Below are 140,745 nucleotides of genomic sequence, written 5' to 3' on the forward strand. Positions count from 1 at the left end.
AGCCCAGTGGCCTAGCAGGTGGGGCTTTGGAGGCCCCGGAGCTGGGACTGGGGCCCTGCCCGGAGGCGAGCCAGACAGTGCCGGGCCCTACTGGGAGTCTGGGAGCTGGGCTGCCGCCCGCAGCTCACAGTGCTCCAAGGGTGGCCCTGGGGGCCGGCCACGGCCTCAGGCTGCATCCCCAGGCGGCCAAGGACAAGTTATCGCTGGGACAGGCCTGTCTCCTTGGGGCTTCTCCAGGGAGTGGAGGAGGGCTGGTGGTGGGTGGGCCTGGGAAGAGGCTCATGACAGATCCCTCCTCTGGGACTCGAGGAGGACGCCGCCGCCGCCAGCGCTGGAAGGGATGCTCTGTGGTCCTGAGTGACTAAGGAATGTTGCTAAAGAAAGGAAACGCTTTCTTGTCTTACGAACACACCCTCTCTTCCGGTCCTTCCCCATTCATGCTCCTCTGTTGGGCCAGGGCCTCTGCTGGGATTGGGGGGAAATTGGGGCCAATGCTTGCGTGTCACCCTGCATGACGGTCAGAGGGCCAGCACCCCACATTTCTGGGCTCCTAAAATGAGCTGGTACAGAACTGCCATCAGACCCATTGGTGAAAGGGCTGGGCCTCGGACTCCCCATCAGCATAGTGGGGTCCCTGGTCCCTGCTCCAGGGCAGGGCATAAAAGCGGTAGGATGGTTAACGCCCTCTGTGACCCGGATCCTGGGACGTGAAGGTGGGCTGGTCGGTGGGCCAGCCGGGGTGGCCAGGGCACCACTCAGCTGCTCGCTGCCTCACCATGGGGGCCCTCCCTGCTCCCGGCCTTCTTCCCACTGCCCGGTCTTGGCGGCTTGGAGACAGTACTATGGCTTCCTTTCGATGCACGCACAGAGAACTGCCCTCAGAGGCTCACCCACGCTGGCCCACGGCAGCCGGACACTGGAAGTTCCACAGAAAGGCGCCTCTGCCGAACCGCCAGCCTTCCCAGCATGTGGATGGCGGTGGTGGCCATGCACTCTCCCTCCTCACCATCCCGCAGCCCTGGGTGCACATTCCTGGGCACCTTCCTTGTTGGCACTGAGGGGGGCCTGAGCATCTCCAGCTGGTCTCAATCTCAGTCAGTCTCTACCTCGTGGAGAGCTGGCCGGCCAGGGAGGGGTGAGGGCACAGAAGCAGGAGCCCCCAGAGGGCAGGACTGGCCACCGAATCGGCAACCTGAGTGGCCCTTACGAAGACTTCAGCTGTGTGAGAACAATCTCCCTGGCCTGAGCGAGGTGGTCTGCCCTGCCTGCCCCACCCAGCACCCTGCCCTGGAGGACCCCGAGCCTCCTGCTCCACTCAGCGGAGCAACTCTGGAAGCTCTCACTAACCGGTGCCCAGGCCCCAGCCCCGCCCCACCCATGGAGCAGAGAGGTGCTGTTCCCATCCCCCAGCCTTCCAGCATACTCAGTGGCACACCCAGAGGGCTCCATTCTCCCTTGTTCCTCTCCTGGGTCCCTCGGCAGTTCCCTCAGCATGCCAACCACCTTGAGAGCTTGCGGGACATGGCCCGTGGGCCTGCCCCCTCTCACTCCAATCCCCACGCACTGCACTTGACCATAAGCTATCATCGTCAACATGCAAGTGACTTTGCGGGCTCCCTGGATGCTATGGGGTCAATAGCCGGGGTTTGTCAGTTAGGAGCTCTGAGTCCTGGCCCCAGTTCTGCCCCTGACTGGCTGTGCCACTGTGGGCAGGTTCCTGCCCCTCTCTGGGCCTCAGTTGCCCCCTCTGTACAATGGATGGGGTGGGAGTGGGACCAGCAGGGGCCACGCCTCCCCTCCCAAACGGCTCTGGAGGGCAACCTTGTTGCTACCTTTGTTTCAGAACTGTAGTTCTCCCTCCATTCCTGAGACGCCCCCAGGCACCAGCAGGGGGCTGCCTTTGGGGGACAGAGCAACTAGCCTGGGAGCTCTTGAACCTCACCCCTTCCTAAAGGTGCCCATCCTGGGATGATGGCGTCCTCACATCTACCCATGGTCTCCAGAAGCCCTCCGGGGCCCCAGGCCAAGCCTGCCTGGCTAACACAGCACAGTCGCCTGAGTGTCCTTCTGCACCCCCCTTTGGAACCTCAATCCAAGGGGGCTCTGGGGACAGAGAGGACTGAGCTGCCCAGGCAGTCCCGCCCAGGGACCCCCCCAGCCAGGACTCTGTGGACCCACACCTCGCCCAGGAGGAGGTGGAGGCACGGCATTAGCCTGTGGGTAAGCAAGGAATATCTGGGCAGGGTGCCTGGGGTGTGCCTGGGAAACCAAGTCTCTGAGCCCACGCCGTGGACTAGCCCCAGGCAGTGGGGACCACTCCCCAGTGACGAGCTTGGGCAGGCGCCCAGAGGTCCTCCTAACCAGGGCCAAGTGCAAAGTGCACCTGGGACTTGCAGTGAACTAAGGGAGCCATTGGCAGAGCCAGGGTCCCAGCCGCTCAGCCATGGCTGGATGACGCTCTGGGGTAGCGGCCAAGGGGAAGAACCCCGAGGGGCGAGGCAGAGAGGGCAGATGTGGAGCACAGCTGAGTAAGGTCAGAGGGGTGAAGGAAGGGGATGTAGAAGGTGCCTGGGGGACAGCAGGGAGAAGAGGCAGAAATGGGACAAGGACCCAGGGGGCCGCAGGGTGGCGACGAAGGGGCGCGGACCAGGAGCCTGCAGCCGTGCAGTGGGAATCCACAAGCAGCCTAGGGGCGGGAGAGGGCGGCGAGGGGGCAGCGGGGGAACTGGAGGAGGGACAAGGAGGGTGAGCATGGGGTTGGCAGGGTCGCGGGCATCTCGAGGGCAGTGAGGGGGCAGCGGACCCAGGGGTGAGGCAGCGAGAGGAACAGCGGGGACACTGCGGGGCTTGTGGAGGTGGGGGACCCTACCTGAGGAGGGGAAGCGGCGGGCACAGGCTGGCTGGTTGGCAGTCTTGAGGGTCGGGCAGTCCGTGCGTCTGTCGGTCTGTCGGGTCGTCGGAGAGCAGCTGCTCACTCCTGGGCAGTTCGTGGAGAGAGGGAGACAGAGGTGGCGGCGGCGGCGGCGGCGGCGGCAGGGAGGCTAAAGGCTGGGCGGGCGTGCCGACGACGGGAGGGGACGGCGGGGAGGGGGCGGGGAGGGAGGAAAGGAGGGAGGGGGCTGGTGGCGTGGAGAGGGAGGGACAGAGGGAGGGAGGAAGGGAGGGAGGGGGCAGGCTTCCCGGCCCCCCTGGCAGCTTCAGAGGGAGTAATTTTCTTGTAGACGGCTGGGCTAGCTGCACCCCTCCCCCTTGCGCCCCCCAGGACTCCCCCCACTCTGCCTGCCCCCCCTCTGCACCCTGGGGCACACAGTGAAGGGACACACGGTCTAACTCACACAAGGACCCTTGGCGTCTCTGGGCAGGCGCAGCCTCAGATATTCAAACTTTCCACTATCCGGATGGGGACACTGAGGCCCAGAGAGGGGCGGGAGCTGGCTTGCGGGTGTTAGGGCGGGCAGAGGACAGCGAGAGGGCAGAAATGGAAGGGAGACCAGGGGGAGGTGGCCTCTGATTGCTAGTCCAGTGAGGGGACCCCGGAATTTGGTCCTGAGCCTTCCCAGAACTTCCCAGCCTGGAAAGGGATGAGGGTGGCAGCTGTTGTGGATTTCTGGAAGGGCTTGATCTAGGCTCCCGGGCACTCTGGGCGCCCCACCTCCCAGCCCACTGCAGCCTCTTTTCCCTAAAAAAGAGGAAGCGGTCCTATCTGTGTGATCTCAGGATGGGACTCAGCTGGGGGCTGGCAGGACGCAGCACAGATACTGGGGGTCCTCCCCAGCTTGCCTGCCCCGAGCTGAGGCTCAGAGAAGCTGATTCAGAGAGGAGGAGCCAGCGAGTCATCCTTCTTGCTCCATGTGAGCAGGTCCCCTAGGGTGCAATAACTGCTCTGAGGCTGGCCACTTCCTCGGGGCTGAGCCCTGTGCTGGCCACTTACAGGGGTAACTGAGTCAGCCCACCAAGCGTCCCAGGAAGATGCCGGCATCAGCCATGACATCCACGCCTTCACTGGAAGCTCAGCCACTTCCCGAGGGCCCAGATGAGCCCAGGGCTGTAGCACGACTCCTCCTTCCTGTTGGGTGGGGCCCCATTCCTCCCCCGGCCCGTGTACCCAGCCTCGGTCATGGGGAGACTCCTGCAAGAGCAGTTTTGGGGAGACAAAGGTGAGGGTTTAGACGGGGCGGGAAACTGAGGCAGGGAGCAACACTGAGATCTGCAAAGGAGAACAGGGAAGAAACCAAGGCAGGCAACCCAAGACAGGACAGAACTCCACTGAGAGGAAAAGAAAAATGCATAGAAAGAGAAAAAGCTCAACAGGGCAGAGGCCGAGGACAGGCCAGGGAGAGGCGGGGCCAATGAAAGGAGAACAGGGGTGAGGCCTGAGGGTCCCGTCCACCCGGCCAGCTGTTGTTTAGTCTTTTGGTGCTCAGCTTCAGGCCATCAGGCAGGTAAGGGTCTAGAAAGTTCTGCCACGGGGAGTGGCTGGGCCCAGACCCCTTTTCTGTTCACCAGCGTCAGTTCAGGGATCCCTGGTCAGACCTGGGACACAATGGTGGCCTGATCAAGCTGCCTGCCTGCAAGAAGCTTCCAGGCTGGGCCACAGAAAAGGGAGAAGTAAGAAAAGCAGGGCCAGGTCGGGAACTCCGACTCCTTCTTGTTTTCCTGGGTGAGGCAGTTACAAATGGTTGCGAGCAGGAGACTGGAGAGAACATGTGCCCTTCCAGACACAGGGAGTCGGTTTTGCTTGTTTGTTTGTTTGTTTTTTACTGTTTATTGACGACATATTCAAACATCTCTGGGTCGCCCCACTGAGCTTCAGCATCCCCTGTCACAGCTGGGGAGGAGGAGAAAGAGGATCCAAAGCACGTATAAAACACTGTGCTCCACGAAAGAAGTTAGTTGAAAAAGACCACATATTGCATGATTCTGCATGAAACGTCTAGAACAGGCAAATCTACAGGGACAAAAAGTAGATTCGTGGTTTCTTAGGGCCAGGGGGGATGGTGGTGGATAGAGTGGTGACAGCTAAAGGTATGAGTTTTCTTTTGGACGTGATGAAAATGTGCTAAAATTGACTATAACGATGTTGCCCCCTCTGTGAATATACTAAATAAAAACCATTGAACTGTACACATTAAATAGGTGAATTGTATGGTATGTAAATTTTATCTCCATAAAGCTGTTTAAAAAATGTTCAAATGAAAAGAAATGGGCACAAGGCATGCCCATTGCCCAGGGAGCCAAGTCGCTTACTGAGTAAGGTCCCCTCTGTGAGGAGGGGACTGGGGCACACCAGGGCCTCACACAGCACCAGAGGCTCAGGAACGGTTCCTGGAGGAGATGACTTAGAGCAGACAAGTAGGGAAGAGGGACGTTGTCGGTGGAAGGCAGAGCCCAGGGCCAGGTGTGGAGGGCGTGGGGAGCAGGGATGCAATGAGGTGGGAAGGCCGAGTGGTGGGCCGGGCGCGTTCCTGGAGGGAGCAACTTGCGGGCGGTGGTGAGGCGACACCGTGCGCCTTGGAGCTCTTTCCCACAGTTTGGAGTTACGTCTGGGGCAATATGTCCGTAAATACGGTTCTTGTGCCTGGAAGGCTCTTGTGTCTGTGGTTTGCAGTCTGCAATAAGCCATAACTGCACACCCGGCCCGAGGCCCACTGAGTCACCGGGCCTGGCCCTCTAATTTGGGGGCCACTCCCAGACCAGTCGGCCGGCACCTCAGTCCTGGGCCTCCCCCCCTCCCCCTCCCCCTCCCCAGGCCTCAGCTCTGAGCAGCGCTGAGAACAGCACGTCCCTGCTGGCCAGCGGAGCCGCAGCCTCCTGCCCTCTGGCCTTTCAGGGCTGCGAGGAGGCAGCAGGAGGCAGGGGAGGGCAGGCACGGGGGGCAAGGCAGGAAGGAAGAGCAGGCATTTCCTGAGGCCCCCGGGCCCCTGGAGGAGGCCGATGCACAGCTGTCTTAGCTCTACAAGAACCAGTGGCAGACAGGGCTGGCCAAGCGATTAGAGGTGGGGCCGGGGGAGGCGGGGTGGGGGGGCAGCGCCCTCTCCCAGCATGCCCTGCACCTCTGGGACACCGCTGGACAGGCCCCCAAAGCCCCAGCCTGGACACTTCCCCCCAGGTACTTCGGAGGGCTGGGTGATCCTGCCGGCACCAGCCCGCCCCTCAGCCCAGAAACCCCAGCAGGCCCCTTGGCAGAAGACCCCTCTGCCAGAAGGAGCGAAGAACATGGCTCTCTTGACCTGAGAAGCAGCCTGGTGGCCGGCTCGGGCTTCCCAGGAAAGCGTCCTGCCCTGGGGCCCCACCCCTGCCCCTGCCCGGGTCCTCAGGCCACACTGCTGTGTGCCGGTGCAGAGCAGCCAGCCCTCACCTAGGCTTTGTTGGGTCATTGCTGCCCCTGCCAACACCCCGGTGCCCAGCCCAGAGCCCCAGAGCCCAGGGAAGGTGCTCAAAGGTAGTGGGGCAGGGGTGCAGGGCAGGCAGAAGCCAGCGGCGGTGGGGAGAGAAACGTGCAGGGCGGAAGGGGGCTGAGAGGAGGGGCGGCAGGGCTGGTGAGCAGCTGTGGGTCCACCGCAGGCAGGGCCATCTGAGCCTGTTGCCATCCTGTAGGCCTGTGTGTGGAGAAGGACCCGGAGTCAGCTGCAGCCCGTCCCCCTGGCTTGCAGCTGTTGGTGCCCTGGCTTCAAAGTGAGAAGGGGAGGCCCAGGACAGAAGCAGGGCTCCCAGGGGGCAGGCCTCAAGCCTCTGATCCCCTGTGGGCATGAAACCCTGCCTTTGATGCGGGTTCCTGAAGGGCAGAGCCTGGGAGCCTGGGAGGTGGCCCAGTGGGCAGGGCTTCCAGGGGCTCAGAGGGAGCCCCTATAGAGGTGGCAGCAGCTGACAGAGATCCCCCCGACCCTGGGCTCCAGCCCACCCAGCTGCTCGGCCCATGAGTTTCTGGGGCCAAGAAAGAGCTGCCCGCCCCTGACCTTCAGGGGCCCTCTGCCAGCCCCCTTCCAGGGCCTTCCTGGCCTCCCTGCCCTGCTCGCTCCCCTCTGCCTCTGCTCATCAGTCCCCCTGTCTGTTTTGGGCTCCCCACTCCTTTCTCAGGTCTCCCCTCTGCATCGTCTGTCCCTTCCCCGGGGAACTGAGTCAATCAGCCTCAACTTCTGCTGGTGACCTTCACTGTCCTGGAGCACACCAGATGGGGCGCAGGGCGGAATTCTGGGAGGAGGCGGCTCTGCAGTGGCGCCCTGGGGCTGCCTTCCGACCCCTCCCTGGAGGGCTCTCACAGGGCTCTTGCACGGCCAGCCCAGAGCAAGGCATTGCCCACAGGAGCCCCCTTCCACCTCCAGGACCAATTTCCAGGCAGGGACACATCACACACATACATCAAGGTCACTTCTTGAGCATGCCACCCTGCCTAGAACTCAGCTGAGATCCTGGAGAGGGCCCTCGAGGCTCCTAGGCGCTGCAGCCCCTGAACCCAAGCTGGCACCCCCGAATTCACGGCCTGTTGGTTTCATCCACCCCCCATCTCTGCACCCTCAAGGGCTGGGCAGGGGCAGAGCCACAGTCACTAGGGGCCGCCCCTCCCACCTCACTGCTTCATTGAGGCCAGAGTCATGACATCCTGGAGCCCCAAGGGGCGGCAGGTGTAACGTGTGCTCAGGGGACCCTCTGGATGCAGGGGGCCATTCTGGATGAGAATCACGCTACCGGGCTTCAGAGGGAGCCGAACGGCTGCGGAGCAGGCGAGCCTCCGCTCTCTGGAAGTTTACCAGCGCTGATGGCCGAGGCGGGGCCGGTGAAAGCTGGCACTCTCTATGCCAGAGCTTTTTTTGACCTTCCCCTGAGGACATAATCACACAGCGGCTCTCTGTCCCGGGCCGCCAGGGCTGTAATTTCAGGGCTCGAAGGGGGCTCCGTGGAGGCCCGGCCTGTGTCTAGCTATCTTTAGAGAGGCACGCTCTGGGTGTGGCCAGACGAGGGAAGCTGGACCGGGGGCTGTGCCGCAGGGAGGCATATGTGGGCCTCCTGTGAAGCCAGCAAGACGCGGGGACGCCATGAAGCGCGGGGCCCCGTAGTCTTCCCCTGGGGGAGGCTAGCCTCCAGCAGCAGGGCCAGGATCATCTGCCTGCTGCCCCAGGGCCAGGAGGCTCCGGTGGGGGCCACGAGGGGGAGCACGTGCAGGGCCGGGGGGCCAGGCAGATTCTGGACTGGCCCCGCATGCCTGTCATGGTGGCACTGCTCACAGAGAGGCGGCCTGACACATCCTTTGCCTTCCTCGCTCTCTTCCGCTCCTCCCTGGGCTTGTTTCTCCTTCAGGCCACCACGTGGGGTATGAGAGGAGGTAGGCTTCGAACCGGCTGTGCAGGGAGCCTCTCGAAGGAGTGGGCGGCGGGCCCTTGGGTCGGAGCGCTGGGGACGAGGAGTAGGCGGGCTGGAGAAGAATTGGGTGGAGGTCAATGGACGGGACTCTGGGATTGTGGCTGGGACGCTCGTTAGCCTCGGTGACCCGCGCCCGGCTCCCACTGTCCCCAGTGTTCTTACCCTCAGTCCTACTCCCACCACCACAACGATCACCACAAGGAAGCCTGCGATGCCCAGTGCTTCTGGGTTACTGACTGGGCCACGCCCACCACTGGACCCTCCGATAGGGCCAGCACCAGCCCTGAGAAGGGGCACAGCCACCACCGCCATGCAGGTACCAGTGAGCAGAGGGGGCAGGGTGGGCTTTGTCCCGCCACCAGGACCAGTCTTGGCTGCACCGCACTTGCTCCCCTGGCTGGGGGTCTGTCCGGGGACGTCACTGGCTGCACTGCTGACCAGCCCCCCACCGGGGGCACGCCATGCTGCCACCGCCACCTCCCTGCTAGGACTGGAGGCCCTGGCCTCAAGCTGCTGGCACCCCCGGCCCTGACCTCCCGGCCCTCTTGAGGTGTTGTCTGCCCACCTGCCAGCAGCTCCAAGGGCTGAGAGCTCCCCATCTGCAGTGGAATTAACCCAGAGGGCCTGCTCAGAAGGGAAGTGCGAGCAGCTGGGGGTGGGGTCACCCAGCCTGAACTTCCTGTGCCTCCCGGCGGGGGGCCTGACCTCTGAGTGCAGGGAGGGGGCTGGGGACTGACTGCCCTGGAGCAGGGGGTGCTGGGGCCAGGCAGCCATACTGGGGAGGAGGGGTCGTGAGAGCTGGGAAAGCAGCAGGCCCTCCCCATCAGGGCCAGCGCCTCCAGGGCTGCTGACCTCTGACCCAGTCCAAACAGGAAGTGCCATATCTGTGGGCCCAGGCCCCGGAGGAGAAGGAATGCAGGGATGAGTCCAAAGCAAACACTCCACCAGCTTCCCAGGCCTCTCCCTGCCCCCTTCCAGAGTCTGGCCTTTTCTCTGCTGAGAACTCAGGGAGGGGGGGGTGGGGGGGACTGGCTACAGAATAGGACCGAAGCGAGACTCATGGTTCCCAGGCCCAGATGCCAGCCCGAGGCGCTGGCGGGACAAGGTCTCGGCAGTGGGCACTTGGGGCCCTGCTTCCTTCACTGTGCCCACATCCAGCGGCACTGAAGGCCGGGGCCCATCCCGCTTGGCCGCATCCTCCATGCCTGTCACTCGGCTGTGTCTTTCTCACCCCCATACCACCGTCCTTCTCCCTCCCCAGCACTGGGCGCGGTGACAGCTGCGGAGGCTGACACACTGACCACGCCCTGTTCCTGGGGGCCCCTCACACAGGCAGGACAACTGTTCCAGGGACCTCAGGGGGCTCCGCAGCTCCTGCGTCCCCACCCAGCACAGTTGATGGGTCCTGTCTTTAGGGCTCAGCGGACAGTCAGCAACTCCAGCCAGCGGGTGGTGACACCCTGCGTGCGTCCACTCCTGGGACAGGGATGCTTCCTGGACAAGAGGGTAGTGATGCTGGGACTTCAGGACCCTGGCCAGGGCGGGTGGGGGTGGGTGGGGAGGCTCTTGGAGAAACTTCTAGAACCAGGCCCCCTTAACCCCCTGCTGACAAAGCAGTGTCCAGGATGTGGGCTCTGGGGGCTCCATGCACAACGGAATGCCAGCGTGCACAGGCGGCTTAGATCCAGGAGGGAAGGAGGCTGGTGGAGGCAAGCGGGCTTGAGTGAGATGCATTTATTACGTTCAAGTCCAAACCAGCACCATGCCAGGCTGGGTCATTTACTAAGTGAAGGGGCCTCAGCAGTCAATGGGACATGGGCGCATCTGAAGCAGCAGGGTCTTCTGGATCTTTCTCCCAGTGGTGCAAAGATGCCCCGCCACCCACCCAGTCCCCAAAGAGCTGGTGGGGTGGGGAAGGCTGGTGGGGCTAGGCGGACTCCCCCTCCCCCTGCTGGGGCTGGAGGACCACGCTGTGGTAGGCCCGGATGCAGGAGAACGTGGTGGGTGGAATGCGGCGCCGGTCTATAAGGTTGTTCTCCAGGTGCGTGGAGGTGAGGTTGGAGTCCTGGGCCACGCGTGTGTCGCAGATGGAATTCAGGGGCACGTGCCTGTGGAATGGGGGTAGCAGGGCGGGGCAGAGGAGAAGAGACCCCAGAAAGGAGAGTGAGGCCTCAGGTGAGAGGAGAGAAAGAAGGGCCCGACAGCGAGGGGGTGGTGAGACCGAGGCACAGACACCAGACCCAGGGTGGAGGGTCAGGCGGGTCGCTGCCACCACCTGCCACCTGCCCACTCGGGGCTCGGCACTTGTTGCTCTGGGCCAGAGCCCTCCCAACCTCCGCCCGCCCACCCCCTGCCCAGATTCTGCTGTCTGCAGCCGTCCACCTTGGCTGCCCGGGCCTGCCAGCCACTGGCTACAGCCTCCAGTCATGGCAACCAAGATGGGGAGGTGGGGGCAGTGAAGGATGCCCGCCACAGTCCCGCCCTCAGCCTCTGAGGCCCTTGGGTGACGAGCCCACAGGCCAGAGCACCTGGCCAACCTACCAGGCTGGGCCTCTGGGCCTCAGCCGACCTTCCGCCCGGGCTGGCGGTAGGGACGCGGGTGGGGTGGGGGGACAGCAGGATGGCCACAGGCTGTCGGCCCTACCTGATCTTGTTGTGGCTGAGGTGCAGCACCTGCAGTGCCCTGAGGCCCAGGAGGCCCTGTGGGACGGCCTGCAGCTGGTTGTGGTCCAGGAGCAGCTCGGCCAGGGAGGCTTGCAGGCCCAGGAAGGACACGCCGTGGATGCCGTCCTCATGCAGGCTATTGTGGGAAAGATGCAGGACCTCCAGGCCCGGCTTCATGTGCGCGAACACGTAGCCGGGGATGCGCTCGATGCGGTTGTGGTGCAGCGTCAGGCGGCGGAGGCCCCGGGGCAAGAAGGAGGGCACGTGCACCAGCCGGTTGTATGACAAGTCCAAGGCCTCCAGCTTCCTGTGGGCCCAGGGGTCGGGGGTGGGGTGGGGAGCTAGTGGCGCCCAGCAGAGACCACAGCAACGGCTGGAGCCCACAGTCAGGGTCCCTGGTCCACGCCCAAGGGGAGAGTGGGGATTTGCCCCCAGATGGCAGCTGCCACCAAGGCTCCCAACAGCTGGCGAGGGCCAGGCCCCGTCTGGCTGCTGTGCCCTCCTCTGTCCGCTGAGGCTGGGAAAAGCGGGTCTGAGGGGTCCTACCTAGCTCACCACAGAAAAATAAGGCTCCAAGGGGTCAGGGCCAGGGAACCCTGAGGGATCAGGGAGGCAGGCAGTGAGCCCAGGTCACTCCATGGTGGGAAACCAGGAGCAGAGGGTGGTGATGCTTCTAGAACGGGTCCGAGCAAGCAAAGTGACTTCTCTCAGTGATATCCCCCAGCCCCTGTGGGTGGGGTCAGCCCTTGGGCCTTGGGATGGGAGCCATCCTCAGTCCATGGGAGCGGGGGCTCCGGTGCCTCCCAAGCTTGCCGAGCCACCAGCCTGCTCCCCGTCTACCAGCTGGAGAAAAGCTGGGTGGCACCAGCCCGGGCTTGACTGGCCGCCAGCCCCCTGCCCAGGCCCTGCAGTGGGAGGGGAACACGGCTGGGCGGCCCCTCCCTAGGCTGCTGTCTGCTTTCCTTTGCCCCCTTGGCAACAGGGGGAGAGGAAAGAGGAATAATTAAACCCAAACGTCCTGCTAACTTTTTCCTGGAACACGAGGACGCAGGGTGGGAGGCTCCAGTCCCTGGAATGGCAGGTTGGCCTGTCAACCCCTGCCTCCCCCCAGCCCCCCACTCTTGCCCTGCCTCGGTGGTCTTCAGATCCCATGGATTGTACTTCCCCAGCCCTTCAGCTGCTCCCGGGGTCACATCCTGACTCCTTAGGCAGTGCCTGTAAGGGCCCTGTCTGCTCCTGGGCCCCTCCTGCCAGCGACCCGACTCAGCCGTCCAAATGAGACCATGGGGACTCATCCTGGACCCTTCTTCCTGTAGTGGGGTGAATAGTGGCCCCCCCAAAGATATGTCTACCCAGAACCTGTGAATGTGGCCTTATTTGGCAAAAAGGTCTTTGTAGATGTAAGTGAAGGATCTTGAGATGAAATCATCCTGGTTTAGGATGGGCAATGCAACGGTAGGTGTCCTTATAAGAGATGGAAGAGGAGAGACACAGACACACAGGAGAAGCCACGTGAAGACAAATGCAGAGACTGGAGGGATGTGGCCACAAGCCAAGCGGCATCTGGAGCCCCCAGAAGCTGGAAGAGGCAGGAAGGACCCTCCCCTGGAACCTCCAAAGGAAGCATTGCCCTGCCAACACCTTGATTTTGGACCTCTGACCTCCAGAACTGTGAGACCATAAATCTCTGTTGTTTGAAGCCACCCACTTTGTGGTAGTTTGTTATGGCTGCCCTAGGAAACTCACATGCCTTCTTCCCATGGCTGCCATCTCTCTTCCATGCCCCTTCCTGCCCATGTGGCTTCCCACCACCCAGGCTGCCCCTCCATCTGGGCCCACAGCACCTCCAGGCATGGGCAGGGGAGGGGGTTTCTGTGGCCTTGGGGATTCTGTCAGGTGGGAGGGACAGAGGGAAATCTTGGAGGAGCAGGTGTGGCTGAGGGCCCAGGCCACCCTGAGCCCTGGGCAGGGAGGTAGGTGACCCAGGTGACCCACCAGAGTCCAGGCCTGAGCAACAGCGCCCTCCCTCAGCCCTCTCCGCCTTCCCTCCTGACTCTCTGCTTCCTTGGGGAGCATCCTCTCTCTCTGGACTCCACAGCACTCACGGAAGATCGATCCAAGCGCGGGGCGCCAGCCGGTCCTCCTGGAGCCGGTTGTTGCTGAGAACCAGCACGCTGAGGCTGCGGCTGCGGTTCAGTGTGCCCTCTGTCACCTCCTCGATGACGTTGGTGCCCAAGTGCAGCTCCTAGGGCCAGGGCTGGGGGTGAGCGGCCCACCCACCACTCGCTGGCAGCCTGGCTGGGTCCCCTGCCCCCTTCCACTGGGGCCCTCCGTCTCTGCCCCTCAGGGCCATGGCCAGCTGTGCAAAGGATCCCAGCAACACCCGCAAGCCCTGTCATGACTCTTCAGAGCCCCACAGGACACAGGCTCAGGGACTACCGCCAAGCACGGGGGATCATGCGGCCCAGAGAGGCCATGAGCCGTGTGCAGGGACACCCAGCGGGTCCAGGACCGTCCTCGAGGCTCAATTTTGGGCTCCAGGAAGGTTAGGTCAGGCAGAGGAAAGGCCCTTTGGTGCTCAGGCCTTGTGGGTTTATCGTCAAAATCCCCGCCCCCCCCATGGGCAGCTCTACCCGCCGGCCCGGCTGGTGTGGGCAGACGCTCCAGTCTTTCAGCCACAGCTTTGCCTCTTGTGGCCTCGGGGCTCCCAGCTCACCTGTAGGGAGGCTGGAAGGCCGGGCGGGATGGTCCGCAGCCGGTTCCGGTCCAGCCTCAGGTAGAGCAGGCTGCGTAGGGGTTGGAAGGCCAGGGGGGAGATGTTCCCATCGTGCAGCCGGTTCCCTTCCACCTCCAGTGTCAGCAGCTGGCCGAGCCCTGCGGACGGCGGGTAGAGGGGCAGGTGAGCTGACCGCCGAGCTCGGAAGGCCTGCTGGGAGCTGCCCACCGTAGCTCCAGAGACCCCCTGGCCCTCGGAGCCAGGGCCGCCTTCCTGGGCTGGTGTTCCCACCTCTGCCCTTCAGCCAGGCTGCCTTGGACAGCCCCTGCTCTCAGCCTCCGTGGCTGCTCAGGCCCAGCCCCTTTGGCCCCTGTCCCCTGGGGCCTGCCCGCACCCCGGAAGCTGCCGCGCTGCAGGCCCTGCAGAAGGTTGTCGTTGAGTTTGAGCTCCTGCAGGGAGGCAGGCAAGGCCGGCACCGTGGACAGTGAGTTCCCATCCAGGTTCAGACGCTTCAGCCGCGTCAGACTCTAGGGGATTGGGGGAGAAGAGCGCGCTGGAGACTGGGGTGCTGCTGGCTGGCGCTAGGCCTTCCGGGCATGGCTTTGGGCTCATCCTGCCCAGGGACCCCCCTATTTGGTTGCATTGTGGCTTCCTGGTTCCCTCTTGGACCAGGCCTGTCTGGGGGTTTCTGGGACTCCCCTAAGTTTCTCCCAGGAGTGCTGCTTCCTTGTGGGGCCCAAGGATCTGTGTTGCTCCCCACGCTCACAGCTATGGGCCGTGTTACCCCAAATCATCAAAGCCCGCGGTGCTGGGTTTCTGCACAGCTCCTACTCCAGGTAGGGCGGGGGGGAGCAGAGGATGCCCGGGGCCCTCTTCCTGCGCCAACCCCTGGGAGAGCAGGATGAGGGGCTGCTGCGCACCTTGAAGGCGTGGGGGTGCAGGCCAAGGGCATCCAGCTTGTTCTTGCTCAAGTCCAGCCACTCCAGGTTGGGCAGTCCCAGGAATGCATGGGCCGGGATCTTGGCAATTTCATTCTCTGTGCACACATGGGGCAGCCATTTTCTGGGGCCCTCTGTCCCCCTCCCCTTTGCCACTCTGTACCTCTCCCACACGGGCCGGAGGCAGCAGTTACACACTCCTTGAAGGAGCTGGCTCTTGTGACTGTCCCAGATCAGAGGGGAGGTGGGCCGTCCCCAGGCGCGGTGGCGTGGCAGCCACAGTGGCCAAGGGACCAAGGTGTATGGCCTTCTCACCACTGCCGCGGGAGTGGGTTCAGGGAAGAGGGGACACCCACCTGCCAGGTAGAGCGTGGTCAGGCCGGGGTCGGACAGGGCAGGAACGTGTTTCATCTTGACGTTGCCACAGGCGATGGCTGCCTGGGCCAGGAGGCAGGAGGCCGGCAGGGAGGGCATGGCCTGCTCCATAGCGCCAGGGTCTGCAAGCCCATGGCCATGCCCTTGCCTGCTTCCAGGCCTTTTCCGCCCACGACCTGTGGTCTCCGAGGTGCTGCTGCCACCTTGGCCTCGGTTGCGATCTTTCTTTTGACGCCAGCCTCCAGGGCTGGGTTGCTGGGAGGGCCCTGGAGGATGAGAGATGAGGCCCCAGCCTGGCCACATAGAAACAGGGGCCCGCCGAGGGTCAGGGGCTTGCCCGGGGCTCCCTGGACCTGCCGGTGACTTGGCCAGCTGAGCTGGAACAACAGGCCACTAGGCCTCCTTCCCTTGGCACCAAGGGCAAAAGGCCCAAATCGGGGCCCTGAGGCTGGGGGAGGGGACCTGCCCTGGGAGGTTTCCCCACTTGCCCACACACGGGGCCGCTCAGCTTGGGCACATTGAGAGCGGGGTGGGGTCTCAGTGGCTGGGGACGTTAGTATGATTGGCAGAGGCTGGCGCTTGCCTCGGCCACTTCACCCCTTGCAGGGCCCATATGGGGGTTGCCTGTCCCAGCTGGTCCTCACCTTTGGGGGGCCTCCTAGGCTTTGGGATCCTTTTCCTGGCTTCCTGGCCCCCTGCCTGCCTGCCCTGGCCCTCCTTGGCAGCCACTGCCCCCTCTTGGGCTCGGGGGGTCCTGGTTGCCTGCAAGGGCCTGAGCTCGGCAGCCCGGGGCCTCGCCGCCCCAGGCCTCGCGGCGGCTGTGGCCTGGAGATGGGACTGCACAGCGCCGGCCCCATGGTTGTGACCCTGCTCCTGCCCCCAGGCTGCTGGCGGCGTCGCCTTCCTCTGGGCCAGCCCAGGTCTGGCAGGGGCCTTCCAGCGCGGGGCTGGGGGCTGGTTGGGGGTTCTGTGGGCTCCCTCCTCGGAGGTGGGCCGCAGCCATGGCCTGTCCAGCTGCCTGTCACTAGGCCTGTCCGGGCCGCCGTTCCCGGGGGTGGGTCGCACTCGACCTGCAGAAGAAGCCAGTGTGGGCTGGGGTGCCTGGACTGCTGCGTGGCAGAGAGGCAGCACCTCCTTCCCGAGCGGGGGATCAGCCGTCGGCCGGTCCACCTCCCTCCTTCTGTCTGCCCAGGCCTCACTTCTGCCTTTTTCTTCTCTCCTCAGGAGCTCTCAGCCTTCTGTCACCGACCCCGAAGGCCACCAAGTGTCAGAGATTCCCTGATCTCCTCCCCGATTTTTCATGGTCCCAGAGTGGGGGACCCCGAGCGGGAGAGAGGGGGAGCAGAGAGAGCTCAATGTCAAGAGCAGGATGAGTCGACCTGCCTGCCTCTCAGAACTCCTGGGGACCCTTCAGGCCTGTTGGGACAAGGCAGCGGCAGGTCCTTGGCTCATGAGGGTGGGCCCAGGAGAGCTTCAGTAGCCCTAGGCGGAGGGGCTGGGCCTGTTCTTGTGCCCCCCAGTTCCCTGTGGGTTCTTCCTGGGCAGGGAGGGGCGGGCAGCCTCTGGGGAGATGAAGGGGTCGCTGCCACCTGGCGCAGTGCGCTGGTGGAGGTGACGGCCTCAGTGGCTGCTGCGAGTGCAGGTTGTTAGGGGCCAGGCGAGCCCCGGGGCCGCTCTGAGGGGCTTTCAGCTGCTGCAAAGGAGGGGCGGCGGCTGCCCGCCCCGGGGCTCCCCTCCACCGAATGGAGGCCCTCCTTAAGCAGCACTGACCAGGGGCCTGCCGTCTGCAGGGGGTGGGGAATTGGGTCCCCCCACCGGCCCCTACCATCCCACCCCTGGGCGGGGCTCTCACTTCCGGCGTCAGCTGCAGCGGCCCCTCCTAGGGGGCTGTCTCGCCTCCCCTGCCCCCACCCTGGGCAACCAGCGCGAGGGCCTCCCAGAGTCTGCAGTCCCCCCTCGCCCCCCAGGGAGGGTTCCCTGAAGCTCATGGGTCCCTCCTGGCCCTGAGCCAAACACCCACGGGGGGCACCGTGTGGGCAGCCTCAGGGTGACCTGCTCACCCTCCCTCTGCCCCCACCCTGGGGGGGTCCCGGTAGCGGGGCAGGGTCCCGTCCTGCCAGCCTCCCTGCTGGTGCCCCCTACTCACCGTCGGGGGGCCCAGACGGGCTGGGTGGCAGCGGCCGCAGGGTGGGCAGCCCTGTGGAGGCTGGCTGCACTGCAGGCTCTCTCAGGCCCGGCCCCTGCCTGGCCAGGGCCCCTCCAGGGCAGCAGCCCACCCAGAGAGCCAGAACGGGGAGCAGCGCGCTCTGCATGGCCACCGTGCGCAGGCCGCCTGGGCCGGCGGAGGGGATGAAGGGCTGGGAGGGGTGGCAGCGGCGGCCGCGGCAGGATGGGACACCAGGGGGGCGGCAAGCGACAGTCTGGATCCCTGAGCTACAGTGCTGGGAGCCTCCTGGACCCAGCCCGGCCCTTCCCCAGGAAGGCTCCCCCCAACAAATGCCTCCCCAGGCCTGGCCCCCGACTCCCCCCAAGGTCCCCTGCTCCCACCTGAGGAGAAAGAGAGATTGATTTTTTTCTTGGACCCGAGCTCTCTCGCTCCTTTTCTGAGAGGCCTATGTTCCTTCTCCGCTGGCACCGGCCCAGTGGCCCCCGTGAATGGGGCTTCTGTCTCCGCACACAGGGGACCTGTGAGGCCCACCACAGAGCAGGCTGCCCACCCCAGGCTGCCAGGTCCTACCTCGGCGGCTGGGAAAGGAGAGGCGCTGGGCCCCGAGAGCAAGCCACAGGCCCCAGGACCTCCAGGGTCCTCGGGAGAGGGGGCAGGTGCCAGGGCCACCTGGACAACGGCGACTCCGGCCCCTCTGGAGCCGGCCAAGCCTGTGAGCTTCCACCACAGGCGCCGATGCCGATGCCTTCCAATTCCAGGGGAAACAGAACACGGGGGCAGAGCTAGGGTAGCAAGCGTAGACCCCATCCCCTGGGGCCCCAGGGCCGCCCGGGCACGGACCTCGTGCCTCAGACGGGGCTGGAGGACGCAGTTGAGCCCGTGCTCCTTCCACTGGCTCCCTGCCCACCTCTGGGAAGCTTCCCTTCCTCCAGGCCTCCACTTTCTCCTCTGTAAAATGGTGAGCAGGTATACGTCCTGAATGCCCCCACCCATGCTCCCTCCCTCACAGCGGAGTGTGTGTGGGCCAGGGGCGGCCGGGGTCCTCGGGCACACTTGGCTTGGGGTGGCCTGGCAGTGGCCTGGGTGAGGCCACCTCACCGGTTCCCCCAGACTTCTTGGCTGAGAGTTCCAGACCTCAGTGTGACCGCTGCCCGAGACGCCCCTATGCCTCACGGGTGCCCTCTCAGGCAGAGGGGTACCTGTGGGTCGGGATGGGGCCTGAGAACAGGGGATATGGGCTGGAGCAAGAGGCAAAGAAGGGGTGTCTGACCACAGGCCCCCTGGCCCGCCTTCAGAGGGCCCCAGCCCCAGGCCCAGCTGTGGGAGCCGAGGGCGGGCGGGGTCTGGCAAAGAGGCCGGGTCTCACCACATGGCTCTTTGGGGCCAGCCTTGAGGAAGCTTTTCCTACAGCTCTGTCCAGCATTGACTTATGTTTGGAAGCGATCTTAAAAAATGAGTTAATTGTGGGCAAGGCTTGGGTGGAGGGGACAGGGGGAGGGGAGTGAGCAGCAGGGCCAGGAAAGCTCGTGGAGAAAGAGTGTCCCGTAGCCATCTGGGGTTCAAGGCATCCGTCCGGGGCCACAGAGGAATGTGTGAGACCCAGGACGGGGCTGGGGTCAGGGCACGGAGTCCCCCGCAAGTGGGTCTTCATTGGGGTCCTCAGCATTTGCCCATGTGGGCCTGGGGATCAGCCCGAGTCCCCAGTGCCAGATGTATTGCGGCCGGGGTGTGGCAGGGACACACAGGGTCTGCCGGCACCCCCCTCCCCTGCCCTGTCCAGGTCTCTGGTTTCAGGTCTGAATTTGGGACCGCGCCGCACACAGACCAGAGACAGAGACCGGCTGGGGCTTGTGAGCAAGCGCCCTGGGAGCCAAGGATGAAGCCACCGTCTGCCTGTGTGCCCGTGCGTGACACAGGATGTCCTGGACTAATGTTTTGCTAAAGCTGGGGGAGGGGGAGCACTTAGGTGCGCGAGGCTGGGGTTTGCCCGGGGGTCCTGGACGACCGAGCATGATCCCCCACCCCCCTCACACAAAAGGAACCGAGGGGGTAGGGCTCGCCCAACTCCGATGCCAGAGGCCAGGCCTCCTGCCTCCTGCCTCCTGGTTGGGCGTCACTTGAGGAGGTGGTAGGACCCAGCCTGATGCGGGACCCTGTAGATGGACTGTGGTGGGAGCCCTGGCTCTGACCCTCCCCCTGCCTAGGGATGGATTCTGGAATCCTGGCCCCCAACCCATTTCCCCTGTTCGCGCCGCTCCCCAGGCGCTGACTAAACATCCTGCCATCTGGTTCCCATTAGCAGGGCTGGAGGTGGGGGAGGCCTGCTCCCAGGTTTCTCTGGCACAGTGGCCTGGAGGAGGGAGGGACCCCTGCTCCTACCCACCTAGGCAGGAAGGGGCGAGGCCTGCAGTGCTCTCAGTTCCCCAGGTCCTCTGGAGTCCTGTCCTCGCTGCCCTTCCCCCACCAGGGGCCCCGCGGCCACCTGGCCACCTACTCTGTCCAGTGTCAGGGCGCCTGACCATCATGGGGACCTTGAAAGAACCCACACAGAGCAAAGCCAGCTTGCAGGGGCTCAGCAGGACCAGAGGTGCCCTCCTGCCCCACCCCTCCTGCATACAGAGTTTGGTCGTGGACTTGGGCTGAGACAAGCAGGGCCCCTGGCCAATACTAACCCTGAGCTTGGTGTCTGGAGCGCAGGGCGGGAGGGTTGTCAGGATTTTCCAGGAAGCCGAGATGCAGCCTGGGGGTTGCTGGAAGGGTTTTGGGCTCCCAGCTCTGCCCTGGACGGCCTGGCCATGTGACGTCAGGAGGAAGCCTCCCTGCTCAGGGCCTCGGTTTCCCCATCTCAATGTGGTGGCTATGGGTTCCTTAGAAAGTTCTAGAATCTGAGAACTGGAAGGGGCCTAGAGAAGCTGCATAAGATGATCACGGTCGCTTTTGGCTGCACAATCGCAGGGTTCTGAGGGCTAGGAAGGGACTCTTGCCCCTTCTCCTCCTGTCCTTCCCTTACATGTGGCCCACTGTCCACACACACTTGCCCCCCAAGAACACACATACACTCACAAGTCAGGACACATCCCCTCACAATTGGCAGCCCGGAGGATGCCAAAGCAATGCCCTTCGTCCCTTAAGCCTCCTTAGAACTGCACAGCGGAAAGCTCCCCTCCTGTCAAGGGAGGATTGGAGAATGGATTCTTTGCTCACAGAACATTCCTGAGCCCCTGTGGTGGGCCAGGCACTGTTCCCCGGCACAGCGTGCAGTACAATGGTGAACTACACAGCCAGCTCCCCTGTGCTCACAGAGCTGGCCATCTAGTGAGGTGCACGAGGACCCCATCAGAAGGAAACGGGCTGGTCAGGGTGACTGCAGGAAGAAACACTTTCAACAGGGGATCAGATGAGGACTGTGAGAAAGTGACATTGGGTGGAGACGTGAGTGAAAAGGAGATAGCCGCGCAAAAAGGGCTCCAATAAAGAGCCCTCCGAAAAGGAGGGACAGCAGTGCAAAGGCCCTGAGGCAGGAAAGGCTTTGGCCCAATTTGAGAACCAGCAAAGAGACCAGTGTGGCGGAGTGGGCTAAGTGAGGGGTGAGGGTAGGGAAGGGCAGGAGGGCCAGCTTGATAGGACATCAAAGGGTGGCGGGTGGACTTTGCCTTTGACCTTGAAGGAAGCAGGGAGCTACTGTGGACTTCTGAGCAGAGGAGTCACACATGATCTGACTCTTTAAAAAAATTCGTATTGAAGTCTAGTTGATTTACGATGTTGTGTAAATTTCTGCTGTCCCGCAAAGTGACTCAGATATATATGTATATATATATTCTTTCTTTCTTCATATTCTTTTCCATTACGGTTTATCACAGGATATTGAATATAGTTCCCTGTGCTATACAGTAGGACCGTGTCGTTTATCCATCCTATATATACTAGTTTGCAGCTACTAATCCCAAACTCCCAATCCTTCCCTCCCTCCCCTCCCCCCCCCCAGTGGCAACCACAAGTCTGTTCTCTGTCTGTGAGTCTGTTTCTCTTTCGTAGATATGTTCATTTGTGTCGTATTTTAGATTCCACATATAAGTGATATCATATGGTATTTCTCTTTCTCTTTCTGACTTACTTCGCTTAGTATGATAATCTCTAGGTCCATCCACGTTGCTGCAAATCCATGTTGCTGCAAAGAATTTCATTCTTTTTAATGGCTGAGTAATATTCCATTGTATATATGTACCACATCTTCTTTATCCATTCCTCTGTCGATGGACATTTAGGTTGTTTGCATGTCTTGGCTATTGTGAATAGTGCTCCTATGAACATGGGGGGTGCATGCATATTTTCTAATTAGAGTTTTTGTCTTTTCCAATATATGGCCAGGAGTGGGATTGCTGGATCATATGGTAGTTCTGTTTTTAGTTTTTTAAGGAACCTCCATACTGTTCTCCATGGTGGCTGCACCAATTTACATTCCCACCAACAGTGTAGGAGGGCTCCCTTTTCTCCACACCCTCTCCAGCATTTACTGTTTGTAGACTTTTTGATGATGGCCATTCTGACTGGTGTGAGGTGGTACTTCATTGCAGTTTTGATTTACTTTTCTCTAATAATTAGTGATGATGAGAATCTTTTCATGTGCCTACTGCACATTTGTATGTCTTCTTTGGAGAATTGTCTATTTAGGTCTTCTGCCCATTTTTCGATTGGGTTGTTGGTTTCTTTGGTTATTGAATTATATAAACTGCTTGTATATTTTGGATATTAAGCCCTTGTCGGGCGCATCATTTGCAAGTATTTTCTCCCAGTCCATAGGTTGTGATCTGACTTATATTGTAAAAGGGTCCCTCGGGCTACAGGGTGGAGCACAGACTTGTTTGGGGCACAAGGGCAGAAGGAGCCAGTGTGGAGGCAGATGCACCCTCCACGGGAGAGGTCATCGTGTCTGGCCCAGGGTGGGGCGGACTGGTGGGAGAAGTGGGTGGAGCCAGAACGCTGTGGGTGGAGTGAGCCTGGGGCAGAAGCTGGGGAGACCAGCTCCTGACCTCTCAGGTGCGAGGTTGGTGATTAGACAGCCAAGCGGTAACATCTATAAGGCAGTTCTGTGTATGAATCTGGAGCTCAGGGCCAAGGTCTGTGCTGCCAGTCCTGCCCTCCTGCTGTCTGTCATTTGACAAGTTCACTGAGCCCCTCCTATGTACCAGGCCTTCTGCCAGGGCCCAGGGTAGAACAGTGACTCTGCAGCCAAAGACACACCCTGGGGTGACCCCCAGAGCAAGGGAACAGGCCTGCTCTTGTGCCTTCCACAATGTGTCCCAGTAACATCAAAGCCTGTGTATGTGTGCGTGTGTGTGTATGGATGTGCACATGGATGCCAGGTCTACCCATGGGTGGGGCTATGTGGGAGGGTCCTTCCAGCACGTGTTTGGGCATCTATTGTATATAAATAAAGGTACAGTGGCCTCTTCCCTCTTCAAACTTGGAGAAGAAGAAAGCCAAACTTTCCATGCCCTCTTCCTGTTGCCAGCAGTTGCTTCCTTAGAGAAAACCCATCTTGTTTTAATGCCATTAAAACCTCAGAGGATCTGGTCCCAATTAAACAACTTTTCTTGCAGATGCTTTTGTGAAAACTAAGTACATCAGGCGATCCGGACTCATGTGTCATGCTTCCTTGCTTGAGACCTGGCACTCCTGAGGGAGCAAGCCAATGGGGGGGGGCGGGAGGAGACACTAAGGCAGAGAGAAAGAAGGAGGAAAAGGGAACACCGAACCCCAATGATGTCTGGGGATGCAGTGGTGGGTAGTAAGAAGTCCTGGCGGTCAGGGGAGAGAAGCCGGGGCCTTCAGCTGCTGGGCTGTGGGCATCCCTGGGGAGGGTGCCAGTGGAAGGTGGGCCGGAGGAGGTGGAAAGCAGCAAGAGTGGTTTGGGGGCAAAAAGGTCCCAGGTGGCCGATGTGACTGGGTGGAGGGAGCAGGGACATGGCTGGGATAGGGGCACGTGAAGGCCACTTTCCCATCCTCCTTCCCGTCTGGAATTCCAGATGGTTCTTGCCAATAACGTGGGCCCTGCTTGACTCCCTGTAGAAGTTGCCTCTGCCCCTCCAGAGGTGGGCATGGAGGGGCCTCAGACATGGGACAGAGTCTGGGCAGACACCGGGGCTCGAGTGAGGGCTGGGCGCGAGGGAGAGGGAAGGCGAGGTCCACCGCCCGCCGCCGGCCCTCCCGAGTGGGCACGTTCACGTTCCAGTCCTGGCGCCCGCGTCTCCAGCTCCAGACGCATGTGACTCAGCCCCGCCGGCCTTGCCAAGCCGTCTAGACCCGAGCGTCTCCCCGTGGAGGGGGCCGTCCCGCCCGCCATTTCCTCCGCCGCCGCCCGGGGGCCGCCGAGCCCCCAGCGCATGTGCAGCCGCGCGTCCCCGCCTCGCCCGCGCCGCGTGCACGCGCCCCGGCTTGTTCACCCTTCGCTGCGCTGGGCGCGTGCGCCTGGATCGCCGGAGACCCTGAGCGCGAAGGAGCGAGCGAGGAGCCCCCAAACCCCCAGAGGCTCGGCCCGCGCTACTCCCTCCTCGGAACCAACACCCTCCCCGGTGGCTCACCCCAGGCTCCACCCGGGCTGGGAGCGCCCTGGTGGGGACAGCCCCGCCCACGCAGCCTGGCTGCGTCCGCGCACCCCACAAGCGCCTTGGGCCTCCAAGCAGACCCGCAGACCCTCGCAGGCCATCGGAGCGGGCTGGGATCCGATCCGGGTCCTGGGCATACGAAACGTGCTGTTGCAGGAGCTTGTGGCCTGGGAGCGGGTGGGGTTCTCTGGGCTCCCGAGGGCCCCTCAGCAGCAGGACATGGGGGTGGGGCCCTAAAGCAGGAGGTCCAAGGTTTGACCTGCTGTGAGGGCGGCCTTGCCTAGGTGTCCCATGGGCAGGGAGCCACCTGCCCCTCTCAAGGGCTGGCTCTTCAGCTGCCCCTACCTTGGGCTGCTGTGGTCCCTGCCCCAGCATAGGGATCAGAAGCGACAGGAACAGGAGGCCAAGGTCCCAGGGCAGCTTCTCCATCCTCTTGTGCCGGTAGTTTCTCAATGTGGACACAGGCCTAGAATGAGAGCATTCCAGAACTGGCAGTCACCAGGCAGCTCCTAGGTTGACATTCTTATCCACCCAGTGCTAGGACCAGAGACCACTAGACTCCCCCCAAGCCTACCCTCGTGGCAGGCCCACGTCTGTCAGGCCCATAGTGGCAGCTCTGGGGCCCTCCAGACTTATGCCACCCCAGTAGCTTGTGCTTGGCCAGGCCAGTCCCCAGGGCCTCTGGGAGGCTGAATGACAGCCACCCGAAGGAAAGTTGGTGTCATTCTTGTTCCCGGAACCCTTTGGGTCTCATTGCTCAGGTCAAAGTCTGGGGTCCCTGCAGCCTTGAGGCGCTTCCCAATCTCATTTGCAAGCGCCCCCCACTTTCCTGTTCTCTACCCCTCCACCCATCTGCGTGAAGATGGTTTGTTTTTGAGTGGGCTTCCAGCTGGCACAGGTGGCGTGGGCTGGCTGCAAGCCCCGGGCACCTGGGTGGATGGGTGACCAACAGCCCAGCCTGGCGGCTCAGTCTCGAGCAGATGAGAGAGGTTCGGGAAGGGGGAGTGGGGGAGAGGGAGGGGAGAGACAGCCCTCTCACTTTGCCTCTCCTGGAGAACCTTGAACTCAGACCATCCTCAGCCTGGCCTCATTACCCTGTATCATTTCTCCCCCAGATCCAATGCCAGGCCTTGCCACTTACTTCTCCCATAGAGCTTCTCATCCCATAACTAACAGAATTCTTCCCCTGAAGTCTCTCTCCCTCTGTCCCTCTCTCTCACACATACGCTCTCCACCTGCCTTTTCTTCAGGAGCCTGCATTTGGTGCTCACCAGAGGATGTGGTGAGTCCTTTAATCTCCTTTTCTTACTGAGGAATCTCAGGGGTGGGGAAAGTGGGGGCTGGAGGGATCCCCCCATCCCTCAAAAGCTCCCCTCTTTTGAAACAAGGCCTTCAACCCCTGTCAGATGCAGCAGAAGCCAATCTGCCTTCTCTTCCTTGCTGGAGAGGTAAAACTTGAACTTCAGCTTTCTTTGACTGGCTGTTGGGGGGTCAGATTCCCCCAGCACCCTGGGGTCTGCTGCTAAAGGCAGCTGGAACGTCGGGGCTGAGATGCTCTAGGGACCCTTCCTCTTGCCCGATGACCTGCGCACCTCTGGCCAACAGCCTGCTGCTCCAGGGCAGGGAGGCCATGGGGTGAAGCCACCTGGTTGGCTATACATTTCTGTGCCCGAGGCACAAGGCGAGGTGCGTCACGTGGCTGGCTGCCTCAGCCACCACTGCTTGCTGCCAGCCCATCCCTGACACAGTGAGGCCAGTACCTGTCAACTGGTCTCATTTTCCAACCTGTTTTCCAAGCACTGATACACGGCCAAGTTTCCCCCATGAGCAGGAGGTTGGCTCAGTGCTCGGGTCTGCTCAGGGCCCCACAGCCTCTGCTGACATCTGCCCCCCAGCTGCATCCCCTCCCAGGCGGACCTGTCCTTCAGCCCCATTTTCAGCCCCTGACCGGCCCAGGCCTCCCTCACAGAAGCCAGGGGCTCTGGGCAGGGATGCACCCTACAGAGCTGTCCACACCCTGCTCGCCGTAGCAAGCCACCCCACATCCCTCCCTGCCTCCTTGAGCTTGCATACATCCCGAGACAGAGAGCTCCTCCTCCCTTTCCAGGCAGCCAGCTAGTGTTTAGACAGTACCCTCTGAGAGAAGCACTTCTTTGTATTGAGTTTGAGTCCACATTTCCACAAGCTTCTACCACTCGGCAGCCCTTTCCCCCCCCCCCCCGCTCCTAGAGAGGCCCAGTAGTCTCTGTTCCCATCCCAGCCTCCAGTCTTTCTGGTGGAGGACGCCTGGGAGGCACCACGATTCGGGGGTGGGGAGGCTGCGGCCTGCTGCTGCGTCTTCAGCTGCCATTTCCATGAGCTTAGAGCTGGCCAGCGGGTTCTCCATGCATGGGACGAAGCCCATGACCCTTTAAGATGGTCTTCTCCCGTCAAGGCCCTGACAATCCCTCCACGTCCCACCCTGGGCCACAGACAGAGCTGCTGAGTCGGGGAAGGGCTGTTTAGACTACTGGCTCCGTGGAGCTGGGTGGAGAAGGGGAATTTTCTTCCAGAATACACAGGGGCTGGTTTTTTCCCGATCCTCAGGAGCAGAGGATATGGGGAGGGTGGGGAAGGCCACCACACTGCCATGGTTTCTCCCGCCAAATTCCCTAGTCCTAGGAAAGATCCACAGGAAAACCCACAAGAATTTGAACGTCTGAGCTGGGGCTGTGATGGAAATGAAATTTTTAAAAAAGAAAGAAAAACAAAAACAGAAAAAGGAAAAAAAAAGATTTAAAAAAACAACCCAGAGACCCCTACAGCCTTCAGCTGCCAGAAGGGCCCAAGTCAGCAGCCACGTCGGAGCAGGAAGGGATCTTTAGGTGCTTTGCAAGTCTCTGGGTCCCTGGGTCCCTGAGCTGGGGCGTCCCTGCAGCTCAAGTTCAGAGGCTTTGTGTCCTCAGAATAGCTTGCAATTCCAAACCATTCAGTAGGGAATCAGGCCCTGCCCCGCAAGGCCGGGCTGGGGTCCCTTCATGTTAGCCCAGACGCCTGCCCATCCCCTTCTCCCAGAACAGGGCTAAGTCCTCTCCTGTCACTCAGAGGACTGCAGTTGCCTCCTGCCAGGTCCCTAGGTCTCCTCGCCTCTAGACCTGCCCCTGATCCCACCCTCCAGGAGATGGCAGGGTGGGGCACAGAGCAGGGACAGACTCCAGAGAGGATCAAGGAGGGCTGGCAGCAGCTGCCCGCTGCTGGTTCCCCACTCCTTGGGCCCCAGCCACCCTCCAGCTCCTTCCCACCTCATCTGATCAGCAGGTCCGAGGGATGGGGGCATTCACTGAGCTGGGGGTTTTGGAGGTGTGGGGGGAGAACAGGCTAACAAATGTCATTTCAGACTCATTGAGTTTGAGGGGCATGAGAGGTGCAAAGACATTTGTAAGTGGACAGGGCAGGAAGGAGGCACAGAACCTTCCAGAAGGTCGAAGACAGACGGGAGGAAGGGTAGGTGGAAGGAGCAGGGCCCAGCATAATAATAGTGAACATGTACATAGTGTTTTTTACATGCCAGGTATTGTTCTAGGTATTTTATAGGAATTATTACCTCATTCCATCCTCATAGCAAGCCAAGGAGGGAAGTGGTTTCATTATCCACGTTAGGTGAGGGTAAGGAGGCACAGAGAGGTTAGGTAACCCGCCCAAAGTCACACAGCTGGGGCCGGATTCGAACCCATGAAACCTCCCTCTAACTACAGTTGTGAGTGTGGGAAACCGGAGACAGAGCCCCGCGCTGGGAGATGGGGCGCTCAAGTCCCAGTTCTGTCCGGTCACCCAGGCCCCGCTTCGTCCTCCCGCGGAGAAACCGACTAGGGTAGGAGCGCCCTCTCCTGGAAGGCTCTCTCCCGGCCGCGTCCTCCGACCCGGCCGCGGGCGGGAGGGTCGCGGGAGAGCGGGCTACTGAGCGCCAGCCCCGGCTCCGCCCCCTTCCTTGAGGTCAGCCTCCTGGGCGGAGCCGCGGCCCAGGGGAAAGGCGCAGTGGGGGAGGGGTGGGCCGCGTCTCCGGGCCACTCCCGGGCCCCGGTGCAGGCGGGTGGCAGGAGGAGCACCAGCTGGCGCTTGATTGGCAGCTGGGCCGGCCAGTCAGCCCGGGGCCTGGGGGCGGGGCGCGGCTCCGAGCGCGAAACATGGCCTTGCTGGGTGCTTGCAGCGGCGGCGGAGGCTACGAGGAGGAGGGGGGAGACAGCGTGTTCAAGGCGGCCGTGGAGGTCTTCGCGAAACTGAAGGTGCTGCGGGGCCGAGGAGCCGCCCCGGGGCGGCTGGGGCCGGGCGGCGGGGCGGGCAGGGCCTGCTGCGGAAGTCGGCGGCGCCGGGCGCGCCGCCCCAGTCGCCGCTGCAGGCTGCACCCTGGGTCCTGCTGCGGGGGAAGGTATGTGGGGCGTCCTTCTCGGCTCCTTGGGCGGCCCCAGGCCTTCATTCTCGCTGTGTCCACGTCCCGTGCCTGGTACTTCAGGCAGGCGCCGTGCGCCTACCGCACCTGAACTTCTGTCGCTGCAAGACCCGGCCGGGCGCGCGGAGTGAGTGCAGGCGCGGGCGGCGGGGGTCGGGGCCCATAGGCCCGGGACTCGAGGAGCTCGCGGGGTCCGGGGGAGACAGATGGGCGGGGTCCATGCCTCCCCCTCCGAGTCAGCGGCCAATGCCCGTGACAGCGGTGGTGAGGAGGCCCGCCCTGCGAGGTCAGGCAGCGGTCCCGGGGCCGCTACCCGCGCGCCCCTCCCCTCTCCCACCCCGTCCCGGCTCTCCCCTCACCCCCTCTCCTCTCCCCTGCCCCGCGACACCTCCCTCCCGTCCGCGATCGGCCCCGTCGGCCCTTTCCCTCCTCTTTACCTTTGCGCCCAGCCTGGAGCCGGCATCGGAATCTCTCCGAAGCCCCTAGTTGCTACCACGTCAAACTACCGCTTGCGCTCCGAGGGGGCGTCCGTAAAGGAGGCGGAGTGGCGGGCGGCCGGAGCCGCGGATAAGGGGAACTGAACTCTGGGCGCGATCGACAGCGCTGCCAGTGTGCCGGGCGCGCCTGGCGCGCCTGGCGGGGGTGGTGGGGTGTGTGTGACCCGCCTGGTGGGTGCTGGGCGGCCGGGAACGTGCGTGAACAGAGGTGCGCTGAGAGCGTTTTTGCAGATGTGCGTTTCAGCCCTTCGCTGATGTTGGCTTTCTAAAGCTTCCTGGCTTTCCCTTTCCTTGCTTAGGACCTCAGCTGCCCCTTCCTCCAGGGTCTTTATATCACAGAACCAAAGACCATTCAGGAACTGCTGTGTAGCCCCTCGAAGTACCGCTTGGAAATCCTGGAGTGGATGTGTGCACGGTAACAGCCTGGTTTCTTCCTCCCCCACCCCTGGGGTACACGGGCACCACTCAACCCACTGGGGGGAAGATGGGGTTTGTTCTTTATCTGAGGAGCTGTCCTCCATCCCCCGTCACTGTGAGAGCAGCTGCTTAGATAAGAAGTGAAGCCGTGCTCAGATCTGGGAAGAAAGTGCCCCGGGCAGTGCTTCAGCTCCTCTGTTTGCCGCCTCACAGAAGCTGAGCTTGGCTTCTGAGCGTTTTTTCTTGCTGTAACTACTAGTTTCAGAGCGGGCAGGGACCTGGGAAATGATGTACTTCAGTCCTTTCATTTTCAGACTGGGAAGCTGAGCGTCAGGCTGGAGTTGAGAACTGTCTCAGGTCTTGCCACCGAGAAGTGGCAGGCAGGGCCAAGACCCCAGTCCCCATTTCCCAGTCCTTTGGGTCAAGGTGCAGCTGGGTGTGTGTGCCTGGCACCGTGCAAGGGAAGCAAAGCCTGCCCAGGTGTCTGCATGTCACACATACTCCTATACAGCCTTCAAAGACCCAGCTCACACATCCTGTCTCCTTTTAGGAAGTCTCTAGTTCCCAGGGCAAAACGTATTCCTCCTTCCTCTGGACACCCACAGCCTTTTGAGCGCACCCCTGCCAGAGCCCTCAGCCTGTTGGTTGGGTCTTGGCCTGCTGTCCTGTCTGGCTCTCCAGAGCACTGGGAGCTGCTGGAGGGCAGGCACCATGTGGGACCCCCACCCCCGCCATCAGCCCCAGGTTGCAGTGCAGCGTTGAACATACTTAAGACATGCTCCAGGGCTTCCCTGGTGGCGCAGTGGTTGAGAGTCCACCTGCCGATGCAGGGGACACGGGTTCGTGCCCCAGTCCGGGAAGATCCCACATGCCGCGGAGCGGCTGGGCCCGTGAGCCATGGCCGCTGAGCCTGCGCGTCCGGAGCCTGTGCTCCGCAACGGGAGAGGCCACAACAGTGAGAGGCCCGCGTACCGCAAAAAGAAAAAAAAAAAGACATGCTCCAGGCTGTGGGGTGACAAGTAGGCACACAGACACATGCTTACCGGAATTCCATTCTAGGTGCCTCAGACACAGATGGGTGTCCTCAAGGAGCTGGGACTTCAGTGGCCACAGAGGCTCAGGCACTGATCCCAGTGTTGGGCGCACCTCTGCAGTCTTGAGTGCTGTGGACCTTGGCAGGGAGGAGGTGGCATTTGATCTGGGAGGGAACGAGTCATGGTGGGCACTCGTTTCCACAGGAGTGGGGAGTCAAGGTGTGGGAGGGAGAGCCGGGCAGCAGTGGCCTGAATGGCAGCCCAGGGCAGCTCACGTGGAGCCTTCCAAGCCACGTGAAGGCCTTTGAACTTTAGGCTCTGGGCAGGACGGGCACGGGACCCGGGGAGTGACATACTGAAATTGGCATTTTTGGCAGGGTGACTTGGGAGTCCTGTGGTGGATGGATTTGGAGGGGAGAGGCTGGAGGCAGGGAGACCAATACGGAGGCTGCTGCAACAGCCCTGGGAAAAGATGGCAGGAGCCTGGCTTGTAATGGCAGTGGCTCTCGTGACAGCCACTGTTGGCCCTGGAGGTACCAGCGCCTGGTCCAGGAACCTGGGAGGAGAGGTAGTAGTGGGGATGGCCTGGGCTAGTTCGGGGATCTTGAACACGCTCCCAGGAGGAGGGAGGCCAGAGTCAGGTCTTAGAGAGGCTCTCGTGGGAGGGAGGCCAGAGTTGCCTGGCCCAGGTGGAAGCTGGGGACTGGGTCCCTCTGCTGGCCAGAGGGGGCATGGGTGAGAGCCTCTGGCTGCAGTCCTCAAATGCTTTTAGTGCTTTTTTAAATACAGGAAACAGAATCCTTTTAAGAAGCAACCAGGGAATGTCCAGTTGCTTTTTATGATCCCAAGCTGGCAAAAGTGCCGTAGGCCTTTCGATGGCCAGAGGATTGCACAGAGTCCAGTTTCTCCCACTTTCCTGCTGGCTTTGCACGTGGCTTCACCACTTCAGCCTCCTTTAGGGCCGCCTATTCACCCCTGTCTGGGCGGAACCTGGAAACTGCACGCAGCATTGGCTGGGGGGCTGGGCGTGGTGGCTCTTGGGGTCCTCTATGCCAAGCTGGCCCCTCAGCACGGGTGGGGCAGAGCCGTGGGGCCCCTAGATTGCTGAGGTTAAGGCGCATGGGTTCCCTTGGCTCCTGAACTGTACTTGCGTTCAAGGCCTTGAGCACCGTTAGTTTCTGCCCTGCTCCCTGCTGCTTCAGGAAAATCAAGTTTAATGAAAGCCCTTTGTGAGTGAGGTCACTCAGGCTTTCGGGGATTTATTCTTTAGCGTGTTGAAGTGGTTTGCTGAGGTCCAGCCTGATGGATCACTGAGTGCTCTCTGCTCTCTGGTGCTTTGTGAGTGGGAATGTTGCCTGGCAACCAGGCCCAGGGCCAGCCTCCTAGCTTTTCACACAGCAGGGGCTCCTCCTCCCGCCCTCTTTGGCAGAATGGGTGGCTGCCCCGCCCCCTCTTCCCTGCAGTCCTGCAAGGGAGCGGGGGCTGGTGCCTCAGGTCGGGTCAGGGTGGCTCCACTAGCTCCCAGGGCCCCAGCATAGTTGGGGCAGGTGTGACCTGGGATGCAGGCGTTTGGAGGCATGGCCCCAGGGAAGGAACAGTGAGCCTTCTCCATCGAACACTGACCCTGCCCTCTCCCACCATGATGAGTGAGTCAGCAGGTCCCTGGGGCTGAGGCTTGGTCCCCCATACTGCCGTAGCAGGGCGGGGTCCTGGCCCCAGTCATCCTGGGGCTCCCTGGCAAGCAGCTGGAGCGAAGTTCCCATGGCCTCGGTGCTGTGTCAGGCGTGGAGCTTGGGGCTGGGGACGCGGTGCTCAGACTGCGCCCCTCTCATGGAAGAGACACAGTGGGAAGCCCGTGCTGTGTGTCGCTTGTGACGCCTGCCGGTATATTGCACCCCTTACTGCCTTTGGATGTGGTCTGTGTCTGGAAATGGTTCTGCCCATCAGCTTGGCATCTTAAGGCAGGATGGTTACAGGTGGCCACCGTCCCGTTTATCTGTGTGGTATCATCAAGGCTCGGGCTCCACCAAGCCAAGGGGGACAGCTGCGATTGCTGTTTCCCCACTTGGGAGGTTGGGACCGTGACCCCAGAGCCCATGCTAGGAGCCCTTGAATGGCTCAAAGCTGTGACCTGGGGTAGCATCATCTCCTGTTAACTTATGTTAGTTTAAAAACATTCCCACTGTTAAAAGAGCTAAGCACGGGCATTTACTAATGGCAGATTATTCCGTGACATGGGGCTGTGGTCATCCATTCGTTAATGCCCACTGGCCACCATTTCAGTGCTGGTTGCCATGTTAGGGCCTAGAAATACAGAACAGAAAGTCAGCTCCTGGCCTCGGTGAGCCTGAAGTCTGGGAGGTGAGAGCGCAGTGGAAAGACAGCTCCCAGGCCCCGCAGCGACGGAGGGATGCCAAGCTGGCTGCAGGCATGTCCAGCCCGCCCCTGGCTTCCCTGGGGCAGTGATGTCAGCTGTGGGCTTCATGGTGAGTTGGAGCCAACTCGGTGTGCTTGGCTTGGACGGGAAGAAAGCGCTGCAGGCGGAGAAGGGCAGACACACACGTAGAGGTGCGAGAGGGGGCCCAAGCCAGGCCCGCAAGGACGCCAGAGCAAGGAGGGCCTTCTCGGACATCCTCCAAACAGACCTGCGCCATGATTTCAAGGAAAGCCAGCCCCTGATAAAGAGCTTAGTGCTCTGAGGAATTCAGTGTTTTCTCTTGGGCAGTCATTTCATCTCTTTTATTGTGAGAATTTTAATTTCAGTATTCACATTCACATTTCTGAGGTAAGCTTTCAGAAATATTTTGGTTTTTTGTCTCTCTGATAATTTATGGAGTTGAAATCATAAGATTAGCCATTTTAAAGTAAGTGTTCCAGTGGCATTTAGCACCTAGGTACAGAGATTCACTTTTAGGAGCATGAGTAAGGAGGGGTGTGAGGGGCCCCTGCAGCCCACCCAGGCCTGACTGGTTTTGCTCTTTCCCTGCAGGGTCTGTCCCTCCTGGCAAGACAGGTTCAGCTCACCTAAGGGGGCCTCAGCCGAGGTGAAGATCCAAGGTGGGTCTCCGCTGTGGGAGCCTGCTGTTGAACGGTGGATTCGGGGCCGTTCTCACCTGGTGCACAGCCTCCTTAGCAGGTTGCGAATTTCCCATTGGACTGGTGTTTTCTTCTGGATGGTGCGCACTCCGTGGATATTACTAGAGCCTGCTAGGATCCGCCCCCCCTTGCACACGTGAAGGAGACCCTGCCAGCCCATCCACTGAGGTGCTGGGGGCAGAGACAGCCATTGTTGCTGACGCCACCAGTGGCCCGTCCACGTGGCGCTGGTGTGTGTGTGTGCACGTGACACGAGACATTCCTGGGAGCATGCTGGGCAGCTCTCTGCGGGTCTCTGGGGCCTTATCTTGGAACCGCTTCTTTTTGATCCTTTTTTGGCAGAAACTGTCCTTAACCCAGCCGTGAACATTAGGTAAAGGGGAGTGCATTGCAGTCCTCAAGATGGCGGCTGGCTCTTTGCCCACACAACAGTGTTTCCAAAGGTCCATCTTTCCAGGGGCCTGTGTTCCCTCCCCCACCCCAGCTCCAGGGTGGGTTAGCTGGACCCCCGATTCCTGACCCGTGCCGCTGCTGGCACTGTCAAGTTAGTTATCTGGGGACAGTTGTCCCCGAGGCTGCAATGGGCCAGAAGAACAGGGGTTGTGTCTTGGAGCCTGCGGGGCCGGCCTGGGCTGCACAGAGGCGCTGCCCTTCTCCCCAGCACCGTCATGTCCGGCACGTTCCTCCTGATGGGACCGTGTTGAGGCCGGGCGAGCCTGGTCATCAGGCCACACCTGAATCCTCTAACACACATACACGCATGGGTGCCGACCCTGGCCCTTGCCGTTCCCAGCCTCAGTTTCCTCTTCTGTAAAGTGTGGGTGCTCAGCCTTGCCCACCCCACGGGAGTGCGCTGAGTGGCAGAGCAGGTGGTAGACATGAGTGCTTGTGAAAGAGTATAATTGGGAGAAACCGGGACAGGTAGGGGAAGTAGAAGTCCCAAATTCACGTGACAGGTATTTATGGAGCACCCACTGTGCACCCGGCACTGTTTTAGGAGCTCACTTGCTAGCTGGGGGAGACGGGTGATGCACAGAAGGCGGCCAAATTCTCAGTGTATCAGATGGTGAGAAGCGCCGTAAACAAGCCGGGTGAAGGCAAGGTGGTGCTCGGGTGGGTTGGGAGAGAGAAGGGTGGAGCTGTTGACACAAGGTGGCTGGGGAAGGCCTTTGTTTAAAAAAAACAGAGCCGTGCAGGAAGGGAGGAAGGGAGCCAGGCAGGTATCAGGAAGATTAGTGTTCAGGGCAAGAGAATAGCAAGTGCAAGGGGCCTGAGGTAGGCTTGTGTGTGGCTGGCAGCTTGGAGGAGCAGCCAGGAGGCTGGGGTGGCTGACGTCGAGTGTAGAGTGAGGGCAAGGGGTGGGATGAGGTCAGAGGGGCCACGGGGCCAGATCAGGCCAGGCCTTGTGGGCCGCAGAAGGGTGTTGGCCTTCATTCTGAGGAGGGCTGCAGCCTGCCTTTGGGTTTAACAGGGCACGAGTCCGGCCACGATGAGACTCGGATGTGGGCTAAGTGAGAGGGGGGCCAGGGAGTACGCCAGGATTTGGGGTGAAGGGATGTGGGCTGAGCACATGTGCTGGGGGTATAACTGGCATTTGTACCGTGTCTCCAGGATGACTGATGCTTTCACATAGATGCTCTGCTTGCTTCTAGCACCAAACCTTCCAAAGCAGATGTGTGTTCTGCCACTGAGGCACATGAGGGTGGGAGCTGTGAGGGTAAGGACATTGCTGCAGGGCTGGGGGGAGGGGGTATGGAGCTAGCATTGACCCCAGGCTTTCTGGCTCCAAGTTCTGGCCTTCCTTTGTATACCAGATGGTTACTCAGAAAATGCCCAGGGCTCCCTGGAAGACATGGCCGAGCATTCCTTGCACCATGCAGGGACTCAGTTTCCCAACCTGTGAAATGAAAGGGTTGCCACCTCCTAGGGTTGCCAGCAAAATGAAGGGCCATGATGGCATGAAAGGTGTGTAGGACATTGACAGATGTGAGACGATTCCTTTTGCTTTGGCTTGGTGAGGTCTCTGAAACCGTGGCACACAGCATGTTTGGAAGGTTCCCTGGCCTCTGTGGGCTCCTCAGGCAGCTGGAAGAGCATTGAATGCGACCTCTTATTTCAGGTGAGAAAACTGGCCCCCAGAGAAGGGCAGTGACTGGGTATAGGTCACACAGCAAGACGCAGTCCTGGCACCTGGGGTGTCTTCCACCTGCGTCCTTGTTTACCTGGGTCTTCCAGGCCCAGCCCAGCCTCATGGGTGCTGGGCCTGCTGACGCTAGAGCAGGAGCACCCTTACCAGGGAAGCACTCAGCACCCTGCATGGGTGTGTGGTGTCCTTGCCTGTTTGGGTGGGTGTCTGCGGTAACTGGATCCTTGTGTTCCAACAGAGATGGTGAAACTGGGCCATGAGCTGATGTTGTGTGGGCTGGATGACCACGAGCTCCTGAAGGTAACAGAAGGCCCTCTGTCCCCATGGGCTGGGGGCCTCGGTGACACTGGGGTAGGCATGGGAGGGCTTTCTTCCCTCAGGCCCAGGAGCTAGCGCCCACAGTCCCCGCTTCTTAGCCCCCTGGGGCAGGAACCCATAGGATTCCTTTGGGTAGACCCCAGCCATCTCTAGGGCCGAGAGGGGAGGGTGGCTGAGGAGGCTGAGAAGGATCTTTGGCTTCTGATGCCCGAAGGGACAGAGAGCACATCCTGTCCTTGGTGGATGACTTCATACACACCGACACCATGGTAAGTACTTTCCATGCCAGTAATTGTCACACCCACACTTGGCAGGAGGTACTTGTCTTAGCCCCATCTCATGGGGAAGGTGACAGACAAGTCTCTCAAGGTTACCCAGTGACAGAGCCTGGCCTCAAACCCAGGCTTCTGGCTCCTGAGCCCATGCACTTTCCCCCACGTGCTGCCCACCCGTGGGTTTCCATGCAGAGGCAGGCCTAATCCACCCCCATATCAAAGAAACCCTGCCACCTACCCATAAAATTTAAAAAGAATATTTGAAAGAATTATTTTTGCATTTTGGCTATTATAAACAATGCTGTGACTATTCTTTATACGTTTTTGACAGAAGACATGTTTTCAGTTCTCTTGGGTATATAGTTAGGAGTGGAATTGTTTTAACTTTTTGGATTTTTCGAATACGTTTAACTTTTTGAGGAACCGCCAAACTGCTTTCCAAAGTGGCTGTGCCATCCTACATCCTCGCCAGCAATGTACGAGGGTTCCAGTTTCTCTACATCCTCACCAGCACTTGTTCTTGTCCATCTTTCTGACACCAGCCATCCTGGTGGGTGTGAAGGGCTGTCTCCTCGCGGTTTTGATTTGCGTTTCCCTGATGACTAATGATGATAAACACCTTTTCATGTGCTTATTAGCCATTTATATATCTTTTTTGGAGAAAAGTCTCTATTCACTTCTGTCGCCCACTTTTTAATTGGGTTGTCTTTTTATTATTGAGTTGTAGGAATTCTTTATATATCTTGGATATAAGTCACATCAAATATTTGATTTACAAATATTTTCTCCCATTCGGTGGATTGTCTTTTCACTTTCTCCATGTGTCCTTTGGAGCACAAAAGTTTTTAGCATTGTTGAAATCCAATTTATCTATTTTTCTTTTGTTGCTTGTGCTTTTGGTTTCATATATAAGAATCTATTGCCAAATCCAGTCGTTAAGATTGACACCTGTGTTTTCTGCTAAGAGTTTTATAGTTTTAGCTCTTATATTTAGGTCTTTGACCCATTTTGAGTTAGTTTTATGTGTGGTGTAAGATATGTATCCAACTTCATTCTTTTGCATGTGGCTGTGCAGTTTTCCCAGCACCATTGAAAAGACCTCGGCATCCTTGTGGAAAATCAGTTAACGTAAAAGTGAGGGTTTATTTCTGGATTCTCTATTCTATTCCATTGATTTATATGTCTGTCCTCATGCCAGTACCACACTGCCTTGATGACTGTAGCTTTGTAGTAAATTGTGACATGTGAATCCTCCAACTTTGCTCTTTTTCAAGGTTGTTTTGGCTATTAGGAGCCCCTTGAATTTGCATATGAGCTTTAGAATCAGCTTGTCAATTTGTGCAAAAAATCCAATTGGGATTTTGATGAAGATTGTGTTGAATCTGTAGACCACTTTGGCAGGTATTGCCATCAACCATATTAACTCTTTCTCTCCTTGAGCATGGGCTGTGTTTCCACGTATTTAGGTTTTCTTTTTCTTAGAGATGTTTTGTAGCTTTCAGTGTACAGGCTGTGAGGGGCACTTTCCCTTTCCTGGGCTTGGGAGGGGTCTCCTGGAGCCAGGTCTGTTGAGGAGGGGACGGCACGCAACCCTGGCCGCTGGTCAAGGCTTTGTGAGATGCTGAGTGGCACTTGGTCTCATGTTTCAGCCCAGGATTTCCGCTGTCTAGACACTGTCCCACCTCCCACCTCCCACCTCCCACCTCCTATTCCCAGGCTGCCCCTCAGGTGTATCATTCAGGCTCAGTGTTGTTTGGGCAGGTTGGGAGAATGCGCCAACAAGAGGTAGTGATGAGCAGCCAGTGGCAGGCCGAGGGCAAGGAGATGGAGATGCCAGAAGCTTCCAGAGGCACTGGTCCTGTCAACGTGGCTACCCAGCCGAGAGCCAGGCTTGCCGGGAGTGCCAGGCAGCCGCAGCCATGAGACTCGTGAACGGGGAACTGAGCTGCAAACATGATAGCAGAATGTGGCCCTGTCCCCAGATCTGCTCCCCACACAGGGCTGCCCGGCCTGAGATGCCACCAGGAGCCTCTCAGCCCTCTCCCTCTCAGCCCACTTTATTTATTTACTTATTTTTAACATCTTTATTGGAGTATAATTGCTTTACAATGGTGTGTTAGTTTCTGCTTTACAACAAAGTGCATCAGCGATACGTATACTTATATCCCCACATGTCCTCCCTCTTGCGTCTCCCTCCCACCCTCCCTCTCCCACCCCTCTAGGTGGACACAAAGCACCGAACTCTCAGCCCACTTTAAATGCAGGTGCTTCTTGGAGGGCTTTATACTGAGTCACCAGTGATGCTGGCTGAGCGCATGATTCTGGTGCATTCCCCAGAACAGTGGTGTGTCAGGGCAGGCCAGCGAGGAGCTCGAGCGGAGAGCCGGGCCCAGCTTGCCTCCCAGCATCCTTGCTTATGCAGGGCTCTCGGGAGCAGGCTGGGCCCCTCAGGTTGTATTTACCTCATGGGGATCAGCCGTGAGCCTTCTCCCCTTTCTGGAAGGAGGAAGGAGTTGAGCTCCTGGCCGGACAGCTCCCTGCTGGGAGTCCCAGCCGCCTTTGGGGTAGGGGGCTGAGTCAGCTGCCGCTTGGGAAGCCTGGCTGTAAGGCCTGGCTGCTTGCCGCCCCTTGGGGACGAGTCCTTGTTCCCTGCAAGGAGTGGGTTCGGTGCAGGCCACAGCCATGGCCTGTCTTGCTGTGCCAGGGGCCCCAAGCCAGTCCACGACGCTGCTGGGTAGGGGCCAGGTTGCTAGTGGCCCGGTGCGGCCAGCCGCGGGCTGGGGGCACGTGGCATGCCTGGCCAGTGAGTGCATGTGGCCTTCCCTGCCCAGGGCCAGGCCTGTGCCCAGAAGCAGCTGTGCTTCATGGACCAGCTGCTGGACGTGGTCCGGAACCTGACTGTCGGAGGCTCCAGCTGCCGCAGGTAAAGCCTCGGGACGGGCCCTCCCTGGAATGGCTGGTGGGCGCCCTTGGTCCTCCATCTGGAGCTGGCGGGGCTAGGGGCCCAGCCCCGGGCACATCTCCGGCTGCGGCTCCGCTCCCCGCTCCCGTAGAGGCGGCTGCTCCCTGGCCCAGGAGCTGTGGGCCGCAAGCCTAGGCAGGAAGCCCCACCCCCACCCCGGGGTGCTGCCCGAGGTGCCAGGCTGTCGGCGTGAAGTTGTGGTGTGGGCCTCGGAGAACACGGGCTGACCCCGGCGGAGGGTGGGCACCCGCGGCGTCTCTGCACATGGGTGGGCTCTCGGAGACTGGAGGAGATGCCTTCTCCTGGCCTCTCTGCCCGGTCTCATCTGGCCTCTTGGGTCTCTGGCCGGTGACGGCGTGGCCCTGGGGCTGCCTTTGCAGTGTGAAAGAGCATTTCGAGGACACCAGGGAGAAGAATGAGGCGCTGCTGGGGGAGTTCTTCTTGAGCCCCCGCCTGCAGATGCTCCTGAGCCCCGAGTGTGATGCGTGGCCCCTGGGCGTGCAGCCACTTCTCGACAAGCAGAGCAATGCCTGGCAGAGGTACACGCCCCACTCCGCCTGTTACCTGGGACAGAGCCTTCTGTGCGTGGCCCACAGGTGCCCCAGTGCCCGTGATGGCACAGGACAGAAGTGTCCCCCCTTCTCTCCCTGCAGGTCCAGCTCCTCCATCGAGTCAGAGGAGGACAGGGTGGCAGAGCTGGCCAGGCAGCTGCAGGAGCGTGCCTCGAAGCTGCAGTCGCTCAGGATGGAGGTGAGGCGCTGGCCGTAGGGGCGCAGGGGCCCCGCTACGTGTCCTAAGGTGGGGCATGTCGCCCACCCCAGCCTCAGACACCCCGTCTTTACGATGAGTGTGTTGGGAGGCCTAAGCGAGGTGATGGATGCCCAGCAGTTTCTAGAATGTGATGGGTGCTCAGGCTCCGTGAAGGCAGGAGTGGGGAGGCTTTTTGAGGAGTGGACAGGACCGTCCTCGGGTGGGCTTTCGGCGTGTGGCCCTCCCCACAGCCCTGGACCCAGCCTCGTTACTGAGGTCGCGAGGAGGACGTTGAGGCCCATGCAGGCCTCTGGTCTTCTGTCTGTCACAAAGTGGGTTAGGGACCTGGTGCCCTGTGACAGGCAGGGCAGCCTCAAGGGACCCTCCGCTTCTGGCTTTGCAGTGCTTTGCACAGCACAAGCAAGGAGCCGCTGTGGGCGGGGCCGACGCCAGCACCCTAGACCAGAAGCTGCGCCTGGCCATCTCTGATTTGCGGCAGCTCATCGTGGCTTTCCTGCAAGTCTATGACGATGAGCTGGGAGAGTGCTGCCAGCGCCCAGGCCCCAGCCTCCGCCCGTGCGGCCCCATCATCCAGGCCGCGTACCAGACTCTGACCTCGTGCAGCCAAGTAAGCATCACCCTCACCCCTCCCTCTCCCTCCCAGGTGCCACTCTAGCCCCCAGTGAGGGACCTGAGGGCTTGGAGAGGCTTGGACAGGCTTGGACTCCCTGCGAGTGGGTGGCGCGCTGAGCTCTGGGCTCTGGGCCCTAGGCCTCAGTCTGGGACTTTGGGCGAGTTGGGGCAGGTGCCTCTTGCGGTGCCGTGGAGGGGATGAGGGCTGATGGGGATGTTCCCCTGTGGGTCCCCCTGCCTTCAGGAGAGTGCCAACTGAGCCAAGACCCCGGGTGCAGAAGAGGTTTGTGCACGGCCTGCACTGGGTCCTACCTGAATGTGGGAGACCCTCGTCCCGCCTCCAGCTTCTGTCCCTGTATTGGCCTCACTCTGTGTTCACGAAACACCCAAATGTATCACAGCCTGTTCGTTCTTGTGTGGCCAAGAACTATGCCAGACAGATAGACAGATGTTTGCCTGTCTGTGCCCTTGACCCGGTTTAGACAGATGAGAAAAAGTGGCCTCACGCTGCTGCGCTGACTACATCAGTATTCACTCAGATCCCCAGAGGCTGGCCTGGAATGCTAGCTTTGGTTATGACTGTGAGTACAGTTGCCATGCGTGGAAGTCTGACATTTGCTCAGGGCTGCCATGATGCTGGCCTTGGTTTTTTAACAAAAAAGCTCCTAGACTTCCAAACCTCTGACCAGCTTGTCCTTTGCGATTCTACCAACAGCCTGAGTTAGGGCACAGTCCTCTCCCATCAGAAATGCCCTTTTACCTTGGGGCAGTGTTTTTCCCACCGTGACCCTGGCTTTGCGTGGCCTCAGTGTGGGATGGGGTCCGTGATAGTGTGGCGTCCCCGCCGGGCCAGGGGGGAGGGAGTTAGTCTGGGGAGCTCTGATGGGTGACTCTCCAGCTGGGAGGCCTGCCCTCAACCTGGGCTGGTGGGTGGATGCAGGTGTTCAGCATCAAGCTGGCTGGGAAGCAGGAGATGCCTTCTGTGGGTCAGACCACCAGCACTCAAGCCCACAAGTCCCCTCCTTCCCTCCCTCCCTCCCTCCCTCCCAGCTGTTGAAAGCGGTCGTGGAGGTCACTGACACCTCGGTGAAAGCCGTGCAGATGGCGAAGCAGCAGCAGGGCAAGCAGATCTGTTGGGGCAGCAACAATTCTGTGATGAGTCTAGGTATGTGGTCGCCACTTTTCTGTGGCTCTGGTCCCCCGTTTGGTGGTCAGGGACACGGCCTTCGCAGTGCACCTCGGGTTAGTGCCTGCCTCCTTCTGTGCTCGACCCGCACTTGGGGATGGGCCCCTTACATTTTTTCTTTTTTTCCCGATGCTTAAGGTTTTCCTTCCCTTGGAAACGCTTCTGACGGATTATAAAATAAAAACATTAATTGTAGGAAATTGGGATAATGTAAAGACGTGCACAGGTAAACTAAAAACATTACATAATGTGGTGGCCCAGAGATGGTCGGTGTTAATATTTTGGTCTGTTTCCCTCTCTTCCGTTTCCTCTCATCATTTTTTATTTCTTTGTGTAAGGTGAGTAGAATTACAACATGTGAACACTGTTCTATTCTTTCCCTTGGATCTCATTTTAAGCGTTTTCCCATGTTCTCGAAGTCACATTTTTAATCATCAAACACTTCCTTTCAGGTATTTGCTATAATTTACTTAATGTTTTCTACTACTGACCCTGTAGGTCATTTTCAGTTTTATACTGTTACACATGATGCTGTCGCAGGATTTACAATAGTGACAAATGGAAACAACCCAAGGTTTTACCCTTGGGTAATGCTTGGGTAAATACTGGTATATGAATATGGTGGGACGGTATTGGTTGTTTCAAAACTTGGTTACAGTGACATGAGCAAATGTGTATCATGTAATGTTAAAAGGAAAATGCAGGTTAAAAATGAAATATACGGTATGATTTCACTTATCTAAAGGGAAAAAAATGTAGAAGAATCCCTCGTAGGACTTCAGCTAGAACACGGACGTTGGTTTGCCCTGTGTTGGAGTCAGAGGCGTTTTAGTTCATTTAGTCTTTCTTCATCCTGCTCTGCAGCCTTCACATATTCCCCAGTGAACATGTATCACGCAGGGAATTTCTCCCCTGATTGACAATGTTTAAAAAAGGTTGCAGTGAACATGTTTCGACATTTGTGCTTCCGTCCTGGCGGCGGGGTTCCCACCGTCTTGTCAGTGAGGCCAGGCTTCTCACTGTTGTGAGGCCAGCGGTCTCCATCTTACTGATCCTCGTCAGCGCTGGCTTTGAACCTTCCAACCTTTCTGCTGTTGGATAGGGGCAAAGTTGTATCTGAATTTAATTTTAAACTTTTTTTCTGAGTAAGTCTATTTTTCTTATGTAAAAAAACACTCAGAGAAGGTTTTTGTTCTTTTGTGATAAGAAAAATAGCCCTTTCTCTCTCTGAGTCTTAGAGAGAGAAAAGTGAAAAGTTGGGTGTTTCCCTTTCAATCCAGTTCCAATGACTTTAAAGCCAATACTTGTGTAACCACAACCCCGGCTAAGAAATGGAACATGCCTCGCACGCTAGAGACTCCCACCGCCTCTGCCTGCCCGCGGCCAAGCGCTGTCCCTGCCCGCTGAGAATTTTCTCCCTGTGCTCCCACCGCCCACGTGGGGGTCTGTGACCTGCTGACATTCATCAGCACGTAGCTGAGGCCCTTGCACAGTCCCCTCTGTCTTCCATTCTCCGATCTCTCTTGCCCTTCGGCTTTTGGCAGTCTGATTATAGTGTGTCTCGGTGCGGGTCGCTTTGCGTCTCTCTCATTTGGAGTTTTTTGAGCCACTTGAGTGTGCAGCTTCGTGTTTCTCGTCCACACTCCGCACTTCTCGTTGCTCCCACCCTCTTAGAGGCCGAGCAGAGGCACCGGCTCAGGGCCTTCTCAGGTCTCTCCTGGGGGCCCGCACAACCCCGGGCGTGCGCGTGGCCTTCTAGATTCCCAGGACTGTCAGAGCTCTGCAGAGCCCTCGTGGGCATCTCCTTTCCCATCCTCTCCTTCTGCGCCTTCTGGTTGGTCTACTGTTTGCCCCAACTCTTATCCACTGCCTGAGGCAACGGCGACTCCAGCATCTGCCTGTCAATCCCCCCCCGTCCAGTGCACCCCCAAGGACTGGCTTCAGGCCACATAGCCCCGAGCCCTCCCTTGGGGGGCTGTCTGCGTGAATTCGCTGGCCTTCTCGCCGCTCTTGGCCTCGTGCACACACTCGCCACATGTGTACCTGGGCACCCAGGAGTGTCTCTCCTTTCTGACTGAACTGCAGCAGAAACCTCCATTTAAACATCCTTCCTAACATTTCTCCTCATCACCGCTGCTGCTGTGACTCTCACCCCTGTGTGTGTAGTTGTTAGTACTGTGCTTGCAGCCCATGCTCTCATTAGGACATTAATGACCCCGAGTGCTCTCCACGGCGTGCCACCTGCCCCGGGCTCACAGCACAGCGGCAGCCTTCGCCTTTCCCGTCTGAGCTGTGTGAACCTCTCCGCTTCCCCTCTGTGTTGTGCCTGCAGAGAAGTGTCTGCTTGCCCCGGAATCCAGAGAGTCTTGAGCGCAAGCGCTGCACCAAAGGGGGGGAGCGCCCTGTTCTCGTTCAGCCCTCCAGCCCAGCTGTGGTCTGTGTCGCTTCCTCGTGTTGTTTGAGACTCGTTCTTGGGCTATAGACACAGCAGAGAAATGACCCCTGGCAACTCCACACCAGGGGCCAGTTGGAAGGGCCTTGGCGTTTCCCTTGTATCTACCTGAGAGAGTAAGGGCCTTGGTCTCTGCGGCCTCGGGCCCGCCACTGTGGGAGGTCCGTGTGCCTGTGCTACTTCACCTCCCGGTATAAGAAGCTAGGCCACCCATCTGGGTGTCAGTAGCCAGGCTATGTTGGTCGCACGTCCCCACGCCTGAGGTGAGGGGCTTGAGTGAGGGGACCAGGTGCACCTACAGGGCTGGCACCCAGAGCCGTGGCCTCAGTGTGTGGGCAGGGCCTTGGCAATGTGGGTGGGCAGCTCATCCCATCGTCATTCACCCGTCACCGGCTCGACTGGGCGGACCCAAAGCCCCTTCTGCCTCCCAGGCCATCAAAATATCAATGAATTTTGGAAACAAACAGGTTTCTGGAAGCAGGAAAGTCCATGGAGTCAATTTGATGGATGCAATGGGGGGGGGGGGAAAGCTGCAACCAAGAGGACAGCCCGAAGGAGCAATGCGGGGGCCAGGCTGCCTGGTGGAACCACCATAGTCCCAGGGCTGTGTGGCCGGCAGTCCCAGGGAGGGGACAGTGGCAGGTGGGCTGGAAGCAGAGGGTGTAAGCAGAGCAGGTCTGTACAGATTGGCGCTCCCAGGGAGACTAGCCTGCTCTTCTGTGAGGAAAATGATTGACATGAATGGCAAGCTCGGGCTCCTGACATGGCTGGTGGCCAGGTGAAACCCACCTCTTTCTGGCCTCTGAGGGTCCACGGCGTGAGGGCTGGTCGCTGCCTGCTCCTGCTACCCAGGCCTCCTCTCCCCAGCCTGGACCAACACCACAGAAGAGAGAAGAAAGACCTGGAAAAGTAGGCCTAATGGGTCATTCAGATAACAGAACTTTCCAACCAAGTTGAATTAACATAGTATCTTGTCCAAACATAGCTAGGAACCTAGGAAGAACCAACAAGGAGAAACGCAAGCAGGCAGTCGTAGGAGTTAAGAATGGTTGTCAAAGTGTTCAGGAAAACCATGCAAAGAGTAGAAAACGGATGAGGCAACAGATCTTGAGAATAGAGAGAAAGGGGGCAGATAAACAAAACAAGGACATAGAAAAGCAGCACAGAGGCCTGATGCAGAGAAAGGAAGGAAGGAGGAGGGCGGAGGTCGCAGAGCTGAGGGCTGAGTACAGAGCAGACGGACCCCGAAGACACATCCTCAGGCCTAGTCTCCTGCAATCTGGAGTAGCAGGGACTCAGCAGCAGGGCCCAGGCTTCCAGAGACAACACGACCCAGCCAAGCCCTGAGCCAAGAGAAGGCAAGGCAGCGACGAGGGCCTGGAACAAAGGAGAGACGTGTGAGCTGAGGATGCGCCCGGGGTCGGGGGAGCCCCAGGAGCAGAGCGGGGCTGGGGCGTCTAGAGGTTGGGAAAATCTAAGGATTTAGTAAAGGCAAATGACATCCCCAAATCCTATCTGTGGAGAGATGTGATCGTCCCCAGAGGGAGTGTCGATGTTGAGTAGGGAGGGTGGCTGAGGCCCACTGCATGATTCCTGACTTCAGAGTCACCCTTGGGTGGGCGCGACCAAATGCCACTTGCCGACATTGCCGTGTGGGAGGGCAGAGGACGGGTGTGCACCGGTTGCTGGTCTGACTAAAATCCACACAGCATCAAAATCAGAACAGCCCCTCGCTCCTGGGCTCCGGGGACAGGGGTGGGCAGGGACGCGGCCAAGCGAGTGGGCCCCGGCCTGGGGCTCGGCCTGGCGCCCACGGGGGCTTCCAGCCGTGCTCACCAGCCCCTGGCTCCCTTCACGGCTCCTGGCTCAGGGGGGTGGGGGGGCCTGGGGCCTGAGGAAGGCCAGTGGAGAGACGGGCTGGGAAGTGCTGGATTGACTTTGCTATTTTCTTTTCTCTGCAGCCATCAGAATGGGACGGGTAATCTGGAAATACAAGGTCTTCAACGATGGCCTGCCCAATGGCCTGCAGTAGCCTGGGAGCAGGGCGCTCTGCCCCGAAGAGCCAGGCAGCGGTCAGCCCCCATGTTCCCCGGGCTGCCCTCCACATGCTCCGTGCCTTCAGCGATTTGGGGGGGGGCTGTGACGAGGGGCCGGAGGTGGGGCGGGGCGGTGTGAGCTGGGGACAAAAGAATGCTCAGGTTCTAAGAAGTTGCCTCCAGCCTACCTTTTTTGTTTTATAACACCTTTCTTGAAGTATAATTGCTTTACAATGGTGTGTTAGTTTTTGTTGTATCACGACCTGGGCTGCTTAGTTGTCTGCCCCATCCTGCCTGTCCCACGAGCTGCCGCCACTGCCTGTTAAGCTTGGTGATGCCTCGTCACGACCCCTGGCTGAATGCCACCAGAGTTCCCCGCCCGGCCCCCCACCCTGTTCTGCTGCCCACCTGGGGCCGGCCTTGGGGATGCCCCGTGAGGTCTCCTTGCTGCCCCACGGCCTGGCCGCTGGCGCCCACTGCATCTGGGTCGCGGCCAGTGGAGCGTGTGCTTCTTCCTCCTTCCTCGCCAGGTCACCCGGCACTGGCCTGGGGGATTTTTGCCGGTGGCCTGACTGGTTGGCCAGCAAGCTGTTCTCTACAGGGCGCCCTTCATAGCCACCTCCCTCCCGTCAAGAGCGGGCACAGCTGGTGGGGCCCCGCCTCCCTCAGCCCAGCGGCAGGCAGAAGGCGGTGTGGGAGGGGCCTCCCTCAGCGCTTGGTCGCCGCCTCACTTGTGCCCACGCTGTCCTGCCCCTGCATCTGCACCTTTGTTTCCCCCAGGCCCCTGTGGCTGCTGTAGACAAGGAGGCTCCAGGGGCTGGGCGCCAGGCCCCTTCCCACCTGGGCTGCCAGAGCCCCCGGGCCTGGTCCCCTGCCTGCCTGGGGCATCCCCCAGATGGCTGCCGTGAGAGGAGGGAGGACGGGCAGGCCCCTGGGCACCACAGTCCAGGTTCACTGACAGCTTCCAGACCAGGGGACTCTGGAGGACCTGTGGCAGGAGACTGGACCTGTGAGTGCCCACTGCCAAGTGCTGACATGTCTTGCCCCGGGAGGAGGTCCCGGGGATGATGTCACCTTCCTGGATCACGGAGGGCCTTCTCATTCCCCTCCTGTTCTGACTGTGTCCTTCACCCTTGACTGAGCCATTCGGGCTGGGAAGGCCCCGGAGCCTGGGGTCTGAGGGGCTGGGGCTGGGGCTGCCTCCGGGCTGCCCCCGCCCCCGCTCTCACAGGGCTCGGTGGAGGACTGCTCCCGCCTGCCTTGCTTCCCTTGCTCCTTCCCTGGCAGCCTCCGCTAAAGGCTCCTGAGAAGTTCTGGGTCATTATATCAGAGAAACATATACCATCTCCCATTCCTGGTGGAAGATGAGCCCGCACCAAGGCCTGTCCTTACAGCTCACTTCAGCTTCACCAGGGGCAACCGGCTCCCTAGTGACGGGGGGAGCTGTGCCTTGGAGATGCTCCTGTGGGAGATGCCCCAGCCTGGGGCTGGGTGTTGAACCTAAGTCAGACTGGGAGGCAGGGCCTATAAAACTATAAAATCAATGAAGACAGAAAATTATATTCTGTATTGTTTTTTGATGAACAACAGGTACCTAGAACTGTGCACAGAACACTCTATCTACATTGAAGTGAAGAGAGTCCCAAAGATAATAATATATAGAGAGGGACCTTCAAGATGGCTGAGGAATAAGACGTGGAGATCACCTTCCTCCCCACAAATACATCAGAAATACATCTACAAAAAAAGGGTTCTCTTTGTCATTGTCTTTTAAAAGAACAATTCCCCATGCTTATAAATCCAGACTCAGAACATCAATTCAACCAACCTCAGGAGCCTCGTGGCTACACCTTCCTGCTGGGAATCAGCATGGTCCCCAGAGAATCAATTTGAGGAGTATTGCCAAAGTGTTTTCATTTTCAGTGTTTATCCACTGGAATGTCTAGGAGTGAAGAACAGACAGGGCAATACAATCCTAAGATTCAATTTCTTTCATCAAATACAAACCGTATATATGAGCATCAAGGCAAGAGGATGGAGGACTTTAACTGAAATTCCAATAGAGATCTAAGTGCAAATCCTGGAACCATCCCATGCTAGCACTGTGAGTTAGGATAGGTACTTAACCACTCTGAGCCTGTTTTCTGATCTCTAAAAAAAAAAAAAGAGAAGGATAATATCTCATACAGCTGTTGCAAAGATCAACTCAAGTAATTCATGTAAAGAATAGAGCACAACAACCTACAGAATGGGAGAAAATATTTGTAAATCATGTATCATAAGGGATTTTTATTCAGAATATATAAAGAACTCTTACATGCCAGTGAGAAGGTGGTAAATAACCCAACTTTTAAAATGGGCAGAAGATCTAAATAGACATTTCTCCAAGGAAGATATACAAATGGCCAGCAAGCACATTAGAGATGCTTGACATCATTATTCATCAGGAAAACACAAATCAAAACCACAGAAAGATACCATTTCATACCCATTCGGATGGCTAGAACCAAAAAGATAATCATAACTGTTGGTGGGGATTTAGAGAAATCAGAACCATCATACACTGTTAGTGAGAATGTAAGATGGTATAGCTGCTTTGGAAAAGTTTGGTGAAACAGTGTTACTGTATGACCCACTTGTAGGTATATTCCCAAGATAAATGAAAATATATGTCCATACAAAAACTTGTACATAAATATTCACAGCAGCAATATTCATAATACTCAAAGATGGAAACAACCCAAAGGCCCATCAACTGATGAATGGATAAGCAAAATGTGGCAAATCCATACAACAGAATATTATTCAGACATCAAAAGGAATGAACAACTAATATATGCTACAACATGGCTGAACCTTAAAAACATTATGCTAAGTGAAAGAAGTCAGTCACAAAAGACCACACATTATGTGGTTCTATTCATATGAAATGCTCAGAACAGGCAAATCTATAGATACAAAATAGATCAATAATTGCTTAAGGCTGAGGCAGAAGTTGCTGGGAGCATAGGGGATTAATAGCTTAATAGCTACAAGATACAAGGGTTTCTTTCTGAGGTGTTGAAAACGTTCTAAAATAGACTGGAGGGAACTTCAAGACGTCGGAAGAGTAGGACGTGGAGATCACCTTCCTCCCACAGATACATCAGAAATACATCTACACGTGGAACTGCTCCTATAGAACACCCAGTGAACGCTGGCAGAAGACCTCAGACCTCCCAGAAGGCAAGAAACTCCCCCACGTAGCTGGGTAGGGCGAAAGAAAAAAGAGAAAACAGAGACAAAAGAATAGGAATGGGACCTGCACCAGTGGGAGGGAGCCGTGAAGGAGGAAAGGTTTCCACACACTAGAAGCCCCTTCACTGGCGGAGACGGCAGGTGGCGGAGGGGGGCAGTTTCGGAGCCACGGAGGAGAGCGCAGAAACGGGGGTGAGGAGGGCAAAGCGGAGAGATTCCGGCACAGAGGATCGGTGCCGACCGGCACTCGCCAGCCCGAGAGGCTTGTCTGCTCACCCGCCGGGGCAGGCGGGGGCAGGGGGCTGAGGCTCGGGCTTCGGTCGGAGCGCAGGGAGAGGACTGGGGTTGGCAGTGTGAAGGGGGTTAGTGCGCCACGGCTGGCCGGGAGGGAGTCCGGGGGAAAGTCTGGACCTGCCGAAAAGGCAAGAGACTTTTTCTTACCTCTTTGTTTCCTGGTGCGCGAGGAGAGGGGATTCAGAACGCCGCTTAAAGGAGACCCAGAGACGGGCGCGAGTCGCGGCTGAAAGCGCGGACCCCAGAGACGGGCATGAGACGCTAAGGCTGCTGCCGCCGCCACCAAGAGGCCTGTGTGCGAGCGCAGGTCACTGGCCACACCTCCCTTCCGGGAGCCTGTGCAGCCCGCCGCTGCCGGGGTCCCGGGATCCAGGGACGGCTTCCCCGGGAGAGCGCACGTCGCGCCTCTGGCTGGTGCAACGTCACGCCGGCCTCTGACGCCGCAGGCTCGCCCCGCCTCCGTGCTCCTCCCTCCCCCCCGGCCTGAGTGAACCAGAGCCCCCGAGTCAGCGGCTCCTTTAACCCCGTCCTGTCTGAGTGAAGAACAGACGCCCTCAGGAGACCTACACGCAGAGGCGGGGCCAAATCCAAAGCTGAACCCCGGGAGCTGTGCGAACAAAGAAGAGAAAGGGAAATCTCTCCCAGCAGCCTCAGGAGCAGCGGATTAAAGCTCCACAATCAACTTGATGTACCCTGCACCTGTGGAATACCTGAATAGACAACGAATCATCCCAAATAGAGGAGGTGGACTTCGGGAGCAAAGATATATATACATTTCCCCCCTTTTTCTCTTTTTGTGAGTGTGTATGCGTATGCTTCTGTGTGTGATTTTGTCTGTGTAGCTTTGCTTTCACCATTTGTCCTAGGGTTCTGTCTGTCCGTTTTTGTTTTTTTTTTAGTATAGTTTTCAGTGCTTGTTATCATTGGTGAATTTGTTTCTTCATTTGGTTTTTCTCTTCTTTCTGTTTTTTTAAATTACTTAAAAATTTTTAATAGTAAATTTTTGTTCTTTATTTTAATAACTTTTATAAAATTTAATTTAATTTAATTTAATATTTTTCTTTCTTTCTTTCTTTCTTTTTTTCTCCCTTTTATTCTGAGCCGTGTGCATGACAGACTCTCGGTGCTCCAGCCAAGTGTCTGGGCTGTTCCTCTGAGGTGGGAGAGGCGAGTTCAGGATATTGGTCCACCAGAGACCTCCCAGCTCCATGTAATATCAAATGGTGAAAATCTCCCAGAGATCTCCATCTCAACACCAAGACCCAGCTCCACTAAACGACCAGCAAGCTACAGTGCTGGATACCTTATGCCAAACAACTACCAAGAAAGGAACACAACTCCACCCATTAGCAGAGAGGCTGCCTAAAATCATAATAAGGTCACAGACACCCCAAAAGACACCACCAGACATGGACCTGCCTACCAAAAAGAAAAGATCCAGACTCACTGAGCAGAACACAGGCACTAGTCCCCTCCACCAGGAAGCCTACACAACCCACTGAACCAACCTTAGCCACTGGAGGTAGACACCAAAAACAACGGGAACTACGAACCTGCAGTCTGCGAAAAGGAGACCCCAAACACAGTAAGATAAGCAAAATGAAAAGACAGAAAAACACACAGCAGATGAAGGAGCAAGGTAAAAACGCACCAGACCTAACAAATGAAGAGGCAGTCTACCTGAAAAAGAATTCAGAATAATGATAGTAAAGATGATCCAAAATCTTGGAATCAGAATTGAGAAAATACAAGAAAAGTTTAACAAGGACCTAGAAGAACTAAAGAGCAAACAAACAATCATGAACAACACAATAAATGAAATTAAACATTCTCTAGAAGGGATCAATAGCAGAATAAATGAGGCAGAAGAATGGATAAGTTACCTGGAAGATAAAATAGTGGAAATAACTACTGGAGAGCAGAATAAAGAAAAAAGAATGAAAAGAATTGAGGACAGTCTCAGAGACCTCTGGGACAATACTAAACATACCAACATTCAAATTATAGGGGTTCCAAAGAAAAAGAGAAAAAGAAAGGGACTGAGAAAATATTTGAAGAGATTATAGTTGAAAACTTCCCTAATATGGGAAAAGAAATAGTTAATCAAGTCCAGGAAGCACAGAGAGTCCCATACAGGATAAATCCAAGGAGAAACACGCCAAGACACATATTAGTCAAACTATCAAAAAGTAAATACAAAGAAAAAATATTAAAAGCAGCAAGGGAAAAACAACAAATAACATAGAAGGGAATCCCCATAAGGTTAACAGCTGATCTTTGAGCAGAAATTCTGCAAACCAGAAGGGAGTGGCAGGACATATTTAAAATGATGAAAGGGAAAAACCTACAACCAAGATTACTCTACCCAGCAAGGATCTCATTCAGATTTGACAGAGAAATTAAAACCTTTACAGACAAGCAAAAGCTAAGAGAATTCAGCAGGACCAAACCAGCTTCACAGCAAATGCTAAAGGAACTTCTCTAGGCAGGAAACACAAGAGAAGGAAAAGACTTACAATAACAAATGCAAAACAATTAAGAAAATGGGAATAGGAGCATACATATCGATAATTACCTTAAATGTAAATGGATTAAATGCTCCCACCAAAAGACACAGACTGGCTGAATGGATACAAAAACAAGACCCGTATATATGCTGTCTACAAGAGACCCACTTCAGACCTAGGGACACATACAGACTGAAAGTGAGGGGACGGAAAAAGATATTCCATGCAAATGAAAATCAAAAGAAAGCTGGGGCAGCAATTCTCATATCAGAAAAAAATAGACTTTAAAATAAAGACTTACAAGAGACAAAGAAGGACACTACATAATGATCAAGGGATCGATCCAAGAAGAAGATATAACAATTGTAAATATTTATGCACCCAACATAGGAGCACCTCAATACATAAGACAAATACTAACAGCCATAAAAGGGGAAATCGACAGTAACACAATCATAGTAGGCGACTTTAACACCCCACTTTCAACAATGGACAGATCATCCAAAATGAAAAAAAATAAGGAAACACAAGCTTTAAATGATACATTAAACAAGATGGACTTAATTGATATTTATAGGACGTTCCACCCAAAAACGTCCAGAGATAAACCCATGTACATATGGTCACCTTATTTTGATAAAGGAGGCTAGAGTATACAATGGAGAAAAGACAGCCTCTTCAACAAGTGGTGCTGGGAAAACTGGACAGCTACCTGGAAAAGAATGAAATTAGAACACTCCCTAATACCATACACAAAAATAAACTCAAAATGGATTCAAGACCTTAATGTAAGGCCAGACACACTAAAACTCTTAGAGGACATATAAGAAGAACACTCTTTGAGATAAATCACAGTAAGATCTTTTTTGACCCACCTCCTAAAGGAATGGAAACAAAAACAAAAATAAACACACGGGACCGAATGAAACTTCAAAGCTTTTGCACAGCAAACGAAACCATAAACAAGATGAAAAGACAACCCTCAGAATGGGAGAAACTATTTGCAAATGAAGCAACTGACAAAGGATTAATCTCCAAAATTTACAAGCAGCTCATGCAGCTCAATATCAAAAAAACAAACAACCCAATCCAAAAATGGGCAGAAGACCTAAAGAGACATTTCTCCAAAGAAGATATACAGATTGCCAACAAACACATGCAAGAATGCTCAACATCATTAATCATTAGAGAAATGCAAATCAAAACTACAATGCGGTATCATCTCACACCGGTCAGAATGGCCATCATCAAAAAATCTACAAACAGGGCCTCCCTGGTGGCGCAAGTGGTTGAGAGTCCGCCTGCCGATGCAGGGGATACGGGTTCGTGCCCCGGTCTGGGAGGATCCCATATGCCGCGGAGCGGCTGGGCCCGTGAGCCATGGCCGCTGAGCCTGCGCGTCCGGAGCCTGCGCGTCCGGAGCCTGTGCTCCGCAACGGGGGAGGCCACAACAGTGAGAGGCCCGCATACCGCAAAAAAAAAAAAAAAAAAAAAAATCTACAAACAATAAATGGACAACCTGGAAGAAATGGACAAATTCTTAGAGAGGGTGTGGAGAAAAGGGAACCCTCATACACTGTTGGTGGGAATGTAAATTGATACAGTCACTAAGGAGAACAGTATGGAGGTTCCTTAACAAACTAAAAATAGAACTACCACACGACCCAGCAATCCCACTACTGGGCATATATCCTGAGAAAACCATAATTCAAAAAGAGTCATGTACCACAATGTTCATTGCAGCTCTATTTACAACAGCCAGGACTTGGAAGGAACCTAAGTGTCCATCAACAGATGAATGGATAAAGAAGATGTGGCACATGTATACAATGGAATATTACTCAGCCATAAAAAGGAACGAAACTGATTTATTTGTAGTGAGGTGGATGGACCTAGAGTCTGTCATACAGAGTGAAGTAAGTCAGAAAGAGAAAAACAAATACCGTATGCTAACACATATATTTGGAATCTTAAAAAAAAATGGTCATGAGGAACCTAGGGGCAAGACGGGAATAAAGACGCAGACCTACTAGAGAATGGACTTGAGGACACGGGGAGGGGGAAGGGTAAGCTGGGACAAAGTGAGAGAGTGGCATGGACATATATACACTACCAAACGTAAAATAGATAGCTAGTGGGAAGCAGCCGCATAGCACAGAGAGATCAGCTCAGTGCTTTGTGACCACCTAGAGGGGTGGGATAGGGAGGGTGGGAGGGAGGGAGACGCAAGAGGGAGGGGATATGGGTATATATGTATATGTATAGCTGATTCACTTTGTTATAGAGCAGAAACTAATACACCATTGTAAAGCAATTGTACTCCAGTAAAGATGTTAAAAAAAAAGAGAAAAGTGTGTTTGTTCAAAATAAATAAATAAATAACTTTCCTAACTGCTTAGGAAAGTTATTTCTCCTTCCTATGAAATGAAAAATGATCTACAAGGGCACTTAGTATTGACTATAAATTCCAGTTCTGTCAGTGATGGTAGCTGGCGCATGAGGGGCACCCAAGTTAGGGAACTTTTGGTCAATTTCCCTGGGCCATATAGAGCAAAGTGTTCTCTCAAATACTCTCTGGAAATTCGGAGCCTCAAACATGTTTGCCACCTTCCCCCAAGTCATCACATTTATTAACATCCTTGTCTTATTTTTCTAGAAGCAGGAGCTTCTAGCAGATCTTTTCCCTTTGTGAAAGGATGTATTTCTGTGTGAGGTGGATCTAGGCCACCTTAGTCTGTCCTCTAATGTTCACCTCAGTAGCACTCTACCTGGTTGATAATATCTTTGAGGCCAACCACCTGTAATGTTTTTCTTTTTCTTTTTTTTTCTTTTTTTTTTTTTACTTTAGGAGCACTGTATAATAAAAACACCATTAAAGATGCAAAACCAAAGTGAGCCATGAAGCAAGACACGATGGGGCCTATCAGCATTCCTAAGTGTGTTCAAGGCAAAAGCATTTCAGAGGGAGGTAAACAACAGTCATTATAGCTATCTTTGTTGACCTCCGACTATATATGCCAGTCACTGTGTTTGACATACATTAATTCTCATAAAACTTCTGTCACGTTGACATTATTATCTCCCTTTTACAAATGAGGAAAGAGGTTCGCATAAATTAAATGACTTTCTCAGGGCAACAGCTAGTAAGTTTCAGAGCTGGATTTGTATCCAAAGTAAAGTGGGCTTTTTTTGGTTTTTTGACTCTGTTTTCCTCTTAGTAATACTGCATACATTTATTATTTATATGTATTAAAAAGGATAAAATAAGTTTGGACTCCTCTCTCACACAACATGAAGTTCTGTATGATTTAAGGATAAAAATGTTGAAGTAAAATATATATATTTTTGAAAACTTATGTATAATCTAGGAGTCAAGAAAAATTCCTATGCAAGCTGGAAAACCTAGACACTCTAGAGAAATGACTGACATATTTGAGTGCTTAAAACTTAAAATGTAATCATATGGCAAATGTAAAGGTAAATAAAACCAAAAGACAAATAATAGAGGAACATATATTTGTAATACACATGACAGATAAAGGGTTCAATATCCAACATATAAAAAATTTCCTACACATTAATAAGAAACGACAAACACCCTAATTGAAAGTAGTTAAAAAGGGTAAAAAGGGCTGTTCAAGGAGGCAGAAAACCACCTTGCCAATAAACAAGTGAAATGACTCAACTTTACTAGCAATCAGGCATACTGAAATTAAATTAACAAGGAAATATCACTTTAAGACCATTAAACATGTTATCACACATGGCTGGAGTGTCGCGGAGGTTAATATGTTATCTCCTACATTTGCCGAGGGAAATGTGCAGTATATTAAAGCCATTTGGAATTCAATCTGGCAACCTCTATTAAAATTAAGAATTTACATAAACTTTAACTTAGCAATTCCATTTCCGGGGCCTTCTTCCATAGAAAATAAAAGCACAGGTATATAACAGTGAATATGAACAAAATAAATTATACGTATATATTCAGATTAATTGCAACATTTTTTCTAGTAGCCAAAAAACTGGAATCAACTTGAATGTCCTCAATAGAGGAATGGTTTAATAAGTTGTCTTTCACTCAAACCATTGCATTTTACATAACTAGTTTAAAAAGTGTGTTAAGTCTATACCAGATAATGTGGAAAACATTTCTCTGAAATGTTTCTAAGTGAGAAAAACTATGTGCAGTAAAGAGTAAAATAGTGCCCCTATATGTTTTTATGCATATGTATGTATGTTACCTTATTTGTGAACATGGACAAAGATACGCAAAGATTCACACCAGGCTTTTAACATTGCTTATCCAGTGGAGGAGTGGCTAATGAAGTGTAAAAATCCTATAGATGTACAGGTTTTCTCAACATTTATGTATATGAATGTATGTATATATATACATATAAAATTCTCAACATTTATATATAATTACTTTATGTAAATGCACATGTAAATTACATATGTGTAGAGCCATGTACAAAGAGATAGTTGCTGAAAGTGTGCATATCATAGAGAGTGTTTTGAGTTTTTAGTGTTTAGGGTTCTTTTTTTTTAACTTTCTTTCTTGTACTTTGAGTTTTTCAAAATAAAATTTTACATGATTTTAAGTTTAACATTTCTAAAGCAAACATTATAGAGCAGGTTAAGGAAATGATCCAGTATCTACAGAATGATTTGATTGTTCAGTCCTCCAGTAGTTCATCAAACTACATTGAGCAGCAACCATGACATTGTGTCAGGTGTGTTAAAGTGGTTGGGATTACAGAGATGAATGAAATATGCTCTTTCTTGTTGTATATTACAACCAGACAAACATACAAATGAACAATTCCAACACAATATGGCTATTGCTTTAATATAAGAATTTGTAGGACAATAGGGGCAATGAACTCTGAAGGCATTGGTGGTAGAGAGGCTTCAGAGGGAAAGAACCATTTGAGCTTAGCCTTAAAGACTGAGGATGCTTTCATCACTCACCAGCCTTAGGTGGGGAAGGGAAAGCAATCCCTTCAAAGAGGAAGGAATCAACATCTAGTCCTATTTCATTCATCAAGAATGTGGAGGAGGAAGTAAACAGTTTATTATTTATAGTCTCAAATGATGGTAATGTGGAAGATGGGCAAATGGAACAAGAGACTTTGGAAGAGTCCTGATCAGGAACTAATAAAATGAGAACCTGCTTTGAAACACGCAAGCAGGTTTTTCTGAGGGAAGAAGAACTCAAAGCTGCGTTTAATGAAAGGAAGCAACTGTCAAAGCAATCTGACTAAGTTCAGTATATTAGGTTTGCAGTTGGGGAAGAAATATGGGTTGCTGTTCATTTAGGACCCGTGGAAGAGGTTGGAGAAAAGGGGATAGGTATTCAAGCAATGATTCATTAGGTAGAAAGAAGAGAATGTTAGAAATCAGACACTACTGCCACTTACTGAATAAATTCATCATAAGCCATATACAGACACATCATAAAGTATCTAAAGGTACCAGAATGCTTGACCATTGAGGTAAGGTGCCCCAAAATACTGTGTCTTCAAGGAAAACACAAGGGTTCAGTACTCATGGGTTAGCAGCAGTTAACATAAGACACACTAGCTTTTTGGGAGTAGGGGAGAAAGAAGCAAGGATTATGCATGTACGTATTTATATCATAGATGATAACAACAGAAGCCATTTAATCAAATGCTTATTATTGGTCTAATATAATGTCAGGTGTTTTACATAAATTACCTCATTTAATCCCAGAATGACTCTAAGATATAGATACATGTTACTATCATTCCCTTTTTACAGATGAGGAAACTAAGTCTTACAGAAGTTACAAAACGTACTCAAGGTCAAATAGCTTTTAGGTGGTGAAGCTGTAAATTGAGATCGGACTTTAAATCCTATGCTCCCAACTGCTCAACTAGACACTAAGTTATATTCCCCCTGCTAAACCCTAGTCCCAGCCATCATCATATCACACCTGTATTGTCCCAACAGCCTGTCACCCCTCTGGTCCTACACAGTTCACAAAATCCAGTGAACTTTCTAAAACATACATCAGACGACATCACTTTCCTTTATCAAACCGTCCAGTGGCCCTCCACTGCACGTAAGATAAAATCCAAGTTCTTACCCTGCAAGTCCCTATGTGACCACTTCTCTGCCAGCCTCTCCAGTCTCGGTCATCAATCTCCGCTCTGCCCCTCTCTGACTGCACTCCAGTCACTCACCCTTCTGCTGTTCCTCAACACACTGTTCTCGTTCTGGCCTCATGGCATTGCTACTTGCTAGTCTACCTAAAATGCTCTTCTTCAAAGTCTTCACACAGCTGACTCGACCTCATTATTCAGATCTTGATTCAAATATCAGCTCCTCAGAGAAGGTTCCTCACACCACCACCAATAATAATATATATATTTGTGGATATGTGAGCTTGTTGTCACCTCACAGAAGTGGAATGTACATCCCCCACCCAAAATTTGGTTTGAATGTCAAGACTAATGATGCCACACATATACCAAGAAGGTATGAAAAGGATTATTACTCACATAATGAGTTATGCATCAAAAATGCAGTTAGACCAAAAAAAAGAAAAAGAAAAAACTAGTAACTGAAGTGATGGGTAATTAGATGGTTGTGATTCTTTCATTCTATAGATATATGTATAGGTATAGAAATAATCGAAACATCAAATTCTACACCTTAAATATATACAATTTTTATTTATCCATTATACCTCAATAAAACTGAAAAAAATGGGATCAGTCTCAATGACAACTTACCCATGGTGTTTGTCTGATAACTAAAACATTGAGTGGTTTATTTAATTTAATTTGGACTTGTTCATGTAAGCCATTATGGCACCTGCAGCATGAGACCAATAAGAAAGGTGAATGTTCCATTGAATATCTAGTACTATCAAGAGCTAGTACTATATATTCTGAGAAGTGAAATGAGTGCCTTAGTCTCTCTATCGATGTGCAGAACTTCAAAGAAGATAAAGAGTGCTATGGTGAGACATTGTATTGTGGCTTTAATATGTGCAGAAGATGTGTGTCCTTGATTTATATTTTGGGTATCCGTGAGGCAAGAGGTTCTATGAGTTCTTTACCCCAAATGAGGCAACCTTGGAGAAGGAATTGTTTTCATTGGCCAGAACAGATGGTCAGACCGCTGGCAGTGGCCCAAAGATCTATAAAAATGTGAAGATGAGGCCAATTGTTGGCTAAGACATGGCCAAGTGCTAAGATAACTGGCTAAAGTTTGGCCAACTGAGCTGATCCTGTGTCCTGTCCTTTATCAGGAACATTCTGATTAAGAGATGAAAAGAAGCAAGAGTCAAGCAAGCTCCATTAAGTGTGACAGTGGCAATGCCATTGGTTAAGTGAATGAACCCCCTTTGGTATTCACTGTGTTGAGCCTAAGGGGCTCCCCAGGTATCCAAGTGTTCTAAGAGATGACCTCCTCTAGCACTGTGGCATCCGGCAAGGGACCCAGCACAGGGGACGTTACCCTCTCCTGAAAGTAGGGTATGCAGAGAGCCCAGGTTCAGCTCCATCCTGTAGCAAGGAGGCCTCACTAGCTGTGCTGGGCTTGCAGGGTGCTGTTTCCATGATCAAAGGCCTAACGGGCAGCTGTATACTGAGGGTCACAGGTTCAGGACCTGAGATAGTCTATATTTCCAGGAAAGTCCAGTATGTACCCACCAATTGCTACACTAATGGCATACAGCGTTGGGCCAAGGAAGGTAGTTCCTTGTATCAGAAGCCCATGCAACTAACGGCCATCACTGATGGTAGAGGGACTCCGAGATATATGAGAGAAGGTTGCTAAAGCTCCCACAGTGAAGGAATCTCGGGGGGCCGTAACAGGAATGCCTGTTCTATGGCAATTCAGGCAGATTCTAGTATCTTTTTACAGGGGGTCTCATTCAAGTTGGGCCTATTTGCAAGTTACAGAACAAAAAAAGCTTTGTAAATGAGGAATGTTGCCTCCAGAATCTAAAAATGTCGAAAACATGTTGGGCTTGTTTTAACAATGTGGGTCCTAAGAAGACTAAAAGCTGTTTCTTGACACTGTCAGGACTGGAGCAGCCCTCAACTTACTAAATAATTTTCAGGAACTTAACGGAAGTGGTGGGGCCCTGTACTATGTGTCTCATGTGAATCTCCTCAAAGGAGGATGTCATTAGTGTGATGTCATAACTGTGTACCCGAAAAAAGTTAGAGCTGGTTAAAATATTGCCTGTGAGGACTATGTGAGATGGCAGGCGTGGAGACTGAGCCCATCGAGTACCCAGGTGAAGGTGTATTGTGTCCCTTTAAAGGTGAAGGTTAACTGCAGCTGAGAGGTTGTTGAAATAGGCACTGAATAGAACATGCTAGCCAAATACTTTGCTCTAACTGCAAAGTATTTACCAGTTACTTATTTATTATTGGGTGGAATCAGTCATTTCAATAATATATATGGAGCCCTAGTGGGTGGGGCCATGACGCCAAGGGTACAAATTCACACTGAGGCACCGGTCCTGTTTTCCCGGGTTCAAGAACAAGTAAAACTTGGCTGTTAAATGCAGCAGAAGTGGGGATAACCACACCTTCTCTAAATAGGTCTTATATAATGGGTTTCAATCTGTGAAAACCGTGCTTTCATTTAGATTGAACCTTTTCTTAAACACTGAGGTGAAAGGTATTATTTTAACTAGGGGGAAAGGTCCATAGGGTCCCATAGTTTTCAAGCTGATTATAAGGGCCAGAGACTTAACTTTATTACTTATTGGGTCAGGTTCTCCACGTGCACTAGAGGATATTTTAGGGTAATGGATGTCTTGGCTATGGAAAAGTTAGGCACGGAAGTAATTCGGATGGTTCAGGTTAGGCATATCTGTTTCTAGTTCATGTTCACCTACTCCCTGGCTGGGAGTAGATGGACATAAAGTGTGGGCCAGATGTGGGCCAGAAGGGGAAGGGGAATTAATGAGGCTTCAAAACTGTCAATTGTCAAACATCAAAAGTGAAATCAGATTATGACACACACTGCCACCACCCATACATCACCCCTCTCCCCACCTGGGACCTCCCAAACACACACGGAAACACCAAGTCCTTTTCCTCCTCACCAGCAGGATAAAGTGTTCAGGAAGAAATCTGTCTTCAGAGCTCAGTCCTCACCCAGTCCTTATTCCCGGTGTCTGGCTAACTATGGACTGGCTGGTCTGGGCCCCAAACTGGCAGGATACTACCTCCCTCCCTTCTCACACGCCTGCCCCTTCCTGCCTTCCTTCAGTCCCCATCACCGAAGAACAGACAGAGATACACACACATCTTTCTACAACAGCTTGTACATCAATAGCTGAGGGCTTTTTTATTTGGTCTCTACACAGGTGACCATTTCTCCAGTGCTTTCTCTGGAGAGACAACAGAGACAGCAAGGTCTCAGTCACCTGATAGACCCAGGGCAGCACTTTATGAACTGCTGGAAGAGCCCTCTGGGACGTTTTCATCCTCCTCTGGCTCTTTAGTCATTGTTGTACTCCGCCGGTAGTAGAACACAAATATCTGTGACTTCTTCTGTGTAGGACCTCTTCCGGAATTCTGACGACGGACTGATTTTGTTAACTCGACCACCTTCCGAATCTGGTCGGAAAACAAAGTGATACAGAAAGATATTGATTTGGGGAAAGAGGATGGGAAGGAGAACTTTGAGAGAATGGGTGTGGATTGAGAAGGGGTTTGTGCCAGGGAAGGGCTGGGTAAGTCTTGGGTGGGGGATGAAGAGGAGACACGTGAGTCGGGTAATCTGACCTTCTCCATCTTATAGCCCTGGAGTGGAGAATTCGTCCTCTCCCTTCTGCGTTGGCCTCCTGGTGTTTGTCGCTCTGACCTCTCGGTGTTTGTCCCTGCATCGCAGTTAGGCTCCTGTGGGATTGTAGTTTCCTCTGCCATGTCAGTAGCAACAGTGTGCTCTACTCCAAGGCTCCTGGCCTCTCTATATATACCCTGCCAGGACAATGAAGAGCCACACCCATCAGCTTTGATTGGTCAGCCAATGGTAGCGCTGGGGTGGCTGTGACATCACAAAGCACCACCCTTGAAGATACGTGGGGGGAGGGGAGGGGTGCAGAGGAGTCTAGGTGCTCTGGTTAGAGAAAGGGAGTGCTTCCTCAACACCCAGTAAAGAGCCTTCCCAAACTGACCTTCCACTCTTCCTCATCTTCTCTGGTTCAATCCTTGTGGTGCACATGTTAGGGAGAAGGTGTTCCCTCCAAACCATTCCACATGGCCACCCCCATTCAGTGTTTAATTCTGTTGTCTCCCAGATCTCATCACCTAGTATTGTGTGGTTTTTTAAAACTTTTTATTTTAGAACAGTTTTAGATTTACAGAGTAATTGTGAAGATCATATTCATACACTCCACAACAAATTTCCCTTCTTAACATTGTACATTAGTATGGTACAATTGTTCAACTTAGTGAACCAACACTGAAACAGTATTATTAATTAAAGTCTGTACTTCATCAGGTTTCCTTTTTTTTTTTAAATGTTGAGCCTCTTTTAATTAATTTATTTTTATTTTTGGCTGTGTTGGGTCTTCGTTTCTGTGCGTGGGCTTTCCCTAGTTGTGGCAAGCAGGGGCCACTCTTCATCGTGGTGGGCGGGCCTCTCACTGTCGCGGCCTCTCTTGTTGCGGAGTACAGGCTCCAGATGCGCAGGCTCAGTGGCTGTGGCTCACGGGCCTAGTTGCTCTGCGGCATGTGGGATCTTCCCAGATCAGGGCTCGAACCCGTGTCCCCTGCATTAGCAGGCAGATTCTCAACCACTGTGCCACCGTGGAAGCCCCAGATTGCCTTATTTTTTACCTAATGTTCTTTTTCTGTCCCAGGATCCCAACCAAGATTCTACATTAAATTTAGTCATTCCATGTTATAACTTCTTAGGCTCCTCTTGGCTGTGACAGTTTTTTAGACTTCTTGTTTTTGAAGACTTTGACAGTTTGGGGTCTTGTGTTTTGTCTTTTACATTAGATCTGCAGATGTTATTGCTCTTATAGGTAAAAGTTTTTATAAGTTTCTTCTTCCAGAGAACCTCAAATCAAGTCAGTACCATCAGTGTTATGGACTTCCCCGTGGCAATGGTTGAACTAATCTCTTGGCTTTGTCACAGAGGTGACACAGATGTTTTTCTCTAGAGGTCTGAGGATCAGGATCATTTTTATTTATGACAGAGGCACAGGGGCAGCAGCAGAAGCATTTTGTAAGGTACTAGTGAGTCATTTACTTTTAGAAGTATGACCTCAGCATCCCACATAGTTAACGGCTCTTCCTCCACACGAGTGACCATCCAATGGACCTGTATATTGAACAGACTGTCAGTCTTTCTCCTGAGCTCTATATAGAAAGGGGGCCAACATGTGGTTGAGACACAACCAGTGTTCACAAGGTAAGAGTCATTTCTTTGAGGTTAGTGTCAGTCACACCTTAGTTTGGAATTGAAACACGTGATTCAACCTGAGAATCACAAATAGGTCCAGGTTGAGACACAGGATTCAGGACTGCTTTGAGGAAGGTCCCAATCCAATAATCCTTTCACTATATGCCAAGTGGCTAAACTGACTTATGTTGGTCAAAGCTTTAGCAGACACTCAGTAGGACTAACAAATGCAGCACAAAGAAGCAAGTTCAAAGCACAAGCTAGCCAGCAGGCAGTAGCCCAAGTGCCTGTTCACCAGCATACAGCAGAGCCAGTTAGAAAGCCAAAGCAAGAGAAGAAAGACCCCTGGTGGTAAGGGATAGCACCTTGATGTCCTGCTCACAGGGCCAGTTGTTGTAATCACACCACAGAGACAGGATGGATCCTTCAACCCAAATTCGGTTCGGATGTCGAGACTGATAACACATACACCTAGAGAGTATGAAAAACTTTACTACATAAGGAGGCTTTCTGGGGAGAGCAGGGCAGGCTCTCAAGCAGGTTCAAGAATGGCTTAAGAGAGCAGAAGAAGGAGACTGGCTTGGCTTTTATGGTGGTGAGGGGATGACGCTGGAGTGTTCCCACACACAGGTCAGGTTTCGCACAGTCTGAACTTCCTCCTGGCCCACCGAAGAGAGAGTACCTGAGCTTTCTTATCAGATATAGGTAAGCAGGGGAAGAGGCAGTGGTAGGGCTCTTTTATAGAATAATGTTGTGTAAATGCAAGGTGTTTAGCACAGTTTAGAATTCTCATAACCATTATAACCACACTTATATTGTTTTCAGTTAAACTACGTTTCACTAGATTAGTATTTCCCAAATTATGGTCCTTTAAATAGTATTTAAGGTGGCTTAGAATTATCTTGGTTCATCACAGAGAAACTGTGTAGAAAGAGAAAAGACTGCTAGCTTCAGGAGGTCTCACACACTGGTCACAAAAGAGCAGACTTCATTGTACTATCTGCTGAATTATGAGGGGTTTCTAACATGTTTCCCATCCTGGGTGACTACTGTAGCATCCAAAGACTGTAATAATAATTACAGAAACTAACATTTATTGACTACTAACTCTATGTAGGAATTATGCTAAATACCCATATACATAGTTAATCCTCGTCACAACCCTATTGAGATAAGTGGCAAAAGAGCGGTTTCTGTCATTTCTGCCAGGACATCTCCATTCCAATTGCAGAAGCAGAAAAGAGCATATAGGAGGGCACATGGGAATATTTATGGGCCAGGCTCAAAAGGGGTATGCATTACTCCTGCTCACATTTCATTGGGAAAAACTCACATAGCCACATCTAAATACAAGAGACAATGAGAAATGTAGTCTACCTAGTAGAAGAGGAGAACTTAAATGTTGGAGATAAGCTAGCAATCTCTGTCTCCACCATCTTGTTCGTCACTCTCCCCAGTATTTACAGTAGAGCCTGGCACATGGTAGGTGGCCATGAATATTTCTGTTGAATGAATGGGTTTGAACTTTTTTGGTCAGTTATGGGGATCAAAAACATATAGAACTTGGTTAAGCAATGGTTTCCTAGATATGACACAAAAAGCACAAGCAACAAAGAAAGAGTCAATTGGACTATATCAAAATTTTAAAATGTTTTCTTCTGCAAAAAAATACCATGAAGAAAACAAAAAGGCACACCAAAGAAAGATCCTGGCAAATCATATATTTAATAAAAGTGTAGTATCCAGAATACAGAAAGAACTCTTACAACTCAACAACAAAAACACAAACAACCCAACTGAAAATCAGGTAAAGGACTTAAATAGACATTGTGCTAATGAAGATATACAAATAGCCAACAAACATATGAAAATATGCTCAATATCATTAGTCGTTAGGGAAATGCAAATCAAAACCACGATGAGATACCACTTCATACCCACTAGGAAGGCTATAACGTTTTTCAAAGGAAAATAACAAGTATTGACAAGGATGTAGAGAAATTGAAACACTCATACACTTCTGGTGGGAACATAAAATGATACAGTCTCTGTGGAAAACATTTTGGCAGTTACTCAACAAGTTAAACATAGACTTGCCATATTACCCAATAACTCTACTCCTAGGTATATAATGAAAAGAGTTGAAAAGGAGGGAACAACAACAACAAAAAAACAGGTGAATTGAGCAACACAAAAGCAAAGGGCAAATAACGTTTCAAGAAGTAAAAAATGGTCAACTTTATTAAATACCTTTTACAGGTAATATAGGGACAGACAAATGACGATTGAACTTGTTAGTATAGAGGTCATTGGTAAATTTGATAAGAAGGAAATTGTAAGAGTGGAAAATATTTTAATATAAACCTGGATGTGTATTAAGGGGAAAATGTGAGATCAGAAAGTGAGGGGCGGATAGACAATTTCTTTTGAGAGTTTTGGTGCTAAGGGGAGGAGAAATATGGGACTATAGCTGGAGGGGGGTTTGGTATTAAGAGAGTATTTTTAAGAGGGTAGATTCTAGAACGCATCTAGCCAATATAAATGACTGAATGAAACTGATGATATGAAACACCAAAGGGATAATTGCAGAAGAAAAAATATTGAGAAAGCAAGAAGGGTATTCACAGCACTAGTAGATGGGATCCGTAGCAAATGTGGAAATGTTGGCTTTCCATGAGAACGAGTAATATTTATAGATTTTGCAGTGGAGAAGGAAACAACTATGGTATGATTACAAATGCAGGTAAGATGGTAGATTTGGTGGGGAAGACATAAAAGAATTTTCTCTTGACTCTTCAGTTTTCTCAGTGAAGGATGAGATAAGGGCATAAAATAACAAGAGTGAGGGTAGGGTTTTGAGAAATTGAGGGGAAGATAAAGTATTGGATATTCATTTTGTATAATGGAAATGGGTGTATAATATGGAAGGATTGATAATTTAAGATATGTGGTCAAGAATTTAAGGTGAGATCAGTTAGCTCTGTCTTGTAAATTTCTACAGCAACATCCATCACTTGTATATAGGAACAAAGTAGGTAGATAGCTAAATTTAACAAGGGTTGTGGTTTTGCCAGGGAAGTACTAGGGAGGGAAAGTGAGTAGGGAGATGAAGGTTTATGAAAGTAAGTGATACTAATGATAAATTGGCAAGCAATGAGGAAATGCGAAAAGAGAAATGTGGCTGATGCTGAAAAGTAGTAGAATTCACAGACTGGAGTTCAAAATTGAAGAATTTTTAGAGTTGGGTGTGTGTAGGTGTGTATACCTGCATGAGAAAGAGGTATTTTGCTAGGAAGAATAATCAGTTGTAGCCCAAGAGATGTATGTTTTAAAATCAGGATTTCAGAGTTGCTGTAATTTTTGAGAATGTCAATGCCTAGTGCATGAGCATTAGAGTGAGTGGCTTAAGTATGATGGAAGAAAAATATCATTGGAATTGAGGGCATGAAAGATTTGCAAAGCCAAAAATGCTGGATGAATATCCACATAGATGACAGATGTTGAAGTTGCCAAGATGGTGGCAGTACTAAAAGTGGAGAAGATGATCAGGAAAGTGTCTAATGAATGAAGGTAATGAAATAGATGGCGTAGCACGTGATATTATCTAATAGCAAGAACTACAAATGAGCTCTGAATTTTGAAAGAGAAAGGAGCAGAAATGGTTTGAAAGTGACAATGAGTCGACTCCTTGGGGTATGTGAGGAAAACTAACGTTTGCTCAAGAGGACTGCAGGGAAAGTGATTTCCTCAAGGCACAGCCATATTCCAGTCATAAAACAGAGATTAAGGGAACACTGAGAGAAGAACTTGAAGCTACTGGGGAGTTTCTTAATGATAGACTATGAGTTACAGAGGGCAGGAAAGAAGCGCTCATGAAGTTGGGGAGAGGGTTGGGTCCAATTCTGTCAAGTGCAGAGCAATACGTGAATAAGGGTCTAGTTAATGATGGATAATCTGCAGGGTGGTGACTTAAGTAAAAGTGATAAGACAAGATGGACCTTGTGACTGCATGGCAATTGGGAGGTGAGTAAAGCCCTCCAGACTACAGATTGCTTAATCTAGGCTGACCTAGAACTAAGAAGAATCCAGAAACACCATTGAAACCTGTTTCCTCTAAATATCATGTATCCTGTATGATGATCCAGCATTTCAAAGATAGACTAGTAAGGACATCTAAGAGGGTAGGTCTGAAAGGAAAGGAGTGTGTTTGCTTAAGAGTGTGAGTGTGTATGGAAAATATCAACAGCAAATTCTAATGTCAGAGGGTTGCTACTATAGGCTTATGGAGCCATGCACTATTCTTGGACAACCCAAGATGCCTGCACAGATGTGGCCCAGATGCAAGCACCAACACTTACTGGGCACCTGCAAAGCCAAAGCTGGGGAAGATGGAAGGCCAAGGGGAAGTGGTATTATCCCAATACAGGAATGTATTTGCTTAGGCTTCCTAAATGGCAGGTGGACAAAAAATGGAAGAAAGGAAATTAAGCTTCTTTTTGCCTAACATCTCTCCTCAGGAAGAAGTACTTGGAGTTGTATTTCCTACGTAAATTCACCTGCTAAAACTCCAGGGAGCTCATCAGTGGGCAGATGTTCCCACCTAAGTATGGTTACCAGCAAACATTTAATCAAAATCATGGCTGCATCTGGCCCACATTAGAAGGGTTCTCTTTGTCATTGTCTTTTAAAAGAACAATTCCCCATGCTTATAAATCCAGACCCAGAACATCAATTCAACCAACCTCAGGAGCCTTGTGGCTACACCTTCTTGCCGGGAATCAGCATGGTCCCCAGAGAATCAATATGAGGAGTATTGCCAAAGTGTTTTCATTTTCAGTGTTTATCCACTGGAAGGTCTAGGAGTGAAGAACAGACAGGGCAATACAATCCTAAGATTCAATTTCTCTCATCAAATACAAACTGTGTATATGAGCATCAAGGCAAGAGGATGGAGGACTTTAACTGAAATTCCAATAGAGATCTAAGCGCAAATCCTGGAACCATCCCATGCTAGCATTGTGAGTTAGGATAGGTACTTAACCACTCTGAGCCTGTTTTCTGATCTCTAAAAAAAATAGAAGGATAATATCTCATACAGCTGTTGCAAAGATCAACTCAAATAATTCATGTACAGAATATAGCACAACAACCTACAGAATGGGAGAAAATATTTGTAAATCATGGATCTGATAAGGGATTTTTATTCAGAATATATAAAGAACTCTTACATGCCAGGGATAAGAAGGTAAATAACCCAACTTTTAAAATGGGCAGAAGATCTAAATAGACATTTCTCCAAGGCAGATATACCAATGGCCAGCAAGCACTTTAGAGACACTTGACATCATCATTCATCAGGAGAACAAATCAAAACCACAGAAAGATACCATTTCATACCCATTTGGATGGCTAGAATCAAAAAGTCAGATAATCATAACTGTTGGTGGGGATTTAGAGAAATCAGAACCATCATACACTGTGAGTGAGAATGTAAAATGGTATAGCTGCTTTGGAATACTTCGGTAGTTTCTCAGAGGGTGAAACAGTGTTACTGTATGACCCACTTGTAGGTATATTCCCAAGATAAATGAAAATATGTGTCCATACAAAAACTTGTACATAAATATTCACAGCAGCAATATTCATAATACCCAAAGATGGAAACAACCCAAATGCCCATCAACTGATGAATGGATAAACAAAATGTGGCAAAGCCATACAACAGAATATTATTCAGACATCAAAAGGAATGAAGAGCTAATATATGCTACAACATGGCTGAACCTTAAAAACATTATGCTAAGTGAAAGAAGTCAGTCACAAAAGACCACATATTATGTGATTCTATTCATACGAAATGCTCAGAACAGGCAAATCTATAGATACAAAATAGATCAATAATTGCTTAAGGCTGAGGCAGAAGTTGTTGGGAGCATAGGGGATTAATAGCTACAAGATACAAGGGTTTCTTTTTGAGGTGTTGAAAACGTTCTAAAATAGACTGGAGGGAACTTCAAGACGTCGGAAGAGTAAGACGTGGAGATCACCTTCCACCCCACAGATACATCAAAAATACATCTACACGTGGAACTGTTCCTATAGAACACCCACTGAATGCTGGCAGAAGACCTCAGACCTCCCAAAAGGCAAGAAACTCCCCACGTACCTGGGTAGGGCAAAAGAAAAAAGAAAAAGCAGAGACAAAAGAATAGGAACGGGACCTGCACCAGTGGGAGGAAGCCATGAAGGAGGAAAGGTTTCCACACTCTAGAAGCCCCTTCACTGGCGGAGACTGCAGGTGGCAGAGGGGGGCAGCTTCGGAGCCACGGAGGAGAGAGCAGCAACAGGGGTGCGGAGGGCAAAGCAGAGAGATTCCAGCACAGAGGATTGGTGCCGACCAGCACTCACCAGCCCGAGAGGCTTGTCTGCTCACCTGCCGGGATGGGAGGGGGCTGGGAGCTGAGGCTCGGGCTTCGGTCTGAGTGCAGGGAGAGGACTGGCAGTGAGAACACAGCCTGAAGGGGTTAGTACGCCACGTCTAGCCAGGAGGGAGTCCAGGAAAAGTCTGGAGCTGCCGAAAAGGCAAGAGACTTTTTCTTACCTCTTTGTTTCCTGGTGCACGAGGAGAGAGGATTCAGAGCGCCGCTTAAAGGAACTCCAGAGACGGGCGCGAGCCGCGGCTATCAGCGCGGACCCCAGAGACGGGCATGAGATGCTAAGGCTGCTGCTGCCGCCACCAAGAAGCATGTGTGCGAGCACAGGTCACTATCCACACCTCCCTTCCGGGAGCCTGTGCAGGCCGCCACTGCCAGTGTCCCGTGATCCAGAGACAACTTCCCCGGGAGAGCGCATGGCGCGCCTCGGGCTGGTGCAACGTCACGCCGGCCTCTGCCGCCGCAGGCTCTCCCCGCCTCCGTGCCCCTCCCTCCCCCCCGGCCTGAGTGAGCCACAGCCCCCGAATCAGCGGCTCCTTTAATCCCGTCCTGTCTGAGCAAAGAACAGACGCCCTCAGGAGACCTACATGCAGAGGCGGGGTCAAATCCAAAGTTGAACACCGGGAGCTGTGAGAACAAAGAAGAGAAAGGGAAATCTCTCCCAGCAGCCTCAGGAGCAGCGGATTAAAGCTCCACAATCAACTTGATGTACCCTGCATCGGTGGAACACCTGAATAGACAACGAATCATCCCAAATGGAGGAGGTGGACTTTGGGAGCAAGGATATATATACATTTTTTCCCTTTTTCTCTTTTTGTGAGTGTGTATGCGTATGCTTCTGTGTGTGATTTTGTCTGTGTAGCTTTGCTTTTACCATTTGTCCTAGGGTTCTGTCTGTCCGTTTTTTGTTCTTTTTTAGTATAGTTTTCAGCACTTGTTAACATTGGTGAATTTGTTTCTTCGTTTGGTTTTTCTCTTCTTTCTTTCTCTTTTTTTAATTACTTAAAAAATTTTAATAATAATTTTTTGTTCTTTATTTCAATAACTTTTAAAATTCTTAATTTAATTTTATATTTTTCTTTCTTTCTTTCTTTTTTTTCTCCCTTTTATTCTGAGCCGTGTGCATGACAGACTCTTGGTGCTCCAGCCAAGCGTCAGGGCTGTTCCTCTGACGTGGGAGATGCAAGTTCAGGATACTGGTCCACCAGAGACCTCCCAGCTCCACGTAATATCAAACGGTGAAAATCTCCCAGAGATCTCCATCTCAACACCAAGACCCAGCTCCACTAAATGACCAGCAAGCTATAGTGCTGGATACCTTATGCCAAACAACTACCAAGAAAGGAACACAACTCCACCCATTAGCAGAGAGGCTGCCTAAAATCATACTAAGGTCACAGACACCCCAAAACACACCACCAGATGTAGACCAGCCCACCAGAAAGACAAGATCCAGCCTCATCCACCAGAACACAGGCACTAGTCCCCTCCACCAGGAAGCCTACACAACCCACTGAACCAACCTTAGCCACTGGGGGAAGACACCAAAAACAACGGGAACTACGAACCTGCAACCTGCGAAAAGGAGACCCCAAACACAGTAAGATAAGCAAAACGAAAAGACAGAAAAACACACAGCAGATGAAGGAGCAAGGCAAAAACCCACCAGACCTAACAAATGAAGAGGAAATAGGCAGTCTACCTGAAAAAGAATTCAGAATAATGATAGTAAAGATGATCCAAAATCTTGGAAATAGAATTGAGAAAATACAAGAAAAGTTTAACAAGGACCTAGGAGAACTAAAGAGGAAACAAGCAACGATGAACAACACAATAAATGCAATTAAAAATACTCTAGAAGGGATCAATACCAGAATAACTAGGGCAGATGAACGGATAAGTGACCTGGAAGATAAAATAGTGGAAATAACTACTGGAGAGCAGAATAAAGAAAAAAAGAATGAAAAGAATTGAGGACAGTCTCAGAGACCTCTGGGACAATATTAAACGTACCAACATTCAAATTATAGGGGATCCCAAAGAAAAAGAGAAAAAGAAAGGGACTGAGAAAATATTTGAAGAGATTATAGTTGAAAACTTCCCCAATATGGGAAAGGAAATAGTTAATCAAGTCCAGGAAGCACAGAGAGTCCCATACAGGAAAAATCCAAGGAGAAACACGCCAAGACACATATTAGTCAAACTATCAAAAAGTAAATACAAAGAAAAAATATTAAAAGCAGCAAGGGAAAAACAACAAATAACATAGAAGGGAATCCCCATAAGGTTAACAGGTGATCTTTGAGCAGAAATTCTGCAAACCAGAAGGGAGTGGCAGGACATATTTAAAATGATGAAAGGGAAAAAGCTACAACCAAGATTACTCTACCCAGCAAGGATCTCATTCAGATTTGACAGAGAAATTAAAACCTTTACAGACAAGCAAAAGCTAAGAGAATTCAGCACAACCAAACCAGCTTTACAGCAAATGCTAAAGGAACTTCTCTAGGCAGGAAACAAAAGAGAAGGAAAATATGTACAATAACAAACGCAAAACAATTAAGAAAATGGGAATAGGAGCATACATATCGATAATTACCTTAAATGTAAATGGATTAAATGCTCCCACCAAAAGACACAGACTGGCTGAATGAATACAAAAACAAGACCCATATATATGCTGTCTACAAGAGACCCACTTCAGACCCAGGGACACATACAGACTGAAAGTGAGGGGATGGAAAAAGATATTCCATGCAAATGAAAATCAAAAGAAAGCTGGAGTAGCAATTCTCATATCAGACAAAATAGACTTTAAAATAAAGACTTACAAGAGACAAAGAAGGACACTACATAATGATCAAGGGATCGATCCAAGAAGAAGATATAACAATTGTAAATATTTATGCACCCAACATAGGAGCACCTCAATACATAAGACAAATACTAACAGCCATAAAAGGGGAAATCGACAGTAACACAATCATAGTAGACGACTTTAACATTCCACTTTCAACAATGGACAGATAATCCAAAATGAAAAAAATAAGGAAACACAAGCTTTAAATAATACATTAAACAAGATGCACTTAATTGATATTTATAGGACGTTCCATCCAAAAACGTCCAGAGATAAACCCATGTACATATGGTCACCTTATCTTGATAAAGGAGGCTAGAGTATACAATTGAGAAAAGACAGCCTCTTCAATAAGTGGTGCTGGGGGCTTCCCTGGTGGCGCAGTGGTTGAGAGTCCGCCTGCCGACGCGGGGGACACGGGTTCGTGTCCCGGTCTGGGAGGATCCCACATGCCGCAGAGTGGATGGGCCCGTGAGCCATGGCCACTGAGCCTGCGCTTCCGGAGCCTGTGCTCCGCAACGGGAGAGGCCACAACAGTGAGAGGCCCGTGTACCGCAAATAAAAAGAAAAAAAAAAATAAGTGGTGCTGGGAAAACTGGACAGCTACATGGAAAAGAATGAAATTAGAACACTCCCTAATGCCATACACAAAAATAAACTCAAAATGGATTCAAGACCTTAATGTAAGGCCAGACACACTAAAACTCTTAGAGGAAATAAAAGAAGAACACTCTTTTGAGATAAATCACAGTAAGATCTTTTTTGACCCACCTCCTAAAGAAATGGAAACAAAACCAAAAATAAACAAATGGGACCTAATGAAACTTAAAAGCTTTTGCACAGCAAAGGAAACCATAAACAAGATGAAAAGACAACCCTCAGAATGGGAGAAAATATTTGCAAACGAAGCAACTGACAAAGGATTAGTCTCCAATATTTACAAGCAGCTCATGCAGCTCAATATCAAAAAAACAAACAACCCAATCCAAAAATGGGCAGAAGACCTAAATAGACATTTTTCCAAAGAAGATACACAGATTGCCAACAAACACATGAAAGAATGCTCAACGTCATTAATCATTAGAGAAATGCAAATCAAAACTACAATGCGGTATCATCTCACACCGGTCAGAATGGACATCATCAAAAAATCTACGAACAATAAATGGACAACCTGGAAGAAATGGACAAATTCTTAGAGAAGGTGTGGAGAAAAGGGAACCCTCATACACTGTTGGTGGGAATGTAAATTGATACAGTCACTAAGGAGAACAGTATGGAGGTTCCTTAAAAAACTAAAAATAGAACTACCATACGACCCAGCAATCCCACTACGGGGCATATATCCTGAGAAAACCATAATTCAAAAAGAGTCATGTACCACAATGTTCATTGCAGCTCTATTTACAACAGCCAGGACTTGGAAGGAACCTAAGTGTCCATCAACAGATGAATGGATAAAGAAGATGTGGCACATATATACAATGGAATATTACTCAGCCATAAAAAGGAATGAAACTGAGTTATTTGTAGTGAGGTGGATGGACCCAGAGTCTGTCATACAGAGTGAAGTCAGTCAGAAAGAGAAAAACAAATACCGCATGCTAACACATATATGTGGAATCTTTAAAAAAAATGGTCATGAGGAACCTAGGGGCAAGACGGGAATAAAGACACAGACCTACTAGAGAATGGACTTGAGGACACGGGGAGGGGGAAGCGTAAGCTGGGACAAAGTGAGAGAGTGGCATGGACATATATACACTACCAAATGTAAAATAGATAGCTAGTGGGAAGCAGCCACATAGCACAGGGAGATCAGCTCAGTGCTTTTTGACCACCTAGAGGGGTGGGATAGGGAGGGTGGGAGGGAGGGAGACACAAGAGGGAGGGGATATGGGTATATACGTATATGTATAGCTGATTCACTTTGTTATAGAGCAGAAACTAATACACCGTTGTAAAGCAATTATACTCCAGTAAAGATGTTAAAAAAAAGAGAAAAGTGTGTTTGTTCAAAATAAATAAATAAATAACTTTCCTAACTGCTTAGGAAAGTTATTTCTCCTTCCTATGAAATGAAAAATGATCTATAAGGGCACTTAGTATTGACTATAAATTCCAGTTCTGTCAGTGATGGTATCTGGCGCATGAGGGGCACCCAAGTTAGGGAGCTTTTGGTTAATTTCCCTGGGCCATATAGAGCAAAGTGTTCTCTCAAATACTCTCTGGAAATTCGGAGCCTCAAATATGTTTGCCACCTTCCCCCAAGTCATCACATTTATTAACATCCTTGTCTTATTTTTCTAGAAGCAGGAGCTTCTAGCAGATCTTTTCCCTTTGTGAAAGGATGTATTTCTGTGTGAGGTGGATCTAGGCCACCTTAGTCTGTCCTCTAATGTTCACCTCAGTAGCACTCTACCTGGTTGATAATATCTTTGAGGCCAACTTCCTGTAATGTTTTTCTTTTTTTTTTTTTTACTTTAGGAGCATTGTATAATAAAAACACCATTAAAGATGCAAAACCAAAGTGAGCCATGAAGCAAGACACGATGGGGCCTATCAGCATTCCTAAGTGTGTTCAAGGCAAAAGCATTTCAAAGGGAGGTAAACAACAGTCATTACAGCTATCTTTGTTGACCTCTGACTATATATGCCAGTCACTGTGTTTGACATACATTAATTCTCATAGAACTTCTGTCATGTTGTCATTATTATCTCCCTTTTACAAATGAGGAAAGAGGTTCACATAAATTAAATGACTTTCTCAGGGCAACAGCTAGTAAGTTTCAGAGCTGGATTTGTATCCAAAATAAAGTGGGCTGTTTTTGGTTTTTTGACTCTATTTTCTTCTTAGTAATACTGCATACATTTATTATTTATATGTATTAAAAAGGATAAAATAAGTTTGGACTCCTATCTCACACAACATGAAGTTCTGTATGATCTAAAGATAAAAATGTTGAAGTAAAATATATATATTTTTGAAAACTTATGTATAATCTAGGAGTCAAGAAAAATTTCTGTGCAAGCTGGAAAACCTAGACACTCTAGAGAAATGACTGACATATTTGAGTGCTTAAAACTTAAAATGTAATCATATGGCAAACGTAAAGGTAAACAAAACCAGAAGACAAATAATAGAGGAACATATATTTGTAAGACACACGACAGATAAAGGGTTCAATATCCAACATATAAAAAATTTCCTACACAGTAATAAGAAAAGACAAACACCCTAATTGAAAGTGGTTAAAAAGGGTAAAAAGGGCTGTTCAAGGAGGCAGAAAACCACCTTGCCAATAAACAAGTGAAATTACTCAACTTTACTAGCAATCAGGCATATTGAAATTAAATTAACAAGGAAATATCACTTTAAGACCATTAAACATGTTATCACACATTGCTGGAGTGTTGTGGAGGTTAATATGTTATCTCATACATTTGCCGAGGGAAATGTGCAGTATATTAAAGCCATTTGGAATTCAATCTGGCAACCTCTATTAAAATTAAGAATTTACATAAACTTTAACTTAGCAATTCCATTTCCGGGGCCTTCTTCCATAGAAGATAAAAGCACGGGTATATAACAGTGAATATGAACAAAATAAATTTTACGTATATATTCAGATTAATTGCAACGTTTTTTCTAGTAGCCAAAAAACTGGAATCAACTTGAATGTCCTCAATAGAGGAATGGTTTAATAAGTTGTCTTTCACTCAAACCATTGCATTTTACATAACTAGTTTAAAAAGTGTGTTAAGTCTATACCAGACGATGTGGAAAACATTTCTCTGAAATGTTTCTAAGTGAGACAAACTACGCGCTGGAAAGAGTAAAATAGTGCCCCGATATGTTTTTATGCATACATATGTATGTTACCTTATTTATGAACATAGACAAAGATATGCAAAGAATAAATTCATCATAAGCCATATACAGACACATCATAAAGTATCTAAAGGTACCAGAATGCTTGACCATTGAGGTAAGGTGCCCCAAAATACTGTGTCTTCAAGGAAAACACAAGGGTTCAGTACTCATGGGTTAGCAGCAGTTAACATAAGACACACTAGCTTTTTGGGAGTAGGGGAGAAAGAAGCAAGGATTATGCATGTATGTATTTATATCATAGATGATAACAACAGAAGCCATTTAATCAAATGCTTATTATTGGCCTAATATAATGTCAGGTGTTTTACATAAATTACCTCATTTAATCCCAGAATGGCTCTAAGATATAGATACATGTTACTATCATTCCCTTTTTACAGATGAGGAAACTAAGTCTTACAGGAGTTACAAAACGTACTCAAGGTCAAATAGCTTTTAGGTGGTGAAGCTGTAAATTGAGATCGGACTTTAAATCCTATGCTCCCAACTGCTCAACTAGACACTAAGTTATATTCCCCCTGCTAAACCCTAGTCCCAGCCATCATCATATCACACCTGTATTGTCCCAACAGCCTGTCACCCCTCTGGTCCTACACAGTTCACAACATCCAGTGAACTTTCTAAAACATACATCAGACGACATCACTTTCCTTTATCAAACCGTCCAGTGGCCCTCCACTGCACGTAAGATAAAATCCAAGTTCTTACCCTGCAAGTCCCTATGTGACCACTTCTCTGCCGGCCTCTCCAGTCTCGGTCATCAATCTCCGCTCTGCCCCTCTCTGACTGCACTCCAGTCACTCACCCTTCTGCTGTTCCTCAACACACTGTTCTCGTTCTGGCCTCATGGCATTGCTACTTGCTAGTCTACCTAAAATGCTCTTCTTCAAAGTCTTCACACAGCTGACTCGACCTCATTATTCAGATCTTGATTCAAATATCAGCTCCTTAGAGAAGGTTCCCCACACCAACAACAAGAACGACCCCTTTGCCCATGAAAACAGAAGTTACTTGAGGACAGGAACTATTGATTTCATGTTCTTCACTCTAATTCCAGAACCAAGAGTAATATCTGACACCTACTAGGCACTCAGGACATATTTGTTTCCTGAAATACTGGTATCTTTTTTAAAGTGTCATACTCATATGCCTATGAGTATATCTACATATATATATTTATGGATATGTGAGCTTGTGGTCACCTCACAGAAGTGGAATGTACATCCCCCACCCAAAATTTGGTTTGAATGTCAAGACTAATGATGCCACACATATACCAAGAAGGTATGAAAAGGATTATTACTCACATAATGAGTTATGCATCAAAAATGCAGTTAGACCAAAAAAAAGAAAAAGAAAAAACTAGTAACTGAAGTGATGGGTAATTAGATGGTTGTGATTCTTTCATTCTATAGATATAGGTATAGATATAGAAATAATCGAAACATCAAGTTCTACACCTTAAGTATATACAATTTTTATTTATCCATTATACCTCAATAAAACTGAAAAAAATGGGATCAGTCTCAATGACAACTTACCCATGGTGTTTGTCTGATAACTAAAACATTGAGTGGTTTATTTAATTTAATTTGGACTTGTTCATGTAAGCCATTATGGCACCTGCAGCATGAGACCAATAAGAAAGGTGAATGTTCCATTGAATATCTAGTACTATCAAGAGCTAGTACTATATATTCTGAGAAGTGAAATGAGTGCCTTAGTCTCTCTATCGATGTGCAGAACTTCAAAGAAGATAAAGAGTGCTATGGTGAGACATTGTATTGTGGCTTTAATATGTGCAGAAGATGTGTGTCCTTGATTTATATTTTGGGTATCCGTGAGGCAAGAGGTTCTATGAGTTCTTTACCCCAAATGAGGCAACCTTGGAGAAGGAATTGTTTTCATTGGCCAGAACAGATGGTCAGACCGCTGGCAGTGGCCCAAAGATCTATAAAAATGTGAAGATGAGGCCAATTGTTGGCTAAGACATGGCCAAGTGCTAAGATAACTGGCTAAAGTTTGGCCAACTGAGCTGATCCTGTGTCCTGTCCTTTATCAGGAACATTCTGATTAAGAGATGAAAAGAAGCAAGAGTCAAGCAAGCTCCATTAAGTGTGACAGTGGCAATGCCATTGGTTAAGTGAATGAACCCCCTTTGGTATTCACTGTGTTGAGCCTAAGGGGCTCCCCAGGTATCCAAGTGTTCTAAGAGATGACCTCCTCTAGCACTGTGGCATCCGGCAAGGGACCCAGCACAGGGGACGTTACCCTCTCCTGAAAGTAGGGTATGCAGAGAGCCCAGGTTCAGCTCCATCCTGTAGCAAGGAGGCCTCACTAGCTGTGCTGGGCTTGCAGGGTGCTGTTTCCATGATCAAAGGCCTAACGGGCAGCTGTATACTGAGGGTCACAGGTCAGGACCTGAGATAGTCTATATTTCCAGGAAAGTCCAGTATGTACCCACCAATTGCTACACTAATGGCATACAGCATTGGGCCAAGGAAGGTAGTTCCTTGTATCAGAAGCCCATGCAACTAACGGCCATCACTGATGGTAGAGGGACTCCGAGATATATGAGAGAAGGTTGCTAAAGCTCCCACAGTGAAGGAATCTCGGGGGGCCGTAACAGGAATGCCTGTTCTATGGCAATTCAGGCAGATTCTAGTATCTTTTTACAGGGGGTCTCATTCAAGTTGGGCCTATTTGCAAGTTACAGAACAAAAAAAGCTTTGTAAATGAGGAATGTTGCCTCCAGAATCTAAAAATGTCGAAAACATGTTGGGCTTGTTTTAACAATGTGGGTCCTAAGAAGACTAAAAGCTGTTTCTTGACACTGTCAGGACTGGAGCAGCCCTCAACTTACTAAATAATTTTCAGGAACTTAACGGAAGTGGTGGGGCCCTGTACTATGTGTCTCATGTGAATCTCCTCAAAGGAGGATGTCATTAGTGTGATGTCATAACTGTGTACCCGAAAAAAGTTAGAGCTGGTTAAAATATTGCCTGTGAGGACTATGTGAGATGGCAGGCGTGGAGACTGAGCCCATCGAGTACCCAGGTGAAGGTGTATTGTGTCCCTTTAAAGGTGAAGGTTAACTGCAGCTGAGAGGTTGTTGAAATAGGCACTGAATAGAACATGCTAGCCAAATACTTTGCTCTAACTGCAAAGTATTTACCAGTTACTTATTTATTATTGGGTGGAATCAGTCATTTCAATAATATATATGGAGCCCTAGTGGGTGGGGCCATGACGCCAAGGGTACAAATTCACACTGAGGCACCGGTCCTGTTTTCCCGGGTTCAAGAACAAGTAAAACTTGGCTGTTAAATGCAGCAGAAGTGGGGATAACCACACCTTCTCTAAATAGGTCTTATATAATGGGTTTCAATCTGTGAAAACCGTGCTTTCATTTAGATTGAACCTTTTCTTAAACACTGAGGTGAAAGGTATTATTTTAAGTAGGGGGAAAGGTCCATAGGGTCCCATAGTTTTCAAGCTGATTATAAGGGCCAGAGACTTAACTTTATTACTTATTGGGTCAGGTTCTCCACGTGCACTAGAGGATATTTTAGGGTAATGGATGTCTTGGCTATGGAAAAGTTAGGCACGGAAGTAATTCGGATGGTTCAGGTTAGGCATATCTGTTTCTAGTTCATGTTCACCTACTCCCTGGCTGGGAGTAGATGGACATAAAGTGTGGGCCAGATGTGGGCCAGAAGGGGAAGGGGAATTAATGAGGCTTCAAAACTGTCAATTGTCAAACATCAAAAGTGAAATCAGATTATGACACACACTGCCACCACCCATACATCACCCCTCTCCCCACCTGGGACCTCCCAAACACACACGGAAACACCAAGTCCTTTTCCTCCTCACCAGCAGGATAAAGTGTTCAGGAAGAAATCTGTCTTCAGAGCTCAGTCCTCACCCAGTCCTTATTCCCGGTGTCTGGCTAACTATGGACTGGCTGGTCTGGGCCCCAAACTGGCAGGATACTACCTCCCTCCCTTCTCACACGCCTGCCCCTTCCTGCCTTCCTTCAGTCCCCATCACCGAAGAACAGACAGAGATACACACACATCTTTCTACAACAGCTTGTACATCAATAGCTGAGGGCTTTTTTATTTGGTCTCTACACAGGTGACCATTTCTCCAGTGCTTTCTCTGGAGAGACAACAGAGACAGCAAGGTCTCAGTCACCTGATAGACCCAGGGCAGCACTTTATGAACTGCTGGAAGAGCCCTCTGGGACGTTTTCATCCTCCTCTGGCTCTTTAGTCATTGTTGTACTCCGCCGGTAGTAGAACACAAATATCTGTGACTTCTTCTGTGTAGGACCTCTTCCGGAATTCTGACGACGGACTGATTTTGTTAACTCGACCACCTTCCGAATCTGGTCGGAAAACAAAGTGATACAGAAAGATATTGATTTGGGGAAAGAGGATGGGAAGGAGAACTTTGAGAGAATGGGTGTGGATTGAGAAGGGGTTTGTGCCAGGGAAGGGCTGGGTAAGTCTTGGGTGGGGGATGAAGAGGAGACACGTGAGTCGGGTAATCTGACCTTCTCCATCTTATAGCCCTGGAGTGGAGAATTCGTCCTCTCCCTTCTGCGTTGGCCTCCTGGTGTTTGTCGCTCTGACCTCTCGGTGTTTGTCCCTGCATCGCAGTTAGGCTCCTGTGGGATTGTAGTTTCCTCTGCCATGTCAGTAGCAACAGTGTGCTCTACTCCAAGGCTCCTGGCCTCTCTATATATACCCTGCCAGGACAATGAAGAGCCACACCCATCAGCTTTGATTGGTCAGCCAATGGTAGCGCTGGGGTGGCTGTGACATCACAAAGCACCACCCTTGAAGATACGTGGGGGGAGGGGAGGGGTGCAGAGGAGTCTAGGTGCTCTGGTTAGAGAAAGGGAGTGCTTCCTCAACACCCAGTAAAGAGCCTTCCCAAACTGACCTTCCACTCTTCCTCATCTTCTCTGGTTCAATCCTTGTGGTGCACATGTTAGGGAGAAGGTGTTCCCTCCAAACCATTCCACATGGCCACCCCCATTCAGTGTTTAATTCTGTTGTCTCCCAGATCTCATCACCTAGTATTGTGTGGTTTTTTAAAACTTTTTATTTTAGAACAGTTTTAGATTTACAGAGTAATTGTGAAGATCATATTCATACACTCCACAACAAATTTCCCTTCTTAACGTTGTACATTAGTATGGTACAATTGTTCAACTTAGTGAACCAACACTGAAACAGTATTATTAATTAAAGTCTGTACTTCATCAGGTTTCCTTTTTTTTTTTAAATGTTGAGCCTCTTTTAATTAATTTATTTTTATTTTTGGCTGTGTTGGGTCTTCGTTTCTGTGCGTGGGCTTTCCCTAGTTGTGGCAAGCAGGGGCCACTCTTCATCGTGGTGGGCGGGCCTCTCACTGTCGCGGCCTCTCTTGTTGCGGAGTACAGGCTCCAGATGCGCAGGCTCAGTGGCTGTGGCTCACGGGCCTAGTTGCTCTGCGGCATGTGGGATCTTCCCAGATCAGGGCTCGAACCCGTGTCCCCTGCATTAGCAGGCAGATTCTCAACCACTGTGCCACCGTGGAAGCCCCAGATTGCCTTATTTTTTACCTAATGTTCTTTTTCTGTCCCAGGATCCCAACCAAGATTCTACATTAAATTTAGTCATTCCATGTTATAACTTCTTAGGCTCCTCTTGGCTGTGACAGTTTTTTAGACTTCTTGTTTTTGAAGACTTTGACAGTTTGGGGTCTTGTGTTTTGTCTTTTACATTAGATCTGCAGATGTTATTGCTCTTATAGGTAAAAGTTTTTATAAGTTTCTTCTTCCAGAGAACCTCAAATCAAGTCAGTACCATCAGTGTTATGGACTTCCCCGTGGCAATGGTTGAACTAATCTCTTGGCTTTGTCACAGAGGTGACACAGATGTTTTTCTCTAGAGGTCTGAGGATCAGGATCATTTTTATTTATGACAGAGGCACAGGGGCAGCAGCAGAAGCATTTTGTAAGGTACTAGTGAGTCATTTACTTTTAGAAGTATGACCTCAGCATCCCACATAGTTAACGGCTCTTCCTCCACACGAGTGACCATCCAATGGACCTGTATATTGAACAGACTGTCAGTCTTTCTCCTGAGCTCTATATAGAAAGGGGGCCAACATGTGGTTGAGACACAACCAGTGTTCACAAGGTAAGAGTCATTTCTTTGAGGTTAGTGTCAGTCACACCTTAGTTTGGAATTGAAACACGTGATTCAACCTGAGAATCACAAATAGGTCCAGGTTGAGACACAGGATTCAGGACTGCTTTGAGGAAGGTCCCAATCCAATAATCCTTTCACTATATGCCAAGTGGCTAAACTGACTTATGTTGGTCAAAGCTTTAGCAGACACTCAGTAGGACTAACAAATGCAGCACAAAGAAGCAAGTTCAAAGCACAAGCTAGCCAGCAGGCAGTAGCCCAAGTGCCTGTTCACCAGCATACAGCAGAGCCAGTTAGAAAGCCAAAGCAAGAGAAGAAAGACCCCTGGTGGTAAGGGATAGCACCTTGATGTCCTGCTCACAGGGCCAGTTGTTGTAATCACACCACAGAGACAGGATGGATCCTTCAACCCAAATTCGGTTCGGATGTCGAGACTGATAACACATACACCTAGAGAGTATGAAAAACTTTACTACATAAGGAGGCTTTCTGGGGAGAGCAGGGCAGGCTCTCAAGCAGGTTCAAGAATGGCTTAAGAGAGCAGAAGAAGGAGACTGGCTTGGCTTTTATGGTGGTGAGGGGATGACGCTGGAGTGTTCCCACACACAGGTCAGGTTTCGCACAGTCTGAACTTCCTCTTGGCCCACCGAAGAGAGAGTACCTGAGCTTTCTTATCAGATATAGGTAAGCAGGGGAAGAGGCAGTGGTAGGGTTCTTTTATAGAATAATGTTGTGTAAATGCAAGGTGTTTAGCACAGTTTAGAATTCTCATAACCATTATAACCACACTTATATTGTTTTCAGTTAAACTACGTTTCACTAGATTAGTATTTCCCAAATTATGGTCCTTTAAATAGTATTTAAGGTGGCTTAGAATTATCTTGGTTCATCACAGAGAAACTGTGTAGAAAGAGAAAAGACTGCTAGCTTCAGGAGGTCTCACACACTGGTCACAAAAGAGCAGACTTCATTGTACTATCTGCTGAATTATGAGGGGTTTCTAACATGTTTCCCATCCTGGGTGACTACTGTAGCATCCAAAGACTGTAATAATAATTACAGAAACTAACATTTATTGACTACTAACTCTATGTAGGAATTATGCTAAATACCCATATACATAGTTAATCCTCGTCACAACCCTATTGAGATAAGTGGCAAAAGAGCGGTTTCTGTCATTTCTGCCAGGACATCTCCATTCCAATTGCAGAAGCAGAAAAGAGCATATAGGAGGGCACATGGGAATATTTATGGGCCAGGCTCAAAAGGGGTATGCATTACTCCTGCTCACATTTCATTGGGAAAAACTCACATAGCCACATCTAAATACAAGAGACAATGAGAAATGTAGTCTACCTAGTAGAAGAGGAGAACTTAAATGTTGGAGATAAGCTAGCAATCTCTGTCTCCACCATCTTGTTCGTCACTCTCCCCAGTATTTACAGTAGAGCCTGGCACATGGTAGGTGGCCATGAATATTTCTGTTGAATGAATGGGTTTGAACTTTTTTGGTCAGTTATGGGGATCAAAAACATATAGAACTTGGTTAAGCAATGGTTTCCTAGATATGACACAAAAAGCACAAGCAACAAAGAAAGAGTCAATTGGACTATATCAAAATTTTAAAATGTTTTCTTCTGCAAAAAAATACCATGAAGAAAACAAAAAGGCACACCAAAGAAAGATCCTGGCAAATCATATATTTAATAAAAGTGTAGTATCCAGAATACAGAAAGAACTCTTACAACTCAACAACAAAAACACAAACAACCCAACTGAAAATCAGGTAAAGGACTTAAATAGACATTGTGCTAATGAAGATATACAAATAGCCAACAAACATATGAAAATATGCTCAATATCATTAGTCGTTAGGGAAATGCAAATCAAAACCACGATGAGATACCACTTCATACCCACTAGGAAGGCTATAACGTTTTTCAAAGGAAAATAACAAGTATTGACAAGGATGTAGAGAAATTGAAACACTCATACACTTCTGGTGGGAACATAAAATGATACAGTCTCTGTGGAAAACATTTTGGCAGTTACTCAACAAGTTAAACATAGACTTGCCATATTACCCAATAACTCTACTCCTAGGTATATAATGAAAAGAGTTGAAAAGGAGGGAACAACAACAACAAAAAAACAGGTGAATTGAGCAACACAAAAGCAAAGGGCAAATAACGTTTCAAGAAGTAAAAAATGGTCAACTTTATTAAATACCTTTTACAGGTAATATAGGGACAGACAAATGACGATTGAACTTGTTAGTATAGAGGTCATTGGTAAATTTGATAAGAAGGAAATTGTAAGAGTGGAAAATATTTTAATATAAACCTGGATGTGTATTAAGGGGAAAATGTGAGATCAGAAAGTGAGGGGCGGATAGACAATTTCTTTTGAGAGTTTTGGTGCTAAGGGGAGGAGAAATATGGGACTATAGCTGGAGGGGGGTTTGGTATTAAGAGAGTATTTTTAAGAGGGTAGATTCTAGAACGCATCTAGCCAATATAAATGACTGAATGAAACTGATGATATGAAACACCAAAGGGATAATTGCAGAAGAAAAAATATTGAGAAAGCAAGAAGGGTATTCACAGCACTAGTAGATGGGATCCGTAGCAAATGTGGAAATGTTGGCTTTCCATGAGAACGAGTAATATTTATAGATTTTGCAGTGGAGAAGGAAACAACTATGGTATGATTACAAATGCAGGTAAGATGGTAGATTTGGTGGGGAAGACATAAAAGAATTTTCTCTTGACTCTTCAGTTTTCTCAGTGAAGGATGAGATAAGGGCATAAAATAACAAGAGTGAGGGTAGGGTTTTGAGAAATTGAGGGGAAGATAAAGTATTGGATATTCATTTTGTATAATGGAAATGGGTGTATAATATGGAAGGATTGATAATTTAAGATATGTGGTCAAGAATTTAAGGTGAGATCAGTTAGCTCTGTCTTGTAAATTTCTACAGCAACATCCATCACTTGTATATAGGAACAAAGTAGGTAGATAGCTAAATTTAACAAGGGTTGTGGTTTTGCCAGGGAAGTACTAGGGAGGGAAAGTGAGTAGGGAGATGAAGGTTTATGAAAGTAAGTGATACTAATGATAAATTGGCAAGCAATGAGGAAATGCGAAAAGAGAAATGTGGCTGATGCTGAAAAGTAGTAGAATTCACAGACTGGAGTTCAAAATTGAAGAATTTTTAGAGTTGGGTGTGTGTAGGTGTGTATACCTGCATGAGAAAGAGGTATTTTGCTAGGAAGAATAATCAGTTGTAGCCCAAGAGATGTATGTTTTAAAATCAGGATTTCAGAGTTGCTGTAATTTTTGAGAATGTCAATGCCTAGTGCATGACCATTAGAGTGAGTGGCTTAAGTATGATGGAAGAAAAATACCATTGGAATTGAGGGCATGAAAGATTTGCAAAGCCAAAAATGCTGGATGAATATCCACATAGATGACAGATGTTGAAGTTGCCAAGATGGTGGCAGTACTAAAAGTGGAGAAGAAGATCAGGAAAGTGTCTAATGAATGAAGGTAAAGAAATAGATGGCGTAGCACGTGATATTATCTAATAGCAAGAACTACAAATGAGCTCTGAATTTTGAAAGAGAAAGGAGCAGAAATGGTTTGAAAGTGACAATGAGTCGACTCCTTGGGGTATGTGAGGAAAACTAACGTTTGCTCAAGAGGACTGCAGGGGAAGTGATTTCCTCAAGGCACAGCCATATTCCAGTCATAAAACAGAGATTAAGGGAACACTGAGAGAAGAACTTGAAGCTACTGGGGAGTTTCTTAATGATAGACTATGAGTTACAGAGGGCAGGAAAGAAGCGCTCATGAAGTTGGGGAGAGGGTTGGGTCCAATTCTGTCAAGTGCAGAGCAATACGTGAATAAGGGTCTAGTTAATGATGGATAATCTGCAGGGTGGTGACTTAAGTAAAAGTGATAAGACAAGATGGACCTTGTGACTGCATGGCAATTGGGAGGTGAGTAAAGCCCTCCAGACTACAGATTGCTTAATCTAGGCTGACCTAGAACTAAGAAGAATCCAGAAACACCATTGAAACCTGTTTCCTCTAAATATCATGTATCCTGTATGATGATCCAGCATTTCAAAGATAGACTAGTAAGGACATCTAAGAGGGTAGGTCTGAAAGGAAAGGAGTGTGTTTGCTTAAGAGTGTGAGTGTGTATGGAAAATATCAACAGCAAATTCTAATGTCAGAGGGTTGCTACTATAGGCTTATGGAGCCATGCACTATTCTTGGACAACCCAAGATGCCTGCACAGATGTGGCCCAGATGCAAGCACCAACACTTACTGGGCACCTGCAAAGCCAAAGCTGGGGAAGATGGAAGGCCAAGGGGAAGTGGTATTATCCCAATACAGGAATGTATTTGCTTAGGCTTCCTAAATGGCAGGTGGACAAAAAATGGAAGAAAGGAAATTAAGCTTCTTTTTGCCTAACATCTCTCCTCAGGAAGAAGTACTTGGAGTTGTATTTCCTACGTAAATTCACCTGCTAAAACTCCAGGGAGCTCATCAGTGGGCAGATGTTCCCACCTAAGTATGGTTACCAGCAAACATTTAATCAAAATCATGGCTGCATCTGGCCCACATTAGAAGGGTTCTCTTTGTCATTGTCTTTTAAAAGAACAATTCCCCATGCTTATAAATCCAGACCCAGAACATCAATTCAACCAACCTCAGGAGCCTTGTGGCTACACCTTCTTGCTGGGAATCAGCATGGTCCCCAGAGAATCAATATGAGGAGTATTGCCAAAGTGTTTTCATTTTCAGTGTTTATCCACTGGAAGGTCTAGGAGTGAAGAACAGACAGGGCAATACAATCCTAAGATTCAATTTCTCTCATCAAATACAAACTGTGTATATGAGCATCAAGGCAAGAGGATGGAGGACTTTAACTGAAATTCCAATAGAGATCTAAGCGCAAATCCTGGAACCATCCCATGCTAGCATTGTGAGTTAGGATAGGTACTTAACCACTCTGAGCCTGTTTTCTGATCTCTAAAAAAAATAGAAGGATAATATCTCATACAGCTGTTGCAAAGATCAACTCAAATAATTCATGTACAGAATATAGCACAACAACCTACAGAATGGGAGAAAATATTTGTAAATCATGGATCTGATAAGGGATTTTTATTCAGAATATATAAAGAACTCTTACATGCCAGGGATAAGAAGGTAAATAACCCAACTTTTAAAATGGGCAGAAGATCTAAATAGACATTTCTCCAAGGCAGATATACCAATGGCCAGCAAGCACTTTAGAGACACTTGACATCATCATTCATCAGGAGAACAAATCAAAACCACAGAAAGATACCATTTCATACCCATTTGGATGGCTAGAATCAAAAAGTCAGATAATCATAACTGTTGGTGGGGATTTAGAGAAATCAGAACCATCATACACTGTGAGTGAGAATGTAAAATGGTATAGCTGCTTTGGAATACTTCGGTAGTTTCTCAGAGGGTGAAACAGTGTTACTGTATGACCCACTTGTAGGTATATTCCCAAGATAAATGAAAATATGTGTCCATACAAAAACTTGTACATAAATATTCACAGCAGCAATATTCATAATACCCAAAGATGGAAACAACCCAAATGCCCATCAACTGATGAATGGATAAACAAAATGTGGCAAAGCCATACAACAGAATATTATTCAGACATCAAAAGGAATGAAGAGCTAATATATGCTACAACATGGCTGAACCTTAAAAACATTATGCTAAGTGAAAGAAGTCAGTCACAAAAGACCACATATTATGTGATTCTATTCATACGAAATGCTCAGAACAGGCAAATCTATAGATACAAAATAGATCAATAATTGCTTAAGGCTGAGGCAGAAGTTGTTGGGAGCATAGGGGATTAATAGCTACAAGATACAAGGGTTTCTTTTTGAGGTGTTGAAAACGTTCTAAAATAGACTGGAGGGAACTTCAAGACGTCGGAAGAGTAAGACGTGGAGATCACCTTCCACCCCACAGATACATCAAAAATACATCTACACGTGGAACTGTTCCTATAGAACACCCACTGAATGCTGGCAGAAGACCTCAGACCTCCCAAAAGGCAAGAAACTCCCCACGTACCTGGGTAGGGCAAAAGAAAAAAGAAAAAGCAGAGACAAAAGAATAGGAACGGGACCTGCACCAGTGGGAGGAAGCCATGAAGGAGGAAAGGTTTCCACACACTAGAAGCCCCTTCACTGGCGGAGACTGCAGGTGGCAGAGGGGGGCAGCTTCGGAGCCACGGAGGAGAGAGCAGCAACAGGGGTGCGGAGGGCAAAGCAGAGAGATTCCAGCACAGAGGATTGGTGCCGACCAGCACTCACCAGCCCGAGAGGCTTGTCTGCTCACCTGCCGGGATGGGAGGGGGCTGGGAGCTGAGGCTCGGGCTTCGGTCTGAGTGCAGGGAGAGGACTGGCAGTGAGAACACAGCCTGAAGGGGTTAGTACGCCACGTCTAGCCAGGAGGGAGTCCAGGAAAAGTCTGGAGCTGCCGAAAAGGCAAGAGACTTTTTCTTACCTCTTTGTTTCCTGGTGCACGAGGAGAGAGGATTCAGAGCGCCGCTTAAAGGAACTCCAGAGACGGGCGCGAGCCGCGGCTATCAGCGCGGACCCCAGAGACGGGCATGAGATGCTAAGGCTGCTGCTGCCGCCACCAAGAAGCATGTGTGCGAGCACAGGTCACTATCCACACCTCCCTTCCGGGAGCCTGTGCAGGCCGCCACTGCCAGTGTCCCGTGATCCAGAGACAACTTCCCCGGGAGAGCGCATGGCGCGCCTCGGGCTGGTGCAACGTCACGCCGGCCTCTGCCGCCGCAGGCTCTCCCCGCCTCCGTGCCCCTCCCTCCCCCCCGGCCTGAGTGAGCCACAGCCCCCGAATCAGCGGCTCCTTTAATCCCGTCCTGTCTGAGCAAAGAACAGACGCCCTCAGGAGACCTACATGCAGAGGCGGGGTCAAATCCAAAGTTGAACACCGGGAGCTGTGAGAACAAAGAAGAGAAAGGGAAATCTCTCCCAGCAGCCTCAGGAGCAGCGGATTAAAGCTCCACAATCAACTTGATGTACCCTGCATCGGTGGAACACCTGAATAGACAACGAATCATCCCAAATGGAGGAGGTGGACTTTGGGAGCAAGGATATATATACATTTTTTCCCTTTTTCTCTTTTTGTGAGTGTGTATGCGTATGCTTCTGTGTGTGATTTTGTCTGTGTAGCTTTGCTTTTACCATTTGTCCTAGGGTTCTGTCTGTCCGTTTTTTGTTCTTTTTTAGTATAGTTTTCAGCACTTGTTAACATTGGTGAATTTGTTTCTTTGTTTGGTTTTTCTCTTCTTTCTTTCTCTTTTTTTAATTACTTAAAAAATTTTAATAATAATTTTTTGTTCTTTATTTCAATAACTTTTAAAATTCTTAATTTAATTTTATATTTTTCTTTCTTTCTTTCTTTTTTTTCTCCCTTTTATTCTGAGCCGTGTGCATGACAGACTCTTGGTGCTCCAGCCAAGCGTCAGGGCTGTTCCTCTGACGTGGGAGATGCAAGTTCAGGATACTGGTCCACCAGAGACCTCCCAGCTCCACGTAATATCAAACGGTGAAAATCTCCCAGAGATCTCCATCTCAACACCAAGACCCAGCTCCACTAAATGACCAGCAAGCTATAGTGCTGGATACCTTATGCCAAACAACTACCAAGAAAGGAACACAACTCCACCCATTAGCAGAGAGGCTGCCTAAAATCATACTAAGGTCACAGACACCCCAAAACACACCACCAGATGTAGACCAGCCCACCAGAAAGACAAGATCCAGCCTCATCCACCAGAACACAGGCACTAGTCCCCTCCACCAGGAAGCCTACACAACCCACTGAACCAACCTTAGCCACTGGGGGAAGACACCAAAAACAACGGGAACTACGAACCTGCAACCTGCGAAAAGGAGACCCCAAACACAGTAAGATAAGCAAAACGAAAAGACAGAAAAACACACAGCAGATGAAGGAGCAAGGCAAAAACCCACCAGACCTAACAAATGAAGAGGAAATAGGCAGTCTACCTGAAAAAGAATTCAGAATAATGATAGTAAAGATGATCCAAAATCTTGGAAATAGAATTGAGAAAATACAAGAAAAGTTTAACAAGGACCTAGGAGAACTAAAGAGGAAACAAGCAACGATGAACAACACAATAAATGCAATAAAAAATACTCTAGAAGGGATCAATACCAGAATAACTAGGGCAGATGAACGGATAAGTGACCTGGAAGATAAAATAGTGGAAATAACTACTGGAGAGCAGAATAAAGAAAAAAAGAATGAAAAGAATTGAGGACAGTCTCAGAGACCTCTGGGACAATATTAAACGTACCAACATTCAAATTATCGGGGATCCCAAAGAAAAAGAGAAAAAGAAAGGGACTGAGAAAATATTTGAAGAGATTATAGTTGAAAACTTCCCCAATATGGGAAAGGAAATAGTTAATCAAGTCCAGGAAGCACAGAGAGTCCCATACAGGAAAAATACAAGGAGAAACACGCCAAGACACATATTAGTCAAACTATCAAAAAGTAAATACAAAGAAAAAATATTAAAAGCAGCAAGGGAAAAACAACAAATAACATAGAAGGGAATCCCCATAAGGTTAACAGGTGATCTTTGAGCAGAAATTCTGCAAACCAGAAGGGAGTGGCAGGACATATTTAAAATGATGAAAGGGAAAAAGCTACAACCAAGATTACTCTACCCAGCAAGGATCTCATTCAGATTTGACAGAGAAATTAAAACCTTTACAGACAAGCAAAAGCTAAGAGAATTCAGCACAACCAAACCAGCTTTACAGCAAATGCTAAAGGAACTTCTCTAGGCAGGAAACAAAAGAGAAGGAAAATATGTACAATAACAAACGCAAAACAATTAAGAAAATGGGAATAGGAGCATACATATCGATAATTACCTTAAATGTAAATGGATTAAATGCTCCCACCAAAAGACACAGACTGGCTGAATGAATACAAAAACAAGACCCATATATATGCTGTCTACAAGAGACCCACTTCAGACCCAGGGACACATACAGACTGAAAGTGAGGGGATGGAAAAAGATATTCCATGCAAATGAAAATCAAAAGAAAGCTGGAGTAGCAATTCTCATATCAGACAAAATAGACTTTAAAATAAAGACTTACAAGAGACAAAGAAGGACACTACATAATGATCAAGGGATCGATCCAAGAAGAAGATATAACAATTGTAAATATTTATGCACCCAACATAGGAGCACCTCAATACATAAGACAAATACTAACAGCCATAAAAGGGGAAATCGACAGTAACACAATCATAGTAGACGACTTTAACATTCCACTTTCAACAATGGACAGATAATCCAAAATGAAAAAAATAAGGAAACACAAGCTTTAAATAATACATTAAACAAGATGCACTTAATTGATATTTATAGGACGTTCCATCCAAAAACGTCCAGAGATAAACCCATGTACATATGGTCACCTTATCTTGATAAAGGAGGCTAGAGTATACAATTGAGAAAAGACAGCCTCTTCAATAAGTGGTGCTGGGGGCTTCCCTGGTGGCGCAGTGGTTGAGAGTCCGCCTGCCGACGCGGGGGACACGGGTTCGTGTCCCGGTCTGGGAGGATCCCACATGCCGCAGAGTGGATGGGCCCGTGAGCCATGGCCACTGAGCCTGCGCTTCCGGAGCCTGTGCTCCACAACGGGAGAGGCCACAACAGTGAGAGGCCCGTGTACCGCAAATAAAAAGAAAAAAAAAATAAGTGGTGCTGGGAAAACTGGACAGCTACATGGAAAAGAATGAAATTAGAACACTCCCTAATGCCATACACAAAAATAAACTCAAAATGGATTCAAGACCTTAATGTAAGGCCAGACACACTAAAACTCTTAGAGGAAATAAAAGAAGAACACTCTTTTGAGATAAATCACAGTAAGATCTTTTTTGACCCACCTCCTAAAGAAATGGAAACAAAACCAAAAATAAACAAATGGGACCTAATGAAACTTAAAAGCTTTTGCACAGCAAAGGAAACCATAAACAAGATGAAAAGACAACCCTCAGAATGGGAGAAAATATTTGCAAACGAAGCAACTGACAAAGGATTAGTCTCCAATATTTACAAGCAGCTCATGCAGCTCAATATCAAAAAAACAAACAACCCAATCCAAAAATGGGCAGAAGACCTAAATAGACATTTTTCCAAAGAAGATACACAGATTGCCAACAAACACATGAAAGAATGCTCAACGTCATTAATCATTAGAGAAATGCAAATCAAAACTACAATGCGGTATCATCTCACACCGGTCAGAATGGACATCATCAAAAAATCTACGAACAATAAATGGACAACCTGGAAGAAATGGACAAATTCTTAGAGAAGGTGTGGAGAAAAGGGAACCCTCATACACTGTTGGTGGGAATGTAAATTGATACAGCCACTAAGGAGAACAGTATGGAGGTTCCTTAAAAAACTAAAAATAGAACTACCATACGACCCAGCAATCCCACTACGGGGCATATATCCTGAGAAAACCATAATTCAAAAAGAGTCATGTAGGGGCCTCCCTGGTGGCGCAAGTGGTTGAGAGTCCGCCTGCCGATGCAGGGGATACGGGTTCGTGCCCCGGTCTGGGAGGATCCCATATGCCGCGGAGCGGCTGGGCCCGTGAGCCATGGCCGCTGAGCCTGCGCGTCCGGAGCCTGCGCGTCCGGAGCCTGTGCTCCGCAATGGGGGAGGCCACAACAGTGAGAGGCCCGCATACCGCAAAAAAAAAAAAAAAAAAAAAAAAAAGAGTCATGTACCACAATGTTCATTGCAGCTCTATTTACAACAGCCAGGACTTGGAAGGAACCTAAGTGTCCATCAACAGATGAATGGATAAAGAAGATGTGGCACATATATACAATGGAATATTACTCAGCCATAAAAAGGAATGAAACTGAGTTATTTGTAGTGAGGTGGATGGACCCAGAGTCTGTCATACAGAGTGAAGTCAGTCAGAAAGAGAAAAACAAATACCGCATGCTAACACATATATGTGGAATCTTTAAAAAAAATGGTCATGAGGAACCTAGGGGCAAGACGGGAATAAAGACACAGACCTACTAGAGAATGGACTTGAGGACACGGGGAGGGGGAAGCGTAAGCTGGGACAAAGTGAGAGAGTGGCATGGACATATATACACTACCAAATGTAAAATAGATAGCTAGTGGGAAGCAGCCACATAGCACAGGGAGATCAGCTCAGTGCTTTTTGACCACCTAGAGGGGTGGGATAGGGAGGGTGGGAGGGAGGGAGACACAAGAGGGAGGGGATATGGGTATATACGTATATGTATAGCTGATTCACTTTGTTATAGAGCAGAAACTAATACACCGTTGTAAAGCAATTATACTCCAGTAAAGATGTTAAAAAAAAGAGAAAAGTGTGTTTGTTCAAAATAAATAAATAAATAACTTTCCTAACTGCTTAGGAAAGTTATTTCTCCTTCCTATGAAATGAAAAATGATCTATAAGGGCACTTAGTATTGACTATAAATTCCAGTTCTGTCAGTGATGGTATCTGGCGCATGAGGGGCACCCAAGTTAGGGAGCTTTTGGTTAATTTCCCTGGGCCATATAGAGCAAAGTGTTCTCTCAAATACTCTCTGGAAATTCGGAGCCTCAAATATGTTTGCCACCTTCCCCCAAGTCATCACATTTATTAACATCCTTGTCTTATTTTTCTAGAAGCAGGAGCTTCTAGCAGATCTTTTCCCTTTGTGAAAGGATGTATTTCTGTGTGAGGTGGATCTAGGCCACCTTAGTCTGTCCTCTAATGTTCACCTCAGTAGCACTCTACCTGGTTGATAATATCTTTGAGGCCAACTTCCTGTAATGTTTTTCTTTTTTTTTTTTTTACTTTAGGAGCATTGTATAATAAAAACACCATTAAAGATGCAAAACCAAAGTGAGCCATGAAGCAAGACACGATGGGGCCTATCAGCATTCCTAAGTGTGTTCAAGGCAAAAGCATTTCAAAGGGAGGTAAACAACAGTCATTACAGCTATCTTTGTTGACCTCTGACTATATATGCCAGTCACTGTGTTTGACATACATTAATTCTCATAGAACTTCTGTCATGTTGTCATTATTATCTCCCTTTTACAAATGAGGAAAGAGGTTCACATAAATTAAATGACTTTCTCAGGGCAACAGCTAGTAAGTTTCAGAGCTGGATTTGTATCCAAAATAAAGTGGGCTGTTTTTGGTTTTTTGACTCTATTTTCTTCTTAGTAATACTGCATACATTTATTATTTATATGTATTAAAAAGGATAAAATAAGTTTGGACTCCTATCTCACACAACATGAAGTTCTGTATGATCTAAAGATAAAAATGTTGAAGTAAAATATATATATTTTTGAAAACTTATGTATAATCTAGGAGTCAAGAAAAATTTCTGTGCAAGCTGGAAAACCTAGACACTCTAGAGAAATGACTGACATATTTGAGTGCTTAAAACTTAAAATGTAATCATATGGCAAACGTAAAGGTAAACAAAACCAGAAGACAAATAATAGAGGAACATATATTTGTAAGACACACGACAGATAAAGGGTTCAATATCCAACATATAAAAAATTTCCTACACAGTAATAAGAAAAGACAAACACCCTAATTGAAAGTGGTTAAAAAGGGTAAAAAGGGCTGTTCAAGGAGGCAGAAAACCACCTTGCCAATAAACAAGTGAAATTACTCAACTTTACTAGCAATCAGGCATATTGAAATTAAATTAACAAGGAAATATCACTTTAAGACCATTAAACATGTTATCACACATTGCTGGAGTGTTGTGGAGGTTAATATGTTATCTCATACATTTGCCGAGGGAAATGTGCAGTATATTAAAGCCATTTGGAATTCAATCTGGCAACCTCTATTAAAATTAAGAATTTACATAAACTTTAACTTAGCAATTCCATTTCCGGGGCCTTCTTCCATAGAAGATAAAAGCACGGGTATATAACAGTGAATATGAACAAAATAAATTTTACGTATATATTCAGATTAATTGCAACGTTTTTTCTAGTAGCCAAAAAACTGGAATCAACTTGAATGTCCTCAATAGAGGAATGGTTTAATAAGTTGTCTTTCACTCAAACCATTGCATTTTACATAACTAGTTTAAAAAGTGTGTTAAGTCTATACCAGACGATGTGGAAAACATTTCTCTGAAATGTTTCTAAGTGAGACAAACTACGCGCTGGAAAGAGTAAAATAGTGCCCCGATATGTTTTTATGCATACATATGTATGTTACCTTATTTATGAACATAGACAAAGATATGCAAAGAATAAATTCATCATAAGCCATATACAGACACATCATAAAGTATCTAAAGGTACCAGAATGCTTGACCATTGAGGTAAGGTGCCCCAAAATACTGTGTCTTCAAGGAAAACACAAGGGTTCAGTACTCATGGGTTAGCAGCAGTTAACATAAGACACACTAGCTTTTTGGGAGTAGGGGAGAAAGAAGCAAGGATTATGCATGTATGTATTTATATCATAGATGATAACAACAGAAGCCATTTAATCAAATGCTTATTATTGGCCTAATATAATGTCAGGTGTTTTACATAAATTACCTCATTTAATCCCAGAATGGCTCTAAGATATAGATACATGTTACTATCATTCCCTTTTTACAGATGAGGAAACTAAGTCTTACAGGAGTTAAAAAACGTACTCAAGGTCAAATAGCTTTTAGGTGGTGAAGCTGTAAATTGAGATCGGACTTTAAATCCTATGCTCCCAACTGCTCAACTAGACACTAAGTTATATTCCCCCTGCTAAACCCTAGTCCCAGCCATCATCATATCACACCTGTATTGTCCCAACAGCCTGTCACCCCTCTGGTCCTACACAGTTCACAACATCCAGTGAACTTTCTAAAACATACATCAGACGACATCACTTTCCTTTATCAAACCGTCCAGTGGCCCTCCACTGCACGTAAGATAAAATCCAAGTTCTTACCCTGCAAGTCCCTATGTGACCACTTCTCTGCCGGCCTCTCCAGTCTCGGTCATCAATCTCCGCTCTGCCCCTCTCTGACTGCACTCCAGTCACTCACCCTTCTGCTCTTCCTCAACACAGTGTTCTCGTTCTGGCCTCATGGCATTGCTACTTGCTAGTCTACCTAAAATGCTCTTCTTCAAAGTCTTCACACAGCTGACTCGACCTCATTATTCAGATCTTGATTCAAATATCAGCTCCTTAGAGAAGGTTCCCCACACCAACAACAAGAACGACCCCTTTGCCCATGAAAACAGAAGTTACTTGAGGACAGGAACTATTGATTTCATGTTCTTCACTCTAATTCCAGAACCAAGAGTAATATCTGACACCTACTAGGCACTCAGGACATATTTGTTTCCTGAAATACTGGTATCTTTTTTAAAGTGTCATACTCATATGCCTATGAGTATATCTACATATATATATTTATGGATATGTGAGCTTGTGGTCACCTCACAGAAGTGGAATGTACATCCCCCACCCAAAATTTGGTTTGAATGTCAAGACTAATGATGCCACACATATACCAAGAAGGTATGAAAAGGATTATTACTCACATAATGAGTTATGCATCAAAAATGCAGTTAGACCAAAAAAAAGAAAAAGAAAAAACTAGTAACTGAAGTGATGGGTAATTAGATGGTTGTGACTCTTTCATTCTATAGATATAGGTATAGATATAGAAATAATCGAAACATCAAGTTCTACACCTTAAGTATATACAATTTTTATTTATCCATTATACCTCAATAAAACTGAAAAAAATGGGATCAGTCTCAATGACAACTTACCCATGGTGTTTGTCTGATAACTAAAACATTGAGTGGTTTATTTAATTTAATTTGGACTTGTTCATGTAAGCCATTATGGCACCTGCAGCATGAGACCAATAAGAAAGGTGAATGTTCCATTGAATATCTAGTACTATCAAGAGCTAGTACTATATATTCTGAGAAGTGAAATGAGTGCCTTAGTCTCTCTATCGATGTGCAGAACTTCAAAGAAGATAAAGAGTGCTATGGTGAGACATTGTATTGTGGCTTTAATATGTGCAGAAGATGTGTGTCCTTGATTTATATTTTGGGTATCCGTGAGGCAAGAGGTTCTATGAGTTCTTTACCCCAAATGAGGCAACCTTGGAGAAGGAATTGTTTTCATTGGCCAGAACAGATGGTCAGACCGCTGGCAGTGGCCCAAAGATCTATAAAAATGTGAAGATGAGGCCAATTGTTGGCTAAGACATGGCCAAGTGCTAAGATAACTGGCTAAAGTTTGGCCAACTGAGCTGATCCTGTGTCCTGTCCTTTATCAGGAACATTCTGATTAAGAGATGAAAAGAAGCAAGAGTCAAGCAAGCTCCATTAAGTGTGACAGTGGCAATGCCATTGGTTAAGTGAATGAACCCCCTTTGGTATTCACTGTGTTGAGCCTAAGGGGCTCCCCAGGTATCCAAGTGTTCTAAGAGATGACCTCCTCTAGCACTGTGGCATCCGGCAAGGGACCCAGCACAGGGGACGTTACCCTCTCCTGAAAGTAGGGTATGCAGAGAGCCCAGGTTCAGCTCCATCCTGTAGCAAGGAGGCCTCACTAGCTGTGCTGGGCTTGCAGGGTGCTGTTTCCATGATCAAAGGCCTAACGGGCAGCTGTATACTGAGGGTCACAGGTTCAGGACCTGAGATAGTCTATATTTCCAGGAAAGTCCAGTATGTACCCACCAATTGCTACACTAATGGCATACAGCATTGGGCCAAGGAAGGTAGTTCCTTGTATCAGAAGCCCATGCAACTAACGGCCATCACTGATGGTAGAGGGACTCCGAGATATATGAGAGAAGGTTGCTAAAGCTCCCACAGTGAAGGAATCTCGGGGGGCCGTAACAGGAATGCCTGTTCTATGGCAATTCAGGCAGATTCTAGTATCTTTTTACAGGGGGTCTCATTCAAGTTGGGCCTATTTGCAAGTTACAGAACAAAAAAAGCTTTGTAAATGAGGAATGTTGCCTCCAGAATCTAAAAATGTCGAAAACATGTTGGGCTTGTTTTAACAATGTGGGTCCTAAGAAGACTAAAAGCTGTTTCTTGACACTGTCAGGACTGGAGCAGCCCTCAACTTACTAAATAATTTTCAGGAACTTAACGGAAGTGGTGGGGCCCTGTACTATGTGTCTCATGTGAATCTCCTCAAAGGAGGATGTCATTAGTGTGATGTCATAACTGTGTACCCGAAAAAAGTTAGAGCTGGTTAAAATATTGCCTGTGAGGACTATGTGAGATGGCAGGCGTGGAGACTGAGCCCATCGAGTACCCAGGTGAAGGTGTATTGTGTCCCTTTAAAGGTGAAGGTTAACTGCAGCTGAGAGGTTGTTGAAATAGGCACTGAATAGAACATGCTAGCCAAATACTTTGCTATAACGACAAAGTATTTACCAGTTACTTATTATTATTGGGTGGAATCAGTCATTTCAATAATATATATGGAGCCCTAGTGGGTGGGGCCATGACGCCAAGGGTACAAATTCACACTGAGGCACCGGTCCTGTTTTCCCGGGTTCAAGAACAAGTAAAACTTGGCTGTTAAATGCAGCAGAAGTGGGGATAACCACACCTTCTCTAAATAGGTCTTACATAATGGGTTTCAATCTGTGAAAACCGTGCTTTCATTTAGATTGAACCTTTTCTTAAACACTGAGGTGAAAGGTATTATTTTAACTAGGGGGAAAGGTCCATAGGGTCCCATAGTTTTCAAGCTGATTATAAGGGCCAGAGACTTAACTTTATTACTTATTGGGTCAGGTTCTCCACGTGCACTAGAGGATATTTTAGGGTAATGGATGTCTTGGCTATGGAAAAGTTAGGCACGGAAGTAATTCGGATGGTTCAGGTTAGGCATATCTGTTTCTATTTTATGTTCACCTACTCCCTGGTTGGGAGTGGATGAACATAAAGTGTGGCCAGATGTGGGCCAGAAGGGGAAGGGGAATTAATGAGGCTTCAAAACTGTCAATTGTCAAACATCAAAAGTGGAATCAGATTATGACACACACTGCTACCACCCATACAGCACCCCTCTCCCCATCTGGGACCTCCCAAACACACACGGAAACACCAAGTCCTTTTCCTCCTCACCAGCAGGATAAAGTGTTCAGGAAGAAATCTGTCTTCAGAGCTCAGTCCTCACCCAGTCCTTATTCCCGGTGTCTGGCTAACTATGGACTGGCTGGTCTGGGCCCCAAACTGGCAGGATACTACCTCCCTCCCTTCTCACACGCCTGCCCCTTCCTGCCTTCCTTCAGTCCCCATCACCGAAGAACAGACAGAGATACACACACATCTTTCTACAACAGCTTGTACATCAATAGCTGAGGGCTTTTTTATTTGGTCTCTACACAGGTGACCATTTCTCCAGTGCTTTCTCTGGAGAGACAACAGAGACAGCAAGGTCTCAGTCACCTGATAGACCCAGGGCAGCACTTTATGAACTGCTGGAAGAGCCCTCTGGGATGTTTTCATCCTCCTCTGGCTCTTTAGTCATTGTTGTACTCCGCCGGTAGTAGAACACAAATATCTGTGACTTCTTCTGTGTAGGACCTCTTCCCGAATTCTGACGACGGACTGATTTTGTTAACTCGACCACCTTCTGAATCTGGTCGGAAAACAAAGTGATACAGAAAGATATTGATTTGGGGAAAGAGGATGGGAAGGAGAACTTTGAGAGAATGGGTGTGGATTGAGAAGGGGTTTGTGACAGGGAAGGGCTGGATAAGTCTTGGGTGGGGGATGAAGAGGAGGCACGTGAGTCGGGTAATCTGACCTCCTCCATCTTATAGCCCTGGAGTGCAGAATTCGTCCTCTCCCTTCTGCGTTGGCCTCCTGGTGTTTGTCGCTCTGACCTCTCGGTGTTTGTCCCTGCATCGCAGTTAGGCTCCTGTGGGATTGTAGTTTCCTCTGCCATGTCAGTAGCAACAGTGTGCTCTACTCCAAGGCTCCTGGCCTCTCTATATATACCCTGCCAGGACAATGAAGAGCCACACCCATCAGCTTTGATTGGTCAGCCAATGGTAGCGCTGGGGTGGCTGTGACATCACAAAGCACCACCCTTGAAGATACGTGGGGGGAGGGGAGGGGTGCAGAGGAGTCTAGGTGCTCTGGTTAGAGAAAGGGAGTGCTTCCTCAACACCCAGTAAAGAGCCTTCCCAAATTGACCTTCCACTCTTCCTCATCTTCTCTGGTTCAATCCTTGTGGTGCACATGTTAGGGAGAAGGTGTTCCCTCCAAACCATTCCACATGGCCACCCCCATTCAGTGTTTAATTCTGTTGTCTCCCAGATCTCATCACCTAGTATTGTGTGGTTTTTTAAAACTTTTTATTTTAGAACAGTTTTAGATTTACAGAGTAATTGTGAAGATCATATTCATACACTCCACAACAAATTTCCCTTCTTAACGTTGTACATTAGTATGGTACAATTGTTCAACTTAGTGAACCAACACTGAAACAGTATTATTAACTAAAGTCTGTACTTCATCAGCTTTCCTTATTTTTTTTTAATGTTGAGCCTTCCTTTAATTTATTTATTTTTATTTTTGGTTGTGTTGGGTCTTCGTTTCTGTGCGAGGGCTTTCTCTAGTTGCGGCAAGCAGGGGCCACTCTTCATCGTGGTGCGCGGGCCACTCACTGTCGCGGCCTCTCTTGTTGCGGAGCACAGGCTCCAGATGCGCAGGCTCAGTGGCTGTGGCTCACGGGCCTAGTTGCTCTGCGGCATGTGGGATCTTCCCAGATCAGGGCTCGAACCCGTGTCCCCTGCATTAGCAGGCAGATTCTCAACCACTGCGCCACCAGGGAAGCCCCAGATTGCCTTATTTTTTACCTAATGTTCTTTTTCTGTCCCAGGATCCCAACCAAGATTCTACATTAAATTTAGTCATTCCATGTTATAACTTCCTAGGCTCCTCTTGGCTGTGACAGTTTTTTAGACTTCTTGCTTTTGAAGACTTTGACAGTTTGGGGTTTTGTGTTTTGTCTTTTACATTAGATCTGCAGATGTCATTGCTCTTATAGGTAAAAGTTTTTATAAGTTTCTTCTTCCAGAGAACCTCAAATCAAGTCAGTACCACCAGTGTTATGGACTTCCCCATGGCAATGGTTGAACTAATCTCTTGGCTTTGTCACAGAGGTGACACAGATGTTTTTCTCTAGAGGTCTGAGGATCAGGATCATTTTTATTTATGACAGAGGCACAGGGGCAGCAGCAGAAGCATTTTGTAAGGTACTAGTGAGTCATTTACTTTTAGAAGTATGACCTCAGCATCCCACATAGTTAACGGCTCTTCCTCCACACGAGTGACCATCCAATGGACCTGTATATTGAACAGACTGTCAGTCTTTCTCCTGAGCTCTATATAGAAAGGGGGCCAACATGTGGTTGAGACACAACCAGTGTTCACAAGGTAAGAGTCATTTCTTTGAGGTTAGTGTCAGTCACACCTTAGTTTGGAATTGAAACACGTGATTCAACCTGAGAATCACAAATAGGTCCAGGTTGAGACACAGGATTCAGGACTGCTTTGAGGAAGGTCCCAATCCAATAATCCTTTCACTATATGCCAAGTGGCTAAACTGACTTATGTTGGTCAAAGCTTTAGCAGACACTCAGTAGGACTAACAAATGCAGCACAAAGAAGCAAGTTCAAAGCACAAGCTAGCCAGCAGGCAGTAGCCCAAGTGCCTGTTCACCAGCATACAGCAGAGCCAGTTAGAAAGCGAAAGCAAGAGAAGAAAGACCCCTGGTGGTAAGGGATAGCACCTTGATGTCCTGCTCACAGGGCCAGTTGTTGTAGTCACACCACAGAGACAGGATGGATCCTTCAACCCAAATTCGGTTTGGATGTCGAGACTGATAACACATACACCTAGAGAGGATGAAAAACTTTACTACATAAGGAGACTTTCTGGGGAGAGCAGGGCAGGCTCTCAAGCAGGTTCAAGAATGGCTTAAGAGAGCAGAAGAAGGAGACTGGCTTGGCTTTTATGGTGGTGAGGGGATGACGCTGGAGTGTTCCCACACACAGGTCAGGGCTTGCACAGTCTGAACTTCCTCCTGGCCTACAGAAGAGAGAGTACCTGAGCTTTCTTATCAGATATAGGCAAGTAGGGGAAGAGGAAGTGGTAGGGCTCTTTTATAGAATAATGTTGTGTAAATGCAAGGTGCTCAGCACAGTTTAGAATTCTCATAACCATTATAACCACACATATTGTTTTCAGTTAAACTGCGTTTCACTAGATTAGTATTTCCCAAATTATGGTCCTTTAAATATTATTTAAGGTGGCTTACAATTATCTTGGTTCATCACAGAGAAACTGTGTAGAAAGAGAAAAGACTGCTAGCCTCAGGAGGTCTGACACACTGGTCACAAAACAGCAGACTTCATTGTACTATCTGCTGAATTATGAGGGGGTTCTAACATTTTTCCCATCCTGGGTGACTCCTGTAGCATCCAAAGACTGTAATAATAATTACAGAAACTAACATTTATTGACTACTAACTCTATGTAGGAATTATGCTAAATATCCATATACATAATTAATCCTCGTCACAACCCTATTGAGATAAGTGGCAAAAGAGCGGTTTCTGTCACTTCTGCCAGGACATCTCCACTCCAATTGCAGAAGCAGAAAAGAGCATATAGGAGGGCACATGGGAATATTTATGGGCCAGTCTCAAAAGGGGTATGCATTACTCCTGCTCACATCTCATTAGGAAAAACTCACATAGCCACATGTAACTACAACAGAAAATGAGAAATGTAGTCTACCTAGTAGAAGAGGAGGACTTAAACGTTGGAGATAAGCTAGCCATCTCTGTCTCCACCATCTTGTTCATCACTCTCCCCAGTATTTACAGTAGAGCCTGGCACATAGTAGGTGGCCATGAATATTTCTGTTGAATGAATGGGTTTGAACTGTTTTGGTCAGTTATAGGGATCAAAAACATATAGAACTTGGTTAAGCAATGGTTTCCTAGATATGACACAAAAAGCACAAGCAACAAAGAAAGAATAAATTGGACTATATCAAAATTTTAAAATGTTTTCTTCTGCAAAAAAATACCACTAAGAAAGCGAAAAGGCACACCAAAGAAAGATCCTTGCAAATCATATATTTAATAAAAGTGTAGTATCCAGAATACAGAAAGAACTCTTACAACTCAATGACAAAAATACAAACAACCCAACTAAAAATCAGGTAAAGGACTTAAATAGACATTGTGCTAATGAAGATATACAAGTAGCCAACAAACATATGAAAATATGCTCAATACCATTAGTCGCTAGGGAAATGCAAATCAAGACCACGATGAGATAACACTTCATACCCACTAGGAAGGCTATAACTATTTTAAAAAGAAAATAACAAGTATTGACAAGGATGTAGAGAAATCGAAAAACTCATACACTTCTGGTGGGAACATAAAATGATACAGCCTCTGTGGAAAACATTTTGGCAGTTACTCAACAAGTTAAACATAGACTTGCCATATTACCCAGTAACTCTACTCCTAGGTATATAATGAAAAGAGTTAAAAAGGAGGGAACAACAACAACAACAAAAAACAGGTGAATTGAGCAACACAAAAGCAAAGGGCAGATAACGTTTCAAGAAGTAAAAAATGGTCAACTTTATTAAATACCTTTTACAGGTAATATAGGGACAGACAAATGACGATTGAACTTGTCAGTAGAGAGGTCATTGGTAAATTTGATAAGAAGGAAATTGAAAGAGTGGAAAATATTTTAATATAAACCTGGATGTGTATTAAGGAGAAAATGTGAGATCAGAAAGTGAGGGGCGGATAGACAATTTCTTTTGAGAGTTTTGGTGCTAAGGGGAGGAGAAATATGGGACTATAGCTGGAGGGGGGTTTGGTAATAAGAGAGTGTATTTTTAAGAGGGTAGATTCTACAACGCATCTAGCCAATATAAATGGCTGAATGGAACTGATGATATAAAACACCAAAGGGATAATTGCAGAAGAAAAAATATTGAGAAAGCAAGAGGGGTATTCAGAGCACTAGTAGATGGGATCCGTAGCAAATGTGGAAATGTTGGCTTTCCATGAGAACGAGTAATATTTATAGATTTTACAGTGGAGAAGGAAACGATTATGGTATGATTACAAATGCAGGTAAGATGGTAGATTTGGTGGGGAAGATATAAAAGAATTTCCTCTTGACTCTTCAGTTTTCTCAGTGAAGGATGAGATAAGGGCATAAAATAACAAGAGTGAGGGTAGGGTTTTGAGAAATTGAGGGGAAGATAAAGTATTGGATATTCATTTTGTATAATGGAAATGGGTGTATAATATGGAAGGATTGATAATTTAAGATATGTGGTCAAGAATTTAAGGTGAGATCAGTTAGCTTTGTCTTGTACATTTCTACAGCAACATCCATCACTTGTATATAGGAACAAAGTAGGTAGATAGCTAAATTTAACAAGGGTTGTGGTTTTGCCAGGGAAGTACTAGGGTGGGAAAGTGAGTAGGGAGATGAAGGTTTATGAAAGTAAGTGATACTAATGATAAATTGGTAAGCAATGAGGAAATGCGAAAAGAGAAATGTGGCTGATGCTGAAAAGTAGTAGAATTCACAGACTGGAGTTCAAAATTGAAGAAGTTTTAGAGTTGGGTGTGTGTAGGAGTGTATACCTGCACGTGAGAGAGGTATTTTGCTAGGAAGAATAATCAGTTGTAGCCCAAGAGATGTATGTTTTAAAATCAGGATTTCAGAGTTGCTGTAATTTTTGAGAATGTCAATGTCTAGTGCATGAGCATTAGAGTGAGTGGCTTAAGTATGATGGAAGAAAAATACCATTGGAATTGAGGGCATGAAAGGTTTGCAAAGCCAAAAATGCTGGATGAATATCCACATAGATGACAAATGTTGAAGTTGCCAAGATGGTGGCAGTACTAAAAGTGGAGAAGAAGATCAGGAAAGTGTCTAATGAATGAAGGTAAAGAAATAGATGGCGTAGCGCATGATATTATCTAATAGCAAGAGCTACAAATGAGCTCTGAATTTTGAAAGAGAAAGGAGCAGAAATGGTTTGAAAGTGACAATGAGTCGACTCCTTGGGGTATGTGAGGAAAACTAACGTTTGCTCAAGAGGACTGCAGGGGAAGTGATTTCCTCAAGGCACAGCCATATTCCAGTCATAAAACAGACATTAAGGGAACACTGAGAGAAGAACTTGAAGCTACTGGGGAGTTTCTTAATGATAGACTATGAGTTACAGAGGGCAGGAAAGAAGGGCTCATGAAGTTGGGGAGAGAGTTGAGTCCAATTTTGTCAAGTGCAGAGTAATACGTGAATAAGGGTCTAGTTAATGATGGATAATCTGCAGGGTGGTGACTTAAGTAAAAGTGATAAGACAAGATGGACCTTGTGACTGCATGGCAATTGGGAGGTGAGTAAAGCCCTCCAGACTGGAGACTGCTTAATCTAGGCTGACCTAGCACTAAGAAGAATCCAGAAACACCATTGAAACCTGTTTCCTCTAAATATCATGTATTCTGTATGATGATCCAGCATATCAAAGATAGATTAGTAAGGACATCTAAGAGGGTAGATTTTAAAGGAAAGGAGTGTGTTTGCTCAAGAGTGTGAGTGTGTATGAAAAATATCAACAGCAAATTCTAATGTCAGAGGGTTGCTACTATAGGCTTATGGAGCCATGCACTATTCTTGGACAACCCAAGATGCCTGCACAGATGTGGCCCAGATGCAAGCACCAACACTTACTGGGCACCTGTAAAGCCAAAGCTGGGGAAGATGGAAGGCCCACGGGAAGTGGTATTATCCCAATACAGGAATGTATTTACTTAGGCTTCCTAAATGGCAGGTGGACAGAACATGGAAGCAAGGAAATTAAGCTTCTTTTTGCCTAACATCTCTCCTCAGGAAGAAGTACTTGGAGTTGTATTTACTACATAAATTCACCTGCTAAAACTCCAGGGAGCTCATCAGTGGGCAGATGTTCCCACCTAAGTATGGTTACCAGCAAACATTTAATCAAAATCATGGCTGCATCTGGCTCACATTAAAAGGGTTCTCTTTGTCACTGTCTTTTAAAAGAACAATTCCCCATGCTTATAAATCCAGGCTCAGAACATCAATTCAACCAACCTCAGGAGCCTTGTGGCTACACCTTCCTGCTGGGAATCAGCATCATCCCCAGAGAATCAATTTGAGGCGTATTGCCGAAGTGTTTTCATTTTCAGTGTTTATCCACTGGAATGTCTAGGAGTGAAGAACAGACAGGGCAATACAATCCTAAGATTCAATTTCTTTCATCAAATACAAACAGTGTATATGAGCATCAAGGCAAGAGGATGGAGGACTTTAACTGAAATTCCAATAGAGATCTAAGCGCAAATCCTGGAACCATCCCATGCTAGCATTGTGAGTTAGGATAGGTACTTAACCACTCTGAGCCTGTTTCCTGATCTCTAAAAAAAAAAAGAGAAGGATAATATCTCATACAGCTGTTGCAAAGATCAACTCAAATAATTCATGTAAAGAATAGAGCACAACAACCTACAGAATGGGAGAAAATATTTGTAAATCATGTATCATAAGGGATTTTTATTCAGAATATATAAAGAACTCTTACATGCCAGTGAGAAGAAGGTAAATAACCCAACTTTTAAAATGGGCAGAAGATCTAAATAGACATTTCTCCAAGGAAGATATACAAATGGCCAGCAAGCACATTAGAGATGCTTGACATCATTATTCATCAGGAAAACACAAATCAAAACCACAGAAAGATACCATTTCATACCCATTCGGATGGCTAGAACCAAAAAGATAATCATAACTGTTGATGGGGATTTAGAGAAATCAGAACCATCATACACTGTTAGTGAGAATGTAAGATGGTATAGCTGCTTTGGAAAAGTTTGGTGAAACAGTGTTACTGTATGACCCACTTGTAGGTATATTCCCAAGATAAATGAAAATATATGTCCATACAAAAACTTGTACATAAATATTCACAGCAGCAATATTCATAATACTCAAAGATGGAAACAACCCAAAGGCCCATCAACTGATGAATGGATAAGCAAAATGTGGCAAATCCATACAACAGAATATTATTCAGACATCAAAAGGAATGAACAACTAATATATGCTACAACATGGCTGAACCTTAAAAACATTATGCTAAGTGAAAGAAGTCAGTCACAAAAGACCACACATTATGTGGTTCTATTCATATGAAATGCTCAGAACAGGCAAATCTATAGATACAAAATAGATCAATAATTGCTTAAGGCTGAGGCAGAAGTTGCTGGGAGCATAGGGGATTAATAGCTACAAGATACAAGGGTTTCTTTTTGAGGTGTTGAAAACGTTCTAAAATAGACTGGAGGGAACTTCAAGACGTCGGAAGAGTAGGACGTGGAGATCACCTTCCTCCCACAGATACATCAGAAATATATCTACACGTGGAACTGCTCCTATAGAACACCCAGTGAACGCTGGCAGAAGACCTCAGACCTCCCAGAAGGCAAGAAACTCCCCCACTTAGCTGGGTAGGGCGAAAGAAAAAAGAGAAAACAGAGACAAAAGAATAGGAACGGGACCTGCACCAGTGGGAGGGAGCCGTGAAGGAGGAAAGGTTTCCACACACTAGAAGCCCCTTCACTGGCGGAGACGGCAGGTGGCGGAGGGGGACAGCTTCGGAGCCACGGAGGAGAGCGCAGCAACAGGGGTGCGGAGGGTAAAGCGGAGAGATTCCGGCACAGAGGATCGGTGCCGACCGGCACTCGCCAGCCCGAGAGGCTTGTCTGCTCACCCGCCGGGGCGGGCGGGGGCAGGGGGCTGAGGCTCGGGCTTCGGTCGGAGCGCAGGGAGAGGACTGGGGTTGGCGGCGTGAACACAGCCTGAAGGGGGTTAGTGCGCCACGGCTGGCCGGGAGGGAGTCCGGGGGAAAGTCTGGACCTGCCGAAAAGGCAAGAGACTTTTTCTTACCTCTTTGTTTCCTGGTGCGCGAGGAGAGGGGATTCAGAACGCCGCTTAAAGGAGACCCAGAGACGGGCGCGAGTCGCGGCTGAAAGCGCGGACCCCAGAGACGGGCATGAGACGCTAAGGCTGCTGCTGCCGCCACCAAGAGGCCTGTGTGCGAGCGCAGGTCACTGGCCACACCTCCCTTCCGGGAGCCTGTGCAGCCCGCCGCTGCCGGGGTCCCGGGATCCAGGGACGGCTTCCCTGGGAGAGCGCACGTCGCGCCTCTGGCTGGTGCAACGTCACGCCGGCCTCTGACGCCGCAGGCTCGCCCCGCCTCCGTGCTCCTCCCTCCCCCCCGGCCTGAGTGAGCCAGAGCCCCCGAATCAGCGGCTCCTTTAACCCCGTCCTGTCTGAGCGAAGAACAGACGCCCTCAGGAGACCTACATGCAGAGGCGGGGCCAAATCCAAAGCTGAGACCCGGGAGCTGTGCGAACAAAGAAGAGAAAGGGAAATCTCTCCCAGCAGCCTCAGGAGCAGCGGATTAAAGCTCCACAATCAACTTGATGTACCTTGCATCGGTGGAACACCTGAATAGACAACGAATTATCCCAAATGGAGGAGGTGGACTTTGGGAGCAACGATATATATATATATATTTTTTTTCCTTTTTCTCTTTTTGTGAGTGTGTATGCGTATGCTTCTGTGTGTGATTTTGTCTGTGTAGCTTTGCTTTTACCATTTGTCCTAGGGTTCTGTCTGTCCGTTTTTTTTAGTATAGTTTTCAGCGCTTGTTATCATTGGTGAATTTGTTTCTTCGTTTGGTTTTTCTCTTCTTTCTTTCTCTTTTTTTAAATTACTTAAAAAAAATTTTAATAATAAATTTTGCCCAGCTCTGCCCAGCATCGGTCCTTGCCCCAGACCTCAGATCCATGTCCTCCCACTTAGTGCCCCTCCCCGTGAACCCTGCCCACCCAGAGTCCTCTCCACGAAAGCGGAAAAGAAAGCAAACGGCTTCACTACTGAATAAGCATTAAACCCAACTGCCTGCCATGCCCATCTCAGACTGCTGCTCATGAGACTGCAAGGCCAGAAGGAAACCTCAGCCTTTTATCCAGCCAGGCAGCACTTCCTAAGATCGCCCTTCCTAGCTCAGGGCAAGTTCTCCTGGTAATCAGGGTGGCCCTCAGTGCTGGTGAATTACCTTTATCCTCAAGACAATGAGAGCTTTCTCTTGGCCTGTAGGGGAGCTAGGGTACCTTCCTGAAAGTTTTCATTTCAAGGAGGTGGTGCTGGGGCTCTGAAGAAGAGCCTTCCTGGGGTGTAAGGCCGGCAGGAGGCTTATTTAGGTTTACAAAGATTTACATACATCTCAAATGGCCATTTGAGATGTATGTAAATCATCTCCCCGATTCACGAAGGGGGCGGTGGCTCACCTAAGTGCTCTGAGGAAAGGGAGATGAGAAAGCTTTCCTTCCAGCAGCTCGGCTGAAGCTTTGCCAGTGTCTCCACTGCCAGTCTCAGCCTGCAGGGCTCCTGCAGCCCCGCGCCGGCCCTCAGGCCCTCGGAGGACTCCAGCCTGTGGACTCGTTGGGCCGGTGATGGGGGAGCTCCTGCAGAAGGCTGCACAACGTCTCCCCTCGGCCGCCCTGTGGATCCTCAGGTGCTGCCCCACCGGACCCGCCTCTCCGGGGACACTCGGAAGTCTGATGAATTGCTTGATGAAGGGCTCGGCGTCCTGAGCACACTCAGCGCGTGGCCTCTCAAAGGCCCACGGTGGATTGTCGCTTCTCACGGTCACCAAGCTTAGCACAACTGGGGCTCTGGGGAAAGGAAGTGCTCTCGGCAAGCCTTCAGTAAGCCTTCCAGGGACGGGATAGGTCGTCTCTAGAAAGGCCTAGCGTGGGGCCATCACCCAAAGTGGTCAGCGGACCCCATCTGTTTCGGCAGAGGTGTGGGGTGGGGTGAGGGGCAGGGCACGGCTGGTTGTTTACCTGCTCCAGGCTGGAAACCACGTGGCGAAGAGCCCACGGGGAGTGCAGGCACGAGGACTGGGCAGCCCCCGAGGCCCAGCCCCGCAGAAGGATGGCTGGTGACAGCGGCTCGGGAGGATGGGCCAGTGGGCCAGGCGGAAGGAGGCAGGAGGAGGCTAGAAAGCTGGAAGCTCTCTGGTCGCTCACTCCCTGACCCCGGCAGCTTGGGTACATGGAGCATCTCACCTGCCCGCCAGGGCACACCAGGTAGAAAACCTGGAAATCCTGCTCGTGGAGAAAGAGGAGAAAAAGCAAGGAATCAACCTTTCCCCTCACATGTGCCTACCCTGGCCCGGGCCCCACGGTGGTGATGAGAGGGACCCAGCAGTCGGGAGGGAGCCTCGGCTCTTGGTGATGTGAGCAGATTTTGCCATGGGAGAGCCAGGGTGCTGGGCCCTGCCCCTACCCACCCTGTTCCCCAACTCTGTGACCGGAAGAATTACCTCACAGGTCAACCTCAGTTTCCTCCTCTGTAAAATGGAAACAGTACAGTGGTGCCAGGAGGATGCTACTTGGAACCCTGGCCTAGATGCTTGGCATATTCTCTTCTCGTCATGGCCTCTGACCCTACACGCTGCCCCTGGGCTTCGGAATGTTCCTGTCTCTAAATGGGGGCCTCCACGTCCTAATCCCTGGACTCCGTGAATGTGACCTTATTTGCAGAAAGGGTCTCTGCAGATATATGACAAATCTTGAGATGAGGTCCTCCTGGATTAGCTGGGTGGGTCCCAAATCCAATGACAGATATCCTTACAGGAGACAGGAGAGGAGACACAGACACAGAGGAGGAGGCGAAAGATTTGACCGGACACATCGCCCAGGAAGATATGAGTGTGGCTGACAAGGATGCTAAAAGGTGCTCAACATCATTAGTCATCAGGGAAATGCAAATCAAAACCAACGTGATACCACTTCATGCCCACCAGGAGGCCTAGAATAAAAAAGATGGACAAAAACAAGTGTTGGGGACGACATGGAAAATTGGACCCCTCATACAGTGCTGGTGCGAAGGTAGCATGATGCGACTGCTTTGGAAAACAGTTGAACATACAGTTATCACGTGACCCAGCAATTCCACTCCTAGCTATATACCCAAGAGAAAGGAAAACATCTGTCCACACAAAAGCTTGCACACAGATGTTCACAGCAGCTTTATTTGTGAAGGCCAAAACCTGGAAACGACCCAAATGTCCATCAGCAGGCATTGTGGTCCATCCACACAATGGAATAGTACTCAGCAATAGAAAACGAAGGATTGATATACACACGACAACCCGGATGAACTTCAAAATCATTATACTAAGAGGCCAGGCAAGAAGAGTGCATACTGCATGATTCCATTAACACAGAATTCTAGAAAAGGCAAACTAATGTGTACTGATAGAAAGGGCAGTGCTTGTGGGGATGCGGTGGGGGGAGGAAGGGGCAGGAAGGAGGGTGCACCCGGGGGGCAAGGCAACTTTCCAGGGTGATGGGCGTATGTTTACTGTCTTCATTGCTGTGATGGTTTTACAGGTGGATACCTGTCAAAACTCATCCAATTGTACAATTTAAATATGTGCAGTTTCTTGTACACCAATTATACGTCTATAAGGCTGTCAAGAAAGATGAAGAATCAGCAGCCTTCAAATCCTGGAGGGCCCCTGTGTTGTGAAGTCATGCACACACTGAGGCTAGCATAAGAGAAAACGATCTAAGTTTTCCAGATATTTCTCATAACTCCCAGGGCAAGTGGGAGTTCCCCAAAGTGCCATTTGAGGCTGCTCATGTCAAAGCATCATGAGTGGTGGGCTGCTGCCATTCATTCCCATAGGTGAACACCCAATGAGCATCAGAACTGTCTAGATGACTTTAGTGTGTACACTTGGTGGTCATCCATGTGTAAATTCACACACTCCAGCAGTTATCATCTACGTCAACTTTTTTCCTCCTTGATCTCAGAATAATTCTTTCATGTTTTAAAAAAAATTGCTCCTCCTCAGGAACCAGCTAGAGACCAAACTTCTTCATCTGGCATCCCTAGTTCTCTGCCCTCTGGTTCTAATGACCTTTTACCCTATAACTGCCCTACACAAAGCCCTCCGCCCTTCTAGGGTTCCTGAAAGCACCACACGCTCCCTGTGCTTTACTCCAACCCACTGGAAGTCCCTCGACCTCTGCTTCCTGTCCTGAGAGTTCACCTGCTACTTATCCCTACCCTGACCTCGAGATGGCGTGTTACCCCTTGCTACCTAACCAGGCGTAGACTTAGCAGCCCCAACTGAAAGCCACTGTGTCCCGCCACTGAGGAAGGGAGTGAAGGTGGGGGGGATCCTGGCAGCTTCACAAAGCAGAGCAAGTCTTGAAGGCAATCTAAGCAAAGGTTCTAAGACACCATCCATGCTGTTTCAGGGTGGCAGCCCTTGGTCCCCGTGCAGCTCCACTTCAAGGGTTCCCGCCTTCCCTTTGCAGGGGCCAAGGGGCGCCCAGACATGCTCCCTCGGCTTCCCCCCCACGTCTAGGTCAGTGGCCTTTCCTGAGACCTTTCACCCAATTGCTAGCCTTTACTTTAAACCACAGTAGATGCCGTCTCCACCAGAGGGTGCCGTTCAAGGCCAACACCCAGACCTTCCTTATTTGTCTGCACCCAAAGTAAATGAATTCAGTTGGGACAGTTTAACAGTTACGTGAAGATACTGACACAGCACTTAAACAGCTCTTGAAAAGCGTCCAAAGTTTCAAAGAGTGAATGATGTGCTTTGGGTCCAGCATCCTGCAAGTTCACCTCTGGAGCGGAAGCCCAGTCCAGAAGTGTGAAGGGGCTGGCATCCAGGGACGTTGTGGTGGTGGTGGGGGGGCCTGGAAAGCAGACAGGACATCCCCCAAGAGTCTCAGCTTTTATACTCCAGTCGTCGTCAGAAAGCAAGTGCGGGCCACCATCACAGTCCCCCACCCTGCCTGGTGGGAGCCCAATTTCACTGTAGAGGGAAAAATGCAAGCATCCTCTCCAGACACTCTCTGGCTGATTCCACGCAACACCCGTTCAGTTTCTGTTGCACATCTGATTGATGACCACATCTAAAAGAAAATGACACTCAAAACTGCATCAGAGTGAACATCTAATGATCAGGAGTGAGCTTAGATGGAGAACGGACAAACCAAAGATGCATTACTATTATAAATGTCATGTATCTGGGTAAGCATTTGGAGACCTTGGAGCCTTTCAGGGCACTCCGAGACCGGAGTGCAGGTGCCTGGCATCTCTCCCGGAAAGTCCACTTTCTGTTGAAAGCACTGGACATCACGACCCCCGCCCCCAGTATCTAGTCATTTCTGGGTGGGTCCAAGGTTAAAAAAAGGCACTCACGTTAAAAATCGACTTAGCTTACCCAGTAGAACCAATGGGATGATGCTATGTTGGGGAGATACAACTCTTCTTTATTAAAAGTTGGTTACTGACTGGCCCATAAGAGCGAAGCTGTTCACTTCCTAGAGCGATGGAAATGGGCAGCAGTGCGCATGGATCTATGCTCTTACCAGGGCCTGTCACGTAGCAATTGCTGCCCCAATCCTGGGCAGCTCCGGCTGAACAAAAAAGACACCGGAGCCCAAGCACAAGGCCTCAGGCACCGTCCCCTGCCCTGCGTGGGGACTGGTCTACTGAAGCCCTGCTGCCTGAGCAAACATTGTGGGCAACTCAAACACATGCTTCCCAGCTACCTTATCATGGATTTCAAAGCCACCACTCCTAATACTTCTTTTTCTATCGGAAAACCCAAGGTTGCAGATACTTTCCACTGCCACAAGCTAAGGCTGGAGCCGACTGTGGTCTAGAGCCTGAGTTCAATGTGCTAAGGGGGCAACACTCATTTCACAAGTATTTACTAAGTGCCAAGCTCTGGGCTCCAAGACACCGTGACAGGCAGAGCACAAGGAGGCTATGAAACAAGAGCAAGTTACAACTCTGGAACTTTCCATAAGTCACAAGTGTGTACAGTCATTTTAATATATCTATATAAAACTTCTCCATCTATATAAAACTCCTCGATCTCTATCTCTGTCTCTCTCACTTCTGGAGTTGTCCTAGCAGTTGGAGCTCCAAGCAGCATGCGCAGAAGGAGCCCTGTATTTCCAGGCTTTCCCACACCCTCCTGATGGTGTCTGGCCCTCCCCTGTCTGGCAGGGAAAGTGCACTCTTCTCAAAGGCCCAGTGGGGGGCCTCCATCACATCCACCTGCCCTCGGGCAGCCTGTGGCGGTGGTGAAGGGGGCTGGAAGGAGGTGGCGAGCCAACTGGGACACCGGGCTGACAACGGCAAGCAGCAGAACTCCTGGTCCCAGCTCTGGGGACAGTGTGAGCAGGACAGGATGGAACCTGCCAGCAGCTGCCCCCCAGGCGGCACGAGGTCTCCCTGGAGAGTATCCCATGGCCTGCAGTAAAGTGCCATTTGAAGGGTCCACCCTGTCCCTATGGGGCTAAGGCCGGGGGCGGGGGAGTGAGAAGAGGGGCCAGCCCACTAACTGGTGTCAGTCCTGGGGCGGCTCCCTCTCTCCTGCCTGAGGCCTTCTCAGAGAGTTGGACAGATTCTTATTTAAGGAGTGATTACCTGACGCTTCCGTATGGCAAAAATCTCTATTTTTGACTTACATTACCCCTGAAGGCAAAAATATTCAAAGCAACCGAACCTCTAATATTTTAAGAAATGTCACATGAAAGAGAGCTGAGGAGAGAGAGCCATTACGGGGCACGCTCTGTGCAAATTCCTAACCCGGCCGCTTTCCTCCTGATTGGCACCAGCCGCAAGGGACGGCTGCTGCAGGGGGAGCAGCTAACTTTGGAGCTTTAGGCACTGAGGGTGGGGAGAAGGGGCAGAGAGGCCAGTGCGGCCTTTGCAGGCAGGGTCTGAAGGCAGCAGGTGGGGTGAGCCCAGGGGCTCAGGGTGCGGGGAGAAGACCAAAGGCAGCAGGGCAGCTGGTGGCAGTTGGGAGGGACCAGAGCCAAAGGGCTCCTCTCTTGGGGCGGAGCAGCGGAGAGTCTCCAGGCCTCATCCTCTCCGCAGGGCCCAGGCCAGCCATCCGGCAGAATCCCGAGCTCCCAGAAGATGGGGTCTGGTGCTGCTCCTCCCAGAAACAAGGTGTCCTGTGCCTTCCCGCCAAGGAGATGGCACCCTCCAGGGGCTGCCGAGGCAGGCACGTGCAGTTGCCTGAGTCCTTTTTCAGACCATTTCTTGATGAATTTTAGGTGATGTCACAGTCCAGCCACAGCCTCGCTGTGGAGCCCACAAATTTTGAATGCCCTCAGGTCCCTCCCACTATTAAGCTATTAAAGGATTAAAGTGCTTTTCGTGTCTTCTACCTGGAAATGCTAACAAGTCTTTGGGTGAAGTGAAGGCCCCCACGAGAGGAGATGGGCCACTCCTCCCTAATTCAAGGCACCCGCTCCCTCCCACCCACAGCACACAGGCCCCAGGCACGGGGGGCAAGAGCAGTTTCAGCGGCTCCAGGGAGGAATACAAATGTGCGTGCACCTTGGCGGCACACACACACCCGTGCGCACCGCACAGGAGCCGGCACCGGCGCAGTGGCCCGTCTGCCTGCGGCGCACTCGGTGCTTCAATCGCAGCATCATCAACGAGCAAAGGGAGGGGGACGAGGTGGGGAAGGTGGGCCTCATTTTAAAGCCAGCCCTTCCACGGTGCACCCCGTCAGAAGGAGCTGGGGGCAGTGACGTGGGCGGAGTCTGGAGGGAGTTTCTCGTCCTCAGGGCGGGGCTCCGCAGTGGCTCTCCAGAGGGCCAGGCAGGCCGGCGCCTTTTCTGAGTTGCTCCCCTCCGAGAGCTTCCTTCCGCGGTGAGTTTTCGGCTTCCAGCCGAGCTGCGGTTTCCCTTTGGAAGCCTGGCCGCAGTGGCCGCAGGCGCTGGGCCGCAGGCTGCCGTGGGTGCGCCGGTGCTCCAGGAGGACGGAGCCGCTGCGGAACGCCCTCCTGTAGTCTTGACACTTGTAGGGTCTCTCCTCGCTGTGCACCACCTGGTGCTTGAAGAGGTTGGATCGCCGGCTGAAGGTCTTCCCGCACTCGCTGCACTCATAGGGCTTCTCGCCGCTGTGCACCCGCCGGTGCTGGCTGAGGCCCGAGCGCCCCCGGAAGGCCTTCCCACACTCCTTGCACTCGAATGGCTTCTCCCCACTGTGGATGCGCTGGTGGTGAATGAGCTGGGAGATGCCCTTGAAGGCTTTCGGGCACTGGCTGCACACGTAGGGCTTCTCGCCGCTGTGTGTGCGCTGGTGCTCGATGAGGTTGGAGCTCCTGCTGAAGGCCTTGCTGCACACACTGCACGTGTAGGGCCGCTCGCCGCTGTGGATGCGCTGGTGCTCAAGGAGCGCAAAGCTGCGCCGGAAGAGTTTCCCGCACTCGCCACACTCGTAGGGCTTCTCACCACTGTGGATGATCTGGTGCTTGATGAGGTTGGAGCTCCGTGTGAAAGTCTTCCCGCACTCGCCGCACGCATAGGGCTTCTCACCGCTGTGGATGCGTTGGTGCTCCAGGAGCGCGAAGCTGCGCCGGAAGAGTTTCCCGCACTCACCGCACTCATAGGGCTTCTCGCCACTGTGGATGATCCGGTGCTTGATGAGGTTGGAGCTCCGGCTGAAGGATTTGCCACACTGCTGACACAGGAACTGTTTCTCTGCACCTTTGGAACCCTGCTGCCTTAGAACCAAATCCTGCCTACCTCTGCAACTACTTCTCTGTATCTCTCTTTCCTCACCTGGCGAGCTGCCTTGGCCTTTCTCCCTGGGAGGGTCACCCCTGCTGAAACCTGTCTGTGGACAATAAGCATGTTTCCATCTGTGCTCAAGTGTTTCCTCTGACGGCCCGGCTACCTGGCCCTTGTTGCCACCCTGAAGGTCAGCCCCTGCGAGTTCTTCTGGACAATTTTTCTTCTTTGAAATTATCGGTTTGCTCTTCATCCTGTCACCTGTAAAGACAGAGAGCACCAACCAGTGTCACTCCCTCCCTGGGTCTCTATTTAGCTTTGTTCTTCACCCTCACCCTCACTCCAAGGCTGAGAAGAGCTGAATCAGGAGTTGAGGACGAGGGAGAAGAAGCAAGATAACCGTCAGCAGACAGGAGGGCAAGAGGGGAGGAGATGGCAACAAGCTGGAAATGTCAGAGCTGGTGTGAGACAGGGGACTCCATGACAGATTTAAATCTGCCACGAAAGAGAATGTCCCACCCAGAGTGGCCATGCCACTCTCCATCAGCCGCTGCTCTTTGCCAATGACTTAGGCAAGCCGACAAAGTGGCCCTCACTCACCTGCCTGCATCCCTGTGGTGGTCCCCATCCTGTGGACGTCTGCTACCCAGGGCCCCTCTCCTCGCTCTAGCCGGGAGACCAGGTGAGGCTTGGAGGATGAAAACCCTGTCCATGGAAAGGAAGCAGGTTAGTCACTCCTGGACTCAGTCCAGCATTAGTATCTTCAGGAACAGAGAATGAAGAACTCTCTAGAAAGTGCCACTGGGAAGGTCCAGAGAAACGGCAGAGTCCCTCTAAGGAAGCAAGGCGCTCTGAGCGTACAGGGGCCAGGCATGCACGGTGAATCTTAAGTAGGTGGTGATTCAGCCCAAGAGGATAATGATGTTATTATTTGGCCTGCAGGACGGGCTGGCTTGTGGGAAATGGGGGATCAGTGTGGAGACCCTGAAGGACGAACAGAGAGTTGGAGCAAGGCCTCAGGGAGTATCAAGAAGCAGACAGAGCTGAAGGGCTGCCTGTGTCCTGAAAGCCAAAGCCCCCTGTTTCACCATCAAACACAGCAGATGTCTCTGTTCCTTATGCCAGACTCCACTGAGGAATCCACAACTTCCCCGGGGAACCCCAGATCTGCCTGATAAGGGTCAAAAACAACCAAGGGGAAGAAGCTAGTCTCCTTCTGTGGGGTTAGATGACTGAGGTGGAATCTGTAGAGTCTAAAAGAAGAAACAGAACAAAAGGATCTCCTGCAACCCCGAAGGCAGGGGTGCAGTGGGGGAGCCTGCCCCAGCTCTTTCCCGATTTCTCCAAGTCCTGGGCCTCTACGTCCTGGGCTCTCTGTGGCTTGATGCAAGGAACAGATGCTTGAAAACCCTAGAACATGAAACGAATGTAAAAGGCAACCTTGGTAAAAATGAAATAAGTATACATTAATGTATATAAATATTCAAGACTAATTTGCATCTATCTTTTGGGTAGAAGAGATTTAGTTAACTCGTGATTTTATATCAAAATAAGTTTGACGGGGGCACATTTACCTAAAACACCTACAAGCCCAAACCATTTAGCTAAACACTGTGCCACTGAGGTAAAAGTTGGGCATCAATGGATTACTGACCTGATGGGGAAATGCATGTATTCTTGGACTCACAGTAACCAACTAGCAAAGAAGCTCAGAAATAAACAGTTCAGACACAGGGTGGGAGCCTGGCTGTGTGTGAGGTCCTTACCCAGTGACACCAAGTGGCGGTAGTTCTCCAGCATCACTCGCTTGTAGAGCATCCTTTGTCTGAGATCCAGAAGCTTCCATTCTGTCTTGGTGAAGTACAGAGACACGTCCTCAAAAGATACCGGCACCTAAAACAACCCATTGCTGTGGCTTCAGGGGAATTCACCTCCGTGGGCCCCAGGATGAGCTGGCAGCAACTAAACATGGGGCGGAGGGGGGGGCCCTGGAGAGCTCGGCAATAGCTGTGAGGATGGGACAGGAGGAAGCGGCGGAGAGAGGCTGTTGGGGGAGATGCCGCCCACAGTCAGGGAGCCCCACTCACCTTGCGTCTGGCCATCAGGAGCATGGCTGCCATCGCAGGGGCGCAGAGACGCTAATGTGGAGAGAGCCAGGTGTGAGCTGAGCCCATGCGCTGAGTGTGACCTTGTCCAGATAGGGTCCCAGTCAGAGCTGCTGGGGGATAGGACTTCAGCATATCTTTTGGGGGGGGACATAATTCAACCCGTAACACTTTCTCAACCTGAGCTTCTGTCCCCTCTCTTCACCAGACAAGGATTCCATCTCCTGGTGCTGGGCCTGCCTAGCCAGGCTTTCAAGGGAGTGTGTTTCTTCTTTTCTTTTTCTCATTTCCTTCCTCTCTCAGCCCTCCTTCCACGTGGCCAGCACCCCAATCCTGACTTTCTAGCCATCCCTGGAAGCCCCTCTGCCACCCCCTTGCCCCCTGAGGTCAGGGTTCTTAAAGAAAAACTCCAGGGGGAGGGTGATAGTGGTGGGATGAATTAGGAGTTTAGGATTGAAATATATACACTACTGTGTATAAAATAGAGAACTAATAAGAACCTGTTGTATAAAAAATTAAATTAAATTAAAAAAACAACAACAAGAAAAACTCCAAACACACATACCTCCTTCACCTGCAAACAGACTTGCTCTCAAGGAAAGAGAAAGACCAAGCTAGTGGGATGCAAGAGGGAGCCCCCCCCCCATCACTGGGGGAGGGATAGCGTTCAGGTCGAGAGTTGCAGGCTGGGGGTGAATAAAGAGAGTAGCTGGCCAATGACATGGCCCATACCCGGCCCTGAGAGGGGCCTTAGCTGGGTGGTCATGGTGCTGAAAATTGGAGCGGGGTGAGGGGGTGGGAGGGGCAGAAGGTGAGGCTGCCCGGGGCCCACGCTAAGGCAGGAAGAGCGTGTCACCAGCCAAGTGGACAGAACCAGACTTCTCCACATCAGCCCTCAATGCCAGAAGACAGTGGGGCAAAAGAAAGTTTGCTCCAAGGATATGTCCACCCAACTGGCAGCCACAACACGGGAGTCGTGGGCGGAGGAGCGGAGGAGACAGGCAGTGGTGGTGGGGGGAGTGGGCGTCACAGCCTGTTTTTGCCCCAGGAGAGAGGGCAAGGGGATGGGGTCCTCAGAGCAAGTTAAATGGCCCCAAATTCCCTTATCACCTGTGATGAGCTGTCAGTTAACACTGGCCCAGAATAACTAAATGAATGCATGTCTGATGGAGAAGTTTATACTAATCAGAGAGAAAGAATCTCTTAAGGTGGAATGGATGCCAAAACCGTTAGGTGAAGCCTGAGGGGGAAGGGTTGGCCACACGATGTCTTCCCCGTTTACTGCTGGTCACAAGAGAGGAAGCGAACCTAATGGTGGGACAGAAGTGGGATGTCCCCTTGGTGGGGATGCCCAGGAGGGCTCTTGCCAAAGCTTGACCTGATTCTAATGCAGCCTTGGACCCAGCATCCAGTTTACAGAGGACCTTAGGGACAGAGGGACCAGTTAAAGGCACCACAAGGGAGGCGTCCAATGCAGAAGGTGGGCTGTTCCCTGGTCTCCTCTTCAAATCAGTGTCACGGGGGAAAGAGGAGGCTGGGCAGGGAGATTGTTCTGGATGAAAAGAGAGTTAAGGGGCCAACAGCCAAGTGCAATGGGAGTCTTTCATGAGATGCTGGCGTGAACAAAAGAGGAGTCAAAGGCATTGTGAAGAATGGAGGGTGAGTGCGGGGCCACTGCTACCCATGTGTTGGATGGATAGTGGCACCAGGTCATGGAAGAAAATGTCCGTTTCAAGAGACACATCGCACCATTTGGGGAGAAAAGGGCATGTGAAGTGACTTTAAAGTGCTTCAACAAATACAAAAGACAGAAGGAAAGAGAGGGAGGGAGGGAGGAAGAGAGAGAGCGAGAGAGCGAGAGAGGGAGAGAGAGGTGGCGGGGGACCCAAGCAAATAAGGCAAGCTGGAGCTGGAGGCCACTGCTAACTCTGGGAGGTGGGTACGCGGGCTTGGTTAGACTATTCTCTCTACTTGTCTGTTTGCTTGACAGTGTTCAGAGTTAAAAGGGAAAAGAGTCTAGTGGTCCTTCAGTAAGTAAACAGAGTTATCATCTGACCCAGCAATTCCGCTCCTGGGTATATGCTCAAAAGAATCGAAAATGGTGTTCTCACAAAAATGTCCACCCATGTGAATTAACTGCAGCACAATTCACAATCGCCCAAAGGTGGAAACAACCCAAACGTCCATCAACAGAAGAGTAGATAACAAACCATGGTCAAGACACACGATGGAATACTATTTGGCCCCAAAGAGGGATGAAATACTGATCCACGCTACCATGTGGATGAACCTAGTGTCACGATGCTAAGTGAAAAAAGCCAGACACAGGCACAAAAGGCCACATACTGCATGATTCTATTTATGTGATGTAATATAATATTTCACAAGAGCTTTCTTGACCTAGTTTTGAAGTTACGACTAGAAACTCTTTCTCCTTGGCCTTCGCAAGCAGTTTGCTAAGCTTGCGAAGTTTCCCACCCCACCTACCTCCCATATCAAAGGCCCTCTCTCCAGGGCCACTAAACCCATGCCCCAAACCCTCCTTATCGGGGTCTCACACTCGGTGGCCAGGTACCAGACAACCAGGGACAGCTCCTACGCACTGGAGCCTGCGAAACCCTTCAAACTGGCCACTGCCCAGGGACCCCAAGGACACTAGCTACCCCTACCCAGGTGCACCATCCCTTGTGGCAGTCGTCCCTCCTTCTGACTGTCATGTCTTCAGAGTGCCACTGTCCTGTGGCTTGCTATAAAAAAAAACCTGTAAATCTTATAAAACATATGACATGTCCAGAGAGTCCTAGGTAAATCCAGAGAGTCAGAGAGCAGATCTGGGTGCCAGGGGCTGGGATTGGGTGGGGTGGGGGGGTGACTGCTTCATGAAGACAGGGTTTCTCTTTGGGGTGATAAAAATATTTTGGAGGCCGATGGTGGTGATGGCTGCACAAAGTTGCAAATATACTTAATGTCGCTGTCAAGTGGTCATCCTTTTGTCCACAGGCCAGACATGTTTCATTGGGACACACCACCAGTCACAGGGGGACCTGCACCAGCTAAAGGTGTGCGGAGGGAAGAATACTGATAATAGCAAGGGTTTTCAGACTAGCATCAAATTGTTTTGAAACACATCACAAGCTTGTTTTTTCTCTATCACGACTCTACTGCCAGGTCACCATCCATTTTGAAAAATACAGAAAAGCTGAAAAGAAGAGGTGTTATTCTGTAATCCCCCATTCCAAGACACGCTGTAGTGTAAGCCCCCAAGAGAGAAGACACGTGAGCTGTGACTGCTGAGAGAAACGCCACGGACAGGGTTCGCCTGTAGACGGAGACCAACGCTCAAGTTCAGCACCACGAAGCACATCGGAGGCGTCAGCTAGCGAGGCGCTCACGCACAGCAGCGTCTATCCTTGAGACCTAATGCCCCAAAGACAGCATAATTTCAAATCCTGGAAAGAGACGCGACAAGCCCTGTCCTCACAGACCCTAATGCCCGATCCCCCCAGGCTGGTAACGGGGAGACACTCCCAAGCAGGAATGGAAGGAAGGATATGGAAGGAGCTTGTGGAACTGGAGAGTGGCTTCTCCTGAGACCCTTTCACATCGGTGGGCCTCCAGAGCGGAGGAGAAGCTGGAGGATGATTCTAGGCCCTGACCCTCAGATTTCCCTGAAGTAGGACACCGGGCACGCAGGTGAGGGTCCCTCAGATAGCAGCACTTGGGGCAAGAAGCTGGGAAGGCCCCGGGAGCCAGGGTAACTGGGTGCTCCCTCCACACCGGTCCGCCCCACGGAGGGGAGCAGGCTCCCAGGCCGCTCGCTGAGCCCAGCCGAAGTAAAGCTAAGTGTACGCGGAGGAGGCGGCGGGATGGGGAGAGCCTGAAATGACGTGGCCCCCAAAGGGAGAAGAAGCCAGTGGGCTTCAGCGTTGATGTCTTTGGAAGACCACGAGATGGGGCTATTTCCCCAGAAAAAGAAAACGGAAAACAAACAAACAAACAAACAACAACAGGAAAGGCATTCATCAATCCCACTGAGGCCGGATCAGGAATTGGGGCTTTCTCATCCGCGAGGAGGGACAGACAGGGCCACTAGGGTTGGGCTTCCTTCTTCCTGCTGCAACTTCCTCTGGTGTTTGGTACCTCAAGACCCCAACTGCCTCCTCTCAGCCCCACGCAGCATTCCCTGAGACCTGTGTCACCTGCCACCCACCTGGTGGAAAGGCCGGAGGCCCCGGGCTGTGGGGGCCCCGGCCTCAGCCCGGAGCAGAGATCCAGCCTGGGAGCTGCCCCAGGTCAGCCCAGGGCCATCCCTGCTGCCCGGCCAAGCAAAGCCCTCTGAGGAGCAACTCTGCAACCCGTGTCTCCAGGCCCTGCCCTTCCGGGGGGGCAGAGGCTGACCCAGACAGAAAGAGGCCACCTGCTACCAGCCCTTCCTGGGGTGCCCACCTCCTGACCTTGCCCTCCTCTGCGCTCCCTGCTCCGGCCACGCACCAGGCCACTCCTGCCTTTGCACTGGCTGTTCCCTCTGCCCACAATGCTCTCTCACCTCCTTCAAGTTTTTCGGAAATGTTGCCTTCTAACCACACTACTTAAACTCGCAGCCCGACCGCTCACCTCCCTTCCCTTGCTCCATTTTTCCCCCGCGGCACTAATCACTGGTTAACGTACTCTGTAATTCTTAATTTGAAACGTTGACTCTTTATTGCCTGTGTCCTGCCACTAGAATTGGACCCCCAAGCAGGGCTTTGCGGTTTTGTTCCCTGAGGATATATCTGCAGTGCCCGCAGCCCGGCCCGCAGGCGTGCTTCGCAGCTGTCTGCTGGACGGGAGGGCTGCCACAGCTGGCCCTGCACGGCAGCCCCGCACACTTTCCCACTCGGCCAGCTCAGCTCTTGCTCTTGCGGTCCTTCCGTCCGGCCCCTGGCTTCCTCTTCTTGTACCCTCCCCGCCAACACTCTACCCACCAAGGGGCACAAACCCCCAACCCTGAGAGCCGCAGGCGCACGTCCGGACACCCTCAGGGCCCATGCCTGCGGGACGGTTCGCCAGGTGCCCCTGGGCAGGAGCGCCGCGACCTCACGCAGAGGCGCAAAATCCAAACTTACCAGGCAGCCTGGCGTCGGGATGCTCTCCTGCCAGCCCCAGAATCAGCGGCGAACCGCAGTCAGAGGAGAGAAACTGGGAAACACGGGCTTCCCTTCCCCGGCGGGCGAAGGGGGCGGCCCCAAGGGCCGGCTGGCAGCTCTCCGCGCTCGCGCTCGCCACTTCCTAGGGTGTCCCTCGGCCACCTGCCGAGAGCGGGCTCGCGGGCCTCTGGGCTGTCCTTCCCTCCTCCCCCTGCCCCAGCCTCCGGGCAGGCCCGAGGCCAAGGCCGCCGCCTCCGAGAAGCCCTCCGGGGCAGCGTCCGCGGGAGGCGGCGGGGATCCTGGCAGCGTCTTGACCTCGCAGCTGGGCGCCGCTCGGGGTGCGCGTTCTGAGCGGCCGTCCGTCAGCCCAGCGCGGACGAGCGGGGCCGAGGCACGGGCAGGGCCAGGGCGGCAGCGGCGTGGGAACGGGGCGCGGGGGTGGGGTGGGGTGGGGGCACGGAGCATGCGCGGCGCGGCGGGAGGAAGGGACAGCCCCGTGCCCGCCCCGGCGCGCCCCATGGGGGTTCTGGCCTGGCTCACTGCGTACCCCGGGGCACTTCCGCTTTCAGTCTGGGCTGCTTCAAGGGCTCAGGGTCGCAGTGGTCCGTCCACCGCAGTCCCCCAAGGGGACAGGGGAGGGGCAGTGTTGGCTGTGCACCTCCCACGTCTCAGACTCTGGGGCTTTACTTTACGTCCATCTATCCATCTGGGACCCACGGGATCCCTGCGGGGTAGTCAGGACCAAGTGGCCCAGTCATGGCACACCAATAAGGGACCAGCCCACTTGAGTCAGGAGGGCAAACATAAGAAAGTGAGGGCAGTGAGAGGGCATTCGGGGAAGAGCGGTGTGCAGACAGATGGAGAAGGAGTACTGAAGAGCTACTGGGTGCACTGGTCTTTCCCTTGGTCCCCCCATGTGACCGTCAAACCGGGCCACAGGGTAGGCATTGGGGTCTGCATTTTCCCACAGGACTGGGGTTGGAATCCAGGGCTGACTGTGCGCATGCGTGCCATTGACAGTGATGAGTTCTTCCCAAAGTCAGGAATGGGAAAAAGACTGTGGATGAAAAGCAACAAGGAAAAACAGGCGGATGGCATGTTCTGTCCATCCCTGCCCTGGCTGTCGGGAATTGAGCACAAGGTGGGTACCTTTCCTTACACAACCAGAGCTCAGGCATCTTCTTCTCTTCAAATGGGCCCTGGCCAAGAGAGTGCAGGCCTGCAGTGAGAAGCTGCCCCCATGCTGATGCTCCAGGACAGCAGCTGCCTGCCCTTGGCTTATAGGGGAGAAGCTGGGATCCCCACTCAGGGTGCTTCTGGCCTCAGGGAGCAGGGTTCTCAGGGGGCCAAATGCAGCACAGTTTCAGGGGCCCTCCCCTGGGGCAGAGGCAGGGAGGTCCCCTGTGACCCTTGGTTGTGGGCTCTGATGCCCAATCTTGTCCTCTCGCCAGGAGTCTGGCTAGACAGGCCTGGTCCTGAGCTCTAGAGGTGTAATGGGGTGAACGATAGCCCCTCTAAAGATATGTGCACGCCCTAACTCCCAGAACCTGTGAATGTGAGTTTTCTGGGAAAAAACTCTTTGTCAATGTGATGAAATTAAGAATCTCAACATGAGATCATTCTGGATGATCCAGGTGAGCCTTAAATCCAATGACAAGTGTCTCTTATAAGAGACAGAAGCGGAGAGACACAGACACAGAGGAGAAGCCACTTGAAGACAAAAGCAGAGACTGGAGGGATGTGGCCACAAGCCCACGGTAAGGCAGCTCCTGTGGCTTTGGGCAATTATTAGAGAGCCTTGGCAACCAGCCTTCACGGAAGGAGGGAGTGAGGGCCTGAGGCTGGGAGGGGGGGCTCTGGGAGCTCTCCATGATATCCTATTTCTGTCCCTAGCCCAAACCTCTCCTCAGAGCCCTTGCCCCTTATATCCAGCTGCCTTCTTGTCATCTCCACTTTGATGCTTCCAACTCATATGTCCAAAATAGAACTCATGATTTTCTACACAGGCTCTTGCTCTTCCTGAGTCCTCAGCCACAGTGACTGGAAGCCCCGTACACCCGTGTCACAGGCCAGAAATCAGAGACATGTCCCTCTCTCACCCTCCACATCTGACCATCCACAGTGTTTGGTTAGTTCTCCACACGTTTTAGGTTTGTTGTATCTGCCCTGTCGGCTCAACTCTATGACACTGCCGTACTATTGCTCAGGCCACCACCACCTCTCCCAGGACAACCCCAACTGCCCCTTGATAGACTTTCTGCATCCACTCTGTGCCCTGCCCCACCCCCCATAATTCTTTAGGTAGAGACCAACCCCTTCCTGAGGCTCATGAGGCCTACGCGGCCTGTTCTCTAGCTTCAGTACACGGTGTTCCCTGTCTGTATCACTGTGTGTGTGTGTGTGTGTCTCTCTCTCACTCTCCCTCCCTCCTTCTCTCCCTCTCTGCTCCAGCCACACTGGTCTTCTTTCAGTTTGATACTCACCGTGTTCCTTTCAGCCCCAGGACTGAAAATTTACACTTGCATATTTCACTCAGCTGATGCGGAGCCCACCTCCCACAAGAGGAGCAGAAGATGCCAGGTGTGCAGTCTCCCAGCTTCCCTTGCAGCCAGGGCGTGGGCACAGGACTGGGACCCATCAATCAGATGCGCCTGCTGCCGACTGAGTCGGGCCAGAGCTGGGAAGAGCAGGGGCCACATATATCCCACTTGGGTGGGCAGGTGGCGGCAGGGGCCATCAGACCTGTTTCTCAAGAAGCAGTGGCAGCCATGGTGGTCATGGCAGCACCCAAGTCCCACAGGGCTGGTGCAAACCACAGTGTCTGTGTTCAGTGGTGGGAGGGAGGGAGCCAAAGGGGTGCTTTCACCGGCCCAGCAGCGTGGCATGATTCGGAGCCTTGTTCCTCTCTGCAAAGCCTCCAGGCCTGGCTCTCCAGCCCTCCCCGAATGCTGATGGGACACCTGCCATCCCTCAGCTAATTCCCTTTGAGCTGCCATTGGCCACAGTGAGATGTGACGGCTAAAGATTCCAAGTGGTACAAGGGCCTCCCAACGACATGCCTCGAAAGGACCCCCAGCCCCCAGGCTCCTGCTGGGTGGCTGGGGGTTGGAAGGTCATGGCTAATGCCTGCAGGGCAAGTCTGGGGGAAAGCAGGCGGTGGGGGCGCTTAAGGTGCGGGGCCCTAGGAGAATGGGGTCGGGGGCTGGGTCTTCGCCTCCTGTCTCTTGGAACTGAAGTGTGAGGGGGAGCCAGTCTGATGGTGAGAGCAGGGCCTGCGGTCTGTGGTCAGGGTCAGGGCACACACCACTGCCTGAGCAGCCCGTCCAGGCCCAGGTGGAGTTGGTGCCTCCTGCCAGCTGGGTGCGCCTGGTCAGCAGTGAAGAGGAGCCTGTGAGGAGGGCAGGGGAGGCCCTGGGATCGGGAGCCTCGAGGCACAGCTTCAGTGAGTGTGTGTGTGTGAGTGTGGGGTGTGCACACGTGTATATGTGGGTGAGTGTGTGGTTTATGTGAATATGTGTGAATGTGTGTGACTTGTGTGTGTGTGTGTGTGAGTGTGTGTGGTTTTATGAACGTGTGAGTGAGTGTGAGAGCAGAGTGGCTTCTCTCTCAGGCTGAATTACTTCCTCTGACTGGAGCCTGAGACTTCCAGTGGCTTCCCTCTTCCCCATGAACTGGAGGAAGAACACATCAGCTGACCTCTTCCAACTGAGGGGGCCAAGGACACTGGTTGTGGGGGGACCCTGTCCCCAATGTCCTGCCCTGTTTCCGTTCCCCAAAGCTTCAGGTGCTGTACTCATGTCCCGCATGGAGTGGCCAGAGACGTCTCCACAGGCCTTGACATCCTTTCACATTTCCTTCTCCGTCTCCAGCCCGCAGTCCAAGCCCACGTTGTTCTAGCCCCTCCTGGCCCTGCTGCGACCCAAGGCAGCTGGCGGAGGCCCACAGAGTGGTGCGCCCTCCACCCCCTGCCACGCCCTTTCCAGCAGACAGGGCTACGTCCATGGCTCTGAAGCCAAGGGGTGGCAGCTCACTGTGTGGACGGCTCTCCCTGAAGCCCCAGGCAGACACTGCTGGTGCCCCCTCCAGGCTCCAGTCCCATCTTGGTGCCAGCCCAGTCCCTGTGTGCAGAGGGGGAGACTCTATTTAGCAAATGGCCACTGAGATCCCTGCTATGGAGTGGCTGCTTGGGCAGGCACCTCGGTGCCTGTCCCTTGTGGGGGCACCGTGGAATTGGCCTTGAGCAGCTCCCCACAGGGGCTTGGTGTGGGAGCTTAAGCCTTGCTCTGCAGACACATTCTAGTGGTCACACTGGGCTTTGGGGGACAAGTTCACCAGAGCGGGGCTCTAGGGACTCTGCTGGCAGCCAGGCCCCCCCAAGGAGCCAGCAACTTCTGGGTGAGCAGGGATCTGGGCTCAGGTTGGCCTTGAGGGAGCTTGTGAGCCCGCACTCCAGTGGCCGTCTTGCAGACCCCAAAGCCTGGTCTTTTTGAAGACTTCGCGCTGGAGGGGCTGCTTTAATCATTGTCATGTAAACTGCCAGTCTTCCCATCTGGCTCATTCCAAGCTCTTGGGGGATCCGAGAACCTTGCCATGGGGGCTGCATCAGGAACCCATGCTGGCTGCCAGCACTGCTACAGGGCGGTGCTGCCCTGCGTGGTCCCCAAGAGGTCAGGCCTCAGCCGTTTCCCCTCAGTGATCCTTTCACCGAGCCCTGCCATCTGGCGCCCATGGACACAGGTGCCCTCAGGGCTGGGGGGCTCAGGGACCCAAGGGCACATGTGTACTTCTAAAGCAGAAGGTGGATGTTTGCAGGTGCACATAGAGGGGCAGTGGGGAGGGGTGGAGGAAGCAGCGAGGCATCCCCAGCTGGGAGACAGCACTTGTCAAGTGTACCATGTCGCCTGGGGTAAACTGCAACTAATTTTCCCAGAATTCCCTGCTCTTTATGGTCCTAGGTTCGCGTTGACCACAGGCTGCTGGTTCCTTGTTGCCCCTTGCTCTGCTTTGTCCTCCTGGGGTGCCTTGCCGTCCTCATTGCCTTTACCTTTCAGCAGTAACTTCGGGCCACTTTCTCTTTAACTTCTTCCCAGGGGGCTGGGAAGGTCTGCCATCTAATGCCCTGGGTCACGGTTTAAGGAACAACTCAGCCTTGGGATTACCTAAGACCCCCTACTTCGTCGTCAAAGGTCTGGAGCCCATTTGCCACGTCCAGCCATGTTGGGATATCAGACATCTCCTTCTATGCTAGTCTTCAGCTCCCTTGTGAGGCCTCTGAGAGTCAGCCAGCTGAGGGCTGGCTCCCAGCCATGACACATCTCCCAAAGATCTAGTGTGACCTGTAACAGACACATTGGATATGACCTCACAAGTATGATGGCTGGCAGAGGGCAGGGCTGGGTGACAGTTCTCACCCGTCTTCTTCCGCAAAGAGCAGCTCTCAGCTTGGACGGGCTAGGTCTTCCCAGCCTGGGCCCCTCCCGTCGAGAGCCTGTGAGCTGGTGCAGCTGGTTGCTCTGTGCTCCTGCCTGAATCTTAGCTGCCTGTGTAACATACCGACTTAAGAAAGGAAATTCCTTCAAAGCCTTGGGCTTTCCCCCCCTCCAGTTTAACAGAAAAATGATGGGCTGGCCTGGCTTCAAAGAGGAAAATGGCTAGAACCCCAGACCACAAATTAGGAAGCTCTCCAACCAAACACTGCTATGTCTGGACAGGGATAGGGAGCAAGCTGGGCCAGCAATGCATCCTCAGAACTGGAGCAGGAATCAGACTGCCCCAAAGTCCAAGGTTACAGTCTGGAAGATCTGGTTAGATTAATGAAAATTAAGGACACGGAGCACTGGAGCAGTGGAATGTCACTGTGGAGACCCAGGGAGAAGATGTGGACATGTTGGCAAAATCAAGGGCATTCACAGCCCAATATGGGCCCTATACATAAAATGGAAACAGCAACAATTACAAAAATAATAAGAGGAGGAAAGGAACGGAAGCAAACAGGAAAAGAAAAGCACATCACAAGGGGAATTACATGAATAATACAGGAAGACTCTACATAAAACCAAAAGAAAACAAATTTAAAAAACCCCAAAACTCCATAGATGCAAAAAAGTTTTAGAAAACATGATTGCTCAGAATAAAATTTGAAGAAGAGATGTAGGGTTCAAAGAAGAGACTATAAGAGAGCAGAAGGAAATGAAAGGAATGTAGCAAAGCTCACAAAAGAACTGGGAGAGAAAAATAGAAATATTACTGAGATGAAAGCCACACTGAGGGCAGTAACGATTCAAGTAAATGTGACCAAGGAGACCACATACATAATGGCCACCTGGGGACATAGCAGTTAGGCTTGAAGAAATCACAGAATACAAAATGGGAGAGAGTAGAAGATTGCAGAACAGACGACAATCTGGGAGATAGCAAAGGAGATGCAACACATATAAAATTGGTTTCTTAAAAAAGAGAACGATCAAGAGAAGAATATCTTCCTGGGAAAAGTCATGCTGGCTTTAGACTTCTCTGAATCAGTTCTCAGTGCCAGAAGCCAGTGAGAAAAGTTTTCCAAACTTCTGAGGAAAAGACAGTTTGTTCCGAGAATGTTCCATTCATCCAACTTGTCCTTCAAGTCTAAAAGCAGAAAGTTAAAATTACCACTGAAAAATAAAGGCTAGCCAGCTAAAAGATGAATTGAAGCAAAGAACTTAGAAATGGAAGAACAGTCCTGACCACTGAACCCATTTATATGCAGAACTAATATTCCATAACTGTGGAATTATTCATTCATACTTATCCTACTATAGGACCGAATGTAAATCTTAGAAATCTTGACAGTGTAAAAGTAATAATCCAACCAAAACCAGAGGTGGAGGACTGAGGGGGCGGCAGGAAGAGTGTGGAATGATTTGTTCATGTGTTAGAGCAGAGAGTCATTGGATACTGTGTTGGAATATATCATTAACATAATACTTCAGGGACTTCCTTGGCGGTCCAGTGGTTAAGACTCTGAGCTCCCAAAGCAGGGGGCATGGGTTTGATCCCTGGTCAGGGAAGTAGGATCCCACATGCCATGCAAGGCATGACCTAAGACATAAAATAAATAAATAAAGATAAAAGTTAAAAAAAAAACCCCAAAACAATATTTCAAAAAGCTTAGCATTTTTCAGAATTTCACTCTTTAGCTTTTGTGGGATCTTTTAGGAACTAATACTCCTTGTAAAGAAACATTTAGTACAAGTTCAGGTTTCTTGCGATTTCTTTTTCTTTGTTCCCAATCAAATTAAATGAGTGTAATACAGGCATACATCAGACATATCTCGGGTTCAGTTCCAGACTACCTGGATAAAGTGAATATTTCAATAAAGCGAGTCCTGCTCAGTTATTTATTTGAGAAGTATTTACTGTACCCCTCCTGCGTGCATTTGTCAGTCGAGGGAGGATGGGGCCTGGGCTGGAGTCATCGGCAGGGATAATGGAAAGGGGTGGATGGCTGGACTGGGGATCCACCGAGGGGCTGAGAAAACAAGGGTTCCTGATGGACTGGAGAGGGACGTGGCCTTGTGGTTGAGGAAGAGAGAGGATGATGGGGAGGTTTTCAGCCTGGGCAACTGGATGGGAGTTACTGGTCGGCAGCTGTGTCCATCAGCGGGCAGGGGATGTGCTCCTAACCTGGGCCGCTCTCGTGTTGGGAGAGGGAAGGGCACAGGTTGAGGAGGACACCACCCTGCACGCAGCCTCTGCCGGGTCCTCACTCAGTGTGCCCTGCTGGAAACTGCCTCCCCTGCCACACTGGCATCTGTGCCCACAGGCTGGTAGCATCCATCCTCCAAGGCTTCTTTCTAGGTCAGGGTGGCTTTCATGGCTGGCCTGGGAAGCCAGCTCTGAGTAGCATGCGTGGTTCAGGTGGGGAAAGAAACAGATTCAAGTCCCCAAAAGCTACATCTATCGGTCCTTGGTGCAGTGTGTGTGTGTGTGTGTGTGTGTGAGTGTGAGCATGTGGGGGAGCTTCTCATAGATGGAGACAGGCACCCTCTATGGGAAACGGTTGTGTCCCAGAGCCCGGTAGGGGCCTCCCCTGGTGCAATGCCTCCCCAGCTCTGGAGCTGTGTTGGGTGATAGGGAATGGGCAGAGGCCAGAAGTATCGAGAAGTATTGCTCCCCTCCCCAGCAGCCTCCCAGTAAGAGATGGGACAGGGTGCTGCAAGCCCCCTTCACTTCCAAACAACAGCTGCAGAGGCTTGTCTTGGCTTGAAACTTCCCAGGGTACAGAGGGATGCTAGCGCTACCCTCTTTTCCGTCTGCCTCTGTCTCTCTCCCCACCCCTCTCTCTCCCTCTCTCTGTGTCACACACACAAACACGAAGCCAAGAGGCCCCTGAGGAAAGCCGAGACCTCACTGGGTACAACGTAACCCTGTGCGGCTTCCAGTCAAAGCTAAGAACGATCTAGCCCTTCCTGTTCTCAGAACTGTGCTGTTTCCTAGACAACCAGTTTTGTCTAATCATGGTCAAGGCAACGTACATTTCTGCTCAGAATCAAGGTCACAGTATAATACCAATTCACCACGGCAACAGCAGAGTACTCATCTGACACGGGAGATGGGATTTGCGAGGAAAACCACATGCAGAGTGCTAGTTCCCTGCCTGCCGAGCTAAGCTTCTTTGTTGCAGGCGCATGGTTACCCTGCACCGTGAAATAGGCTTTACCCTGGTGGAGTCTGGAACCCACGTCCTTAAGAGGTGCAGAGGCCCTTGTAAGTTTGACGTAAGTAATTTGCCAGAGCCAGCCAGGCACGTGGTGCCACTGGTAAACCAATGTGTCACAACAGGATTGTTCTACATGACCTGGCTTCAGGGGCTTAGTTCAGTCTGCAAACCCACACAAGTCACCTTGCCCTTTGTAAACAAGCTCCCCGCTGCCCAAGTCAAGCTCACTGTGGGACCCAGGCAGCCGCCCACCATTGGTGGGTCTCAGACGGAATAGCTCTGATGAACAGAGGTTCTAGAACAAAACCTTGTAGCTTAAGATTTGATCCCGTTCCTAATTTTTAGGCCCAAGGCCAATTGTCAGTCACCTCCTAGCTCATGTCTCTCATCTCTGGCCCCCTGAAATCAGAGCCAGGAGGCAGTGCTCCCTCTGTTTTGGTAATCGTGGGCCTGGGACCACCATGCAGTCTGTGAGTCTGAGCTCAGGTCCGGAGCCTTGGAGCCCTGCAGCCCCATGGGCTGAGGTCTTCATGAAGGTGCATGTCACCTCGCACTGTCTGACCTACCCCCAGCCCCATGGAGGGGACTGGCTGTTGGCCTCGGGGAGAAAAGGGTGGAAAGAGAACACAGGCAGGAAGGAGGGCAAGAGGACCGCCTGGGCATGAGCCTGGCCACGATCAAGGAGGGCTTGGGGACTGGGGTAGGTGTGCGTATGTGTGGTCCACGTTGGGGGAGCTGGTGTGGGGAGGGGGCGGACTCCACACACTCCTACTGTTGCTGTTGATGTCAGAACTCGGGACAGCAAGTCCATGTCCCTTCTGCTGTCTATCCCAAGGTGGTGCCAGGTGTTTGAACTGGGGTAATGGGGTCCCACAGCAGTGACATTTTTAAAAAAGGCCACCAGGACAAAAGGAAACAGGTGTAACACCAGCTCTCGGGTGGCTTTGCATCCATCCTCGTCAGTGAGAACGCACAGGTAGCCACGCTGGGTTAGTGAGTCCTCAAAAATGCACGCTTCTGACAACATTCAAATGTCATGCGGGCCCCCCTCCACTCTGATTCAACTTAGGACACATGGGCGGGGGCAGCCATTTCTCTGGTGCTGAAAGCAGGACATGTTTCTCAAGATGACGTGAACCATACAGGGTGGCAGGCCCGAAGCTGCAGCACCAGGAAAGAGGGACTGTGAGAGGGGCCTCCTCAGTGCTCCTGGGGCCCTGGGTCCTGCTTGAGGCCTTGAAGGCCTGTTTCAAGTCCCCCTCCTAGGTGAGGGCGGGTGATGGGGTCTCTGAGGGGCCCTCGGGAGCAGAGATGTAGTGAGAAGTGCCACTGCCTTCTATTTGTGTCTCTGAGCGCCCCAACCAGAAAGAAGGTGGCACAGAGGAGCCCGCAGATACATTTTGCTCCTGGCATGCTAGCATCCTCACTGGCCGTCCGTGCCCTCTCCTTCCCAGGCAGGGTTGTCTCTCCACATTTGGGACCCCAGACTCTGAAGCCCGCCCTGCCACAGCTCCCTCTCCAGGGGTCTCCTGCCTTGCCTCGGTTACTGCCTGTGACCTCATGGGCCACTTCTGTCTCACCTGCTGGCCTGAGAGCCTCCCTTGGGGACCTCTCAGAGCCCAGCTGACCCCTCTTCCACCCGAAGGAGTCATTTCCAGAGGCCGTGCCTTGGTGACTCCTATTTCAGGGCTCGAGGTTGAGAACTGCTCCTCAGTCAGTGAGCACAGCTCCAAGGGCAGGGTCTGGGAGAGTGGCCAGTGGTGAGAAGATCTGTCCTCGATCAGCAGCTCAGCTGATGGAAACATGTGTTCTAACTTAGAGAGCTCCATGACTCAGGCCAGGGTCTCCCAGGAAGGGCTGGAGGCAACCTCTGTAGCCACGTGGCCAAGTGATCAAAGCCCGCCTGACAGGAAACGCTCTCAACTCCACTGCTTTGGTTACCAAGTTTCCGAAACTTACATTCTGTTCGGATCTCATGGTTCAAGGAAATGCCAAAAGCACTTTGTAGCAGATGCTGTGCTGGGCACCTTTCCACAGCTCACCTCATTTCATCTTTACAACCCCTCCCTTCACTTATTCTGCCAGTGGTCGTTGAGGCCCGGCCCGCGCCAGGCTAGGTCTTGGGGCACATGAAAGCCCAGAGGACAGACTCAGGGAGGTGGACATTCTTGGAAGATCCCACTCCCACGATAGAAAAGGATGGAGTGGGAGAAGTGCTCCAAAATGACCAGACAAGATAGAGATGAACAGGGGTGGGGTCAGGGAAGGCGATCTGAGCAGGTGACCTTGAATCTGAAACCTGAAGGACGAGCAGTAGGGGGCAGGAGGGTGTTCCATGGAAGTGAGACACACGTGCCAAGGCCTCATGTGGCACACGTGACCCAAAATGTGGAACACGATGGGAAACTGAGGTTTCCTTTGCCAGAACCATTATGTTATGACCCCACTTCTTTCCTGGTGGGATGACTATTTCCCTTTCATGACCACGAGCTCCGTGAGGGCAGGGAACGTGTAGTAACCCCAGACACCCCAGCTCCTTGCCCTTTGCCTGCGCACAGCAGGTGTCGTTCTAGGGCACCAAAGTTTGTGGAGCACCCGCTCTGGCCCGCCTGGGCCAGGAGTTCTGGGCACAGACGTGGAACTCAGAGTTTGGTGGGGGAGTGGGACAGCTCCCTGTGGGCCCCACCCCCCCCTACCTAGAGGCCCGAGAGTGGGCCACCAGGGACCCCCGAGATCCATTGGGAAACCTTGGCTACAGCTGAGCCCACCAGCCTCACCGCCCACTCTTGCTGGTGGGTGCTACGATGCCAGCTCCCTGGGCCTCCCCTCCACCCCCCGCTCCATGCACTGCCCTCCACCGTCTCCTTTGTGCTCCTCCCCAGACCTTCCACTGTGCCCGCCTCCAGCCTGCACCCTCCCCTCCTCCACCTCCTGCTTCAGCTGACGTGTGTCTCCAGGGGCCACCACCTCACACTCCTCTTGTCTCCCCATCTACAGAGTCACTTCCTGTACCTGTGTTCCTCTGCCTGTGTATACACTCTGGCCCTTCTAGTCAGATGCGTCTTGAGTGTCCCTGTTGCTTGTGCCCCCCTTGGTTCCCTGCTCTTGTGGGCACCCCCTGGGCCTGCCCCTTCCCTGACAGCCAAGCACCTCCTCATTCTGTCCTCCCCCCACTCCTCTCCTCCGCCCTCCCATGACCTTGACGGGAGAGAGCACCAGCCCAGCCCCTTCTGGGCTCCTCTTCTTCACTGCCTGGAATTTCGGGGCTGCCCCCTGACCACCTCCTCGGCACCCCTGCCTCCCACGTTGCTGCTCATTCATCCCATTTCTTGAGCACCAACTCTGTGCCTGGCACTCTGCTAGGCGCTGAGACAGAGCCGGGAACCCAGATCAGCCAGTTCCCTGCCCTCATGGATGTCACAGTCCAGACACAGGAAAGTCACCTCACAGTTAAACAACTGCTTACGAATGGTGATAAAGGGCTGTGTAGGAAAATGCCAGGCATCCTGAGAGCCCAAAAGGGTCCAAGTGCAGTCTAGGAGGAAAGGGGCAGAAAAGGGGCCTTGAGGAAGTGACTTTTATGCTATGATCTACAGGAAGAGAAGGAGCAGAGTCCCTTCTCTTGGGTGCTAGCCTGCTGCAGCCCTGTGTTCAGCCAGGGACCAAATCATGATTGGCAAGTGTATTAGTTAGCTATGGCTGCGTAACAGATTATCACAAACTCAGTGGCCTTCACCAACACCTGCTTATTAGCTCATAGCCCTATTGCTCAGAAGTTCCAGGAATGGTGTGTTTCGGTCCTCTCTCAGAGTCTCACAGGTTTCACTCAAGGTGTCACCAGGCTGCCTTCTAGTCTGGAGTCTCATCAAGGTCATTGGCTATGTTCAGCTCCTTGTGGCTATAGGAACAAGATCCCCATTTCCTTGCTGGCTGTCAGCTGGGAGCTGCTCTCAGCTCGCTGAGACTGCCTGCATTCATGCTACATGGCCCCCTCCATCTTCAAAGACAGTAGGAGAATTTCCTTCTCATTGAATCCCTTTCATGCTTTGAATCTCTGACTTCCTGGTCTCTGGCTACTAGACCCAGATTTAAAGGGCTCCTGGGATTAGGTCAGGTCCAATGGGGATAATTTCTCTTTCTTAAAGTCACCTGTGTCCTAGAACATAACCCAGTCATGGGCGTGGTGGCCCATCAGATTTGCAGGCTGGGGCATCACACAGGAGCTGGGACTTGGGGTATGTCAGAGAAAAATCAAAGCTGAACCCTAGTTAAAGTGGCAAGAACAAATGTTAATTAGTAATATACTATTGCACTGGGGAAAAGAGCCCAGTGTGAGCTCAACACAACTCCAATCCGTACAGAGGGGACTGGGACTTTTAAGTGGGGGTGGTCCACGTGAAACCTGCATGGTTTCGCTAACTGTTGCTTCTCAAAGTTAGGCTCCTGCCATCCCACAGAGGCTGGGAGATCAGGGCCCATCTTTAGGCGTGGCCTAGCACAAACTTCAAGTTCTTTTGGCAGCCTTGAGTTTTCTCAGGTCAGCACTCTAAGGAGGCTAGGGTCATTCTAGGGAGGCAGACTAGAGCTGTTAGAAACTGTGTTAGTGGTTTTTTTTTTTTTAATTTTTAAATTTAATTTAATTTATTTAATTTATTTATTTTTTACATAGCACGTTCTTATTAGTCATCAATTTTATACACATCAGTGTATACATGTCAATCCCAATCAGGGAATTCATCACACCACCACCTCCACCACCCTGCCGCTTTCCCCGCTTAGTGTCCATACTTTTTTTTTTTTTTTTTTGCATTACGTGGGCTTCTCACTGCTGTGGCCTCTCCCATTGCGGAGCACAGGCTCCGGACATGCAGGCCCAGCAGCCATGGCTCACGGGCCCAGCCGCTCCGCGGCATGTGGGATCCTCCCAGACCGGGGCACGAACCCGTGTCCCCTGCATCGGCAGGCGGACTCTCAACCACTGCGCCACCAGGGAAGCCCTTAGTGTCCATACTTTTGTTCTCTACATCTGTGCCTCTATTTCTGCCCTGCAAACCAGTTCATCTGTACCATTTTTCTAGGTTCCACATATGTGCATTAATATACGATATTTGTTTTTCTCTTTCTGACTTACTTCACTCTGTATGACAGTCTCTAGATCCATCCATGTCTCAACAAATGACCCAAGCTCGTTCCTTTTTATGGCTGAGTAATATTCCATTGTATATATGTGCCACATCTTCTTTATCCATTTGTCTGTCGATGGGCATTTAGGTTGCTTCCATGACCTGGCTATTGTAACTAGAGCTGCAATGAACATTGGGGTGCATGTGTCTTTTTGAATTATGGTTTTCTCTGGGCATATTCCCAGGGGTGGGATTGCTGGATCATACAGTAATTCTATTTTTAGTTTTTTAAGGAACTTCCATACTGTTCTCCATAGTGGCTGTATCAATTTACATTCCCACCATGTGTTAGTGTTTTGTTCAAGTCTTTATCAGCCAAGGTTGAGGCCTTGTGGAGAAGAGGGCTCAGAGTAGGAATTCTGCCGACCATAGTGAGCCACTCATGAGGGTCTCATTCCATGTGCCAGTGGGTGCTTCGGTATGGCCACAAGTGCATCCAGGGTTTGTGGGGCCTAAAGCTTATGCAATTTGGAGGGCCCTGTTTAAGAAAAACAACATAAAATTACAAATACAATATTGCTAGTGCCCCTCCCAGGACCTGAGAAGGAGCCTATGGTAAGGAGGCTCCCCCTATCGGGGGAGTCAGAAGTCTGAAATCAGTATCATTGGGTCAAAATCGAGGTGTCAGCAAGCCTGTGCCCGCTCTGGAGGCTCTAGGGGAAAATCCATTTTCTGGCCTTTTCCAGCTTCTAGAGGCACCTGCAATCTTTGGTTGGAGGCCCCTTCGTCCATCTTTGAAGCCAGCGGTGCAGCATCTTCTAACTCTCTCTGCTGCCATCACATTGCCTTCTCGCTTCTGTGGCTCAGATCACCCTCTTATAAGGATTCACATGATCGCAGTTCGGGCACTCCAAGATCATCCAGAGTTGCCTCCCGGTCTCAAGGTCCTGAACTCGAACACAACTGCAAGGTGCCTTTTGCCATATAAAGTCACATTCACAGGTTCCAGGGATTAGAATGTAGACATCTTTTGGGGGCCACCACAAGTCCACTGCCCTTGGCTACAGGGGCTCTCAGCAGTACAGGAGGTGCAGAAGCCTTGGGAGCACAGCCAGGGAAGAGTCTGCCCCCTCTGGAAAATTCTGCTTTCTGCTGGGACTTACAGCACAATCCGAATGGAATGTAAGAACTGGGAAGCGGGCCTAGAAGATTCAATCCCTGTAACGGCTGAGTCCCTCGTACCTAGAATTCCATTATGCTTACTCAGGAACTGGGAAGGACTGTAAAGGTCCTGGCCCAGCTGGGGTCCAATGAGCTCAGAATCACAGCCTGTGGAGGGAAAGGCCACTGCAGTCACCTGAAAGGGACAAGTTGGTGACCATAATAAAGGAGGCATGAATGTACAGTGGAGAAAGGACAGCCCCTTCAATAAGTGGTTCTGGGAAAACTGGACAGCTACATGTAAAAGAATGAAATTAGAACACTCCCTAACACCATACACAAATTAAACTCAAAATGGATTAAAGACCTAAATGTAAGGCCAGACACTATCAAGCTCTTAGAGGAAAACATAGGCAGAACACTCTATGACATAAATCACAGCAAGATCCTTTTTGACCCACCTCTAGAGAAATGGAAATAAAAACAAAAATAAACAAATGGGACCTAATGAAACTCAAAAGCTTTTGCACAGCAAAGGAAACCATAAACAAGACCAAAAGACAACCCTCAGAATGGGAGAAAATATTTGAAAAAATGAAGCAACTGACAAAGGATTAATCTCCAAGGTTTACAAGCAGCTCATGCAGCTCAATATCACAAAAACAAACAACCCAATCCAAAAATGGGCAGAAGACCTAAAGAGACATTCCTCCAAAGAATATATACAGATTGCCAACAAACGCATGAA

The 140,745-nt window shown here is 50.4% G+C and overlaps 5 protein-coding genes and 2 long non-coding RNA genes across 12 annotated transcripts in view; 1 reads left to right on the top strand and 6 right to left on the bottom strand.

The window, feature by feature from the left end:
• Positions 1-3,059, bottom strand: part of BGN (biglycan) — a 14,756-nt gene extending 11,697 nt beyond the window's left edge. The window contains exon 1 of the mRNA XM_060087501.1: positions 2,870-3,059. The gene's annotated coding sequence lies outside the window, so the exon portion shown is untranslated. The remainder of the gene's footprint in view (positions 1-2,869) is intronic.
• A 7,086-nt stretch (positions 3,060-10,145) lies between these two features.
• LOC132482288 (extracellular matrix protein 2-like) lies at positions 10,146-15,187 on the bottom strand. Its single transcript, XM_060087492.1, has 7 exons — positions 15,033-15,187; positions 14,659-14,774; positions 14,133-14,265; positions 13,739-13,896; positions 13,128-13,267; positions 11,003-11,329; positions 10,146-10,466 (listed from the first exon to the last, which is right to left on the bottom strand). Exons 1-7 carry the CDS (start codon positions 15,160-15,162, stop codon positions 10,286-10,288), a joined length of 1,185 nt encoding a protein of 394 aa, XP_059943475.1. The 5' UTR covers positions 15,163-15,187; the 3' UTR covers positions 10,146-10,285.
• A 12,656-nt stretch (positions 15,188-27,843) lies between these two features.
• On the top strand, positions 27,844-47,579 carry HAUS7 (HAUS augmin like complex subunit 7). 5 transcript variants are annotated; one of them, XM_060087498.1, is made up of 11 exons: positions 27,844-28,085; positions 29,046-29,161; positions 33,187-33,254; positions 35,678-35,739; positions 38,864-38,955; positions 39,375-39,533; positions 39,648-39,744; positions 40,148-40,372; positions 40,860-40,958; positions 41,428-41,542; positions 45,977-47,579. In XM_060087498.1, the coding sequence occupies exons 1-11, from the start codon at positions 27,987-27,989 to the stop codon at positions 46,045-46,047; spliced, it is 1,203 nt and encodes a 400-aa protein (XP_059943481.1). In that variant the 5' UTR covers positions 27,844-27,986; the 3' UTR covers positions 46,048-47,579. The 5 variants fall into 5 exon arrangements, with proteins under 5 accessions (XP_059943481.1, XP_059943482.1, XP_059943483.1 ...); XM_060087500.1 differs by lacking the exons at positions 40,860-40,958; positions 45,977-47,579 and adding exons at positions 45,013-45,063; positions 45,133-45,520 and having other exon boundaries at positions 27,894-28,085; XM_060087497.1 differs by lacking the exon at positions 27,844-28,085 and adding an exon at positions 28,134-28,228 and having other exon boundaries at positions 45,977-46,550.
• A 13,577-nt stretch (positions 47,580-61,156) lies between these two features.
• Positions 61,157-63,897, bottom strand: LOC132482299 (uncharacterized). Its single transcript, XR_009530890.1, has 3 exons — positions 63,864-63,897; positions 61,872-62,066; positions 61,157-61,703 (listed from the first exon to the last, which is right to left on the bottom strand). It is a non-coding gene; the product is annotated as an uncharacterized LOC132482299 (long non-coding RNA).
• Positions 63,898-80,533: 16,636 nt separating this feature from the next.
• LOC132482298 (uncharacterized) lies at positions 80,534-83,274 on the bottom strand. Its single transcript, XR_009530889.1, has 3 exons — positions 83,241-83,274; positions 81,249-81,443; positions 80,534-81,080 (listed from the first exon to the last, which is right to left on the bottom strand). It is a non-coding gene; the product is annotated as an uncharacterized LOC132482298 (long non-coding RNA).
• Positions 83,275-115,900: 32,626 nt separating this feature from the next.
• ZFP92 (ZFP92 zinc finger protein) lies at positions 115,901-118,573 on the bottom strand. The gene is made up of 2 exons (XM_060087481.1): positions 118,388-118,573; positions 115,901-118,048 (listed from the first exon to the last, which is right to left on the bottom strand). Exons 1-2 carry the CDS (start codon positions 118,413-118,415, stop codon positions 116,781-116,783), a joined length of 1,296 nt encoding a protein of 431 aa, XP_059943464.1. The 5' UTR covers positions 118,416-118,573; the 3' UTR covers positions 115,901-116,780.
• Positions 118,574-118,579: 6 nt separating this feature from the next.
• On the bottom strand, positions 118,580-125,215 carry LOC132482296 (zinc finger protein 620-like). Of its 2 annotated transcripts, XM_060087515.1 has the most exons (4): positions 124,998-125,215; positions 119,875-119,925; positions 119,554-119,680; positions 118,580-119,197 (listed from the first exon to the last, which is right to left on the bottom strand). In XM_060087515.1, the coding sequence occupies exons 2-4, from the start codon at positions 119,905-119,907 to the stop codon at positions 118,878-118,880; spliced, it is 480 nt and encodes a 159-aa protein (XP_059943498.1). In that variant the 5' UTR covers positions 119,908-119,925; positions 124,998-125,215; the 3' UTR covers positions 118,580-118,877. The 2 variants fall into 2 exon arrangements, with proteins under 2 accessions (XP_059943498.1, XP_059943499.1); XM_060087516.1 differs by lacking the exon at positions 124,998-125,215 and having other exon boundaries at positions 119,875-119,942.
• Between the last annotated feature and the right edge of the window lie 15,530 nt (positions 125,216-140,745).

The sequence above is a fragment of the Mesoplodon densirostris genome, chromosome X, assembly GCF_025265405.1.
Source record: "Mesoplodon densirostris isolate mMesDen1 chromosome X, mMesDen1 primary haplotype, whole genome shotgun sequence".
NCBI classification, from domain to species: Eukaryota; Metazoa; Chordata; class Mammalia; order Artiodactyla; family Ziphiidae; genus Mesoplodon; species Mesoplodon densirostris.

Bases quoted from the DNA above. Each gene is read 5' to 3' on its own strand.
- LOC132482296 (XM_060087515.1), bottom strand. From the start codon at position 119,907: ATGGCAGCCATGCTCCTGATGGCCAGACGCAAG. The intron at 119,681-119,874 runs GTGAGTGGGGCT...GGGTTGTTTTAG, and splicing joins TCCTGATGGCCAGACGCAAG to GTGCCGGTATCTTTTGAGGA. The intron at 119,198-119,553 runs GTAAGGACCTCA...TTCATGTTCTAG, and splicing joins CCGCCACTTGGTGTCACTGG to GGTTTTCAAGCATCTGTTCC.
- HAUS7 (XM_060087500.1), top strand. From the start codon at position 27,987: ATGGCCTTGCTGGGTGCTTGCAGCGGCGGCGGAGGCTACGAGGAGGAG. The intron at 29,162-33,186 runs GTAACAGCCTGG...CTTTCCCTGCAG, and splicing joins CTGGAGTGGATGTGTGCACG to GGTCTGTCCCTCCTGGCAAG. The intron at 45,064-45,132 runs GTTGTCAAAGTG...TCTTGAGAATAG, and splicing joins AGTCGTAGGAGTTAAGAATG to AGAGAAAGGGGGCAGATAAA.
- LOC132482288 (XM_060087492.1), bottom strand. From the start codon at position 15,162: ATGGAGCAGGCCATGCCCTCCCTGCCGGCCTCCTGCCTCCTGGCCCAG. The intron at 14,266-14,658 runs GTGCGCAGCAGC...CCAATCCCCTAG, and splicing joins TGCACCCCCACGCCTTCAAG to AGTCTGACGCGGCTGAAGCG. The intron at 11,330-13,127 runs GTGAGTGCTGTG...CTGGGCCCACAG, and splicing joins CGCGCTTGGATCGATCTTCC to GAAGCTGGAGGCCTTGGACT.
- ZFP92 (XM_060087481.1), bottom strand. From the start codon at position 118,415: ATGGGGACCACCACAGGGATGCAGGCAG. The intron at 118,049-118,387 runs GTGAGTGAGGGC...CTGTCTTTACAG, and splicing joins CACCACAGGGATGCAGGCAG to GTGACAGGATGAAGAGCAAA.